This window comes from Phocoena sinus, chromosome 8 (genome assembly GCF_008692025.1).
Source record: "Phocoena sinus isolate mPhoSin1 chromosome 8, mPhoSin1.pri, whole genome shotgun sequence".
In the NCBI taxonomy this organism is placed as follows: Eukaryota; Metazoa; Chordata; class Mammalia; order Artiodactyla; family Phocoenidae; genus Phocoena; species Phocoena sinus.
Window position 1 is genome coordinate 21,102,038 of NC_045770.1, and position 144,179 is coordinate 21,246,216.

A 144,179-nucleotide genomic window follows, 5' to 3' on the forward strand; every position below is an offset into this window, starting at 1 on the left:
TAGGTTGTTTCTATATTTTGGCTATTGTGAATAATGCTGCAATAAACATGGGTATGCAGATATGTCTTTGAAATCCTGATTTCAATATATACCCAAGCTTGGGATTTCTGATCAAAATGATAGTTCAATTTTTAAGTTTTTGAGGAACTGCCATACTGTTTTCTATAATAGCTGTACCAATTTACATTCCTATCAACGCTGTACAAGGGTTCCCTTTTCTCCACATCCTTGCCAGCATTTGTTATCACTTGTCTTTTTGATAATAGCCATCCTGACAGATGTGAGGTGATATTTCACTGTGGCTTTGATCTTCATTTCCTTATTCATTAACGATGAGCACCTTTTCATGTACTTATTGGCCATTTGTATGTCTTCTTTGGAACAATGTATGTTTGGGTCCTTTGACATTTAAAAATTTTGAAACAAGAGTTCAAAAGAGGTATTAGTTGGGTTGGATGTTTTTAGAATTACTAAATATAGACCACTGAGATAAGTAAACCCAGTAAGGATGTTTTATTAGGTGCTCAGAAGGTAAGATATTATCTTCAGCCATTTGGAAACATAAATGGGCATGATTAAGTTAGAAAGAAGCTTTTTTTTGATTAAAGGGAAGTTCGTCTATATTAGCATTCTAATACTTTTAACATAGTGGTCTTCTATGAACTCAAGCCGTGGTTGGTAGAGTCAAACAATGTTGAAATTTCCCAGATTCCATGGGAAAAAAGAAGCTAATGGGTGGACTAATACATTTTTCTCCCATGTATATCTTTACGTCTAATGCTACTTGTTTAATATCATGTAAGCACATATCTATTTAATTTTTTAAAACCCCTTATTATGCGTAGGCTTATTTTTTGCTATTTGATGGTGTTCCACAAAGAGTATCATGACTTTCAGCCCCTTTATTACTTGAATAGATTTTAGAATATAATTTGAGTGTCCTATTCAAGGTCTTTCTTTTGATCTATAGGCCTAACTCCCCATCTACCTAACTGACATGGTCAGTTAAATATCTCTGAGGCCCCTCAAACATGATTCTAAAGTGGAAAGCTTTCTTTCAACCTGCTTGTCATCTTGTTTCCTCACCATCCATCCAGTTTCCCAAGCTTGAGACTGAGAGACATCCTTGATTCCTTTTTCCCCTAATATGTAAAGGGTTGCCAAGTTCTGTCTAATATACCTCTTCAATGTCTCTGTAATTCACCTCTTTACATTGCTGATTTTATTACTTTGATTCCAGTTTCTTGCTTGAGAATGAGATACTAAAGCAATTCCCCAATCTTTTCCTACACTCTTGCCCCGTACATCTTTTCTCTGTGCCACACCCCAGAGGGATCTTTCAAAAACACAAATGTGATCATTGTACCATCCTGCTGGAAAATAATTTGTTGGCCTCAGGAAAAAAGCCTGAACTCCTAGCATGGTCTGCAATACCATCTGTGAATAGTGAACACTCTCTGCACCCTTTGAAGTTAATGGCACATATGAATTATCTCATTTAATCCTTACTATGAAATAGGTACCATTATAACTACCATTCTATAGAAAACGAAGCTAAAACCAAGAGTAGTCAAATAACTTGCCTAAGACGACACAAACAGTAAGTGACTGAGCTATGACTTTATTCCAGGTCTATTAATCCCCCCTTTTCTATACTATGTATTGAAAATTAAGAAGATAGGTGTTTAAGAATGCCTCTGCTTGCAATTGCATATAGTTCCTTAAGAAACTGCTTCATACTTACAAAATCTCAAAATAAAATCATGAAAATTAAAAAGAATATTGAATTATATTATAAAGTGAAAGGGATTATTCCAGATAAACATGATAGCATAAAAACATGTATTTTTTGTTTACATCTTTATGGAGTATAATTGCTTTACAATAGTGTGTCAGTTTCTGTTTTATAGCAAAGTGAATCAGTTATACATATACATATGTTCCCATATCTCTTCCCTCTTGCGTCTCCCTCCCTCCCACCCTCCCTATCCCACCCCTCTAGGTGGTCACAAAGCACCGAGCTATCTCCTTATGCTATGCGGCTGCTTCCCACTAGCTATCTATTTTACGTTTGGTAGTGTATATATGTCCATGTCACTCTCTCGCTTTGTCACGGCGTACCCTTCCCCCTCCCCATATCCTCAAGTCCATTCTTTAGTAGGTCTGTGTCTTTATTCCCGTCTTACCCCTAGGTTCTTCATGACATTTTATTTTTCTTAGATTCCATATATATGTGTTAGCGTACGGTATTTGTCTTTCTCTTTCTGACTTACTTCACTCTGTATGACAGGCTCTAGGTCCATCCACCTCACTACAAATAACTCAATTTCATTTCTTTTTATGGCTGAGTAATATTCCATTGTATATATGTGTCACATCTTCTTTATCCATTCATCTGATGATGGACACTTAGGTTGCTTCCATCTCCTGGCTATAAATAGACCTGCAATGAACATTTTGGTACATAACTCTGTTTGAATTATGGTTTTCTCAGGGTATATGCCCAGTAGTGGGATTGCTGGGTCATATGGTAGTTCTATTTGTAGTTTTTTAAGGAACCTCCATACTGTTCTCCATAGTGACTGTACCAATTCACATTCCCACCAGCAGTGCAAGAGTGTTCCCTTTTCTCCACACCCTCTCCAGCATTTATTGTTTCTAGATTTTTTGATGATGGCCATTCTGACCGGTGTGAGATGATACCTCATTGTAGTTTTGATTTGCATTTCTCTAATGATTAATGATGTTGAGCATTCTTTCATGTGTTTGTTGGCAATCTGTATATCCTCTTTGGAGAAATGTCTATTTAGGTCTTCGGCCCATTTTTGGATTGAGTTGTTTGTTTTTTTGTTATTGGGCTGCATGAGCTGCTTGTAAATTTTGGACATTAATCCTTTGTCAGTTTCTTCATTTGCAAATATTTTCACCCATTCTGAGGGTTGTCTTTTGGTCTTGTTTATGGTTTCCTTTGCTGTGCAAAAGCTTTTAAGTTTCATTAGGTCCCATCTGTTTATTTTTGTTTTTATTTCCATTTCTCTAGGAGGTGGGTCAAAAAGGATCTTGCTGTGATTTATGTCATAGAGTGTTCTGCCTATGTTTTCCTCTAAGAGTTTGATAGTTTCTGGCCTTACATTTAGGTCTTTAATCCATTTTGAGCTTATTTTTGTGTATGGTGTTAAGGAATGTTCTAATCTCATACTTTTACATGTATCTGTAAACACATGTATTTACCTCTACTTTTTCCCTGTCTCACTAGAATGATATTAAAAGGGAGTTTTAAAAAGACATATACTGGGCTTCCCTGGTGGCACAGTGGTTAAGAATCCACCTGCTAATGCAGGGAACATGGGTTCGAGACCTGGTCTGGGAAGATCCCACATGCCGCAGAGCAACTAAGCCCATGAGCCACAACTACTGAAGCCCACGCGCCTAGAGCCTGTGCTCCATAACAACAGAAGCCACCGCAATGAGAAGCCCACATGTCGCAACAAAGAGTAGTCCCCACTCCATGCAACTAACGAAAGCCCGCGTTCAGCAACAAAGACCCAACGGAGCCAAAAATAAATAAATTTATTTTTTAAAAAGTTAAAAAAAAAGGCATATACTTACAAGGCCATAAAAACATGAATTTACATCGGATAATTCATTTCAAAATATTTGGAAGCAGGAATTTGGAGGAACCAGAAATAACTGACTTAAAAAATCTGAAATAGAAGCCTGTGGTATAGAAGTCCAGTAAAAAGCAAACTGATTCATCCTACAAAACTTGAGAGGCTCAGGAATTTGGGATCATGGTTACCTGGAAAATAGGAGGTGCAGGGCAGGGATAAAAACTGTTGGATTTGTGGAGTCTTTATTTACATTAACAGTTAGGACCCCATATTTTCCTCCTCAGAGCAACTGCCCCTCCCTACTCTGGCCAATGGATTGAGGTTTACTGTTTAGAGAGGACGAATCACAGGAGCTCCAAATTGGAGAGGCTACACATGGTTGAGGGTATAAAAGGGGAATTTTACTGAAAACAGGATGTTAGGTGGAGATCTGGATTCTAGAAGTAAGACCTCCAACATCCAGCCCCATTCAGCCTCTCAAATACTCATAATGAAGCTTGTAATCATCTCCCTAATCCTAAACCATGGGACTGGAAGATTTCTTTTTTAACAGCTTTATTGCAGTATAATTGCTTTACAATAGTGTGTTAGTTTCTGCTGTATAACAAAGTGAATCAGCTATCCGTATACTTATATGCCCATAACCCCTCCCTCTTGAGTCTCCCTCCCACCCTCCCTATCCCACCCCTCTAGGTGGTCACAAAGCATCGATCTGATCTCCCTGTGCTATGCGGCTGCTTCCCACTAGCTATCTATTTTAAGTTTGGTAGTATATATGTGTCCATGTTACTCTCTCACTTCGTCCCATCTTACCCTTCCCCCTCCCTGTGTCTTCAAGTCCATTCTCTATGTCTGCATGTTTATTCCTGACCTGCCCTTATGTTCTTCAGAACCTTTTTTTTTTCTTTTAGATCCATATATATGTGTTAGCATACGAAGATTTTTATTTGACAAATATAACTTGCCCAAGAGTGAAGTGCTGCAGAGACTATTTTTGCAAATCTTTAAAAATACAATTGTGTCCCTGGATCATCTTGCACTGAAGCCCAACAAGTCCCACACTGAGGCATTTAATTTCTAATAAGATACCTACAAATCAACAAGTGTTTGAGGAAAGACTCTTAACAATGAACTGAACAAGCAGAAAAAAAGTGAACCTTTTAATATTCTCAGAAATATGAGAGAAGAAAATGTATCTGTGAAAAAGAATAGACTGCTTTAAAAAGAAAGACCTTGGAGATATATATATATATATATATATATATATATATATATATTTTTTTTTTTTTTTTTTTTTTTTTTGTGGTAAGCAGGCCTCTCATTGTTGTGGCCTCTCCCACTGCGGAGCACAGGCTCCAGACGCGCAGGCTCAGCGGCCATGGCTCACGGGCCCAGCTGCTCCACGGCATGTGGGATCTTCCCGGACCGGGGCATGAACCCGTGTTCCCTGCATCGGCAGGCGGACTCTCAACAACTGCGCCACCAGGGAAGCCCAGACCTTGGATATTAAAACGTGATAGCAGGTAAAAATTCAGTGGAAGACTTGGGAAATAAATTGAGAAAATATTTCAAAATATATCTCCCTAAAGTGGTGAGAAAAGACAAGAAAATTAAAGGAAAAGTTGAGGAGTTCCAAAAGACATGAGTAATAGAAATTCCAAAAAGAGACACCAGACAAAATATAGAAAAAACTTATTAAAGACCTATTCTAAAAATATTTCCCAGACTATAGGAATTAAGTTTCAAAGAAAAGTTTGAATGATTGGCCAGCAAAATGGGTGACAAAGAATAAAAACTAAAACCAAAACAAGGCATATCATCAAAAAAATTTTGGAGCACTAGAGAAAAAAAGAGAATTCTAAAAGCCTCCAGAGAAGGGGAGAAATAGGTTACATACAAATGGTTGGGAATCAGAAGAAGGTTAGGTTCCTGATAACAATATGCTAGGAAACTATTGCTGGAGGCAATGAAGTTACAAAACAGAATTCTATATCCAGCTGAACTAACAACCAAGCATCAAGGTGGAAGGAAGATATTTTTGGACCTCCAAAGTTCTTAAAATTTATTTTTGGCCTCAGGCACCCTTTTCAGGCAGCTCCTGAAAGACGTGCTTCCCTAAAGATAGAACATCATCCAAGAGAGAAGCAAGGTGTCCTAGAAACAAGGTTTATAACAGAGGAACGGGGTGAAGGCAATTCTGAGGATGACCCAGAAGTCTTAGGACAACTGATGTGTGGCAGACCTCTGAAGTCCAGTTCAGAGCAGGTCAGAGAGATCCAGCAGTGGTGTTTGCAAGGAACAACAACAACAAAAAAAGCAAATCTGATGGATTTCCTGCTGTGCTGGAATCCAGCTCTGTCAGAGTTGAGGAATGAATTTGTGACAGTTATATAGCAAATGAAACAATTGGACTAAATGAGGAAATTATTAATTCCAGGGAGGACAATATTATAGAAGATAGGAAATGAAACTGTAATACACTATATGGATCTACTCTGCATTATTTTTACATAAAATGTAAACAATAAATGTTGTTTAAACTGAAAAGGGTGATATAGATAATTTAGAAGAATAGGAAAAGATGAAGATTATATATTTGTGTGTGAGAGGACGAGGGAAGTGGCTATGAGAGTTAAAATCTCATCTTGCATAGTAGGAATCAATAGATATCATTTAAATTAAAAAGAAATCATAAAAGAGCAGTGTAAAGAAGCTATTTAAAAATATGGAAGTAAACACCAGAATAAACAGTCAAAAATATTGAAAGTGGTTGTTTCTGGGGAATTGGAATTAGGAAAGAAGATGGATGGGCCAGGTATCTGCTATTTTGTGCATTATTTTCATTAATAAGAATTAAAAATTAAATTAAAAAGGAAAAAGCACTGTCCTAAAAATCTAACATTTTGACAAACATCTTGTTATATAATTCTTATGGAATCATAAACCTCCTGACTTTTTAGCCAAACATCTAAATGGTGAGGTAACTGAAAAAAATTCCAAAGTAGTAAAGTAGAAAAGCTACAAAGTTTCTTATTCCTATATTACAAATTATTTGAAAAAACATGTAGTCTGTTTGAAAGTATTTCAATAGTATCTAAATATATTTAGAAAGACATTCAAAAATATTTTTGAGCAAAAAATTGAGCATGAGAAGTAAATGTTCCAACTTTTAAAAATAATGAAGCCATATTTTTTTCAACTATAAAAAATATAGATTATGTTCTGTCTGTATTTAAGTTCAGTGCTACTTAACACAGGGTCTAATCATATGTATGGGAGATGCTTGCTAAGTGTTTGGATGGAACTGAAATTTTTGAGTCCCTTGGAGACCTGATGGAGCCAAGAATTAAGGGAGGAGGTGCTCTTGGTTGACTTGATACAATTTGATTTCTCACTTTTATTTTGGAATGAAAATGAAATTTACAAATTCCTAGAGGCTTTTACTAGGAGTGAAATTCCAAGCTTTTATGATCCTTGTCTGTAAAGGAACTTACTGGACTCCATGCCTTAGATTACTGACCTACATCTGGATTCTAGATGGATTCACGGTTTTCCTCATAGTCTATAAATCATACATCCAAAATGAAACTTCTTTTAATCTATTCCAGCCACAGCCACTTGTCAGTATTTTGTTAGCAAGTGAAGAATGGATTGAATAAAAGGTCTTTGAATTTAGGGAACATTTTTTTCTCTTTCCTTCTTATTTTATATTTGAATTAATTTTGTTCTCCTGCAGTTAAAATCTTCCTTTTCATCTATTAATTAGCAATTCTGATGATAACACTTTCTCCTTTTAAGTAGTCTTTTCACAGTTACTTTTAGGGTAAATATTTAATCAATACATATGCCTTGCTTATTGGAAAATGTGGTAGAAAACACCTCGCAAATATTATAACAGCTTGTAGAATGTTCACCACGTGGGAGGTATTGTTCTAAACATTTTACTCATAAAAACTCACTTCATCCTCTTGTATTATTTTTCTGTTGTTGCTATAACAAATTACCACAAATTTGGTGAATTAAAACAACACAAATTTATTTTACAGTTCTGGAGTTCAAAATTCCAACATAACACAACTGGGCTAAAGTCAGCAGGGCTGCATTTTTCTCCCCTGGAGGCTCTAGGAAAGAATGCTTCCTTCTCTTTTCCAGCTTCTGGAAGCTGCCCACATTCCTTGGCTCAAAGTCCCTTCCTCCATCGTCAAAGCCAGCAACACAGCATCCCTCTGACACTGCTTATGTTGTCACTTCTCTTTCTCTGACTCTCTTCTTCTACCTCCCTCTTCCACTTGTAAGGACCCTTGTGATTATCTTGGGTTCAGACAGATAGCCCTCCATGATCTCCCTATTTTAGGGTCAACGGATTAGCAACTTTGGTTTCATCTGCAACTTAATTCCCCTTTGCTACATAAGGTAACACACAGTTTCTAGAGTTTAGAACATGGATATTATGGGCATATTATCCTGCTACCATACCTCTCAACAACACTATAGTACTTATGGAACTACTATTATTATTACCCCCACTTTACAGATAAGGCACAGAGAAGCTATGTGAATTCTCTAAGGTCACAAAACTGATATTTGAACCCAGGCAGTCTGGGTTTGGAGCTCTTGCTCATAAAAACTACATTTATACCAAGATAACTCACCATCAACATATTGTTGTACTTTTTATTTTAATGTCTTTTTTTGGTGCTTTTTTAACATAATTGTTAGATTATAGGCATAATTTTGTAGCCTTTTTTCCTTATACTATTTCTATTTAACATTACTACATGAACTTCCCCCACATCTTTAAAATGTCTGTATGGCATCCAATTTCAGCCTCAGGGCCTTTGCACCTGCTATGTCTCCTGAATGCAGTGCCTGTCCTTATATCCATGTGGCTTACTCCCTCTTCACTACGCAAAGGTCATCTCATCAAGGAAGCCTTCTTTGACCACTGTTTCTAAATGAGCATGTTATCACTCTCAATCTGCCCAATTCTCTTTATTTGCTTCATATCATTTGTCACTAACTGATTTCATGTAATATATTTATCATTTGTCTCCCTTACTAGAATGTAAACTCCATGAAGACAGGGACTCTATTTTGCTCATTGATGTAGACATTCAATAATTATTTCTTGAATGAATGAATGAACAGTGGAAATTTTAAAATTAAGGAAAGCCATTCACAACACCAGTATGTTAACAAGGAACAGCTGTCCTCATGTTGTATTCATTGCCTGTCTGCAAATATAATTTTATGCAATTATAGCATAGAGGCAATTATATACATGTGTGTGTTTAACTAAATTTCAAATCTTACACATTTTCCTTTTTGCTCCATGGTTTTCATAACTATTAGTCTTAATGGCTGTATGGAAAACATTAAATTGATGTACATAATTAATTAAGCAATATTCCATTCACTGTCACTTAGGTTATACTTTGCTCTTATTAACCATGTGTTTAATCTTTCACAGGTAACATAATCTCTTTGAGCTCATTTCCTCATTAGGAAAAGAATATCTAGATTATTACTGTTAAATATAACTTAGATAAAGTACCCAGATAATGCCTGGCAAATAATTGTTACTCAGTAAATTATAGTTTCCTTTATTTTGGTTTCATTTCTAATATATTCCTATTACAAAATAGTGCTTCATTGAACATTTGCTGCTGTTGAAAATTTTGTATTCTTTACTTTAGAATAGGTATCCAGGAGTGGTATTACTATGTTGGAGTGGTTAAAAATATTTGCTAAATTAATAAAACTGAATCAATTTAGAGTAAATATCCATATCTTGGTTTTAAGTATGAATTTCCCTAAAGGCAGATAAGTGATATTATTCTTAATATTATATTTTACTTAGAGTATAAAGTTTTTATTATTTCAGAAATATTTTTTTCTATTCCCAGTAATACGTTAATTCTTTCAAGGTATAACTCTCCTTTATGCCTTAAAACATTCAGAATTTTGTTTAAAGCTGCAAAATGATGATCTCACCTCTTTCTGGGCTGAGTGGATTGCTCATTTACTCTAGTTCTGAATCTCCTTTGAATTTCTTAGGATTGGTGTCTAAATCATTTCCTCCTATGTTTTTTTCTTTTAATTTGACAAATCTTTCTAATTTAACAGTTGCTCTTAAAAAATAGATTCATCATCAGTTTGTTGCTATAGTTGTCTGCATCTTTCCTGGTCTCAATTTAGTCACAGCATCTGTGCAAAATGGTATAAAGTTATTTATTACTCTATGATCCAAAGGGAATGCTTGATTTCTGACATTTATATTCCCTTGAACATAAAAGCCAGATAAAAAGAAAATCAGACTTCATGCTCTGGGGACTGAACAGATTGCTCACCATGGTTAGGAGGGACTGTCCTCCCCCGCCTCCTTTTCCTGAATTATAAATACATTTTCAAGGCTTGTGTCCCCAAGTGACCAGATATTTTCCTTCTAAATCACATTTGAACTGGGGCGAAAAACCTATTGGGCTGGTTGCTAAATGGTTAAGAAAATAGTCTTCAGAGGCCTATGGACCTGAGTGGTTCCTCAGCACCTCTGTGACCGGAGCCAGTGCTCTGCCACTGCTCATCAGATTCCTGAGCTGTCAGTGTGATGATAGTCACTAGCTCACAGTTTGTGTAAGGAGTGAATGAATGCAAAGTGTATGCAAGACAATGGAGTAATTTTATATGTTTGATGTAGTAAATTTTATATCCAGACAAACCATTATTTAAGTAGTAGGATGTAATAAAGATATCCTCAGGCATATATGACCTCAGAAGGTTTACTACACAAAGATCTTATAAATCCAGAAGAAAATGGTAAGCTATGTGGGATAAAAAATAAGCATTATAGATTGAATGTGTCATCCCAAAATTCACCTGTTAAAATCTTACTCCCTCCCCAAAGTGATGGTATTAGGAAGTGGGGCTTGAGGGAGGTAATTTGGATTAGATGAGGTTATGGGGGTGAAGCTCTTATGAATGCAGTTAGTATCCTTATAACAGTCACAAGAGAGATTGCTTCCTTTCTCTTTCCTTTATGTGAGAATACAAGGAGAAGGAAGTAGTCCGCATCCCAGAAGAGGCTTCTCAGCAGAACTTGTCCATGCTGACACCATGATTTCTGAATTCTAGCCTCTGGGATTGTGAGAAATAAATGTTTGTTGTTTAAATCACTCATGTTTGGGAATTCCCTGGTGGTCCAGTAGTTAAGACTCCATGCTCCCAATGCAGGGGACCCAGATTCAATCCCTGGTGGGGGAACTAGATCCCGTATGCCACAACTAAGTGTTTGCATGCCACAGTGAAGATCCCATGTGCTGCAACTAAGACCTGGCACAGCCAAATAAATAAATAAATATTAAAAATAAATAAATTGCTCATGTTTGGTAAATTGCTATAGCAGTCCAAACTGACTGAGGCAGTTAGTAACTTAGTAAAGTTCACTGTTGTTTCAAAAGAAAGGACCAAAAAAAGTATATTCATAAGGATCTGGAACAAAATTATGGTTGTTTAAAAACATAGTTGGGAGAAAGAAAGGTGTAGAGACCAGAGGTGAAGAGATGCAAAGTACTTGTTATGAAGTGTATATTGACATTACTAATTTAATAAATTAAATGATAAATATAAATAAAACTTTTGGTTTTAATAAATTTGGCATAACCATCATATAATAAGCATAGAGTATGTAAACTTCAAATGAGAAGATGAGAACCCAATTTATCTTTTGAAGGGCAGCAAAAGAGAAAAAGAAGCAGAATAAAAACGCAGTAAATTGAAAAGATGAAAAGGGTGGTGGAAAGGCATTCTCATATAAAAATAATACTAAATGCAAATGGACTTAGCTTACTGGACAAAAGACAGAATTTCAGAGATATATTTTAAAAGTATGTCCCGCAGGGCTTCCCTGGTGGCACAGTGGTTGGGAGTCCGTCTGCCGATGCAGGGGACACTGGTTCGTGCCCCGGTCTGGGAGGATCCCACATGCCGAGGAGCGGCTGTGCCCGTGAGCCATGGCCGCTGAGCCTGTGCGTCCGGAGCCTGTGCTCCGCAACGGGAGAGACCACAACAGTGAGAGGCCTGCGTACCACAAAAAAAAAAAAAAAAAAGTATGTCCCACAAATAGAGATTTTAGAAGAGGCACATTTAAAACTGAAAGATAAAGAAAATTTGAAATTACATGTATGGCAAAATATAAGCTGGACAAAATTGTGATAGCAATTTTGATATTAAAAGAAGAATTCAAGGTGAAAACATAAGGGTAATAGTGTAGCATAAAAGAACAATAGATTAAGAAACTAATGAGAAACATATATGTACCTTACAAGATAGGCTAAAAGAAAAGCCACAGGGGCTTCCCTCGTGGTGCAGTGGTTGAGAGTCTGCCTGCCGATGCAGGGGACACGGGTTCGTGCCCCGGTCCAGGAAGATCCCGCATGCAGCGGAGCGGCTAGGCCTGTGAGCCATGGCCGCTGAGCCTGCGCGTCTGGAACCTGTGCTCCACAACGGGAGAGGCCACAACAGTGAGGGGCCCGCGTACCACAAAAAAAAAAAAAAAGCCACAAACAGAATTATGGGGGAAAATGAACTAACACATTTAAACATACTCCTTTCAGAAACTGCTAGATCAAGCAACATGTAAATGCATTACTAAAAACTTTGGTGAAAGAGAAAAATTATAAGAAAAATTGCAAAATACTTAAAATTGAACAAATGAAAACACTACAAGCTAAAGTTGTGGACCCAGCTACAGTAGTAGAGAGTGAAATTTATAGCTCTAAAAATGTTTATCACTAAACCACACAGATGAAAACAAATGAGCTAAAGATCGACAGTTGTAGAAATTGGAAAAATGTAACAGAGCAAATTAAAACAACCAAAGAGAAAAGATGTGTTAGATATAAGGGAAAAAAATCAATGAATTAGAGAATAACAATAACTAATGACTGCCCACTAAGAGGTGAAACAAAATTGAAAAATCAGAAAAGGAGAAACTAAATAAAAAGACTGGGAGTAGACATCAACTCTACTTACATATGGAACTGAGAGTAAGTAATTGTGAGAATCACAAGTACAGAAGAGAATGCAAATACTGTAAACCACCACTTGTTGGAACAATAATAAAATAATTGTGTTAGGCTGAATAATGCCGCCTAAAAGTTAGCTATGTCCTAATCCCCAGAACCTGTGAATTTTACCTTAAATGGAAAATAGTACTTCATAGATGTGACTAAGTTAAGGTGGGGAGATCATTGTGCATTATCTGGATCAGCCCTTAATACAGTCACATGTGTTCTTTTAATCAGAGATAGAGGGAGATATGACAGAAGAGGAGAAGACCATGTGACCACAGAGGCAGAGATTGGAATGACACAGCCATAAGCCAAGGAATGCTGGAGGCCACCCAAAGTGGGAAGAAACAAGGCAAGGATTCTCTCCTAAAGCCTTCAGAGAGAGCATGGCCCTGCCGACACCTTGATTCTAGCCCAGTGAAATTGATTTTGGACCTCTAGCTTCCAGAACAGTAAGAAGGTCAATTTCTGTTGTTTCAGGCACCAAGTCTGTGGTGACTTGTTATAGCATCACAGGAAAATAATATAATAACCAAGGAAAATTTGAGGTGGGGAGAGGGAAAGAGGGAAAGGAAGTGCAATATAGTAATTTCCTCATCTCTAGCAGAGAGTTAATAAATATTGTCTAAAGCTAAATAAAAAGAACTTTAGTGACCCTACCCCTTAATGTTTTCATATTTTTAAAGAAATTTTTTTGGTATTATCTCTGACAGTTATGCAGATTTACTTCAGTTTCTTTTTAATCCTGTTAAAATCAAGCAGAAATTTATTATATCTATTTTTTCAAGACCATATACAAAGCATGATTTTTTTGGTAAAATATGTTCATCTATATTGCTCTGTACTTATTCTTCCCTTTCTGTGGGACATAGAAAAATATCTGGAATAAGGTGATCAAATATTAATGATGGTTGTTTTAGGTAGTGAAATTTTGGATGAATTTTAAACATTTTTCTTTGTACTTTTCTGTATTTAGTTGACTTTTAAAAAAATAACAAGCACACTATCTATCTACATCTACCTATCTATAATTTTTACAAATACAGAGTCACTATTCTTTTTTGGGGGGTATCTAAGTGAATGTTTATTTACTTATTTAAAAATTTTTAAAAAAATTTTATTGGAGTATAGTTGATTTACAATGTTGTGTTAGTTTCAGGTGTAGAGCAAAGTGAATCAGTTATACATATACATATATCCACTCTTTTTAAAGATTCTTTTCCCAAATAGGCCATTACAGAGTATTGAGTAGAGTTCCCTGTGATATACAGTAGGTTCTTATTAGTTATCTATTTTATATATAGTAATGTGTATATGTCAATCCCAATCTCCCAATTTATCCCTCTCCCCCTTTTCCCCTGGTAACCATAGGTTTGTTTTGTACACCTGTGACTCTACTTCTGTTTTGTAACAAATAAACTTGGTTACAAAACAGAAGACTATGATTTAAAATTATAAATTATTTTTTAAATTATTAAAAATTTTAAAATTATTTTAAAATTATTAAAATTATTTTAAGAAATCTGAAGTCTCTTTTTTGTGTGTTATTTGCAGACTAATCATTTAGAATTTCCTCAGTCATTTCTCTTATAACCCACTTTTCAGACCCCTCAGTTCACATGCTGGATTTTCCATGCCCTTCTTAAAATGAAATGAATACAAAACAATACACTGTGAATGGTTTGACCCTGTCCAAGATCAACAAGACTTTTTCTGTATATTATCCTGAAATGCTTGAGATACTGCTCGCTGAAACTCCCTAAAAACTGTGACAGAAGATACTAGATATGTGGAGAAGAAATCAGGGGATAAGCCTGTCTGAAATGTCCCAAATTTAATATTACTGTGGATTTTGTCTCTGGGGAGATGCTATGATTCAAATGTTTGTGTCCTCTCAAAATTACTATGTTGAAGTCTTAATGCCCAATATGCCTTTGAGAAGCAGTTGGGTCATAAAGATGGAACCCTCATGAATGCAATTAGTGCTTTGTAAAACGGACCCCAGAGAACATATTTGCTTCCCTTTCACCGTGTGAGGATACAGTGAGAAGGTACTGTCCATGACCTAGAAAGTAGGCCAAACAACGAATCTGCTGGCACTGTGATCTTGGCCTTCCCAGCCTCCAGAGCTGTGAGAAATACATTTCTGTTGTTTCTAAGCTACTCAATCTGTGATATTTTATTATAGCAGCAGGAATAGACTAAGACGGGAAATTTATTGAGGATAGAAATCGTATAGTTAAAGCGCCCATTAACATCCCTTCAATAGTTTGCATCCTGGTCAGTGAAGATAGGGGTGAGCAGTAATATTCTTCCTGGCGTACTGGCTGTCCTGCAGCTGAGTAAGCATAGTGACTCTGTGAAGTTTCCAAAATAAAGCAACTGACACTTTGTGCTCCCTAACAATGACCATATTCATTCAGGTTTTTAGCTGGTATACATCTTGCTTGCAGAAAGCACCTTTGAGTGGCACTTTGCTTCTGTTGGTGCCCAAGAGGGTTTGGCATTGACTGTGCACTTATCATGGTAGGCCGTGTACCTGTCAATCTCTGGGTGATGGGGCTGCCTCTCTAGGCTCCTCTGATTGCCTGAGGAACAGAGAGTGTTGTTGTATATAGCTACCCTTTTGATACCTTTCTTTTCTTTCGTTGCTCTGGCAACTGGGACCCCTGCATAATAAGACTGCCAAGCCAGGTAAGGAAATGGCTGGTGACGTGAAATGACCCTGGAGTGGGAATCAGGAGATTTGGGATTTATTTCTGTTCTGCCACTAATTTTTTATGTGCCTCCCGAAAAATAATTTATTTCCTTGTACCTTTTTTCTCAGCTGTATATGAGGTGGTTGGACTGCAGCAAAGTTCTTTACAGTTTTATCATTCTGTCACCCTCACACTTAATATTTAATCAGCAACAATGATAGGGATGTTTCTATCCATGTATGTGTTTTTAATTTAGTGTCATTATCATAAATAATAGTGGTCAGGAATGATCCTTCTGGAACATTGGAGCTGAAGCTCCTCTGAGTGCTTTTGTGAAAACATTATCTCAAAGTAAATGACATTTATCTCTCAGTTAGGTAGTAAAGGACAGGAATGGAATTTACATTCTACTGATTTATGCCCTTATTTTATTGACTTCATTAAACTTTGCATTTAAACACTGTATGTGTGTGTAATTTATTAGAAAATTAAATGGCAGTGACATTTGATACAGGCAGATGAGATGGAAAGGTTACATTTGCATGAATCCATGCTTTAGTTTTTAGTTTTAAGTTCTGAATTATAGCAGAGTCTTTTCTCTAGTTATTAACCCATTTTGCAATATATTGATTAAACTATCATCTGCTTGGAACTAGGAACTGTTTTTCATGGCTTTCAGTAAGCATTCCATAAATCGTTGAAAGAAGGAGTGCCAGAGGCAATCATGCAACCATGTGGATGGACACTGGTTCCATCCATGATCTAATCTGAGTGAAGCCAGCCCTCTGTTGGTGGTAAATTCTTTAGGTGCTTTTGGTCACTTTTCCCATTTCCCTTAGATAATTTTCCAAACTTTCATCATTAACCATAAGCCACTTATACAACTCTTGCTGCCTTCACTTTCAGCAAATGACTCCCACACTTCCTTCCCTAAGAAAACTGAGGTTATCTCAGGTCAATGATGCTGCAACTCACTGACTTTGATGCTCTACAGACAGTAACACCTTGTTTAATGTTATTAAGTGGTCGGGAGTTCTGGGGTCTGGGAACACAGCACTCATCACATTATATCTGATTGTGTTATTGCCGGGTGTGTTACAGTTGAGTATGCCAATCAAGTATTGCACTCTTTCTCACAGACCCGAACTCCTCCAATTCTTATCATTCTTTCCTTACAAACCAGAAATATGTCTATACACCTACCCATTCTTTCCTCCCTTCCTTTCTTTTCAAAGTCCACCTTCCACCAATGCATTTGATCTCTTCATCCCCTGCCTTCTCCAAGACCATGCTTTTTCTCTTGTGTCTTCGATTTCTCTTTCTCTGCTGCTTATTTTTGTCAATCTAATTCACTTTTGCATTCATTCATTCAGATAAGATTGAATTATTGATCCTAATTCTTCCCTCCCCTTTAATAGGATTATACATCCACCCCTTTGCCATATAACTTGGCAGTGTTCTCTCGCTCTCATTTCTCTGGGTCTGTTTGCTCATGTGGAAAAGGAAGTAGTTGAATGAGATCAAATTTTTTATATAGTTTAATATCCTGTGACACACTCAATATTTAATCAGCAGCAATGATATGTGTTTTGAGTTGAGTATCATAATTCTGAATAATAGTGGACAGAATATACTTTCCCACTTCTTTGGTGTTGGACTTGGTCCTGTGATTTGCTGTGACCAGTGGAAGGTTCACAGAAGTAACAGTGTGGCAATCACAGCCCAGGCTTCAAGAAGCATGACATGATTTTACCTGCCTTCTTGTTTTCCAGTGATCTGCTGAGAGAAGAACATGCCCCAGGCAGCCTCTAGTCCAAAAAGAATGAAGAAACACATGGTGTGGAGCTGAACACAACCCACAGCCTGGAGCCAGGCTCAGCAGAGCTCATCTGAGATCAGCTGAACTCAAGCTGACCCATAGATTCATGGGCACAAAAGGAATGCTTGTTATTTTCAGACATTGAATTTTAGGAGGATTTGTTATTTAGCATTACTGCAGCAAAACTAACTCATACACTACCCAATCTACTTTTCCACTCGACAATTATTTATTGGTAACTAATAAATGCCAGACACTTATTGTAGGCTTCAGGGATACTATGGTGAATAAAACAAAGCAGGCAAAAATATATGAACAAAGTGATTTCACATTCTGACAAATGCTATGAATAAAACAGATTGGGGTGTAAAACAGGGATGGGGGCCATGGAAGAGTGTACTTTTGGTTTGGGTGGTCAGGGAAAGCCTCTGCAAACCCATTTGAATAAGACATAAATGACAAGAAGGAGGCAACCAGAGGATGATCCAGCCATAACACATTCCTGCAAAAGAAGAGCAAAGTCCTGCAGTGGAAAGTCCTTGGCCTTGGAACAGACTTGTGTCTCTCAAATAAGCAAAAGCTGTAAAATTAACATTAAGCATAATTCCAACCAGTAGAAACTGGGCTGATATCTAGAAATAAAACCAAGCCTCAGGCAGCAGCTAAGCCAGAATAGAAAACCAGGGTGGCTGCAAAGAGGGGCCGATTCCGGACTTGCCTTTTTGGCTGCTCGTCACGGACATCTAGGGTGGGTCAGACTTAGTGTGCAGCTGACAGATAGCTGTTGTTGCACTGAATTGGATACAGTTTCTCTTCATTGTCTGCATCTTGTTTAGTATTTCTTGGGCCAAAGCTTTTTCATCTCAGCTTGAGATGCATTACATAGTTTTCAAATGCAAATGATTTCACAATTTTCTATGGGAAAACTCTATTGTTTTTCTTTTGTTGTTTTCTTTTCCCCCATTCTTTTAATCAAAGTTACATGTATACATGGTTTGAAGAGTCAAAGAAGTCTATAAAGTTTCTTATAAGAAACAACCATCCTCCATGAGCAGCTTCCTCACACTCACATCTACCTATCCCAGAAGCACTTGAACCTCTTTTACTTGATTATTTGGCCTTTTGCCTTCATGTCTTTAAATAACAGACATTGCTACTTCTTGATTTGCCATTTTTGGATATTTTATATTGATTCCTCACAACTGACTATGAGAATTTAATTTTCTTTCTTCCCTCCTCTCCCATGAATACATATATCTATTCTATCACCTTTTCCTCTCAGTATAATGCTATGGTAATTCTACTTACATCAGCATTCAGTATTTACATTATCATTTATAGAAATGCTTTTAACAGGTGAATCATACAATAAAAAGTAATTACTTTTCTTTTCTGCCTCTAACATGGTCCCCAATGATCCCTGCCTACTAGTATTCAAGGCTGTACATATTCCCCTCCCTTGAGTGAGAGCTGGGCTTATATTTGTTGCTTCTAACAAATAGAAGATGGCAGAAGCAATGAGATGTCACTTATGAGATGAGGTGACATAAAGACAGCTTCCATTTGGGGCACTCTGTTTTGTTCACACACTCTAAGTGTTATACAGATCTAAAGATGTCCCCCCCAAATTCCCATTCCCTAGTTATTCAATCAAACACTAATCTCAGTACTGCTGTGAAGGGATTTTACAGATGGAATTAAGGTTCCTAATTAGCTAACCCTAAAATAGGAAGTATTATGAACTAAGTGTTTGTGTTCCCCCAGATTCATATGTTGAAATCCTAATACCCAACGTGATTGTATTAAGAGATAGGTGTTTGGGAAGTGATTAGGTCTTGAGGGTGAAACGCTCATGAATGGGATTAGTAGTGTTATGAAAGGGACCCCAGACAGCTTTCTCAGCTCTTCTGTCATGTGAGCACCCAGTGAGAAGACTGCTGTCTATGAAGAAGGTAGCAGGTCCTCCTCATATACAGAATCTCTCCATGTCTTGATCTTGAACTTCCTAGCCTCCAGAAATGTGAGAAATAAATGTCTGTCGTTCAAGCCACCCAGTTTATGGGAGTTTTGTTATAGCAGCCCAAACAGATTGCAACAGGGAAATTATTCTGGGTCATCCAAATAGGCCACTGTAATCACATGAACCCTTGAAGGCAGAAGAGCAAGGTGGAGATGAGCAAAAGAAACAGGAGATATGTGACAGAAGGGGAAACCAAAGAGATTCAAAATGTTAGAAGGACTCAGTTCCCCATCACTGGCTCTGAAGATGAAGGGGGTCATGAGCCAGGGAATGTGGGCTTTAGAAGCTGAGTGTGACTCCTGGTCAACAGCCAAAAGGAAATGACAGCCCAGTCCTACTACCACATGGGACTGAATTCTGCCAACCACATGAAGAGTCTGGAAGTGGATTCTCCCCCAGAGCTCCAGACAAGACCCCAGTCTGGCTGACAGATTTTATTTAGCTTTTGAGACTCAGATCAGAGGCTCTGAGCCTACCTGGACTTCTGACCCACAGAGCTTGAGATAATAAGTGGGTGTATTTTTTTGTTTTTTTTTGCTGTACACGGGCCTCTCACTGTTGTGGCCTCTCCCATTGCGGAGCAACAGGCTCCAGACACGCAGGCTTAGCGGCCATGGCTCACGGGCCCAGCCACTCCACGGCATGTGGGATCTTCCCGGACCGGGGCACGAACCCATGTCCCCTGCATCGGCAGGCGGACCCTCGACCACTGCACCACCAGGGAAGCCCTAAGTGGGTGTTTTTTAAGCTGCTAAATTTGCAGTAATTGTTACAGCATCAATAGAAAACAAAAACACGGCAGAAACCACTGGTCAAGTTGTGAGCATACAAAGGGAATTGGGGAAGTGGTAGTGTCAAGGATCCATCATGATAAGGCTACTTTATTAAATAAAATTTTCTCAAAAGATTACTCAAGAGAGGTCATGCATTTACTCAACGAATGCTTATTGAGTGCATGCTGGCAACACTACCATGAATAAGACAATGGTTCTGCTTTTGTGACATTCACAATTCTAATCAGAAAGGAGGGTGTGTGGCTATTGATTACTTTTGTGTTCTGTTCTTCCAATTCTACTCATAACCAGGGGAGAATTCATCATACTTATTTTGATACTTTTTAGGAAAATCTAAAATTATTTGACAAACATTTAATAAACACTGACTAAACCCTCAGATTGTTCCAGGTCCCATGTGGTAAAAAATGATTCCTGGCCTCACAACTCTTATGTAAGGAGAAGGCAGATGTGGAAGTGTATTGCTACTGCACAGTGGGATGCTTTCAAGAGGAGAAGGGGAGGGGGCCCAAGGAGGAGCAAGGTTAGGTTTCTAGAGCACTGATCGAGATGCACACTAGTTAGATATTTTTAATTTAGCAAGAACTGACTTTTTCACTTTGTCTTTCAGAATAACAAGGAAGACAGTATTTCCTTCTCATCCTCTTATTTCTGATTCTAGTACAGATCCCAGAGAAAGGTAAGAATGCATTGCCCTTGAGCATTGCCTACATTTTACTTCTGCTCATAAAAAGTAGGGGTCTATTAGATATTTGGCCTTGAGCTAGACAGATATGTTTGTGCAATAGCAGATTAGGATTTCCTGAAAGGCTTGGTTGCCTGTTTCATGCTCATGAGCACTACGATGTTTTGACATGTGCTTTTCCCAGAGTAATCTCATTACCATTACTCATTTACTAATTTAGTGAGAGACTGTTTGCTTGGGGGAGCCCTGCGTGTATTTAAAAGATAGTTACACTTTCAGGTTTCCTTGATCTTGTAAAGAGAACAAAAAGAAGCTGTTGGTTTTCCACACAGAAATAACTGATTTGAAATCAATCTGTTTTCTTCTATATACAAACATGGGCACAGATGTGTGTAACCTGCACTGAAAGAGTTTTATATAAGTTTGCATATATAGGTCTCTGTGTTCTTTTTATTGAATATTGCTCTGTTTGGCTTTCTCATTAAGAACCAAAGAGATCAGAGGCACGGCTTTACATTTGTAACTCTCCTCTATTGTTTACTAATTCCACCAATAATTACCTGATATGTGCCTAGCACTGTGATAGGTCTTAGATATAAACATGAGCAGGAAAGAGTCCCAGGCTTTAAGTAACTCAGTTTGATTGAGGAGCTGATGTCTAAATTAATTTCTGGAGAAGAAGAATAATTAAGAAATGCTCTCCCCTTGAGAGAAGATGGACCAGTGACAAGATGATACAACAACCTTGGTGACAAAGATAATTCAAGGTAGGAGAAAAGCTTTCTGCCTAGGAGAGTCCCTCCCTAGGAGATAGAATTGTGGGAAATAGAATTCCATTAGAATGAATCAGGTAGGAATTAGAAGTGAAAATTTGATGGGGAGCCTTATTTAAAAAAAACTGTATTAGTTAAGACAATGTTAACTATTACTAAAAAAAATAAAAGCAAAATGTGTAATTGTTTAAATGGGATAAAAACATATTTTCCAATCATGTAAAGTCCAAAATAAACATGCCTAATTGGTGGAAACTTTCCTCCATGTAGTGACTCAGGGATCAAGGCTCCCTCCATCTTGTGGCTTTACTACATTGAGCACTGGTTTCCAAGGTCACTGCAATCTGCACCAAGTCCAAAGATAGTGAAAGAGTACAGATGCATGGGGAGGTTGTTTATGGTCCAGGCTTTAAAGTGGCACACAGAGTTCCATGCTATTGGCTAGAATTTAGTCATGTGAACTCACCCAACTAGAAGAAAAGTTGAGAAATAATAGTTTAGCTATGTAGATAGAGGGAAGAAAGAGACAAGCAGTTAATTTCTGTCACAAAATCCTTAAGCTGAATCATAATACTTTAGGGTTGGAAAGTACTAGAGGGTTTTGCATCTATTTATTCTCTTCTTCCCTGGCTGGAGAACCCTTCAACTATTTCTTAAATGATGTATGTTCTAGGCTACGTTACATTTTTTGTCACCTGAATCTGAACTCTCTGTAATTTGTCAACATCCAACTTTAAATAGTGGTGTCCAGAAAGATCATATTATTCCAGATATGGTTAGCCAGAAAGAAGCTTAGTGAGGCAACATTTTTCCTCATCAACTTGAAGACTGATGAAGAAAAATGTTGCCTAAGACAACCAAATAGCCCAAGATTAGATAACCAGATAGTTATTCTTACTTTTTATCATATAATTTATTCACTTAATTTGTAGATGTCATGGATTAGAAACGTATGAACCACATTTTGGTGAAGTCACAATAAATGGCTTGAGTAAATGTTACTTTTTCTTGTTCACTATTGTGTTCCCATGTCTAGCATAATACCTGGTACATAGTAAGTATTTAACAAATATTTAATGAATGAAAAGAGTTTACCAGCATGAATTTAATAGACAAATTTCGTATTTTCAATTTCTTATCTTTCTGGGCTGCATTCCAGGTGATTTCTGCATATCAGTTTTCTAATTTAGTCCTTATTCTCTTTAACTGTGTGCTGTTGGGTGGGTCATCAGTTGAACCTTTTTTTTTTTTTTTAATTTCAGTGTCTGTACTTTTAATTTCTAGAATTAATTTTGCTTAGTTTGCTTTTTGGATTTTGCCCCTTTCTTTATTTCTCTGACTATTTAAACATCTTTATCTTAAAGTCTCTTTCAGTATGCTCCAAGTTTGTAAGGTTCTGGCATTTGGAAGTTCTTATCTTGATCATCCTCACTGCGCATGAGCACCATCTCTGGCTGACACTGCTGACCACAGGCACCTCAGGTACACTAAGCTGGGGACGACAGTGGTGTGTTTTTGGATGTGCCTCGGTTGAGGCTCTGTCCATAAAGTGACTTTTGGATCAATTTTTATGTTAATATCTCATTTTAGGGTTCTTTCATCTTGATGATAGTACAGATCTCGGCCACACGCTCCAGACAGGAGTTTGCAGTTCTTGTTTCTGGTGGATGACTGGGAATGGAGCCCAAAGCCTTCATTTCCTCCTCGCTGGGCTTAAAACCATATTCTCCTAGGGCATATATCTGGTTCTTATGCTTTGCCTGTCAGTTCCTTCTTCACTTTTGGCACTGTTTCTTGCTGTTTTATGCTTGACCATGTATTAAAAACATTAAAAGAATACATTCTCTCCAGCATTTCTATGGGCTTGGAGCAGGCACTGGGGTTTCCCACTGTGGTGGACACTGTGATACATGGCCCAGAAACCCCCTCCCTGAAGGATTTGTTGACCCAGCTGCTGGCAGTGCTGTCCGTGGAGAGTCTTCAGCTGTCAACCCCTTCAGGGATTGCCTCAGCTGTGGAGAGTCGCCTCGTCCAAGGTCACGTCCTTTTCCCTGGGCGGCCCACATCCAGTGATGGATTCATGTGGGAGTATAAGGCTGGACTATCTTGGCCCAACTTGGCACTTTTCAAAGAGCCATTCTAGTTTTAAAGCTCCCGATGAGTTTTGTCAAGGCAGTTACTGGACCTGCCTCAGGTCAGCTGTTCCCTTTGCCAGCTCCTGCTCCCTTCCTTGCCCCTCCACAGGTGTTGATCGCAAGGTCACTGCTGGTACACAACCTGTCCTCTAAATGCCACTTCACTGTCTGCTTCCTGGGAGCCAACCTCTGACACCACATCCGGCCACTCTATATGGACCAGAAGTCTCACATCTGAAGGCATTTCGAGAATGTTGTTGTGATGGTGTTGATAATAAACAGCTGCCATGCAAGTGGCCTCTTCTCCCATACTAGGTAATAGGATCTCACCCATTTTTCTAAGATTTAAAATTCTCTTTAAAGATTTATACCTTATGTTTCAAGCCATCAAGATTGTTTAAAATTTTGATTTCTTTTTTTGCTATTTGATTTCTTCTCTTTTGCAGCTTTATAACATATTGTAGTGTGATATGTATACCCCTTATATCTTCATCTGAATAACTGATAAAAATATTTAATAAGAAGGATTAAGAACCTTTCCTGATAATTCCTCCTAGGAGCACAGATCACTATTCAGACTCTAATTTCAAATAGCTGCAAATCTACACTACAATCTGTCTTTCATCATCTTTCCTAGAAGAACATCTAGAGAGGCTCGACTAAATAAATGAATTCATGAAATCCAGGTTTACTCTGTCTACTGAGTACCCCTCATTTAATAACTTTATAAAACATATAATCTGACATGTCTTATTCTCAGTGAATATATATTGGCTGTTGCTGATGCCTTGTTTTTTCCTAAATGTTCACAAGTGCTGAAAATGTTAGCTGCGATTACTATGATTATGGAATTTAAAAAAATCGATCATGTCTCCTATTCTAAAAACTGAACATATATACAACTGTAGTGATTAAGAGTTTTATTGGTCCATTTATTAGTTCTATATGTGCCTTAAAAATCTGTAAGAGCTGACAATATTTTATATCTTTATTTCTGGCAAAACATAAGCATGTAGACTTAACTCATAATATAAAGTTTAAATTATGCATAAATAAGAGTGTTTAAACACTGGAAAGAGCTGCTACTTGGGGTGTTGAAATGTCTTTCTCTGGAGGCCTTTAAATATCTTTAACTGAAGGTCTTTAAAAAAAAGTTTAGATATCCGTTCTTGACCTAATTTTTATAAAACTAGGAGTAACATTTTAATTCCTTAACACACAAAGGACATCTTTCTAAAGACAATAGCCAGCATCATTCTCAAGATTGCATAAGCTACTTTGGTAACAGAAAAGATTCCAGTTAAAATAAAGAAGAAGACCTACCCGATGTATATCACCATTGATGACGTTTTTCTATTTTTTTTTTTTTTTTTTTACAATGCAGTAGAACACAAAGCAGAAACAAAAGCAATAAAATGGGGAAACATACATATGATTATTTGCAGATAGTTTAACTACAAACCTATGAAATGGGAAGATAACTGACTACAGTTTTCTTAAAATTAATAAAAAATTTAGTAGAGTGGTTGATTACAATTTAAAAACACAAATTCCTACATTTAATTTAAAACTCAATAACCAGTTTTAAGACACAAAAGAAAAAATATTGCATTCATAGTAGCAATAATAGAAACATCAATTAAACAAATCATAAAATTTATTGAATTGAAACCAACAATAATTGTGTAGAATATAACGAGGATGACTATTATTAAACTTTATTTGTATCTAAAAATAGTTGGATAAAAGGAGAGGCACCATATTCTAGATGGTAACATGTATATTGGAGAAAAGTAAATTCTCTCCAAATTGAAGGTCCAGGACTATTCCAATAAAAATCCTAATTAGGAATTTTATAAGAAATTTAAAGTTAGTCTAGAAAAAGAAACAGATTAGAACAGCTAAGAGCTTTTTTTTAAAAAAAGAAAAAGAGGAGAGAAATAACTGGGGTCCTTCTTCTGCCAGATATTTGACTGAGTTCAACTTGATATGGTATGGGTAGAAAATAACCTTGTTCTTCCTCACTGTTGACCCTTGACCCCTGGCTTTGTGGACTATTTCTTTCTCATCAAATGAAAACATGGGAGACTTTTGTTAAGTTTCCAGTTACTTGAATGATAAGAACAGTCTCATTTCAGTGATTATAATGTCCAGTCTAGGTTAAAACTCTAAATTTCATTTAAAATTATATCTTCTCGGCCATAGGATTCATGACTGTTAAGGATACTGCTCATCTGCTCTTTGACTTACTGCAGGCTCTGGCTCTTCCAGTGGTGAAGAGAGAGATGGAGGAGAGATGAGGGACCGAAAATGTCTTGCTGGCTGGCACAGGGACGATTACCCATCATGACGCCATCTAGATGTGCTGATTCTTTGTCTCTACTGCTGATTGTTCCTTTCAGGGGGCTCTCAGATGGTAAGTTCTTAACATGCACTGTGGTTTTCCTCTATGAACCACTTCTAATTCTTCCATCAGCTCCCAGGCATCTGGCCACCACCCCCACCACCTTCCACTGGCTGCACCACCTCTCCAAGTGCGCATCTTTGGCAGGAGTCAGGACATCTTCCAGTGGTCCCATCTGATTGGTGAGATTCACTGTCCCTCCCAATAGGGGGTAGTGTGGTCAAGCTGAGGGTGTTCCCCTCTGTTCTGTCTCCTCAGGCAGCTTGTAGGCTCAGCTTCTCATAACCTGTGCCCCAAATTTCAGGGGACAGAGTTAAACTCTCTGAGTGGTGTTCATGGAACCCTCACTCTCACTTGGCTAAAAGTGAGAAAACTTTTTCTGTCCCCATCCCTCCACAGGAGTGTTGGGTTGGGGAGAACAAAGTGTCTTGACAACTCTCTAAAAAGAAATCCTCCTTCTGGGCTTTTTAAATTTCAGTACTTTTATGCCCTTGAGTCAGGTGAGACTAAAGTCTCAAAGTCATTTTGAGCTGGTTGTGACAGACAGACTTGAAGGTGGACCCAGGACCCCTGGTGTCCATGCCTTTGTGTAGTCCTCTCCTGCATAGGAAAAAAAATCAGCGAAAGCCATTAATTCACAAAAGAATAAATGTAAATGACCACTAAATGTAAATATATATATATAAGAACAAAATAAGATTAATTTCCAACAACAAATTATACTTAAAAAAATAAAATGTCAACAAAAATGACAATACACTATATTAATTAAGATGCAGTGTGACAGATATTGCCATAATCTACTATGGAAATGTAAATTATTACCAATGTTTGTGAAAACACTTTGATAATAACTATTAAGAAATTTAATGGAATTCATACCTTTTGGTTAAATAACTCTGCTTTTAGGAATCTATCTTAAAGAAATCTGAAAAATGAGCAAAGCGTTATGTAAAAGCATTTCCCAACAGCATTGTTTAAACTAGCTAAAAATTAGGAAAGAATTAAATCCTTAATAATGGTAGACTAGATAAAAATAGACAAATGATTTAATAATACATATATATGATGAAATAGTAATCAAGCATTAAAACATTTTTAACAACGTGAAAATACTCATATGAAATATTCATTGAAAAACTGGATATAAAATGGAATATGCTCATCCACTCATTAAAATTCTTTATTAAGTGTAAATGTCTACTATTTTTTAGGCATTGCGTTAAATCCTGAGTATGCAGTGATCCCAATTTTGTTATATATCTCTATAGAAATAAATATCATCATAGTTACCATTGTTTTGAGTCATGGAATTATATTTTTTATTAATTGCCTAATATTTCTCTTTATTTTCCAAAATTTCTCCATGTAGATGGAAAGCAATAAATGAAAAGCTTTAAAATGTCATTTCTTGTAGTACTTTCACCGAGGCTCTGCCTGAAGATTAGGTGGCCTCAAGCCCTCAGTGAGGCAGGAAATTTGGTGACACAAATCTTCTCCTGGTTTATCACTGGTTAATGGGGTGTGGTTTATCACTGGTTAATGTAAGAGAAGCTTACATTTCTGGATGCAGTAGAAGATCGCAAGGGTTGCATAAGGAGAGCTTTTTAAAGAGGACAGTGGCTTCCTGCTGAGATTCTGCAAAGCTTCATGAGTGTTTGAGCTCCCTGAGAGCCTGGCTGCCTAGCAACCACCACATAAAGTCATCTTTCTCTACTTTACAAAAAATTCCAGGCTATGCATGACTTATATGAAGATGTTCTAATTCACTGGAGCTTGGAGAGCAATTATTTGTAGCTGTCTTTGGCATTTGTGCCAGACACATCAGAAAATAAAATGAAGATGCTGTGCACGCCCTGTGTCTTCATCTCCAGCATGCAGAAAGGGGTGAAATGAAAGGGCCAGCTGTTCTCCCGAGGCCTTATTTCTTCTCTCCTGCAGACTGAAACTCTCAGAAAGTGCAGAGCTGCAGTTTTAGACCCAGTGGGCCTGGCAAACTTTGCGTTCTAAAGGCAAAGAGTGGGGGGAGGGTGGGGGCAGAGTGGGGGGCACTTGAGTTTACTAAGAGACGCTTCAGGCTCACTTTTCTGCCTTCTTCAAGGACACTACCCTAGAGACACTTTCTAAGAGCGAGATTAAATAAGACATTCTTTTCCCTGAAGTCACTCCGTCCCTCTTATCCATGTCCTATAGAAACTTAACATGGCCCTAGAGCCTTCTCCATTCAAATTTTGCCCTGCTGTCCGCACACCCACACATGTTATTCTTTAAAACTCTTCACTGGACATTCCTGGATGATCCTGATCAACACCTTCTCCAAAGTGACTGATGTACTTCTTCCCGTGTCACTCAGTTCTCCAAGGCCCCTTCATTTGCTGACTCCACTCTTGCTTCTGGGTTGTCTTCATATAGCACCTCAGTTATGAAGCCATCTTTTCTGTTACCAAAGTAGCTTATGCAATAGGGTGTTTAAAAACAGCAACAGTGATGGCAAGGAGGGACAGATGAGGGAGAGGAATGGCCTCTGTGACAAATTGGCTCTCCTCTTTTCTTTGTGAAGGTAACAAGTATTAATGACTTCATATGCCTGCACTGCCTCTCTATGTAAAATTAAAATTAATTTTAATTAGTGACTGTCTATTATTTGTAAGGGGTATTTAAAAAGAATTACGATATCCTGCTCTCCAAATTGCTTACAGGCTAATGCGAAAGACATACTAGTAAACAAATAATACAAAGGACAAAGAAAGAAGGGATGGAGGGGACAGTGTTTAATGCAAGCTGTGGCCTGGGGAGAACCACCTCTGTGTCTCAGGCAGGGAGGTTGATATCATGGCACAGAAGGGTTCTGGTGGAACAGCTAAATGAAATGTTCCCCCTGGAGCTGGGGGCTGAGGAACAGGCCACACGGAGGGCTGAGAAGCTGAAGACCAGAAGAAAGATTCTTCAGGGATCAGAAGTGGATGGTACTAAACATAATGGTAGGACATCTAACATGTGAATCCTGAGAACCTACAGGAGTGCAAGGATCCTGCAGAGTGGAGGAAACTTGAGGGATCAAAGAAGCAGAAGCCTTCCTTAGCTAGAAGAACCCAAAGGACCAGCCTGCGGAGCAGGGAGGAGAGAAAGAGACCACACTGAGAGGCCACCTAGGATGTGGGCCCTAGAAATAACAGACCTTGCTGCTGCTTGCAGGAGGGCGACCTATGTGAGGAAACCAACATTTACTCAGCAACCTCTGTATACCAGCCACTGTGCTGTTGCCAAGAATTGTGAAAGGTCTGAGATTTTACCCTAACAAGTTAGTCTGCCAGTTTCAGGGATGCTGGTAGAAGACATGGAACTCCTGGGTTAGAGAAGACACAGCCTGTGGCCTGAGCATCTGCATATTTGCATCAGTTCCCTGCTCAAGTTCCATGAGAATGATGCAGATGGGACCAAACGGCCACCTGTGCATGCAGTAGGTTTCATTACAGGGGAGGAACCTGGAGCTAAGGGGCCATATCTGTTTTTTTTTTCTTTTCAATAATATAAGTGCTTTAAAGATACAGCATGTGAATTACAAAAAATTGCAAAATGCAGGCTCAGAAAAAAGTCCCCTCTCCTTGTGTTATGACTCTTTCATGCCCTCACTCCACTGGGGTCACGTGGAGCTTTAACGGTTCTTCCGAAGAGTTTTTCTCAACTAACCTCCTAGAGGAATTTTTTTTGAGGTATAATTGACATAAACATCATGTTAGTTTCAGGTGTACAACATAATTATTAGGTATTTGTATATATTGCAAAATGATCATCAAATAAATCTAGTTAATATTTTTCACCATACATAGGTACAAAAATGTATATTTTTAAATGAACAGTATCTTTTTTAATGAGCAGTAAGCATGTTTGCTCTTTCCTCTGGAGGGAGACATTTTTCCAAGGTTGTTTGCTGTACACATACCCTTTAAAATATAGTCTGAAAGAAAGGATAGTCAATACTTCTGCCTGCAAGGTGTTTAGACATGCCACAGACTCTGGAGAATTGTCTCCTAATAACTGTGTGCTTAATAACTAGCATTTAAAATGGTATGAAAAAGGTTACTGAGCATACTTTCAAGATGGAAGTTGAGAATTTTAAAAAAGGAAATTTATAAAATTTCTAGAATGTTTATAATTTTCCTCATGTTTCTTAATTTTGCACATGGTGTCTTTTTTTTTTTCCCCTAGGAGATGGACAGTGATAGTTAGATAAAAGGATTCAGCAAGGAAAGAGAGAAATAGAAAGACAGTTGAGATCTTCTAGCATCCTACATGAAACAGACTGGGGTAATCAGCCTTCCAGCAGGGCATCCGTTTGCCTATTTCTCCAGTGCCTTCATGATGGGCTCACCTCTTTGGGCTCTGTACCACTGGGCAGCCTCTGTTTCATTTCAGGTCCTGCCTCCCACCAGTATTGAGAAAGAGGGCAAATAATTGTACCCAGAAATCCAGCCTCAGGCTACAGCTGCATGTGGATACTGTCTGGACAGGCAGTTTCCTGGATATTATACAACAATGCATTTAAGAAAGAATTAATCTAGGCAGCAATGACAGTGCTAATTTTAGGCTTTTTAACATTGATAGTAACTCTCACACTCAAGGATTTCTAGAAAGATTAATTTGATCTATAAGATTCAGTCTTAACCCTTTCAGAAGAGCTGAGGCTTCTGTGGATTTCCAAAGCGTTGCACTCCAATATTCAATTCCTGTTGTTTTGCGCCAGTCAATTATCACATTGTTCTGCTTTGCTAAGATTCCAGTTCCTTTTCTTCCATCTCTTTTTTTAAATGGCCTGCTTAAGACATTTTATTATCCATCAGCTTCTAGACCAGAATTAATTTCATTAAGGAAAGTGACAGGATAGGAAGTTGTAGACTTCTTGATTGCTAGTAGTTGGCTCTTAGCAAAGAAAAATTGGTTGGAGAAAACAGAAAACACCTGACGTCACCTATGATTTCTCACTTCTCTATGCAAAATTAACTAATTCTCTGTCTAAATTCTAGAATTTATCACATCCAGAGAAATAATTAATCAATGATGAAAGCAATGCTATACGATAGCAGTTAAGTTTAATCAACGTTGTCTACTTATAATGCTGAGGGGGAAAAAGCATTACAGAAAGTTTTCTTAAGGCTTTCCTTAGATGACACCTGGAAATTCATCTGGAACTTCTTATTTGGTATGGGATCAAGCAAGAATGTAATATTGAAACTCACCGCATTAAAATTTATGATGCCCTTCAGAGAGACAACATTGATTCATTGTTTTTCTGCAGAACCTTCGTTCAGATTTCTTGAATATTTTTCAGAATTAATCAATAATGGCTTTAGACTAGCATATATCCTTGGCAATGGGGTTTGGTAATTCTTTTAGAAGATATAGTTCTTAGGGTTAGACAAACTGGTGACCCATACTGAAGAACCTTTAGAATCTGAGTTAACGTATAACTCAGGTTTATGGGGTAGGATTACATTCATCCTAATAAATGAACATGGACCATGAATCAGAATGGAGCTCAGACTAAGAAGTATAAATGGCTTGGCCATAGGCCATACTTGCTATTAAATAATTATACTGAAAGTATTGGTCTTTGGAGGGTGGGTCTATACAGCATATATTTCATATGCACAGGACATTGTGTCCTGTGAACTTATATTTTTTCCTGTTACTGGGGTGGGTTTAGCACAATGAACAGGAGCTTAAGCTTTGGAGTCAGAGAGACAGAGACAGAGACAGAGAGAGAAGCAGAGAGAGAGAGAGAGAGAGAGAGAGAGAGAGAAACTCAATGGTTTATTTGGTTTATTCACTTGCTAGCCAGTAATTTAACACGTTGTCTCTTAAGATTAAGAAGGAGAATATAAGAGCACCTATCTTCTAGAACTTATGAAGAATAAAGTAAAATAATACATGTAAAGTGGTTAGTATAGTGTCTGGCACACAGTGTCTGGTACTAGCATTCATTAAATGCTAGCTCTTATAGTTACCACCATGGGATTTACACCCAGCAGTCCTAAAACAAATTAGTAGTGTCAACCACTAAACACACTCAGCAGCAGTTTAAGACTGGGAAACCCAGAGTGAAGAGATTGGTCTTGCTCATGAATCTACCAGGGAAATGCTAAACGCTATAGTTCAGAATAGTTGACCTACTAAATTAGAAAATTATTTTCTGATACACATGAAATTAGAGGGAGATTATAAAAACAAAATCAACTTAACAAAATTCAACAATCCATTAATTTTTTCATTTAATAGATAGTTTTTGAAGACCTAGTGCCTACATGAAAGATATATATGCTTCATCCTTGCCCTCCACTCCAGGTATTGTTAAGGGCAAAAGGACAGAAGTAATATTTGTTTATTTAAAATCAATGACAATTTATCTATGTAAACTTCAAGCTACTTTTACATTTTTTCCCTATAAGTACAGTAAATAGAGTTCTTGGCAAACAGAAATAGTTTTCAAAATTTCAAATGTTAGATTTCACTTCCCTCAGTTCTTTTTCTAGCAAGTCTATTTAACCTCCAAGAGTGTGACCTATTTAGTTTTCTATTTGCTTCTAGGCTAAATATTCTGACAGCTTGGTCTCAAGGATAACCTCCACCAAAGACAATGCCAGTCTTTCAGTCTTTCTTGTCAGAAAGATATGAATTTATCAGAAATTTTAACTTTTCCTAATCTAGGACAGAAAATAAAATGCCAAGTTCTTTTTCCCAATAAAGTTCACCTTATGTTTAGTTGCCCAGAAAACCTTCTCCCAGGCAACACCCACCAAAATCTGCACTCACACTTTCAGGCAATGACTCCAGAACACCGTATAGCATTTCCTAAGGTAAAGTTTCATGGCTATAAGTAGGCCTCAGGGCACTCATGACTGTCACAAGGTGACCTCAAGTTGCCAGGGCTCTGTTGGTCACAACAAACTGCAGGTAGCTCATGGAATATTCTGTCTATACCACAAGCCAGCACTAGGCAATCTGGGTGGAACAGTCAGAGATGGGGCAGGGATGACAAAGCAGGGCTTCTCTACCTTCTGCCTATCTTGGCACACCTAGAATTTAGGGAAATGGGTGAGGTTGTTAAGTACCCTGAGGTGACTGGCTTTCCCTAGTGTTCACAAGATCTAAACAGTCCATATTTTCTCATATCTGTGACCCTTCAGAAGTTCTGACTATGAAGAAGGTCCACTAAAGGGCTCACCTGCCACATCCTGAGCTAAGGCTCCTTCTGCTCCATATTGAACCTCTTCTACTGTAGTCCTAGAGATGTCATCCTGCCTTCAAGTGTCCCAGAAATCTCCCTTCCCTTGGAAGCCCCCACCCCAGTTTATTTTTGGTCAGTATGCAAGTATGTGTGCATGTGTGTCTGTCTACCTCTCTGTGTGTGAGTGTGTATGTGTGTGTGTCGGAGGATGAAGAGCTGGATTTGGATCTATGTCTCCCTGACTTAGGACCTGTTCTGAAAAATGAGTCATGGAGCAATCAGTGTAAAAGCAAGAGTAAGAGCCAAGAAAAGTTGGGCCAAACATAACTCTAGAGAAGTGAGGTGTTGGCATGGATTGGAGCAATCAGAAGAGGTCCATGAAGGATCTGGGACTTGCTCTAGTCCTGAAACAATGACTAGAACTTGGATAAGTGGAAGATCACTGGGTTAGATGTCAGTGTGTGCTTTAGTTCTGTGTCTTCTACTTGACTAGCCATGTGACTTTGGATAAATTTCTTCACTTCGTTTAATTTTCTTCCTTTACAAATGAAGATGCTTGCTCCAGGATCTAAGGTCACTTTTAGTTCCTAACATATATATTTGATAATCATAAAAGTATTTGACAAGCAGTTAAATGCTATATCAATGTAATGGCAAGCAAAAAGATGTATTTTTGTGTTGTCTCACATCAGAGTTTGCTATGGAGAAAATGCTTGTTAAAATGTGAATTTATTTGATGATAACCTATTCAATTATTTGTTCAATTCAATAAGCACTTATTGAGTACTTGCTGTGTGCTAGGATCTGTGCTAGGTGCTGGAATCATGATGCTAGGTGCTACAGAGATGAACCAGACATAGTCTATAAAAGAGGTCAGTGTTTAGGAAAGTGAAATATCACTATAAGTTCAATAACATAATTATTTTCAGAATATAGAGGAGGACATGATCTAAGTATTGGATAGAGAAGGCCAGAGAAGCCTGCTCAGAGGTTGTGCTTCTGATCTGAGGTTTGAAGAATTACAGGGAACTCCCAAAATAAATAAGAGAGCATAAGAACATTCTAGGCAAAGGAGAAGGTATAGAAACAGACATAAGGTAATGAATCTTCTTGTGAGTGCGGAGAGTGAAACGTGAAGTGGGAAAGTAGGGAGGGCTGCTGGGGTGGGAAGTAGGGAAGGACTGTGAAAGATGAAGCCCAGGGAGGTGATTAGGTATAAAACGTTGATGGTTTTTGCATAAGGATGTATAGTAAAAATGCTAATCTAGGAGGCATTATGAGTCTAAGATCAGTAAACTATTACAGTGAATGATTAAGTTTCCTAAGGCTGCCATAATGAAATATCACAGACTGGGTGACTTAAAGAAGAAAAATGTATTTCCCTACAGGTCTGGAGACTAGAAGACCAATATCAAGGTTTTACAGGGTTAATTTCTTCTGATGCCTCTTTCCTTGGTTGTAGATGAACTTCTTTGTTACGAGTCCAAGCTTGTACTGCTCGCCACACGAAAGGCCAATACAGTTGTTGGGGCAAGGAATAGTGACTTTATTTGGAAGACCAGCAGACCCCAAAGATGGTGAACTAGTGTCCCAAATAACCAGCTTACCTGAGTTAATATTCAGCCTTCTTTTATACCGCAAGAGGGTACGGCTAGTTGTTGCAAACTTCTTGATGCTGGAATCCTTTGTTCTTACAGCTATCCACATAGGTCAGGTCACAATGTTCCTGTAAACCTCCAACAAGACAAATGTTATTCTCTGTTCTGCAACTTTTTATCTCTTTGTGAATGGAAAAGTGTTACATCTTTAAAGGTCAGAGCCTTGAGAATGGGCTATCCTGTATATTTCAGGCTATAGGCAACATTCTTTTACAAAAGGTTTAGAACCAGTATGACTAAGCACAGGAAACAGAGCACAAATGTTAGAGCTAAAAGAATAGATCCAATATGGAGTCAAGTTTGTTCTTCTCTGTTACATCTTCTCTACTATGTCTTCACGTGGTCTGTATCCTAATCTCCTCTTCTTATAAGGACACCAGTCAGACTGGATTGGGGCCTACCGATATGACCTCATTTTACCTTAATTACATCTTGAAAGACTCTGTCTCTGAATACAGTCACATTCTAAGGTACTGAGGGTTAGGGCTTCAACATATGAATTTGAGCGGGACACAGTTCTACATGTAACAGGAAAAGTCATTCACTCAGATTGACTGGAACCTGAATTTTTGTGACCAGCGCCCACAGTCAGGAGGCTTGTAAAGTATCTTGTCTGGTAAGAGGAGTGTGCCTTTTACCTTCTTTCAAAGATTCCTTCACATATCCTCTGTTGAAAAACCTTCCCTGATTAAGTGAAAGCAAAGTGGCTATTTCCCCAAAATTCTAATTTCTGGACCCAAAGCACAAACATTATAGCCAGCATGGGATTTAAAGAATGTCCAAATCTCCCTGTCTTTTGAGGCTCAACTCAAATACTGCTTCTTTTGTAAGCCTACCCAGATCTCACCTAGGTGGAGGACAATTTTCCTGTCTCTGAACTCCTATGACACTTCATCTGTGCCTCTCACGGAGTTTATCTCATTTAGGTTTCTGTGCCTCGCAGCTCTGAAATAAGCTCAAAAACACCCCCACCTTATTTCTTTCACTCCCTTGAGGCCAGAGTTTTTAATTTTTGCCTCCCATTACCTGACACGTGGTGTGCATCAGTATGTGGTAAAATAATGAATGTGGTTTATTGCTAAGTTCTTTACAGAACTTTGGGATCTTGTTGACCTAAGATTCTCTTTCAAGCCTCATTACTATGTTTCTTCTTGTGTTAAGTCCAGATAACTCTGGTCCTTCCTGAAATCCCAAGGGAGAAACTACAGTACTAGATACTAAGTATGGAGCCACAGACCTTACAACAAGATTACCCAATGATAAAATAAATGATAAAAGAGACATTCAAAGTTTCCTACCCTTTGAGGAGATATTTCAAACAGGAGGAAGGCAGACAGAGAGCACAATGTGACAGGATTTTCACCAAATCCCAATAGTTTTCTACAGATATCACAGTGAATTCTGTTCTTTGACAAAACAAAAAACAAACCTAAAAGAAACACAAAACACTGCACCCTTGCTGTTTCTTCTGAGTCACGGTGATTTTCAATCTGTGAGTGGAGGACTCCTGTTGGGGATGGAGTGTGGGAAAGAAAATTCTTGCAAAGGCCTCCATGATCAAAATGCTTTCAAAGAAATTGTTGGCAACACCTCAGACTGAACAGAAGAGAGATGCTTTATATGTATATATATTGTCATTTTCAATGGTCAGATAAATATACTGTTATAATTAATAGAATTAAAATTCCTCTAAAAACTCTTACTGAATTACTATTATTCTCAACTGCCTGGTATTGGTAGTGAGTGTTCTGGAGAGTTCTTGAAAGTATTGGAAGCTAAAAAGGGGATCCTCTTAAACGAAAAGTTTGAGAGTCAAATACTCTTGATATAAATGTTTGTCTTTCCAAAATGCAAAAATCAAAATTTCTGCTCCAAGAAGTGAAGTTAGCAGCTACTGAGATATTTAAGGTTTTGTTTCCGTCTTTTTGGTTCAGTTTGATGACACTTTGTTTTCAGTGTAATTCCCTAGGACAGCTCGGGGGTAGGGCTGGGAGCCAGTGGTTTGTTTATCTTTCAGCCAGCAGGGAGAAACTCCGGGATTCCTCTACAGGACACATGAGGACTAGTGCAGAGTGCAGACAAAACAGGATATTACTTTCTGATTTAGTTACATGCGAGAATTTCCCAAAGGGCTCTCGTGTTGCTTCTCCTAAATAATCTGCATGGCAAAGTGGCCCCAGACCTGCCCTGTGACCCCTTTGCGTATTAGTGTGAATGAGTGTTGCCAAAGAAAAAGTGATTCACAAAGAAGGATTTAACAGAAAATAGAGAAAATGCTAGAAGGAGCAGTGATGAAAGCATATATTTATGAAAGGTATTTTAAGCATGGCTTTGAGTGGAGAGATGTATGTTCATAGACATTTACAAAGACTCAAACATCTGTTCTGATGGGGGAGGAGTATGATCAACTCGAGAGAGGGAGATGAATCACACTGGGTTTCAAATGCACTGTCAGTATGTTTGGCACCAGCTTCACTTTCCTTATCATTTTGGGCTTGGACTAATATACATGGAACTTTGAATTCCCTGAACATATTCTATAGGAGAGTTGGGTGAGGGGTGGTAGGGACAAGACTAGGCTAATTTACACCAGCATTCTTTCCCAAAGGTCCAGACAGAGTAGTGGCTCCATCCCTCTGCCCCTTCTCCTTTTCAGGATCCTTGATCCATTACCTCTATCTAAGCCTGCCCTCAGGAAGGGCCATAGAGGAGCTGGTTAAAATTTGGATGCCTTCTCACTGGTTGTAAGATAGAGTTCAGGTTCCCTCTAGTCCCAGACTAAGTTTGTAGCCCCTTCTCTTATCCTATGCTGTTTTCCTTTGTTCACTGAACCTGCTAGGCTTGTTCACAATCCTTTGAATATTCAGTTTTGTCTGAAATACCTTTCTCTAGCTGACAATTTTCTTATTTTGGAAGGGAAACCTTCCTGCAAAGCCATTCCTGATTCCTCAGTCAGGCAAAATGCTTGGCATATAGTAAGCACTCAGTAGATGATAGCTGATATTATTGTTAGGTAATTAGTCTTTCCCACCTCTGGATTCCCGTAGTTCTTTGTCTATGTCTGTTAGAGCTCCTGGGTTCCATTGTCATTGTTTGTGTATCTCACTAGTCTGTTTTGTACATCTGGTGTCCAGCACAGTACCTGGCACAAGATTTGTTAAATGAATCAGGTTCCAACTCAGGTCCCTGGAAGAGTCATTGAGTGTCACATTAAGAAGATGAGTTATAACTACAGGGAAGAGTGGAGGCTAGGGAGAGAGCTTCTAGCCTAGAGGGCCTGCATCTACTCCACCCTGGGCAATTGCTGCTATGCAGAAATATTCAGATTAAAAAAAAGAAAAGAGACTGTAAACCCGAATTTTGATGTGTATTCTATGAATTTTTAAATCTTGGCAACTAATATGATTTTTCAAAACCACTGTGTGGGCCAAGTGAAACGTGTTTGAGGGCTGCAGGTTTCCATGGTTTAAAGACTGGAGGAGGCAAATGAGTGTTGACTGGTCTCCAGATGATGCTCCATTTCCCCCACAGCAGGATGGCCCCTGCAGGTCTTTGTGCCAACATCAGAAGTAGGAGTGCTTCCCTTTCCACTCCCCAGAGCACACCACAATCTTCCATTTCCAGGGTCTTTCTGGGTTTTCACACTACTGACAAGCTGCCTGCCACAGAACTTCCTGCCTATGTTAATGATTGGGCATCAATGCAGTTCAAAATCTGGCTTGGAATCCTTGAATGGGCATGTCTGTCTGAGTCTGGACAGCACCACCTCTGAGTAGGAAGTGAAGACAGAGGGACCCTGATTAGAAAGGAAGGGTCGACCCCATCTTCAGATGGGGAAAGAGGACATGCTTAGTAATCAGGGGACTTAGATTTCAGCTCTGATAGTTCTTAGAATTGTCTGAGTGTTTGTAAGCCCTTTATTTGTGTTTTTCATAGTTATTCTTCAAACAACCTTGCAAGGCAGGTATTTTTATCTTTATTCCATTGATAAGGATACAGAGCTCAGAGAGAAAATTCACCCAATATCTCACAAGTAGAAAGTACAAGGCTGAGAACTGAACCTTGTCTATATGCCTTCAAACTCTTTGATCTTGTTTACTTTTTTATGATGTCCCCAACAGCACAAGTGGGGCTTAGCCTGGGAGGAGAGATGGAGAAATGTGTCTCCCTCACTTTTTTCTTCTATCTGCAAGGGTCAGGTAACTCTGCAGGGAGGGGCAGTTCCTCTGCCCCTGATTACCTGATTTCATAGTCCCAACAGCTCTAACAGGAGAGAAAGAGAGGGACAGGTTTCTGATAATAAATAGGCTCAAGTTTTATGAAAACCACAGTTAATGATATAGAAAGGTTGCCATGAAGAGAATGTTCAAGAAAGCACCTCGCTTATGAGAAAGCTTGTCAACTCCAGGAGTGTCTATGGACAGAAGGCCAGGAAGGGAGAGGCTAGGAAACATTTCTCTCTGTAGGAATTTTAAACAGAATAGTTTCCCCTTGGCAAGGCTCAGGTGTGGTTGTTTCTAGAGTCGGAGGATAGATTTGATTATCTCAAAATCCTTAGAGATCACCTAATTTAGCCATAATTTAAAAAAACACATTTGAAAAATGAGGACCAGAGAAGTAAAGGGACCACACAAATTTGCAAGCAGGTTGATTGCAGAGCTGAGCCCTGCAGCCTCATCTTAGAAACTTGTTTTCTGCCATAATGCCCTCTCCCTATAAATCTTCTGAACAGATACAAATGACCAGTGATTGCAACAGACTTCTTGCTGCAGCCAAGCAAACATGAGATGTGTGATGACCACAAATGGTCGGCCCGGCTGGGGAGCATGCCTAATAAGAAGACTCACCCAAAATAAACAAAATACTACAGGATTTGGGATTCCTGAATGTCACCGCAAGGCAAATTCCAACTTCTTGTAACTTTATGAGATGTCATAATTAAAAATAAATATGCAAGCCTGGGAACCCACCCCTAGGTAAAGATTTCACAGTCTCTCGTGCTGTGACAGGCCATTAGTTAGGGTAATTAGGCTATGTGTGCATCTCTCCTTGCATTGCCTTCTCACTGCGGGCAGGGTGGTGGTTGGAAGTGGCACTGGGGACTCTAAACCCTGAGACGTGCTCATGCTGGGAGGGGAGGGTGGGGCGCCCCCTGGCACTAATGAGAGAGGGTCCCTGGACCATCTCCAAGTGCTTCAGGCTGCAGTCAGCAAGGCTCATTAGTTAGCCCTGACAGGTGATGAGTCATCCTTCCAACTTGAATGAGGCTCATTATTCACAACGAGGTGCCACAGTGCCAGTTGGCATGGCTGAAAATAAATATATCCGAGTGTTGTCAGCAATGTCATCTCAACTCCTACTCTGAAAAATTTCAGATGCATCCCACCTCCCTGTTGTTGGTGCGCACTGTGTAGCATAAAGTAGAAGGCTTGGCTCAGCTGTTTGAGAAAAGAAGTAGAGGTGGTGTTGTCCGCATTCTGTGGACCGAGAGGTCTGGAAACATTGTATAAAGGAAAGCACTCATCAGAGTGCCCGCCTAGCCCAGCCATGCAGAGGAGAGCCACAGTTTACTCTGAAACAATAACCTTAGGTCTCTGAAGCTTAGATGGGCTTGGGTTTGAACCGGGGTTCTGTCACCGTATAGATTTGGACAACTTACTCGAACTTCACTTTCCTCATCTGCAAATGAGCAGAGTAGTAATATCTTACTATCCATCTTGAAGGACTGTTGAGAACATCAAAGACCATGAGGTGCCCAGTACAGTGTCTGTACATCACAGAGCATCAAATACTGATGATTGCTCATCTAAATACTACTCAGATATAATCAGAATTCCCTTTCATAACCTAGATAACACTGTTTGCCTGATCCTTCCTTCTGCCCCACCTTGAATGTTTCCTCAAGTTAAGTCTATGTACCTCTGCTTGTATGAAAAAGAAGAATACATATAGATAATACATGCTGAGTACTTAGTACGTACCACATTCTATTCTAACACTTTATAATGCAAACTTGTCTGATCTTGACAACCACCCTATGGGGTTTTACAGATGACACAGCTGAGGCACAGAGGAGGGTAATGATCCCCCCGATCATGTCACGTGTCCAGTGAGTAGCTGGGCTAGTATTTATACCCAGGCAGCTCTCCCCAGGAGCTATACCCCACTATGCCTCTACCTCTTACAAGACCCAGATACCTTTCCTTTTCTCTCCCTCAATTCACTGCAGGGGATTTCATGGACAGGTATCTTGTAACCATAAATGTAACCTTTTGAATAGACCTTATGAAATAGTTGACGGACTTCTGTGCTTTTAGATTTGTATGCTGGCTCCATTTTGTGGATGGGACAACTGAAGACCAGAGAGAAAGGCTCCTGGACCTTGGTTTAGCCCCAGTTGCTCAATCTTAGTGCTGTTTCTGTGATGCTGAGCACTTGAAACTCCCTTTCCCAAGCAGTTTAGTCCATTTTTTCCAGCTTATGTGTCTTGGGCTTGAATCAGCTCCCTAAATATCTGTGTGATCAAACTACTCCTTAATTTATTTTTACTTGGAGGTGTTTTAAAAATGATTCTGCTTCCAGGCAGCTAAAACTGAAAAGCAAAGTGTCTCACATATAGTCATATAATTAATTCCCTTCCTCTAATTGGAATTAAATTAGATATAAAAAATAGGCTTTTTACTAATAAAACACAAGTAGTGCAATCATGATAAAGTAGTTAGAACTGCTGTCGTTTCAGCTAACGATCCCTGCTTGTTGCTCTCCTGAACTGGGGTGTGACAACCAATAAAGGATCTGTTACCAAATACAAGTTCATGTGCCCAACCCACAGTGAGGCCAAACAGTGCCAAAACATTGGAGTTTGGAGTAGAGAAAGGTTTATTGCAGGGTCATTCAAGGAGAATGGGTGGCTCACACTCAGAAAAACCCCTGAACTCCTTGAAGGTTTTCAGTGAAGCATTTTCAACGGTCAGGTGAGGGAGGGGCATCCCAGGATATGTGATCAGCTCATGGACAATTGTCTGGTTGATGGTGATCGATCTTTAGGTGCCAGAAGATCTGGGAGCTATGTGCTCATGATCATCAGGTAGTTAATTTCTTCCATTTGGTGGTGGTTTTTAGCATCTGAAAAACTCAGGAAATATGCATAAAATACTATTATCTATGTACTTCAGAGAGGAGCTACAGCAGAGGATATGGAGGAGGGGTCTGTCCCGGGAAGGCCCCGTAGGGTCCTGCTTGTTACAGGTCCAGGCTGAATAGGCTAGTAGTGACAGTCCTGAAGTCTGTCTTATACATTGTGTTGATGGGTCCTCTGAGAAAATTCATTTACTAGAGACACGTCTGGGAGCCAAGTAGTCTCATCCCACACTGTTGATACCATCCTGAACTCACCCTTTTGAGAGGTCATTTATTTCTTCCAAATTGCTGTAGCTGGCAGGGACACTACCATAAGCAGTCACAAGATTTGGGGGCCACAAAATTCAAGGAAATATTTTAATTTGCTTTGAAAATTAACATGTGATAAATCACAAACTTACTTAAAACCTCTGTCCAATCCAACTCGGAGTACTGTCCATCTGGAGCCTTTTAGTTAGTGTTTCTTCCTTATTAGACCAATATTTTCTGAGACTTATCTCCAACCTTGGAGCTAGAACACCAAACATGACAAACATGTTCCTAGAAAACCATATATCTAAGATATTCTGTAATATACAGTTCCAAATATATATGTAATTAATGTAATTACTTAGTGGGACTTCTTAATTTGAACGATGGTGGTTTCTAGCAGGATTATTCAGCCTCATTTTTTTTTTTTTTTGCAGTACGCAGGCCTCTCCCTGTTGTGGCCTCTCCCATTGAGGAACACAGGCTCCGGACACGCAGGCTCAGAGGCCATGGCTCATGGGCCTAGCCACGGATGTGGGATCTTCCCGGACCAGGACACGAACCCATGTCCGCTGCATCGGCAGGTAGACTCTCAACCACTGTGCCACCAGGGAAGCCCCAGCCTCCTTTTTTTTGAAATGTTGCCTTTTGAAAATCTACTTCATCTCAACTTGCTGGTAAGAAGAAGGTAAAACTGTGGGCCTCACATGCAGACAGTCTAGGGTATGGTGTCCTAGAGAGAAGGCAGGAGTTCAAGTTCCTCTATGCTGTAAACCAGCTGCATAACCTTAAACAAGAATTCGGTTTTCTGAGTTTCCGTATACTACTCTGTAAAAAAAAATTGGGATAATAACACAGACTCAGAGTGGTCACCATGAGTATGAAATGAAACAAAAGAAGAAAGCAGTTTGTAAATTCACAATGCTAATCAATTGTTCAAAATTTGAGGAAAATTTGACTGGATCTTCTCTTGCCTCCAAATGATCTCCCTTCCCTGCTGCCACAGCTTCCTGGCATCCGCAACACTGATGCCTTGGGGTTAAAGTGGGAATACTGTGCAGATGTATAATGTATGTTTCTAGAATTGGAGACTCATCAAGGCACAGATACCCTTCTAGATGTATTTGTCCCATTGCTTAATAACAATGTTGGTCATGTCACAGATTGTTAAAATGCCCTCTTTCTGGCTTCAAAGGCCCAGAACAATAGGCCAACTACCCCAGATCCCAAAACAGTGTTTAGACCACCTATGCAAGACTTTCAAAGAGAGTGGCACAAAACTCATTCGGGTACCCTTAGCCCATCATCATTTAGAGAAATCAAGTTAGAGGATAAGGCAATAGAAGAAGTCTGCGTAGAGAGATGACAGAGAGCTGTGTATTTCACTCCCCGTCCCTACCCCACCTCTGGGAGTGGAGAAGGGGAGTGATTCTGCTCTGTTTCTTCTTAAGCTATAAAGAGGTTGCCCCAAGGAAAGAACTCAAGTATATTGAAATAGCCCTGTTAGAACTGGGGAGCATAAGGACTGGAGTGAATCTGTGCCTGGATCAGACTGGCAGTTGCAACCCAAGGATCCCATTTGGATTGTCTCTGAGGAAGCCTCAAATTGCCCTAAGAGAGGAGTAGCTAGCAAGACATCTGCCATGCCCAGAGTACCATCTCCAGGTTAGGTCTGTGCAGGTGAGAGGTTTCCTGCTCCTTAGCTCTCCTCCTCCTGTATCCCTTCCATCCAACCCCCAACTCTACAGGCTCAGAGGCAACCTGAGAGGGAGGCAGAGATAGTGGAGAGCAAGACACAGAAGGAGAAAAAAATCAGCTATCCCCTGCTCCTCTAGTAATTTCCTGGGTGAAGCAAGCTGTAGCCAGAGAAGGGGAAAAGTTTTAAACTGGGTAAGAATATGGAGTTATATGATTATGACTTAGGAATAGATATTTAAATTGTTAAAATCACTCTTCTTGTGGATGACAGTGACTTGAAGACTAATTTCCTGACAAAGGTGAGAAAAGCTGTGTGATTTTCTTTTCTCTTTATGGAATGTTTTACTTAAAAACATTTTTAATGCTTCTTGTTTAATTGCAATATCAGGGAAAATGTTCTAAATGATATTGATTCTTCGGTAAACGTTGATACTTACTTTGTGAGGCTTCATTTATGAGTCTGTGTTCCCTTCAAATGACCTACATGAGCAGCCTTGGATGTTTGAATTTGACCTACCCTGGTCCTATTCAAAAGTAGATATTGTGTAATCACAGAATCAGTATTCTAAAGTCTAATATGCTTTGAGCAGAAAAAAACAATTACCAATATGTAGCCTTTTTTTTGTAATTGATTCACGTCTTTTTGGAAAATAAAAACATATTCTTTATTTAAAGTACAGGGTCCTCTCTATATATATCCATTAGGTTAAATATGTTAATTATATTGTTCAAATTTATTCGTTCTTACAATTTTCTTGTCTGCTTGCTCTTTCTAAAATAGTGTGTTATAGATTTATTAATTTCTTTTTGTAATTAGGTTAATTTTTGCTTTATGTATTTTAAGGTTAAGTTGATAGGTACATACACATATATTTGTTACATCATGTTTATTATTGTATAGTGTCCCTCTTAGATTAAATTATATTTTGTGGATTAAAGTTGTTAATTTTGTTAATTCTATTAAATTCTACTTTAATACTCTACTTTACTTTTTAAATTCTATTTTTCCTGATCACCACACCAAATATTTTTGGTTAGTTTTGTTTGTTTGTTTTTACCAACATGTTGTTTTCAACCTTTCTGTGTAAAATTTTCTTCAGTAGATTCTTTTGTAAACAGTAAAGAACTTTATTTTGGTTTTGTATCTAATATAGAAACCTCTGTCTTACAGCAGACTTCAGAACAAGGACAATCATCAAGGGGTTAAGAAGGGCATTACATAATGACAAAAGGGTAAATTTCCAAGGAGACATAATAATCCTTAATGCGTATGCACGAATAAAACATCAACGTGCCTGAGGTAAAAACTAAGAGAACTGCAAAGATAAATAGACAAATGTATAGTTGGAAATATCAATATCCTTCTGTCAGTAAATGACAGATACAGAAGTCATAAAATCAATAAGGATATAGTTGAAATAAATAGCATCATCAATCAACTGGATCTAGTTGACATTTATAGATTAGTAAATTCAACAACAGCAGAATACACCTCCTTCTTAAATTCACATGGAACATTCACCAAGACAGACCAAAATCTGAGCCATAAGAATATGCCTTAACAAACTTAAAAGAATAGAAATCACAAAGTATGCTCTCAGACCACAGTGAAATTAAATTAGAAATCAATAACAGAAAGATAGTTGGCAAAATCCAAAATACTAGAGATTAAACAACACACATCTAAATAATACATGGGTCAAAGAAAGAAGTCTCAGAGAAGTTAAAAAAATATTTTGAATTAAATGAAAATACAACTTTTCAAAATTTGCAGGATGCAGCAAAAACAGTACTTAGAGGGAAATTTATAGCATTGAATATATATGTTAGAAAAGAAGAAAGACCTAAAAGCAATAACCTAAGCTTCCATTTTAGGAAACTAGAAAAAGAAGAAATTAAATGCAAAGTATGCAGAAGAAAAGAAATAATAAAAACCAGAACAGAAACCAATAAAATGGAAAACAAGAACATAATAAAGTCAATAAACCCAAAGCTATTTCTTTGAAAAAGATCAATAAAATTGATAAACTTCTAGCCAGACTAAGAAAAAAGACACAAATCACTAATATCAGAAATGAAATAAGGGCCATTATTATTGATCCCATGGACATTAAAATTATAGTAAAAGGGAAGTTATGAACAACTCTTTGTCCACAAATTTGATAACTTAGATGAAATGCACCAATTACATGAAAGAATTTCTGTGTTTTAATGGTTATGTTTTTATTTCTTCTCATTCTGTTCTCTGTTTATCAAAATTTTTCTTTTTCTTTTTTATCTTCTACTGAACTGATCTAATGTTTTTCTTTTAAAACCACCCTCCCCAAATTTGAAGGCTACACATTTCATTTCCAGTGTTCAAATGGTTTACCCTTAAGGAGACTGCCAGAGACTGCTAGTTATTCCTTATTATTAATTTCCCCCTTCTCTTTTAGTAATAAAATGGCTGATTTTAGTTGAGATGTGGCTGCCTGGAATAAAGACCACACTTTACAGCTTTCCTTGCAGCTATGTGTGTCTACAAGTGACCATGCTATTTAGTATCCTGGAGGTCATGATGACCATAACAATAGCAGTTTGGGTGGAGTGATGGAGGTGAAAGCCCAATTTGCATGAGGTTCAGAGAAATTGAGAGATGAACAAGTAGAGTAGAAACAACTCTTTTCAAGAAGGTTTTTTTTTAAGTAATTTATTGAGGTGAAATTTATATAAAATTAACCATTTTAGAGAGAAAATTCAATGGCATTTCATACATTCACAATATTGTGCAAACACCGCCTCTAGCTACTTCCAAAAATACTTCTATCACCTCAGAATAAAACCCCATACCCATTAAGTGGATTTTCCCTATTCTCCACTCTCCCTGATCCCTGGAGCAAACACCAATCTACTTATATCTCTATGGATTTATCTCTTCTGGATATTTCATATAAATGAAATTGGAAAGTTTGTTTGCTTGTTTGTAAAGAGAACACAGAAATGAGGCAATAGCAGAGAAGGATATGGAACCACATAACTAAAAGTCAAGGCCCTTGCTCTTTGCATTCTCTGAAGTTGAAATCTCTGCCCTTCTTATAGTGGTTTGACTCTATCTCCTGTGGCCACTTTAAGTGCCATCTCTGCAGCTTTCTATTTAAACAGTTCCAGCCCTCTCCCAGTGACTACTTCCAAGGGGGATGGGGTGGGAGTGGTAAAGGGAAGGGGTCTCTGTTCTTTCTGGTTCCCAGCAGTCCTCATTTAGGCTGTAGTTGAGATTATACTTGCAATGTCTTCAAAGGCATTTTAACTGCCCTTATTGTCCAGAAATGGATGAGGACAGACCAGTGGAGAGGTGAAAACTTCAAAGCTTTAACTCACTTCTCCTGTCTCAATGACAAAGTGGGAGAGCAATCAGGATGGGCTCAAGGGGGATATTGTGCATCCTCAGCTGGAGTGACTGAGATCTTCCAAGGCCATGCATGGATTTGGCTCTTCACTGAAAAGCAGTGCTTATGTTAATTACAGCCACTATGTATTGGCACATTTTCCAGCCAGTGTTATGCTGAGTGCTCTTCATGCTTATTCTAATATATCCTCACCAACCATTTTGTGAGGTATTATTGCTAGTTTTCCCGTTTTATAGGTGAGCAGCCATTTCACAGCAGGAAAGTAACTAGCTCAAGATAATACAGCTGGAATAGATGGGGATTTAAGGCCTGGTTTAGCCACTACCCGATGTTGCCAGAATTCTAGCTGAACTTAAAAAGCATCTAAGAGATGATGGCAGAGCAGTGGTGCCAGGGGAGCTTGCAAGAGAACTCTGCAGTCTTTCTGAGGATGTCACTCATGTTTTGTATTCTCCTATTCAAATCAACTTGACTGACTCAATGCTTCCTTATATTTTATGAATTTTACCTTGCAGTTAGAAATTGGTTGGATGTTACCTTTGGCACAGAGCCAGTATTTTTCTCACGTTTGCATTCAGCCATTTGAGTGTTGCATTCTGTCCCTGTTTGCTCCCAAGATCTACTTTGGCTGCCATAACCCATCCATTGCTATTGACTTATTCTTTCCTCACTTGAAATTTCATCAGCCTCATTTCTCACTTCCCACCCTTGGGATGAATGTTCAAGTGCAGCTTTTCACACTTGCTCTCTTGCCTCCTACTTCTGAAGGCTGGTGAGCACAGCTCAGATGTCAGTTATGAGCTCAGGAGACCCTCTCCTGCTTGGGCCCCTCAGCCTGAGGCTGTGCTCTGCAGCCTGTGGTGCATCTGGCCACAGGGCTGTACCTTCCTGAGGGACATTTTGAAGGAGGCTGGGCATACAATGGCAATACTTACCTTTTATGGGCATTGGAGACAAACTCAGGAATTTAAGCAGTATTTGTTTAGTCTGTGGTATTGATGGTGAAGGAGGTTTTGTCAAACTTGGAGGCAGGGAAAAAACAGATGGAAGACTCTCAAACACAAAGAAATGTGTCACAAAGAACAGGAGAAGAACACTAGGAGATGATTTAAAAACTTGTTCCTATAACATATATGGTTATATGAGATATTATCATTGGAAGAAGCTGGGAGAAGAGTATATGGTACTATTCCTGAAACTTTTTGTGAGTCAAACTATTTCAGTATAGAAGGTAATAATAATTTAAAACATTTAAAAAGCCTGTGTTTACTTTTGTAGCTGTATCCATATCCCTATCTATACCAATTTTACTACAGATCTTACTATTGATCTACAGTTGGAGACTGGGAGGAGCCAACCTGGTTATGCCACTAAGTACTCTGTGGCTTTGAATTGCTCACATGTCACATTCTCTATGATTAAAATTATATTTTTTAAACAACTCTTTGAGATATAATTTGCATGCCATGCAATTCATTCATTTTAAGTGTACTATTCGATGATATAACCATATTCGCAAGAGTTGTATGAATATCACCCCCAAGAGAAATCCTGACCCATTAGCATTCACTCCCTTTTCTTCCACACACACCTTCCCAAAGTCCTAAACAATTACCAATCTTTCTGTCCCTATGGATTTGCCTATCCTAGATATCTCATATAAATGGAATCATATAATAAGTGATCTTTTGTGAGTGACTTCTTTCACTTAGCATACTGTTTTCAAGGTTCAACAATGTTGTATTATGTGTCAGTATTTCATTCCTTTTTATTGCTGAATAATATTCCATTGTATGGTTTTATTTCATTTTTTTTTTTTTTAAACATCTTTATTGGGGTATAATTGCTTTACAATGGTGTGTTAGTTTCTGCTTTATAACAAAGTGAATCAGCTATACATATACATATGTTCCCATATGTCTTCCCTCTTGCGTCTCCCTCCTTCCCACTCTCCCCATCCCACCCTTCCAGGCTGTCACAAAGCACCGAGCTAATATCCCTGTGCCTTGCGGCTGCTTCCCCCCAGCTATCTACCTTACTATGTTTGTTAGTGTGTATATGTCCATGACTCTCTCTCGCCCTGTCAAATCTCACCCCTCCCCCTCCCCATACCCTCAAGTCCGTTCTCCAGTAGGTCTGCGTCTTTATTCCTATCTTACCCCTAGGTTCTTCATGACATTTTTTTCCCTTAAATTCCATATATATGTGTTAGCATACGGTATTTGTCTTTTTCTTTCTGACTTACTTCACTCTGTATGACAGACTCTAGGTCTATCCATCTCATTACAAATAGCTCAATTTCATTTCTTTTTAAGGCTGAGTAATATTCCATTGTGTATATGTGCCACATCTTCTTTATCCATTCATCCGATGATGGGCGCTTAGGTTGTTTCCATGTCCTGGCTATTGTAAATAGAGCTGCAATGAACATTTTGGTACATGACTCTTTTTGAATTTTGGTTTTCTCAGGGTATATGCCAAGTAGTGGGATTGCTGGGTCATATGGTAATTCTATTTGTAGTTTTTTAAGGAACCTCCATACTGTTCTCCACAGTGGCTGAACCAATTCACATTCCCACCAGCAGTGCAAGAGTGTCCCCTTTTCTCCACACCCTCTCCAGCATTTATTGTTTCTAGATTTTTTGATGATGGCCATTCTGACTGGTGTGAGATGATATCTCATTGTAGTTTTGATTTGCATTTCTCTAATGATTAATGATGTTGAGCATTCTTTCATGTGTTTGTTGGCATTCTGTATATCTTCTTTGGAGAAATGTCTATTTAGGTCTTCTGCCCATTTTTGGATGGGGTTGTTTGTTTTTTTGTTATTGAGCTGCACGAGCTGCTTGTAAATTTTGGAGATTAATCCTTTGTCAGTTGCTTCATTTGCAAATGTTTTCTCCCATTCTGAGGGTTGTCTTTTGGTCTTGGTTATGGTTTCCTTTGCTGTGCAAAAGCTTTGAAGTTTCATTAGGTCCCATTTGTTTATTTTTGTTTTTATTTCCATTACTCTAGGAGGTGGGTCAGAAAGGATCTTGCTGTGATTTATGTCATAGAGTGTTCTTCCTATGTTTTCTTCTAAGAGTTTGATAGTTTCTGGCCTTACATTTAGGTCTTTAATCCATTTTGAGCTTATTTTTGTGTATGGTGTTAGGGAGTGATCTAATCTCATACTTTTACATGTACCTGTCCAGTTTTCCCAGCACCATTTATTGAAGAGGCTGTCCTTTCTCCACTGTACATTCCTGCCTCCTTTATCAAAGATAAGGTGTCCATATGTGCGTGGGTTTATCTCTGGGCTTTCTATCCTGTTCCACTGATCTATCTTTCTGTTTTTGTGCCAGTACCATACTGTCTTGATTACTGTTGCTTTGTAATATAGTCTGAAGTCAGGGAGCCTTATTCCTCCAGCTCCTTTTTTCGTTCTAAAGATTGCTTTGGCTATTCGGGGTCTTTTGTGTTTCCATACAAATTGCGAAATTTTTTGTTCTAGTTCTGTGAAAAATGCCAGTGGTAGTTTGATAGGGATTGCATTGAATCTGTAGATTGCTTTGGGTAGTAGAGTCATTTTCACAATGTTGATTCTTCCCATCCAAGAACATGGTATATCTCTCCATCTATTTGTATCATCTTTAATTTCTTTCATCAGTGTCTTATAATTTTCTGCATACAGGTCTTTCGTATCCTTAGGTAGGTTTATTCCTAGATATTTTATTCTTTTTGTTGCAATGGTAAATGGGAGTGTTTTCTTGATTTCACTTTCAGATTTTTCATCATTAGTATATAGGAATGCCAGAGATTTCTGTGCATTAATTTTGTATCCTGCTACTTTACCAAATTCATTGATTAGCTCTAGTAGTTTTCTGGTAGCATCTTTAGGATTCTCTATGTATTGTATCATGTCATCTGCAAACAGTGACAGCTTTACTTCTTCTTTTCCGATTTGGATTCCTTTTATTTCCTTTTCTTCTCTGATTGCTGTGGCTAAAACTTCCAAAACTATGTTGAATAAGAGTGGTGAGAGTGGGCAACCTTGTCTTGTTCCTGATCTTAGTGGAAATGCTTTCAGTTTTTCACCATTGAGGATGATGTTTGCTGTGGGCTTGTCATATATGGCTTTTATTATGTTTAGGAAAGTTCCCTCTATGCCTACTTTCTGGAGGGTTTTTATCATAAATGGGTGTTGAATTTTGTCGAAAGCTTTCTCTGCATCTATTGAGATGATCATATGGTTTTTCTCCTTCAATTTGTTAATATGGTTTATCACATTGATAGATTTGCGTATATTGAAGAATCCTTGCATTCCTGGAATAAACCCCGCTTGATCATGGTGTATGATCCTTTTAATGTGCTGTTGGATTCTGTTTGCTAGTATTTTGTTGAGGATTTTTGCATCTATGTTCATCAGTGATATTGGCCTGTAGTTTTCTTTCTTTGTGACATCCTTGTCTGGTTTTGGTATCAAGGTGATGGTGGCTTCGTAGAAGGAATTTGGGAGTGTTCCTCCCTCTGCTATATTTTGGAAGAGTTTGAGAAGGATAGGTGTTAGCTCTTCTCTAAACGTTTGATAGAATTCACCTGTGAAGCCATCTGGTCCTGGGCTTTTGTTTGTTGGAAGGTTTTTAATCACAGTTTCAATTTCAGTGCTTGTGATTGGTCTGTTCATATTTTCTATTTCTTCCTGATTCAGTCTTGGCAGGTTGTGCATTTCTAAGAATTTGTCCATTTCTTCCAGATTGTCCCTTTTATTGGCATAGAGTTGCTTGTAGTAATCTCTCATGATTTTTTTTATTTCTGCAGTGTCAGTTGTTATTTCTCCTTTCTCATTTCTAATTCTATTGATTTGAATCTTCTCCCTTTTTTTCTTGATGAGTCTGGCTAGTGGTTTATCTATTTTGTTTATCTTCTCAAAGAACCAGCTTTTAGTTTTATTGATCTTTGCTATTGTTTCCTTCATTTCTTTTTCATTTATTTCTGATCTGATTTTTATGATTTCTTTCCTTCTGCTAGCTTTGGGGTTTTTTTGTTCTTCTTTCTCTAATTGCTTGAGGTGCAAGGTTAGGTTGTTTATTCGAGATGTTTCCTGCTTCTTAAGGTGGGCTTGTATTGCTATAAACTTCCCCCTTAGAACTGCTTTTGCTGCATCCCATAGGTTTTGGGTCGTTGTGTCTCCATTGTCATTTGTTTCTAGGTATTTTTTTATTTCCTCTTTGATTTCTTCAGTGATCACTTCATTATTAAGTAGTGTATTGTTTAGCCTCCATGTGTTTGTATTTTTTAAAGATCTTTTCCTGTAATTGATATCTAGTCTCATGGCGTTGTGGTCGGAAAAGATACTTGATACAATTTCAGTTTTCTTAAATTTACCAAGGCTTGATTTGTGACCCAAGATATGATCTATCCTGGAGAATGTTCCATGAGCACTTGAGAAAAATGTGTATTCTGTTGTTTTTGGATGGAGTGTCCTATAAATATCAATTAAGTCCATCTTGTTTAATGTATCATTTAAAGCTTGTGTTTCCTTATTTATTTTCACTTTGCATGATCTGTCCATGGGTGAAAGTGGGGTGTTAAAGTCCCCTACTATGAATGTGTTACTGTTGATCTCCCCTTTTATGGTTGTTAGTATTTGCCTTATGTATTGAGGTGCTCCTATGTTGGGTGCATAAATATTTACAATTGTTATATCTTCTTCTTGGATCGATCCCTTGATCATTATGTAGTGTCCTTCTTTGTCCCTTTTAATAGTCCTTATTTTAAAGTCTATTTTGTCTGATATGAGAATTGCTACTCCAGCTTTCTTTTGGTTTCCATTTGCATGGAATATCTTTTTCCATCCCCTTACTTTCAGTCTGTATGTGTCTCTAGTTCTGAAGTGGGTCTCTTGTAGACAGCATATATAAGGGTCTTGTTTTTGTATCCATTCAGCCAATCTGTGTCTTTTGGTGGGAGCATTTAGTCCATTTACATTTAAGGTAATTATCGATATGTATGTTCCTATTTCCATTTTATATATTGTTTTGGGTTCGCTACTATAGGTCATTTCCTTCTCTTGTGTTTCGTGTCTAGAGAAGTTCCTTTAGCATTTGTTGTAAAGCTGGTTTGGTGGTGCTGAACTCTCTCAGCTTTTGCTTGTCTGTAAAGGTTTTAATTTCTCCATCAAGTGTGAATGAGATCCTTGCTGGGTAGAGTAGTCTTGGTTGCAGGCTATTCTCCTTCATCACTTTCAGTATGTCCTGCCACTCCCTTCTGGCTTGTAGGGTTTCTGCTGAGAGATCAGCTGTTAACCTTATGGGGATTCCCTTGTGTGTTATTTGTTGTGTTTCCCTTGCTGCTTTTAATATGCTTTCTTTGTATTTAATTTTTGACAGTTTGATTAATATGTGTCTTGGCGTGTTTCTCCTTGTATTTATCCTGTATGGGACCCTCTGTGCTTCCTGGACTTGATTAACTATTTCCTTTCCCATATTAGGGAAGTTTTCAACTATAATCTCTTCAAATATTTTCTCAGTCCCTTTCCTTTTCTCTTCTTCTTCTGGAACCCCTATAATTCGAATGTTGGTGCGTTTCATGTTGTCCCAGAGGTCTCTGAGACTGTCCTCAGTTCTTTTCATTCTTTTTTCTTTATTCTGCTCTGCAGTAGTTATTTCCACTACTTTATCTTCCAGGTCACTTATCCGTTCTTCTGCCTCAGTTATTCTGCTATTGATCCTATCTAGAGTGATTTTAATTTCATTTATTGCATTGTTCATCGTTGCTTGTTTCATCTTTAGTTCTTGTAGGTCCTTGTTAACTGTTTCTTGCATTTTGTCCATTCTACTTCCAAGATTTCGGATCATCCTTACTATCATTATTCTGAATTCTTTTTCAGGTAGATTGCCCATTTCCTCTTCATTTGTTAGGTCTGGTGGGTTTTTATCTTGCTCCTTCATCTGCTGTGTGTTTTTCTGTCTTCTCATTTTGCTTATCTTACTGTGTTTGGGGTCTCCTTTTTGCAGGCTGCACGTTCGTAGTTCCCGTTGTTTTTGATGTCTGTCTCCAGTGGCTAAGGTTGTTTCAGTGGGTTGTGTAGGCTTCCTGGTGGAGGGGACTAGTGTCTGTGTTGTGCTGGATGAGGCTGGATCTTGTCTCTCTAGTGGGCAGGTTCACGTCTGGTGGTGTGTTTTGGGGTGTCTGTGGCCTTATTATGATTTTAGGCAGCCTCTCTGCTAATGGGTGGGGTTGTGTTCCTGTTTTGCTAGTTGTTTGGCATAGGTTGTCCAGCACTGTGGCTTGCTGGTCGTTGAGTGAAGCTGGGTGCTGGTGTTAAGATGGAGGTCTCTGGGATATTTCCACCGTTTAATATTATGTGGAGCTGGGAGGTCTCTTGTTGACCAGTGTCCTGAAGTTGGCTCTCCTACCTCAGAGGCAGAGCCCTGACTCCTGGCTGGAGCACCAAGAGCCTTTCATCCACACAGCTCAGAATAAAAGGGAGAAAAAGTAGGGAGAATTAGTAGAAGTATGAGTAAAGAAAGAAGGAAAGGAGGAAAGGAAGGAAGGAAGAAGCAAAGAAGGAAAGAAAGGAGGGAGGGAGGGAGGGAGGGAGGAAGGAAGGAAGGAGGGAAAGAAGGAAAAAAGACAGAAAGAAAGATGATACAGTAAAAATAAAATAAAGTATAATATAGTTATTGAATTAAAAATTATTTAGAAAAAAAAAAAAAAAAAAAAGGGACGGATAGAACCTTAGGACAAATGTTGGAAGCAAAGCTATACAGAGAAAATCTTACACAGAAGCATATACATACACCTTCACAAAAAGAGGTAAAGGGGGAAAAATCATAAATCCTGCTCCCTGAGACCACCTCCTCAATTTGGGTGATTCGTTGTCTAAAGGAGGGAAGGAAGGAAGGAAAGAAAGAAAGAACGAAGGTAAAGTATAATAAAGTTATTACAATTAAACTTAATTATTAAGAAAAAGAATTTTTAAAAAAAAGTCATGGACGGATAGAGCCCTAGGACAAATGGTGGAAGCAAGAGTATACAGACAGGATCTCACACAGAAGCATACACGTACACATTCACAAAAAGAGGAAAAGGGAAAAAAATCATAGATCTCGCTCCTAAATTCCACCTCTTCAATTTGGGATCATTCCTTGTCTATTCAGGTATTCCACAGATGCAGGGTATATCAAGTTGATTGTGGAGCTTTAATCCGCTGCTTCTGTGGCTGCTGGGAGAGATTTCCCTTTCTCTTCTTTGTTCTCACAGCTCACAGGAGCTCAGCTTTGGATTTGGCCCTGCCTCTGCGTGTAGGTCGCTGGAGGGCGTCTGTTTTTTCGCTCAGACAGGACGGGGTTAAAGGAGCAGCTGATTCGGGGCCTCCGGCTCACTCAGGCCCTTATTTCATTTTTTTAAACATCTTTATTAGAGTATAGTTGCTTTACAATGGTGTGTGAGTTTCTGCTTTATAACAAAGTGAATCAGCTATACATATACATATATCCCCATATCTCTCCCCTCTTGCGTCTCCTTCCCACCCCCCCTCCCTATCCCACCCCTCTAGGTGGTCACAAAGCACTGAGCTGATCTCCCTGTGTTAATGAGGCTGCTTCCCACTAGCTATCTAGTTTACATTTGGTAGTGTATATATGTCCATGCCACTCACTCACTTTGTCCCAGTTTACCATTCCCTCTCCCCATGTCCTAAAGTCCATTCTCCACTAGGTCTGCCTATTTATTCCCATCTTGCCCCTAGGTTCTTCATGACCATTTTTTTATATATATACCAGAGATATGTGTTAGCATATGGTATTTGTTTTTCTCTTTCTGACTTACTTCACTCTGTATGACAGACTCTAGGTCCATCCACCTCACTACAAATAACTCAGTTTCATTTCTTTTTATGGCTGAGTAATATTTCATTGTATGTATGTGCCACATCTTCTTTATCCATCATCTGTTGATGAACACTTAGGTTGCTTCCATGTCCTGGCTATTGTATATAGAGCTGCAATGAACACTGTGGTACATGATTCTTTTTGCATTATGGATTTCTCAGGGTATATGTCCAGTAATAGGATTGCTGGGTCGTATGGTAGTTCTATTTTTAGTTTTTTAAAGAAGCACCACACTGTTATTCATAGTGTCTGTATCAATTTACATTCCCACCAACAGTGCAAGAGGGTTCCCTTTTCTCCAAACCCTCTCCAGCATTTATTGTTTGTAGGTATTTTGATGATGGGCATTCTGACCAGTGAGAGATGATATCTCATTGAAGTTTTAATTTGCATTTCTCTAATGATTAATGATGTTGAGATTCTTTCATGTGTTTATTGGCAATCTGTATATCTTCTCTGGAGAAATGTCTATTTAGATCTTCTGCCCATTTTTGGATTGTGTTGTTTGGTTTTTTTATATTGAGCTTCAAGAGCTGCTTGTAAACTTTGGAGATTAATCCTTTGTCAGTTGCTTCATTGGCAAATATTTTCTCCCATTCTGAGGGTTGTATTTTCATCTTGTTTATGGTTTCCTTTGCTGTGCTAAAGCTTTTAAGTTTCATTAGGTCCCATTTGTTTATTTTTGTTATTATTTCCATTTCTCTAGGAGGTGGGTCAAAAAGGATCTTGCTGTGATTTATGTCATAAAGTGTTCTGCCTATGTTTTCCTCTAAGAGTTTTATACTGTCTGGCCTTACATTTAGGTCTTTAATCCATTTGGAGTTTATTTTTGTGTATGGTGTTAGGGACTGTTCTAATTTCATTCTTTTTCATGTAGCTCTCCAGTTTTCCCAGCACCACTTATTGAAGAGGCTATCTTTCCTCCACTGTATATTCTTGCCTCCTTTACCAAAGATAAGGTGACCATATGTGCATGGGTTTATCTCTGGGCTTTCTATCCTGTTCCATTGATCTATATTTCTGTTTATGTGCCACTACCATACTGTCTTCCTTTCTGTAGCTTTGTAGTATAGTTTGAAGTCAGGGAGCCTGATTCCTCCAACTCTATTTTTCTTTCTCAATGTTGCTTTGGCTATTCAGGGTCTTTTGTGTTTCTATACAAATTGTGAAATTGTTTGTTCTAGTTTTGTAAAAAATGCCATTGGTAGTTTGATAGGGATTGCATTGCATCTGTAGATTGCTTTGGGTAGTAGAGTCATTTTCACAATGTTGATACTTCAAATCCAAGAATATGGTATAGCTCTCCATCTGTTTGTATCATCTTTAATTTCTTTCATCAGTGTCTTACAATTTTCTGCACAGAGGTCTTTTGTCTCCTTAGGTAGGTTTATTCCTAGATATTTTATTCTTTTTGTTGCAATGGTAAATGGGAGTGTTTTATTAATTTCATTTTCAGATTTTCCATCATTAGTGTATAGGAATGCAAGAGATTTCTGTGCATTAATTTTGTATCCTGCTACTTTACCAAATTCATTGATTAGCTCTAGTAGTTTTCTGGTAGCATCTTTAGGATTCTCTATGTATAGCATCGTGTCATCTGTAAACAGTGACAGCTTTACTTCTCTTTTCCAATTTAGATTCCTTTTACTTCTTTTTCTTCTCTGATTGCTGTGGCTAGAACTTCCAAAACTATGTAGAATAAAAGTAGTGAGAGTGGGCAACCTTGTCTTGTTCCTGTTCTTAGTGGAAATGGTTTCAGTTTTTCACCACTGAGGACGATGCCGGCTGTAGGTTTGTCATATATGGCCTTTATTATGTTGAGGTAATTTCCCTCTATGCCTACTTTCTGGAGAGTTTTTATTATAAATTGGTGTTGAATTTTGTTGAAAGCTTTCTCTGCATCTATTGAGATGATCAAATGGTTTTTCTCCTTCAATTTGTTAATATGGTTTATCACATCAATTGATTTGTATATGTTGAAGAATCCTTGCATTCCTGGGATACACCCCACTTGATCATGGTATATGATCCTTTTAATGTGCTGTTGGATTCTGTTTGCTAGCATTTTTTTGTGGATTTTTGCATCTATGTTCATCAGTGATATTGTCCTGTAGTTTTCTTTCTTTGTGACATCTTTGTCTGAATTTGTTATCAGGGTGATGTTGGCCTTGTAGAATTAGTTTGGGAGTGTTCCTCCCTCTGCTATATTTTGGAAGAGTTTGAGAAGGATAGGTGTTAGCTCTTCTCTAAACGTTTGATAGAATTTACCTGTGAAGCCATCTGGTCCTGGGTTTTTGTTTGTTGGAAGATTTTTAATCACAGTTCAATTTCAGTGCTTGTGATTTGTCTGTTCATATTTTCTATTTCTTCCTGGTTCAGTCTCGGAATTTTTTGCATTTCTAAGAATTTGTCCATTTCTTCCAGGTTGTCCATTTTATTGGATATAGTTGCTTGTTGTAATCTCTCATGGTCCTTTGTATTTCTGCAGTGTCAGTTGTTACTTCTCCTTTTTCATTTCTAATTCTATTGATTTGAGTCTTCTTTTTTTTCTTGATGAGATGGCTAATGGTTTTTCTGTTTTGTCTATCTTCTCAAAGAACCAGATTTTAGTTTTATTGATTTTTGCTATCATTTCCTTCATTTCTTTTTCATTTATTTCTGATCTGATCTGTATGATTTCCTTCCTTCTGCTAACTTTGGGAGCTTTTGTTCTTCTTTCTGTAATTTGGATGTATTTCATTTTATTTATCCATTCCTTAGCTGATAGGCATTTGGATTGTTTCCACTTTTTGGCTCTTATGATAAATGCTCCTATGAATATTCTTGCACATGTTTTTGTGTGGCATATGTTCTCATTTCTCTTGGGTAAATAGTTAAGAGTAGAATTATTGGATCATATGGTAACTCTATGTTTAGCATTTTGAGGAGCTGCCAAACTGTTTTCTAAAGTGGCTGCACCATTTGATATTTCCACCAGCAGTATATGAGAGTACCAATTCTTCCACATCCTCACTGATATTTGTTATTATTTGCCTTTTGATTATAGCCATCTTAGTGGGTTTGAAACGGTATTTCACTCTGGCTATTATTTGAATTTCCCATGGTCACTAATGACACTGAGCATATTTTCATGTGCTTATTGGCCATTTGGCTCTCTTCATTGGAATAAGTCTGGTCAGACCTTTTGTTCATTTTTAAATTGGGTTAGTTATCTTTTTATCATTGAGTTGCAAGACTCCTTGGTATGTTCTAGATAGAAGTCCTTTATCAGATATATCATTTACAAGTATTTTCTCTCATTCTGTGGGTTGTCTTTTCACTCTCTTGGTGGTATCATTTGCAGACACATCTCCTGAAGTCTCAGTATCTTCATGGGTATATATCAAAAAACGTGAATTAAGAGATTTTTTAAAGGTATTATGGGTAGAAGCTGAAACATTTCAGTCGAGACTTGCCAGAAGTTGTCTGTCTTGCTGAAGATTAGACCCAATTCTTCCTAGAGAAGCCTATTCTTTTGGTCTGACAAGATCAATTAAATAGGCCCTTGAGCTGCACAGGTATAAACCAAATCCTGACTCACTGCACTGACTTGACAGTTTTCTTAATGCTGAGGCTTTAAATAGAGAAGCTGGGTTCTTTTAGTTAATGTAAGCTCCTGTGTTTTAGTCAAAGCAATGTCTTTGCAGATTTGCTATTGTTTATTTGGTAGTGGGGTGGGTGGGGAAAAATGTTTCCTGGCACTGTTTGCACTGTGCCTGTACTGTGACTCTTTCTGACAGAGATGGATGGTGTTTGTGTATTTGTCTTAGAGTTAAGCATGAGAGATGCACACAGAGAAAAGAAGTCATAGAGGCTGTTTTCACAGGAGGCCTTCTGCTCTTCTGGGCTCACCCAGTGTGGCTTTGGGATCCAGGTGCCAGTGCAGCACTGAATTGGACAGAAAAAGATTCTCTCCTCTCTGTAGCCTGGGAAATGGTGACATTGAAGGCACTGAGGTAGCATCCTTGGAACATACATTGGTGTTCCCACAAAGGCACATTCAGTATTAGCCACAGTAACATTTCTTCACCAGTTTTGAGATCAGCAGCCCAAGAGGAGATAGAGAGGTGAGAAAGGGAGAGAGCAGAGCAGACAGCACATGTTGACTGAAGATACAAAGTTGTGATGCATCCCAGGAACAACTGGGCTTTCCTTGGAGGGGGAGGAGTTTGAAGCTTAACAGTCAGCTGAGCCATTGTAACTTGTGTCTTATGTACTCATGTGACTGCAGTCATACCCTCAGGTCACCTTTAAAACAAGAGAGTTGGGTCAGGAGTCACTGACTGACAGCTGGGGCCAAATGCGGTCACTCTGTGGACGTGGTTTGATCAACACAACTTTTAATTAGATTTGAATTTAAATGCTATAAGGCACATTCATTCTCTCTTTATTTTGCCACAGACCCTACCACTCCCTATTGTTTCATACCACCTGATTCACATATTCATGTTACCTATCTAACCCCTGGGGATATTTGAGTTACTGAGCCCTTCATTATAGTCTCTCAAGTGACTTTCTATTTCTGACATTCTGTGATTCAGAATGATCTTGGTAAGAGAGCTTTGAGTATCCCTTCCCAGCTTGTGAACATACAAACTCAACCAGCAGTCCCCTGTGTTAGGGTGGGGATACTTATGGTGGCTGATGGTAAACTGTGATCATGGGAGGTAATTGCTGCTTTACCACTTTTTCCTTTTGTTAATGATGAACTAATGGACCAAGAAGTGAGATACGGCCCAGAGAAAGCCAGTATACATAAATCCTTTAGAAGACTGGTATACCAAGCAGGGATCAGTCCACTCCCTAACAACCAAACCTACCTCTAGGACAGGTTCCAGAAGCAGTTTTTAATTTACACCATAGTTTTGAATCCATGTCAGTTTCTCTGTTTCAGAAGTTTCTCTTTGCCAGCCTCTCATCTCTAACAAATGTGTCCTTGGTGATTGATTGCATTTTCAAATATCAGTGAGTAGGTGGCAAAGGCATCTTTGCGTCAGAGATGCTTTCCAAGTCTCTTGGAATTTCACCACACAGGAACTGTTTATTCTGTTTATCCAAAGGCCAACACTGAGAATTAAGAGGACATCACTTAATGAGAAAATAACTTCTTCTTGCAATGTTATGTCTACCCCTCTAATGACAATATTATCAAATTATGGGTGGAATTCTATACATTTTGAACTCATTTTCATGCAATCATCTCTTATGATTCGAACTCCTAAGAGATCATACAGCAAACAGTATCATTCTGATTTTACAGAAGGAAACTGAAGCACAGAAAAATTAAGAGCCTGCTCAAATAATTGAGTGGTTGAAATATAAAACATCATGAGTTCTCACACATAATACACTCAAATAAAATTTTTTTGGAAAACTGAATTGACCTTAAACTCTTATTCATAAACAATATTCATATAAGACTCTTAATTCCTAGTTTTGTGCCTTTCTCCCTTCTATTTGTCCACTTGATTTGGATGTCTTCAGACTGGGGCAGCAATTATGATAAGAAGAAAGCTAAACTAAGATACCCAAGCACAGTTCCTGTGCCATCTTATGATAAATTACTGAAGGGATGTCCTCAGAGGAGAGGTTAAGTGTGGTGGTGTTGAGAACTGCTGGCACATAAAAAGTGTAATAAAATCAGTGTAGCACAGAAGGAGAAGACAGTCTACTGTGAACTTGATCTAATAGAATCAAATCAAATAATATCCAAAGTTACACAAGCAGGATATAAGAACTGCAATCTCTGATCAAGATATTCCTGTGCAGATAAAACCTAGCCAAAGGTGCTGGTCATGGTTTGCATTAGCAATGCTACACTCCTAGGACAGAATGGATTTAAAGAGTGCATCAGCTGAAAGCGTGTGAAGTTAAAAGCCAAGAGTAAGAAAACAATTAGAAACAGATATCTTCTGCTTTACACAGCTTGACCAAAGAAAAGTGAAGATGGTTTACATAAGGAATAGGGCTCCCCGAAAGAAAGAAATGTAGCTTTTGAGAAAATCTTCAAGGGAAATTATTTTTCCTAGGACAGAGAGAATGCAGTATTTGTATGAGCATGGTAGGTAAGCACCTTGGAAGAATCCCAGAACCCCTAAGGAGCTGCACACCACGGAGGGGTTTGTCTCTCCTGAGAGAATGGGCATGAGGAAGTTGGTTTGTATCTTGAGCTTGTGGTGCTGTTGTGAAGCTCAGTTGTTAACTTTAAATAAGCCTCTAACCAACATTGAGAACTTTGATTCTGTGGCAATATTGACAGTTTACAATCATGAGACAGTGAATTCTAAGAAACTGTGCAATAATAGTCACTACGAACTATAATTAAGGGATAAAGCTCTTAATCAAAAGAAACAAATGGCTGGAAGAACAAACAGGATTCTCACTAGTGACTTTTCTAATTTATTTTCTTCTGCAATAGCTCATCAGTTGAGAATCACTGTGTTAGGCAAAATGCATCTGAAAGGTATTATCAAGGCATGTCCTTTTATGGACTCATGTTCTGATTCTTGGTCATTTATTCATATCTAGGTTTTCTCCTGCACTTTTTTTTTTTTTTTTTTTTTTTTTGCGGTACCCAGGCCTCTCACTCTTGTGGCCTCTCCCATTGTGGAGCACAGGCTCCGGACGCGCAGGCTCAGCGGCCATGGCTCACGGGCCCAGCTGCTCCGCGGCATGTGAGACCTTCCCGGACCGGGGCACGAACCCGTGTCCTCTGCATCGGCAGGCGGACTCTCAACCACTGCGCCACCAGGGAAGCCCTTTTCTGCACTTTTTAGTGGACTCTTTGTATTTCATTTAGACATGATGCAAGGACTGGCAGGACAGGCCTGCTAAAGGTCTGTTTATGTGAGAAGCAGAACTCGCTCTAAGGAAAAAGAGAACTGAGCAGCAAGTGTTTAGCTAAAGGTGGTACTGGGCAAGTACAGAAATGGAAGAGAAGTTCTTAATTCAAATGTTTACCACTCAATTGTCCAATGACCCAACAACTATGGATTCACATCTGAGTCCTAGGTTTAGGGAGCTTCAATAAAAAATCAATAACAACCAAAAAAATTGGTTTGCTAGAATCTCCATGGGCTATTGAGAGCCCAAGGTGTCAGCAAAACAGTGCCAGCAGAAACAGAGGACAGCACCCTTGTTGCTGACGTAAGTGTCCCTGAAGTAGTGGGAGTGTGTTGTGGGGAGGAGACAGTAAGCAGACACAGTGGGGATGTTGATGAGAATCAGCTCTCTCCTGGCATCAGCAACAGTCAGAGATGGAACACCAGGGCCTTGGGCACAGAGACCAGCCCTGCCCAGTTTGTGGCTGAAGCAGAGACCTTGACAGTGATGGCATAAGCCATCAGCATAGCTGCTCCTTTATCATTGACAGCAATGCAAATCATCATTACTATGGTCCAGGGCAGAGGGAAAAGTGGGGAAGGGCAGAGACAGGCATGAGCTAGCCAAAGCTTGTGCTTTCCCAGAGCTGTATGGGAAGAATTTCAAGGGACTTGGCCTTCTTGAAGGTTGACAGTGAGCATATCCTAAGAAACTCTGTTTTTTCACTGTAATCTCACTGTAGTCACAGGTAGCTGAGGACTGAGGGAACTCAGATGATACAATAGAGAAAGAGAGAATGAAGAATGGGTGCTTCCCCTTGGCTGAATCTTGCCCCTAAAATGGTTTGATTTTGTTTGGAAGTATTTGTTTTTCAAATCATTTGGCAAGGAGAAGGGATCTCTCTTGGATTCAGGTGGTGAGCAATTCCTTCCTTCTGCTCACTGCAGGGAAGAGACTTTGAAGCGAGAGGAAAAAATATCTGGAAGACATGGAGTATGCTGTAATTCCAAACTTTGGTAGTACAGAAGGAAAGAGTCAGCTTTGAGAGTGGAAAAAGAAAAGCAGGCCACTTAGCACATTAGCTTTAGGTTCATAGAAATAGTAGAAAAGAGAAGAAGAGAGTGAATTATGATAGGGGAGAGTATTTGGATCCAGGAGAAAGCAGCCATGACTAGAGGGAAATCTGGTGGAGAGCCACAGAAAAGTTTGGGGAGTAAAGAGAAGACACAGTCAACACATTAGGCAAAGTATATACAATCTTTTTAAATTTCAATCAAGAGGAAAGAGCTTCTTAGCCTGGTGAGAGAAGCTAGTTACAATTTCTCCCCCTCCCCAAATAATTGAGGCTTAATATGACAGAATATAGGAGGGATTAGAAGAAGAAGTGGTTATTGGCTTTAATGAGACCTAGGAGTAGGAAGAAAAGGGGGAGTCCTTGTGGGAGCTTTCTGAGAACAGAGGTCCCATCTTAGTCATCTTTCTGGTCTTGGGGCCTGGCACAATCCCAGCGTGTAGTTGGCACTTAACAAAATAGTCATTTCTAAGGTTATATGCTTGGAAATAGAATCAGCAAATGGTGTTTGCATATTTCTTGCTCTTCCTCCTTTTTTCTGAGTCAGTTTTTTAAAAATTTGTTTTTAGTTCCAAGGTATATTTTTCTCATTGCAACTTGAACAGATAAGCATTTTTTTTCTTTTCTATATCCTCTCCCTTTCTTCTTTGGTAACCATAAGTTCATTTCCTATGTCTGTGGATTTATTTCTGTTTTGTACATAAGTTCATTTGTATCATATTTTAGATTCCACATTTAAGTGGTAACATATATTTGTTTTTCTCTGTCTGACTTACTTCACTTAGTATGATAATCTCTAGGTCCATCCATGTTGCTGCAAATAGCATTATTTCATTCTTTTTTATGGCTGAGTAATATTTCACTATATATATGTATATATATATATATATATATATATATATATATATATATCTCACATCTTTATCCATTCATATGTTTATAGACACTTACCTTGCTTCCATGTCTTGGTTATTACAAATAGTGTAGTTATGAACATTAATAATAAATGCTGGAGAGGGTGTGGAGAAAAGAGAACCCTCCTACACTGTTGGTGGGAATGTAAATTGGTGTAGCCACCATGGAAAACAATATGGAGATTCCTCAAAACACTAAAAATAGAGCTACCATATGATCCAGGAATCCTACTCCTGGGCATGCATCCAGAAAAATGAAAACTCCAAGTCAAAAAGACACAGGCACACCAATATTCACAGCAGCACCATTTACAACAGTCCTTCTTTCTTTTTTCTTTTCAGCATATTTAGTGTCATAGTGTGGAAAATAATTGCAGCTTCTTACATTCTCCATAGAATATTGATATTTACTTTAATTTGTATGAGATTTTCAGGCACTATTGACTTTTGATTATACTCAGAACAAATTTAGGTCTGTTCTTTGTGAATGCAATAAATGCAAATGCAATAAATTTTAGTCTTTGATAAGATAAAACTAGCCTTGTTCTATTTTTAGGCACATCATAGGTTTTGTCAGCAAAGGGAAGGAACAACTCTTGCTAAAGGATAAAATGCCTGGAAACATTCTGTTAAGATTCAATGAAAACCACCTCGGAGGAATAACTTTCTCCTGGGGGGACCATTCTGAAAATGATATACAGTCACTATTATTTATTCATGTGAAATTAGTATTGAGTTTGGTTATTGGTATTTCCATCTTTAAAAGTGAGTGGCCTGCTGGAGAGGGTGTGGAGAAAAGGGAACCCTCTTGCACTGTTGGTGGGAATGTAAATTGATACAGCCACTATGGAGAACAGTATGGAGGTTTCTTAAAAAACTAAAAATAGAACTACCATATGACTCAGCAATCCCATTACTGAGCATATACCCTGAGAAAACCATAATTCAAAAAGAGTCATGTACCACAATGTTCATTGCAGCTCTATTTACAATAGCCAGGACATGGAAGCAACTTAAGTGTCCATCAACAGATGAATGGATAAAGAAGATGTGGCACATATATACAATAGAATATTACTCAGCCATAAGGAGAAATGAAACTGAGTTATTTTTAGTGAGGTGGATGGACCTAGAGTCTGTCATACAGAATGAAGTAAGTCAGAAAGAGAAAAACAAATACCGTATGCTAACACATATATATGGAATCTAAAAACAAACAAAACAAAACAAAAAAACGGTCATGAAGAACCTAGGGGCAAAATGGGAATAAAGACACAAACCTACTAGAGAATGGACTTGAGGATACAGGGAGGGTGAAGGGTAAGCTGTGACAAAGTGAGAGAGTGGCATGGACATATATACACTACCAAATGTAAACTAGATACCTAGTGGGAAGCAGCCGCATAGCACAGGGAGATCAGCTCAGTGCTTTGTGACCACCTAGAGGGGTGGGATAGGGAGGGTGGGAGGGAGGGAGACGCAAGAGGGAAGAGATATGGGGACATATGTATATGTATAACTGATTCACTTTGTTATAAAGCAGAAACTAACACACCATTATAAAGCAATTATAGTCCAATAAAGATGTCAAAAACAAAAAATTCAAAAAAAAACACAGAAAACAAAAAAAACAAAAAAAGTGAGTGGCCTGTTGTTCTGTTTTTCATGTGTTTAGTGGGTTTGAATATTGGTTGTTACAATTGTTCCAGACGAGGGTGGCATGCATTTCTCACAGCCTATATGGGCTTCCTCTATCACGTGGCAATCTGTGCTGTCCACACTGCAGAGAAGGGCTGACATCATTTTATAACCAGTGACAGGAAGAGAATGTGGGCCGGAAGAATGGCCACAAAGAATGCCTTCAGGATTCCCCTGCTTTCTGCTTTTGCAGAAGTGAGATTCCACTCCATAGAACCCTAAAACAAAGGCCTGTTGTCTGTTCTGCCGTTTGCTGACATCTTTCGGGACTATGAGGTCATTATGGCTGAAAACATTCCTGAAAACCCTCTGAAATACCTCTATCCTGACATTCCCAAAGACGAAGACTTCAGTAAACACTACAGCTCTCAGTCTTGCAGAGGTTGGGTGTTTTCTGTTTGCTTTCTTCTTCAAGATTTTGGAAAATAACTTCCCATTGCAGTAAGGTAAATGAAGTTCCTCTTTTTATATTTACTTTGATCCTTATAAGATCTAAGGGGTACGTAAAGGTCAAAGCCTTAGAAATGAAGTGATGTGTCAGCAGTTTCTGAAAATGTTTGGTGTTGAGGGGTGGGTATCCAGCTCTACTACTACTAGCAGAGTAGTTAGTAATCAGTACCTGTAACCAGATTTCACCATGGCCATGGGAACCTCTCAGCCACGGTAGTTTCGGTTTTCTCCTTCTTAAAGCAGGAGTGGTACTGACTTCACTTCTATACCCTGTTATCTCTTTAAGCTGAAGTGATTAATCTGAGCCACCTTCCTCATCAGACCTTCTTCCAGGTCTCCAGGTGTATATGCAGTGCTGAGAGTTCCACAGCAATTGAAAATGCAGTATGTTTCCTTTCTTTCCATTGCTGTCAAGGGCATTTCTGGTGAAGCAAAGATGGTGTGTGAATCAAAGGGGGTGAAGATCTGCCTTAGGCTTGACAGTCATCCCCTTAGATATCTCACAGGATGTTTCAGATAGAAAGAAACTTAGACACCATCCAAACAAGGTGGAGATGGGGGAGAGGTTAGAGGAGTATGATAACATTTTGATTCCCAATGCTTCTCTGGTTTTTAAAAAGTATAAGCTGAAGTAGTTCAGCTTCCTAGTTAAATAGGTATTCCAGACCATTAGGACCTCAATGCATAATTTGGGCCATTGAATGAAGCAAATAGTTCTTTTTTAAAAATTGAAGTATACATACAATATTATATTAGTTTCAGGTGAACAACATAGTGGTTCAATATCTATATATATTACAAATCAATCACCATGATGCGTCTAGTAACCATCTGCCCCTATAGAAAGTTACTGCAGTATTACTGACTATATTCCCCTATGCTATGCATTATAACCGCATGACTTATTTATAAAATTGAAAATTTGTACCTTTTGATCAATCCCCTTTACCTATTTTGCCCACTTCTCCGCCCCCTCCCTTTTGATGACCACCAGTTTGTTCTTTGTATCTATGACTCTGTTTCTGTTTTGTTTGTGTATTTTGTTTTTTAGATTCCACATATAAGTGAAATCATACAGTAATTGTCTTTCTCTGTCTGACTTATTTCACTTAGCATAATACCCTCTAGGTCCATCCATGTTGTCACAAATTGCAAGATTTTATTATTTTAATGGCTGAGTAATGTTCCATTGTGTGTGTGTGTATATATATATATATATATATATATGTGTGTGTGTGTGTGTGTGTGTGTATATATATATATATATATATATATATATATATATATATATATACCTCATCTATTGATGAGCACTTAGGTTGCTCTCATATCTTATCTATTAAAAATAATTCTGTAGTGAACATAAGGTAAGGGTGCATACATATTTTCAAATTAGTCTTTTCATTTTCTTTGGATAAATATCCAGAAGAAGAATTGCTGAATTGTTGGTAGTTCTATTTTTAATGTTTTGAGGAATCTCCCTACTGTTTTCCATAGTGGCTGTAGCAATTTACATTCCCACCAACACTACCAACAGTGCACAAGAGTTCCCTTTTCTCCACATCCTCATCAATGCTTGTTATTTGTTGTCTTTTTGATAATAGCCATTCTGACAGTTGTAATATCTCGTTGTGGTTTTAATTTGCATTTCCCTGATGATTAGTGGTATTGAGCATCTTTTCATGTATCTGTTGGCCATCTGTATGACTCCTAGGAAAATGTTCTATTCAGGACTTCTGCCTATTTTTTAAATTGAATTGTTTGTTTTTTTGATATTGAGTTGTGAGTTCTTTATATATTTGGGTTGTTAACCCCTTCTCAGATATATCATCAGCAAATATCTTCTCCCTTTCACTACGTCGTCTTTTCATTTTGTTGATAGTTTCCTTCACTGTGTAAAAGCTATTTAGTTTGATGTAGTCACATTTGTTTATTATTGCTTTTGGTGCCCATGAGGAGGCAGATCCAAAAAAATATTACTAAGACTAATGTCAAAGAGCATACTGCCTGTATTTTCTTCTAATAATTTTATGGTTTCAGATTTTAAATTAGGTCTTTAATCCAGTTTGAGTTTATTTTTGTATATGGTGTGAGAAATGTTCTAGTTTAATTCTTTTACATGTAGCTGTCCAATTTTCCCAAAACCATTTATTGAAGAAACTGTCTTTTCTACACTGTGTATTTTTGGCTGCTTTATCATAAATTAATTGACCATATAACTGTGGGTTTATTTCTTGGTTCTCTATTCTGTTCCACTGAACTATGTGTATGTTTTTGTGACAGTACCATACTGTTTTGATTACTATGGCTTTGTAGGATAGTTTGAAACCAGGAAACATGAGATATACAGCTTTGTTTTCCTTTCTTCAGATTGCTTTGGCTATTTGGGTTCTTTTGTGGTTCAATACAAATTTTAGGATTTTTCGTTCCAATTCTGTAAAAAATGTCATTGATAGGGATTGCCTTGAACCTGTGGATTGTTCTGGGTAGTATGGAGATTTTAGCAATATCAATTCTTCCAACTGGTGAACAGGGTATATCTTTCTATTTTTTTGTGTTTTCTTCACGTTCTTTGACTGATATCTTAAAGTCTTCCGAGTACAGGTCTTTCACTTGTACTCTATAATGGGATTATTTTCTTAATTTCTCTTTCTGAAAGTTTGTTATTATTGTATAGAAACATAACAAATTTCTGTATATTGGTTTTATATCCTGCAACTTTACTGAATTCACTTGTTCTAACAGTTTTTTGGTGAAGTCTTTAGACTTTTCTATATGTAAGTATCATGCGGTCTGAAAATGCTGATTTACTTCTTCCTTTCCAATTTGGATGCATTTTATTTCTCTTTTCTTGTTTAATTGTTGTGGGTAGAACCTCTAATATGATACTGAATAAAAGTGGTGAGAGTGGACATCTTTGTTGTGTTCCTGATCTTAGAGGGAAAGCTTACAGCTTCTTAACATTGAGTATTATGCTAGCTCCAGGCTTGTCATATATGCCCTCTATTATATTGAGGTATGTTCCCTCTGTTCCCACTTTGTTGAGCATTTAGTCATAAATGGATGTTGAATTTTGTCAAAAATTTTTCTACATCTACTGAGATGGTCATATGATTTTTATCGTTCACTGTGTTGATGTGGTGTACCACATTGATTGTTCTGTGGATATTGACCCATCCCTGGAATAAATTCCACTTGCTCATGGTGTATGAACATTTTAATGATCCTTTGAATTCGATATGCTAATTTTTTTGGATTTTTAAATCTATGTTCATCAGGGATATTGTCTTGTAATTTCTTTCTTTCTTTCTTTCTTTTTTGTTTTGTTATGTCTTTACTTGGTTGCCCAGCCGCTCTGCGGCATGTGGGATCCTCCCAGACCGGGGCACGAACCTGCGTTCCCTGCATTGGCAGGCGGACCCTCAACCACTGTGCCACCAGGGAAGCCCTTTGGGGAATTTTTTGATTACTTATTCAATTCCACCATTAGGTATTGGTCTGTTCAAATTTTCTATTTCTTCCTGATTTAGTCTTGGAAGATTGTTTCTAGGAATTTATTCACTTCTAAGTTGTCCAATTTGTTGGTGTACAATTGTTTGTGGTGATTTCTTATGATCCTTTCTATTTCTGTGGCGTCTCTTGTAACTTCTCTTTCATTTCTGATTTTACTTCTTTGGGCTCTCTCTCTTTTTTCTTGATGAGTCTGCTTAAGATTTATCAATTTTGTTTATCATTTCAAAGAACCAGCTCTTAGTTTCATTAATCCATTCTTTATTTTTCTCTATTTTGTTTATTTCTGCTCTGATATTTATTTTTTATTTGTTGCTATTAACTTTGGGTTGTATTCTTTTTGCCTTAGTTCCTTAAGCTGTAAGGTTGGATTGTTTATTTGAGATTTTTCTTGTTTCCTGAGGTAGGCTTGTATTGCTATAAATGTTTTTCTTAGAACTGCTTTTGCTGCATCTCATAGATTTTGAATCATTCTGCTTCCATTTTCATTTGTCTCCAGGTATTTTTTATTTCCTCTTATTTCTTCAGTGACCCATTTGTTGTTTATAGCATAATTTTTAGCCTCCACATGTTTGTGTTTTTCTTGTAGATTTTTTGTTTGTTTGTTTTTTAGTTGATTTCTAGTTTCATACTGTTGTGGTCAGAAAAGATGCTTGATATGACCCCAATATTTTTCAGTTTGTGAGACTTATTTTATGACATAGCATGTGATCTATCTTAGAGAATATTCCATATGCACTTGAAAAGAATGTGTATTCTGCAGTTTGGGGTGTAATGCTTTGTATATATCCATTAAGTTCATCTGATATAATGTGTCCTTTAAGGCCACTGTTTCTTTATTATCTGTCCAGATGATTACCCATTGATGTAAATGAGGTGTTATGGTCCCCTACTAGTATTGTATTACTGTAAATTTCTCGCTTTTTGTCTGTTACTATTTGTTTTATGTATTTAGATGCTCCTCTGTTGTGAACATAGATATTTACAAATGTTATATCCTCTTGTTGGATTGATCCCTGTATCATTGTGCAATGTCCTTCTTCATCTGTTACATTCTTTGTTTTAAAGTCTATTTTGTCTGCTATATGTATTACTACCTTTACTTTCTTTTTTCCCATTTGCATAGAATTTTTTTCCCATCCTTTCACTTTCAGTGTGTGTGTCTTTAGATCTGAAGTGAGTCTCTTGTAGGCAGCATATATATGGGTTTTTCTTTTAAAAAATCCATTCAGCCATCCTATATCTTTTGTTCAGGGCATGTAGTCCATGTACATTTAAAGTAATTGATAGGTATGTATTTGTTTCTTCTCTCTTCCTTTCTTCATCTCCTGTTCTCTTCAAGTGTGATTTGATGACTTTCTTTAGTGTTGTTTTTGTATTCTTTTCTCTTTATTTTTTTTATTCTTTATATTTTGTATATTTTTTGTGTTATTTTTTGATTTTTGGTTACTATAAGGTTCATATATAACAACATATACATATATATATATATATATATAGTGGTCTATTTTAAGTTGGTTGCTTAAGTTTGAGTGTATTATTATTTTATATCTTTTTATTTTGTGTATCACTTAACTAATTATTTTAGAGAAAAAATTTTACTACTCATGTATTTTAACTCTCAAACTAGCTTTGTAGGTGGTTAATCCAATACCTTTACTATATGTTTGCCTTTACCAGTGAGGTTTTTTCTTTCAAAATTTTCTTGTTTCTAGTAATGGTCTCTTCTGTTGAAAAAGCTCCCTTTAACATTTCTTGTAAGGCCAGTTTAGTAGTGGGGATCTATTCCTTTAGCTTTTGCTTGTCTGGGAAATTGTATCTCTCCCTCAATTCTGAATGATAACCTTGCTGGGTAGTGTATTTTTTATTATAACTGTTTTCTTTTCAGTACTTTGATTATATCATTCCAGTCCCTTTTGGTCTGTAAAGTTTCTCTTGAAAAGTCAGCTGATAGTCTTATGGGGGGTACCCTAGTATGTAACTGCAGGCATACCTGATCTGATAGCAAAGATGGCTACTAAGAGACTAATGAGTACATAGCATACAGGTACACCTTGAAGATATTGTGTGTTTGGTTCCAGACCACCACAGTAAAGTGAATATTTCAATAAAGCAACTCACAGGAATTTTTTGGTTTCTCAGTACATATGAAAGTTAGATTAGAGTTATACTTAATAGACTACTATAGTCTATTAAGTGTGCAATAGCATTATGTCTAAAACAAACAATGTACATACCTTGATTAAAAATACTTTATTGCTAAAAATGCTAACTATCATCTGAGCCTCCAGCGAGTTGTTATCTTTTTGCTGCTGAAGGGTCTTGTCTTGATGTTCACGGCAGCTGACTGATCAGGGTGATGATAGCTGAAGGCTGGGGTGGTTGTGGAAATTTCTGAAAAAAATACAACCATGAAGTTTGCTGTATTAATTGACTCTTCCTTTCATCAACAATTTCTTGGTAGCATGCAATGCTGTGTGATAGAATTTTACCCACAGTAGAACTTCTTTCAAAATTGGAGTCAATCCTCTCAAACCCTGAAGCTGCTTTATTAACTAAGTTTATGTAACATTCTCAATCCTTTGTTGTCATGTCAACAATCTTCATAACTTCTTCACCAGGAGTAGATTTCGTCTCAAGAAACCACCTTCTTTGCTCATCAGTGGAAAACAACTCTTTATCCATGAAAGTTTTATCATGATATTGCAGCTAATTCAGTCACATCTTCAGGTTCCACTTCTAATTCTAGTTCTCTTGCTATTTGTACCACATCTGCAATTACTTCCTCCACTAAAGTTTTGAACCCCTCAAAGTTATCCATGAGGGTTGGAATCAACTTCTTCCAAACTCCTGTTGATTTTGATATTTTGACCTCTTCCCGTGAATCATGAATGTTTTTAATGACATCTAGAATCGTGACTTCTTTACAGAAGTTTTTCAATTGACTTTGCCCAGATCCATTGGAAGAATCACTATCTATGGCAGCTATAGCCTTACAAAATATATTTCTTGAATTTCTTAAGATAAGACTTGAAAGTTGCAGAATGGATGTTGTGTTATCAGCCATAAAAACATTAATCTCATTGTACATCTCTATCAGAGCTCTTGGATGATCAGGTATATTGTCAATGAGCAGTGATGTTTTGAAAAGAATACTTTTTTTCTGAGCAGTATGTCTCAACAATGAGCTTAAAAGATTTATTTATTAAACCATCTTGTAAACAGATGTGCTGTCTTCCAGGCTTTGTCATCCATTTATAGAGAGCAAAGGCAGAGTAGATTTACCATAATTCTTAAGTGCCCTAGGATTCTTGGAATGGTAAATGAGCATTGGCTTCAACTTAATGTCACCCGCTGCATTAACCCTTGACAAGAAAGTCAGCCTTTCCTTTGAAGATTGGAAGCCAGGTATTGACTTCTCCTCTCTAGCTGTGAAAATCCTAGATGGCATCCTCTTCCAATGTAAGGCTATTTCATCTATATTGAAAATCTGTTGTTTAGTGTAGCCACCTTCATTGAGTATCTTAGTTAGATTTTCTAGAAACTTGCTGCAGCTTTTGCATCAGCACTTGCTGCTTCAACTTGCAGTTTTATATTATGGAAAGAGCTTCTTTCCTTAAACCTTATGAATCAAACTCTGCTAGCTTCAAACTTTTCTTCTGAAGCTTTTTCACCTATTATAGCCTTCACAGAATTTAAGAGAATTAGGGCCTAGCTCTGGATTAGGCTTTGGCTTAAGGGAATGTTGAGGCTGATTTGATCTTCCAACCAGACCACAAAAACTTACTTCATGTCAGCAATAAGTTTGTTTCGCTTTCTTATCATTTATCTGTTCACTTGGAGTACCACTTTTAATTTTCTTCAATAACTTTTCCTTTGCATTCACAGCTTGGCTAATTGGCACAAGAGGCTTAGTCTTTGGCCTATTTCAGTTTTTGACATGCCTTCCTCATCAAGCTTAATCATTTCTAATTTTTTATTTAAGGTGAGAAACATGCAAATTTTCTTTTCACTCTAATACTTAGAGGTCATTGTAGGGTTATTAACTGACTTAATTTCAATACTGTTGTGCCTCAGGGAATAGTGAGACTCAAGGAGAGGAAGAGAGACAGGGAAACAGCTGGTATGTGGCACAGTCAGAACAATCATATTTATCAATTAAGTTCACTGTTTTTTTTTTTTTTTTTCTAAGTTCACTGTTTTTTATGAATGTGGTTCTTGGCACCCCAAAACAAAATAGAAACATCAAAGATCACTGATTACAGATCACCATAAAAAATACCAGTGAAAAAGTTTGAAACATTGTGAGAATTTCCAAAATGTAAAAGGGAGATGTGAAGTGAGCAAATGCTGTTGGGAAAATGGTGCTGATAGACTTGCTCAATGCAGGGTTGCCATACACCTTCAGTTTGTAAAAAATGCAATATCTGTGGAGTGCAATAAAGTGATGCATAGTAAAATGAGGTTGTCTTCCTCTTTATCTTTTGACATTTAATTATAATGTGTCCTGGTGTGTGTCTCTTAGGGGTCATCATCTTTGGGATTCTCTGTGCGTCCTAGACTTGGATGTCTGTTTCCCTCCCCAGGTTAGGGAAGTTGTCAGCCATTATCTCTTCAAATAAGTTTTCTGTCCCTTTCTCTGTCTCTTCTCTTTCTGGAATCCCTATAATGCAAATGTTAGTATGCTTGATGTTGTCTCTGAGGTCTCTTAAACTATCCTTATTTTGTAAAATTATTATTTTAATATTATTATTATTATTTTACTGTTTCAGTTGGGAGATTTACACTATGCTGCCTTCCAGACTGCAGATCCATTCTTCTGTACCATCCAATCTGCTCTTCATTCCCTCTAGTGTGTTTTCCATTATAGTTATTGTATTCTTCAGTTCTGATTTGTTCTTTTTTATATTTTTCTATTTCTTTGTTGAAGTTGTCACCAAGTTCCACGAACATCTTTATAACTATTACTTCAAACTCTTTATCGGATAAATTGCTTACTTCTGTATCATTTAGTTCTTTTTTTCTGGGTTTTTGTCCTGTTTTTTCATTTGTAAGGTATTCCTTTGTCTCCTCATTTTGCATAACTCTTTGTTTTTTTCTCTGTGTTAGGTATATCAGATATGTTTCCCAGTCTTGAAAGAATATATCAGGCTACATTTATCTTATATAAAAGATATCCTGTGAGGTCCAGTGACACAATCTTCCCAGTCACTACAGCCAGGTTCTCCAGAGGTATCACCAGTGTGGGCTGAATGTGTCCTCCTGTTGTGGTTTAGCCACAATTGCTGCAAGTGCACTTGTAGGTGGGGTTGGCCCCCAAACTGGCTGGCTGTGAGGCCTGGCACCAAGTGCTGTAGATGCCCTGGTGGGTGGGGCTGACCCCTGGCCCAGCTGGCTGAGAGGTCCAGCTGCTGATGTGTGGTGCTAACCCCCCAGAGGTGGGGTTGCTTTGAAGGGGTACCAGTGCTGGTCAAGGTCACCTGCTCAAACTTTTATTTTAGATTTGTCATTTAGAGTTGGGAGTTTGTGATGCCCACTGAAATGGGCAGGAGAAACAAACTTCATTAATCAACTAAGTTCCTCATCACTGGTCCTTCTAATTGTTACCTGATGTCAAACTTAAGTAGCCTAATAACTGTAAACAGATGTGCTGAACTGGGTCGAGCATAATGAAAAACTTTTGTAGCCAGGATCAAAGAAAACACCATTTTTCTGTGTCCTCTATCTCCTGATGTACATGGATCCTGAGTGGGCAAATGACTAAGAGGAAGGGTAAGCAAACTGTCCAGGCCCATAAGAACATACTGGATGTTAGGTCATCATGAAAGAAGTAGTGATATCATGCGAAAACCCCTGGAGTGGAAGTTGAATTCCAGCTATGCCAGGTGACCTTGAGAATATCGTCTAACTTCCCTAAGTATCGGTTTCTTCATCTTCAGTGAACTTTGAGTAGTTGAATCCTGTGATCCTGATTAGCACTAAGTAACTACTATGCTTATAGGTGCTCTCCAAAGTTAGAAGAATTAGTGCACTTTTGGTTGTTGATTATTTACTGTAGTATTTAACCTTATTTTGAAATGTGGGTAGCCTCTAACATGTGCTCTCAGCCAGAGATTAGGATGCATCAGGAAAGGCATAAAGATGGAGAGAAAGGCTTTTTATTAATAAGAGCCCTCTCTGTGGTCAGTTTAATGAGGAGGGGAAAAAAGAGAAAATGCTTTCATATGTATTTCTTATCTATATGCAAAAGTTACTTGAGACAGTTTAATGAAGAACATGTACATATATGTTTATATGTGTTTACACATATATAAATACATATATATATATATCCACAGATAGATCTATTTCTAGATGGATTATATTTTGATGAAAGAAAGACTTATTCATTCATTCAACAAATATTTACTGAGTATTAGCAGCATACCAGATGCTGTACTAGGTCTTGGGTTATAAAATAAAGTTCATAGAGCTTCTAAGATATAAGGGAGAAAGAAAGTCTTCTTTTAGTAACATTTATAGAGTACCAGTACAATTGTTACTAATCATTGTTAACCCTTATAAGTGCAAGGACAGGAAAAATAAAGACTTTGATTTGGTTAATGGGTCAGCAAGTAAGTCTTTTGGTGACTATAAAGAGGAGAGAATAATGTAGATGTTTGAGGAGAGTAGTGAAAGATGGAAACAATCGTTTATAGGAGAGAAAAGTGACTATGGTATGAACAATGATTGTGAGGTGGTGTTGAGAAGAGTACTGGAGACCATGCATTAAAAGCAAGATATTCATTAACTATGCTGGAAGCAGAGAAGTTAAATGGTAAGAATGGTCCAGGAGAATTATCAATAATTAGGAAATAATTAATCTGATTGCAAGTGCAAAACAACCCAACCCAACCTGGTTTAAACAGTGGCTGCATCAGCTAAAGAACTGAAAATACAAATGTAAGGCTGTCTGCAATAAAATTTGGTACTGGGGATCAAATGATGTCACTAGGGTCTGATGTTTCTCAGATCTGCTTCCTCTGGGTTGGCTCCATTCTGAAATAGACTATTCTAACTCTAGCAGAATCTCCTCCCTATTCCTGACCCCTCAAACAAAAGCCCTGGCATTCACTCTGATTGGGCCTGATGGGTTGAGTCATGTATCTATTCCTGAATTTGTCATTGGGGCCAGAATGAATAAAGTACATGGATTGGCTTGAGTACTAGTTAAATGTTCTACCTGCAGCATCATGGACCAAGTGGTGGCAGGGGTAGCTCACCAGAGGAAAATTGGGAAATTTTCATTTAGAGAAAGATAAATTGATACTAGGCAGCAAAAACAAGTGTCTTTTTCTGAGATTTTTCAAAGTAAGCATGGTTGAAGGAAAGACGCAGAGGTGAGGGTTTCAAAGGAAAACATGGGTAAATGATTAAAGATTGATGGGTTATGGGTCTGTGTCAGATAGGAAACAAAGTGGAAGAAAGTAGAGCCATATCAAGATGGGAGATCCTGGTGAGGCTGAAGAATATCTGCATTGGAATTAAGGGAGTAAGAACTGTGTGGTCACTGGAGACAAATCTATAAAGGAGAGGCAATTCCAGTCCAGAATATAGCTGTGGGAGAGTATTAGCTGGGCTTGTCATGGAAATCAGTTCCTGAAGCAAGAGCTTGTGTTTAGATGGTTTATTTTTGGATTATTTTATTCAGTCCTAGGGAACAGGAGTGAGAGACTGGGGAGAGCACATAGGGAAGGTGGGAAATGAATGCAAGAGTATGTTAGTGAATAAATTAGTTCTTACTCTGGTGCTTCATCCTGCTTTTTATTTTTTTCTTTAAGGATTATATACAGTATGTCCAAAAAACAGTCTATCTAGAGGAAAAATGGGAGAAGAATTTATCCAATAACTACCACCGACGATTTGTTGAGGGTTGCCTCTTGAACCCTTGTTAACTCCTGTTAACTCCTCTCTATTTATTGGTTGTGCATGAAAGGAGCCAATAGTGTTTCCTTGGGCATCCCTCAATAAAGCCCATGGTACACATCTGAGGAGGGGCATTGTCAGTGAAAAGTGGGTCAAAGCCTGCCTGGAACTGATTGTCATACCTCTGTCTAGAGTCAAAGGTAAGGCCAAAAACAGTTTAGCAAACAAAAAGCAAAGGATAAAAGTCCATGCTTTACACCATTCACCATTCAGATCTGGGGCAACTCAGATCTTTATCCCCAAGATGTCTAAGTCCTTAAGTCACCTTGCCATTTTTGAGTTTTGGATGCTACAGTTCTCTATCTACTATCATCATTGGGTATGGACCACTGGTCATAGATTCACCACAAAGAATCTCTTGAGTTCCCTGTCCCCATTGTGCTTATCAAGGTAATCAGGGTTGATTATACTCACTAATATTGTTTTCTTTGCCCATTGGTCCACCAGTATGAGGAACCCAATGAGAGCAGTTGGAAGCCATAACTTGAGATCCTTTAACATCCCTTAGTGGGAGTGTTCCTTCCCACTCCCATCTCAACAACTAGGACATGTAATCTGGGAGAATCCAAGTGTGTGGGGATGGGAAGCAGTAACCATATGTGGGTCTCTGGGAGTAATGATTAGAGGGGCTGATCTTAAATTCACTCCTTGATTTCAGGTGATGTGCATTGTACATTCCAGCAGTTGGGTACCCAACACCATATATCAACTGGTGGTTCAGTGCATATACTACATCTTGGGGGATAGCACCCAAACACTGTGGAGAGTTGTCCTGGAGTCAGTGCCTTAGCTAAGCCTTTAATAGGCCATTTCATGATTCTAGGTCAGCTGAATTCACATGATAAAGGTTTGTGGTAAAAACCAGAGAATCCTGCAATCGTGCACCCACTGTTACAACTTCTTTGTTAAAAATTTGTTCTGAAGTAAGGTCCAACATCCCATACTGGTAAATTAGACATCCTATTAATTCCTTGGGTGTGGTACTAGCAGAGGTATTGAGGGGAACAGTGTAAACCTATACCCAGCGTAGTATGATCAGTTCCATAAGGATGTTTGATTGTCCTCTTCAGGGTAAAAGTGCTGTGATATAATCAACCTGCCTCCAGTGACTGGTTTCATCTTGGGATGATACCATGTAGAAGGTTTAGTGTCGTCTCTGCTGCTGGCAGTTTGGGCACTCTGTTGTGACAGTAGCTAGATCACCCTTGGTAAGGGGGAGTCTGTTGTTGGACATAGCCTCCATCCACACATGCCCATTTTGCAAGCCCCAGGGTGGCTGATATTCACAGGACAAGCATCCTGTTCAGCTAGTTGTTAAGTACCTCCTCTCTGGTGGGCATTAATGTGAGGCAGCAACAAAGATCTACATGCTTTGTGCTCACTCCCATTGGTCCATTCACAAGTCTCTTTCCAAGAATTCCTTATCTCTCATCTTTCAATCTCACTCCTTCCAGACTCTAATCAACCAAAGAAGTCATTTACCATGTACATCCCAACCTCAGGCCACTTTTCCCTCCACACAAAGTAAATGAACAACTTTACTACTTGAAACTCTACCCAGTGATAGGATTTCCATTTTCTATTGATCATGTAAGTCATCCCTGACTGCAACTAAATGCAGGGGCAGTCCCCTTTTGGCTAGCACCAATGTAATAGTCTCATTCATGTACACATCAGCCCAAATAGTTTTCCTCCTTTGTCAGTTGGTCATAGGGACCCCATGTGAGGACATAGGTAGGTGACATGGAAATATGAGTCTACTTGCTCAAGATTCTTACCTGGGCTCCTTGGACCTGCCGAGGTCCAATCCTGACTTTACCATTCCCATTGTGTGATATGTTACTGCTCTGTTCACTCAACATTATGACATAGTGGATCTGTTAATACTAGATCATGATGAATAGCTGCAAATATACTAGGGCCCTGTGGCTTGGCAGAATCTGCTAGCTCTCTGACCCAGAAGGATGGCCCTTGTCCAGAACTCTAGGGCTTTTTGGTTCTCCACTGGGGTGTGACAGAGATTCCAACAGCATCTCTGTGTACCACAGAATCCTTAGCATTGTGGGATCTGTTGGCCCATAGGCCCAAATCATAAGTATGCAACTTAACAAATTCGTACAAGCAAATACTCCTGTGAAACCAGCACCAAGATCAAGGAATAAAACATCAGCTGACACTAAATTTTAAGAGAATTTGTCAGGTGACATTTTACACTGAGGAATATAAGAGCCATCATATGCTGAAGAAATCACAGAAACTCTCTTTATATGGTTGTTCTTTATATTCACTCTGAATAAACACTAAGAGTGTAGTGTTGCATTCTGAGGCTTTTTTATGGTGAGTAAATGAATAAAGCAGAGTGCCTGCCTTTATGGAGCTTGTAGTCTAATAGGGGAGATACGTATTAATCATTAATCATTATGCAAATGAATATTAGGTTGTTTCTTCTCCCTCAGGTTCTCAGCCTTCTGTCAGCTTGATGTCATCTTCTCAGCCCAGCCACTTAGGGTTATGACCACAGATTTGTCCCATACTTCTGGTTCCTTTGGTCTTGGCATCCAGCCTTTCTCTTCATGGTAAATGGACTTCTGCTTTCTTATACAAGCTCTGGCTAACTTCCCACCTCTTGCTCCCAGGTCTTCTAAAGTCTTGGGAAAAAACAACCTGCTCCAGCTTAGTTCCTGGTGGAGCCCAATACCCACTTCTAGCCACTGGGCTCTATAGGTGGATTGGAGGCAGCAGGAACAACAATGTCCCAGTGGCTGTCCTGACACAAGAGTGACCTCACTCTCAGAGGCTGTAGTTTAGTTGATCTACAGCATTTAGAGTTCAGCAGAGCAGTAGATGCAGTGTCCTTCCCAAGCTGGTCCTGCTGTATGGTTTGGGGAAGATCTCCTGGAAGATTGGTCTCAAAGCTGCTCCTTCAGCCTCTTCTTAAATTCTGGGAATTACCTAAAATCTAAAATTAATCCCTTGTCTGCTTAAAATGGAGCCTGCCATTTGCAACTAGGAACACAGAACCATATGCATGGTGGGACCATTGGTGAGTCAGAGTCATGGAATGCCAGAATCAGAAGGAACACTTAGACATTAGATAGACTAACTGCTCCACACCCAGCTTGATTTCCTGATCCATTCTAGCTCCTACAGTTCATTTTCCACAGAGCAGACAGGAGGATTTCTAAAGCAGTTAAATCAGATCATATAACTTACTTGTTTAAATTCTGTTTAAAATCCTAGAATAAAATCCAAACTCCTTAACACAACTACGAAACCTCATATGCCCTAGGCCCTGCTTACCTCTTTGACTTTATTTCCTACCACACTTACCACTCTTCCCATAGTGGTCATCCTTCCTGGCACCTGAACATGCCAAACACAGTCCTGTCTCATACCTTTATCCTTGCTCTTCCTTATAACTGCAATATTCATCCCCAAATCCTTGCATGACTGACTTCTCATCATTCAAGTATCAGTTCTTCAGAGTGAGCTTTCCTACCCTCCTAAGAAGTCCCCCTATTGCTTGCTAGCTCATCACTCTTATTTTCTTTATTGCCCTTTCCCTTTCTATAATATGTTTACAAATATTTGTGTGTAGTCTCTCCCTATGAGAACAGCAACCTTACCCATCATGTTTACGGCTGTATTCCTAGTGCCTAGTAATAATTGTGGAATGTATGAATAAGCTATTAGGGAAATAGTTGTGAAGGAATTGTGATGTGAATCAGAGAAATTGCATAGAAGGAATGAGAAATGGGACCACTCAAGGGAGAGGCAACACACAGTACTACTGCACACTGTCATGCATCCACAAAGACACAAGATCTAAAGAGGCACATCTACATGGTAGAGGGCATAATTTGTATATTATTATGACACTTTTCTGGAAGTTAAGAGTTAAATGTTCTAAAACAAGAGTTTTTGTTCTAACAAAATTAGTATATTCTGAACAATCATCCATCAGGTGGAAGGACATCTTCAGGTGGGAATACTTGTTTCTAATGCTTACAAACCCACCATATGGGCTAGCAGTGACCTTAACATGAAAGGAAGGTACGGAAGGCTGAGAGGAGTTTGGCACACTTGTGCCACAAGGGAGGGGCTAGGCTGGTGCAGCTGAATGATGCAAGAATTGAAAGTCAGGTAAAGGAGTCTTGACTTTGTGTGTTAGTAATTAGGCACCATTGTAGAGCTTGCTCCAGGTGGGTTCAAGGGTTCTACTGCCCTCAACAGGTGCCTGGGAAGAAGTCCAGGAGGTTCTAAATGAGCAAAAGGCCATTGGGAGGCATTGCTCACAGCCACAGACTTCTGCTTTCTTCCATGGTGCTGCTGAGCAGGAAGGGATGAGAAATAATGCACAGTGCCTGCCACATGGAAGACAATCAATCAATAATTGCAAAATGATGTATGAGGCAAAACCTACATAAGCCATAGCATGGAAAGTATCTCCTGGGATCTAGTTGGCTATAGATGACAGTGTCAGCATAGTCATGGGGACAGATTGGCAGAAGAACTTACAGAGAAGATATGCTTGTCCTTAGGAAAATTATGACTTCCACCATCTCCTCAGTAAACACAGCCCCAGAAGACAGTACAACTGGCAATCAGACTCCACAAGGCCTAGTGGGTGTATTTTTTTTTTTTTTTTTTTTTTTTGGATCTCTGTTTTGTCCAGATGAAATCTCCTGAGGTGGGCATAGCTCACAGAGAGAAAGTAAGCCAAGAATCACTGGTGAAAATGCCTCTGGGTAGAAGCAACTCCCCGTCTTCATTTTTCTCTGTTCCTTGGCCGTTTTTGTGAACACAAACCATGTATTTTTATAACTGTTCTTCATTAAAATCATTAAGGACTGAAAACAGGAGAGCAGGCTGGCGCCGACATTACTATTTCTTTGCCTCGCCAGAAAGTCCAGGAACAGGGACTGATGAACTGACCCACCTGGATGTGGTACAGGATGCAGGTTTCCCTCCTGACACCCTCTCCTTCTCTGCCTCCTTCCTTTTTCCTTTCCTTCCCTACCTCTCTCCTTCCTTCCTCTTCCTTCCTTTCATCTTTCCCCTTTTCTTTCCTTCATCCACTTCAGGTCCTTCTTAAATACCAGCTTTGTTGCAGATAACACACCTATGTTGAGGACAATTTGAGAAATTAGTGAGAAAACTCTTTCTTGAGGAGTACACACTTGAAACTTTCCTTGCATTTTTTCAGGAATTTGGCTCAAACTCAGGATTAGGGGTAAAATGTCTTGCTTTGACTGTCAAGGCGGCCGAAGCTCAAATTCATATGTCTTTGTTGATAAAGAGAAAAGAAAATTAGTTAAATTCAGAAGTTGAGGACCGCAGATCAAGGTTCTGTTAACAGTTTAGTTACTAATAAGTTGAGTGACTTTGAAGAATTAGTTAACTAATTTATCTAAGTCTCATCCTTCTTACTATCAAATGGGTTTCGTAACATTACCTACCCCACAGTATTATAAGTGTTCATTGTAAAAGGAACATAAAAGTCCTTTGCACAATGAAAATTACTGCTTAACTAGATCTAGGCATGATAAACCCTGTGTCTCAGAGTCATGATACATGAGGATGCTGTAACACTTAGCTCAGGTGCCAGTGACTCTCCTGAGATTAGCCTGAGATTCTTCCCCCTGTCTTTGCACTTGCTGCCTCAATATTGAACTTCCTTCCTCTTTCACACATTTCACTCAAACTTGGCCCTTTAAATGAGAGTTCCTGATATTTCTCTCCATAGCAATCTGATCTGTACTAAACGAGGAAGCAGGGGTCTGATGACTTTTAGCATCATCCTCTCCATGCCCCCCTGCATCTAAGAAGGCTAATTCAAATGCCCTCTGGCCACACTGAGCCCATCTACCCATGGTTATCACGTGAGCCATCCAGGTCTTCCTCATGGGGACCCTCTCATCTCCAATCATCTTCCTGCCAGAAGGGTTGTCCCCACCTTCACAAGTGACCATCTTATTCTCAGTGGCTTTCTAGGCAAATTCCTCTGAAGTGTCTGTCTGCTGGTTAGGATTTGACAAAGTCTTTATAGCTGATTCATAAAACCCATGAGAAAGCTTATTTGTGACATATTTTAAATAGTCATTTGGCTTTGGACCAAAGTCTACCTTTCTCAGTTTAATCACTCATCTTTGTCTAGAGTTTTAGTTCTGAATGACTGTTATGTTTCTAAAAATTAAACTCCCCACCCCCAATGTGAATTTGCCATCATTTTAAAGATGTAAAAATTATGCCATAGATATTAAAGGCAATTCCCAAAGAGGAGTCATTTTAATGTTTTGGAATATTAATCACTGAATTATGCCTTTAGCCTCTGGAGACTTCCCTTTTAAAGGGGCAGCCCTTATTTGGATTCAGGAATTCTAGTATGTTTGCATTTTAAAAAAATAACTTATTTTACAATCAGGGCTATGGTCATCCTGCAGCTAGTTACTCATCTAAGGACGCTGTATTTGTAACCTATCTGTTTCCAAAAGAATGTAAAATGGCTTACAATAAACATGTCTATAATAGAGCTCTTAAAATAGAAACTTCAAAACCATGAGCAAATTGGGAGGGAATTAAATACTCATGAATCAGAGTTACTGTGTTTGAGCATTGCATTGAATTGCTTGTGAGCCAAAGAGGGAAAAACACGAAAGACTAGAACTCAGTCTTTCTATCATTAAAAAGGGAATATTTCAGTTCTTTAAGGCGAACAGGACAAGGCAGCTGATATTTACTCAGCACCCACTTAATAACTGCCAAGAGCTTTCAACTGCATCACCTTGGACTCCACTTGCTGGGAGATACTTACCTTCCACCTTGGGGCTGCAATCCCTTATCTCTGAGCTGGAGAGATGTTGATCCTGCACTCACTCACACGTTTGCTGTGAGAATTCAGTGAGATGCTTATTAGGCTCTAGCAGAGTGCTTTGCACATTGCAAACATCCAATAAACAGCACCTGAAATTCCTATAACACCCCCTCCAGGTAGTGTTACTATCTCCATTTAAGAAACAAAGGTACACTGTTTGTCAGAGTGTCAGTAGTGCATGGAAGAGCTGGGATTCCAATCAAGCTCTCCTTAATCAAAAAGTCTATGCCCTTTCTACTGTTCCTGTCAGCTCTAAAAGGAATTTGCCAAATGGAAGAGGTTTTTTTTGTTTTTTTTTTAATTTTAAAGAATTTGAATGACATGATGAACAGTGAGGGAAACAGCCTTCCTGGAGCTATTATACTTTTAATAAGAGCTTTGAGATTAACATTAGACCACGACTCAGGGAAACCATTTCTGTAAAGGGCCAGGCTACAGTCCAGCTCTCTAGGGAGCTAACTTAGTATACATAGAGAATGGGCCCCACCATCTGCTCCCACACCCTGAACCCTGGCTGATTACATGGGTATTTTAAAATATCAATGATAGCTTAATTGGCCTAATCACAGAAACAGCTCATCATAAGCGTCCTTGGATGGCTCACAGATCACGTTAAAAGAAGCCTTTTTATGGCTGAGTCACATCTTCTTTATCCATTCATCTATCGATGGGCACTTAGATTGCTTCCATATTCTGGCTAGTGTAAATAGTGCTGCAATGAACATTGTGGTACGTGAGTGAGGTGGATGGACCTAAAATCTGTCAAACAGAGTGAAGTAAGTCAGAAAGATAAAAACAAATACTGTACACTAACACATATATATGGAATCTAAAAAAAAAAATGGTCTGAAGAACCTAGGGGTAGGACAGGAATACAGACACATGTAGAGAATGGACTTAAGGACACAAGGAGGTGGAAGGGTAAGATGGGACGAAGTGAGAGAGTAGCATTGACATATATACACTACCAAATGTAAAATAGATAGCTAGTGGGAAGCAGCCGCATGGCACAGGGAGATCAGCTCGGTGCTCTGTGACCACCTAGAGGAGTGGGTTAGGGAGGGTGAGAGGGAGACGCAAGAGAGATACAGGGATATAAGTATACGTGTAGCTGATTCACTTTGTTATACAGCAGAAACTAACACAGCAATGTAAATCAATTATACTCCAATGAAGATGTTAAAAAAAAATGGAACATCTACAGAAAAAAAAAAAGCTTTTCTCCATACCCCAGCAGCCCATCCCCAGGCTGCCTCTTTGTTTTGCTTCTAGTTTTCACATCCTTGGCAACAGGCTCCTGCTAGGCATTGTGGGCCCTCAGCCTGCCAGGATCCTAGGATGTGTTTCTGGCAGCGCAGCAGAGAAACGGTATCCTCCTCATCCTGTCTCCTTGACCAGTTTACTCTGTCAACATTCCTGGCTGGAGCTGGCACATGGCCAGCTGTGAATCAGTGTCCCCCTGCCCTGGCTCCACCCCTGCTGGCTCCTCCTTGGGCCTTACCTCTGGGGCAACAGAAGGAGAATGCTAATGATCCTAGGTGCCACCTCACTTCTGCTGCTTCTCGCCTTCACCAGCTTCTGTTTTAGGCTCTTTCTGATCAGAATCTCTCTTGGAACATGGGAGCATATGTATATGTATAGCTGATTCACTTTGTTATAAAGCAGAAACTAACACACCATTGTAAAGCAATTATACCCCAATAAAGATGTTAAAAAAAATAAATAAATGAATAAAACGAAACAAAGCAAACTAAAAAAAAAAAAAAAAAAGAATCTCTCTTGGATAACTGGGTCTATTTGCTCTAATCAAGGTCTTTTGTTTCCTACTGAATTATGACTTTGATTAAAGTAAATGTAATTGATTGAAAACACAAGTTCAAGTTGCTATTGATTACCTAGGCTATTTTGTTTGATCCTGATAGTAAGACCTAGGAAGTGAGTAAATCAAACCTCAGGGTATCTCAAAGCTCAGGAAGAGGAATAATTTGCCAGGGGTCATAGCACTTGTGAATGGGAAGAGGTAGGGCTTAAACCCAGTCTGAATGACTCCAACCCAACTCTCCCTCTTAACCAACTACCTCTCTCTAATCAGGTTTGTAGCTTTCTGGGCAGAAACAGAGCTTAGAAAATCTTAGTGGTCATTATCTTTGTCTTGCTGGCCCTTAGATTTAGAAAAGACTATTTCCAAGGAAACTAGTGATAAAGAACCTCTCAGTCTCTGGATATCTTACTGCAGAGATTAGTTTTATCCACTGTCTACACATGAGCACAATTCTATTTCTTCTTTAATAATAATGAGTGATGAAAATGGGCCCAGATGCCTGACGGATGTGCAGTCTCCTGTTTTATTTGCCAGGACGTGCCAAGTCAGCGGGCCTTTTTCAGCATGGATGCACAGGACTTCCGACTCACTGTGTATTGGATTGTGATGATGGAATCACTTATTTTTAAGTCCAGGCAACTGTGGGGAGTTGAATTCTGAACTTTAGGGGATGAAAAGATGAAATGTAATTTCCAGCTTGAAATTATTTTTTAAACTCCTCAGCGGGATGGATTTTCACTCTTGGCTGGTTCTGTCTTTTCAGACATGTAGGGTTGGCAGCTCTCCTCAGAGCCTGTCCTGAGACAACACTGCAGAGAAGCTGCCTCTCCACCCTATTTCTTACTTCCTCATCCACACTGAGCTGTCTCTTCTCCTCTCGGGACCCTCAGCTCGCATGACTGGCAGCACAGTGTGGGGCAAAGAACAGTCCCTCCAGAGGGCAGGGCCTGGTTTGGATCGCAGCCCAGCCAGTTACTAGCTGAGTCCTTAGAGAGGTCTGGTATCCACTTAGGCCTTCATTTCCTCATTTATAAGGTGGTCCTGATAAGCACATAACTTACAGCAATGCTCAGAGACTCAGTGGAGATAATGCATGTGAAACACTTTACTAACCGTAAGAATCTCACAAGTATTGATTACATTTTTCAACTTTTGATTATCTCAAGCTACTCTCCCTCATCACCCCCGCCTTCTACTAAGGCTTACACTCGAGTTTTCTTTCCCCTCCTCCATCCCTAGTGAAGTTTACAACTCCTCAGGTCACTTAAACTGGAGAGAGAGACCAGAGGAAGAGCAAGACATTTAGCCACCCTCTTCCCTCCCCACAGGGCCAAAGGAGGGGGTCAGTACCATTGATGTCCCCTTCCAGGAAGGACATATGAGCTGAGCCACCTTGTGAAATGTTGCTCCTTCATCGCAGCTGTAGGGAGCCCCAGGAAGACTCTTTTTTTTTTTTTTTTTGCGGTACGCGGGCCTCTCACTGTTGTGGCCTCTCCTGCTGCGAAACACAGGCTCCGGACGCGCAGGCTCAGCGGCCATGGCTCACGGGCCCAGCCGCTCCGCGGCATGTGGGATCTTCCCGGATCGGGATACGAACCCGTGTCCCCTGCATTGGCAGGCGGACTCTCAACCATTGCGCCACCAGGGAAGCCCAGGAAGACTCTTATTCTAAAATTTCTTATGAAGGATACAGTGGAGATTCTCCTCCTGAAAAAATTTGCTAACCAAGGGTTATTATTATTTTTTTATGGAATATACTGTGCTTGGAAAGAAATTCTATGGAGAGGGATCATGAGTTGTTCAGTCAAATGAAGTGTGGGCCTCTTTCTCTCCTTCTTTCAGCTTCTGATGGGAAGCATTGGTAGTTGAGAGAGAATACCTTGTCCCAGCCCCACATTGGTGATCTAAGGAGCCCTTATTCTACTTTTGTGTTCTGAGCAGAGCTCAGCTATCATAACACTTATGGAATCACTTTTTAATTATTTGTTCACTTGTGTGCCTCCCCTACTAGCCTTAGAATTGCTTTCTGAGAGTGAATGTGTTTTACTCTTCTCACAGCCCCACTACCTGGCACAATTTGGCTCAGGGTGGAAGCACATTCAAACTGGTCTCTCTTTGGCAACCTCAAGTATTTAATCTTAATGCTATACATGAATTTATTTCCCTAATTATTTTGTAAAGGAAAAAATCAAAGTGCTAATTTTCATAACCTGGTAAAGTGGAAAATGCCTTCTTCACCCCTTCCCTCTGTGTGGCCTCCTCCAACCTTCTCCAGTCAGTGTTTTGCAAAATTCCTAATGCTGTCAAATGAGTCTATTGAGATGAACATTCATGGTGTCAGTGTCTCTCTGGGGAGCAAAACAGATGCAAGTGTGATGTACTAGCAGGAGTGTACGTAAAAACATTGTTTCCCTCCATAAAAATCAATTTCCTTTCCATTTCATTTTTTAGTAGTTAGTTAAATTAAAAATTGACACTTACATATAGTACTTTTTTTAAGTGCAAAGGTCTATCCATTGAAAAGAGGCTTCCCCCATCCCAGTTCCCAGCCCACTCACCACAGATGAGCACTAGCAACAGTTTCTTGTGTAATTCTCCAGAAACTTCTATGCATGTGCAAACATTTAAACGTAAAAATGAATATAATATATATCCTTTTTCATTTTACACAAATGAATTCATTTTATACATGCTGTTCTGCAACTCATTTTTTAAACCTAATTGTCAATTTAGGAGATATTTGCTTCTAAGCACCTTGTTCTTTTTAACGACTGTACAAAATTCTTTTGTTTCAGTTTATCAAAATTTAACCAATCTGCTTTTAGTGCACATTTAGGTTGTTTGCAAAATTTTGCTATTAAGAAGACTGCTGCAAGAGCATTTTTGTGCTTGTAATGTTCTAGTGTTAATGCTGCCAAATTGGCCTCTGACATTCCCACTTAGAATACTGTGGTGTGCTGTCCACTTATAACTTTGGTAACAGTATGTATTATCTGATATTTTAATCTTTCCCATTCTGATAAGTGAAAATGGTGTCTCATAATTAAAATTTCATTTCATTTTGTTGATGGTTTTATTTCCTTCTTCAACCTCTCTTCTGAACTTTTTCTGCTCACCATCAACTAATTCTCTTGTCCCACAATTTCTTATTCTCTTTTGCCTCTTTCTTCAGCTCTTTCTTCAAAAGCCTATGTTTATTTAGTTAGTGCCCATGGAAAAGTACTTGTTTGAATTTTTCTCATTTGGTGGGATATTAGGAAATTTGTCCTTCATGTATATTTTTATTTGATCAACTTCTCTCTCCCTCTCTCTCTGGTTGTTACCTAAGTATAGATCTCATGCTGGATTGTTTCTGATAATTATTCATCACTGAAGGGGGCCAATACATCAGGGAGAGCCAGTTACTAAAGAATAGTGTTAGAAGGCATGGAAGGCAGAGGGATGGGCTGGTTGGCAACTTCAGATCAGGTGTATTGTCTCACAATGCCTTCTTTCCCCATACGCTGCCTCCTCTGCCTAGGAATACATCTATTCAGCTTTTGGTGTTGTTCCTTTAAGGTAAGATAGGATAAGAATGATGTATAATGAAGCCCTCTATATAACAGGTATTCTCTGTGGTGGTTTGTCCAGATCACTACAAGAGCAAACCTGCCGTTGCTTGTTTTCTCTCCTTTTCCCACCGTCCTTCCAGTAGTGTCTTTAAGAGGTGGCACATCTGTAGTGCATCCTTCCCTGTCTCTTCTGCCATCCTGGAATGTGGAATGGATTCAGGGATGCTCCTGGGGCCCTCTCACACCCATAGGCATTGAAAATTTTTGTCAACAATCACTGGATGGACCTTTGTACCAACTACCACTTGAGAACTCTGTATTCTACACATCTGTAAAGACATGTTTCTGCTTGGAAGATTTTATTTTTCTTGAACATTTTTGTTTGGGGACTTACAGGTGATTTTTTCCCTAGTTTTTCTGAAGATAGCAATTTCTCTGTTTTTCATTCTTTTTGTAGTTTTTAATTGACTTCAGGGAGGGGAATGGAGTAAAGTGTCCTTTAACATTTTAAGGTAGAAGTCCTTTAAAATCTAGCTCTGATTTTTTTTTTTTTTTTTTTTTTGCGGTACGCGGGCCTCTCACTGCTGTGACCTCTCCCGTTGCGGAGCACAGGCTCCGGATGCACAGGCTCAGCGGCCATGGCTCACGGGCCCAGCCACTCCGCGGCATGTGGGATCTTCCCGGACTGGGGCACAAACCCATGTCCCCTGCATCGGCAGGTGGACTCTCAACCACTGCGCCACCAGCGAAGCCCCAGCTCTGCTTTTCAACGTATAAGAAAAAAATATCAACCTTTACGTTGTATATTGTCTTGCAGTTGGAAGAATTATTCACAGTTGATGTGACCGTTAAAACAGCAATCTTTTGAATAGGCACAATATTCCCACATCACACCACATCCCTTTTTACATGGCAGCTGAGTCTCAGAGTAGAGAATAATGATTTTTGATGCTTGCCCAGATTTCCTTTCTTCTTATGCTGACAGTAGTGTTCTGCTTTTCCTTGGGGAAAATGTTCCTTCCTCATGCCATGTGATTCTAATGTGCTGTCAGTCATAGGGACATCAAGGAACATGGTCACTTGATCCAAGGCAAGCAATCCTCTGGAGATTATAATTCAGATGACCATCATGACACAGAAAGGGGGGCCTATTGGCCAACCCTGGAGAGACTATAAGTCACTGCTACTGAGATCCCTAGAGGGCTCTTTCTTCCTGTCCTTCCCAAGGCCAGGTCATTTGACTACTTGGTTCTGTGAGCTATTTGTGCCCTTTCCATGAATTTTACATACACAAGAGTAGGTTTTTGTTACTTGTTCTCAAGTATCCTAATTAGTACATTCATGGAAATTCTGGAATCTGCCCAAGGCACGCTGCCAGGAAGTGGCAGAGCTGGGGGTTGAACCAAGATGTTTTGACCCTCAGTTTTGTGACCTTTCCTCTAAACTTGAGGTGAACTAAATATACAATAATTGTTTCACATCTTGGGACTGGAGTGGGTATAGCCTGAACATTATTTCAGGATAGCCAGACTAGGAAGGCTGAGGACCAAGAGTCTGGCTCGTTACTAGGCTGGAGCAGGTAGAGGGGGCAGTCCAAACTGCAGACACTGAGGGAAGATTCAGTAAAACTATAGTATCCAAGAAGTGAGGCAGAATTAGGATGTAGTTTAAACAAAAGTAACATTGAGGGTCAAAATACGGTATGTGTGTGTGTGTGTGTGTGTGTGTGTGTGTGTGTGTGTGTCTTTATGGGATGGGTAAAAAGTGAGGTGGTAAGGCCACTCCAGGTGGGCGGGTCTCTGTAGCCACAAATGTGAGTGAGGAACAGGCAGGAAGGCAGTTGTCATCAGAGCTCTGAAAAGGGCAGCAGAGGCCCCACCACTGACCTGTGTCTCAAAGGTAGGACTCCCTTCTCCATCTGTTTGTTGACCAGGAGCAGCAGGATAGCACAGGCCTGGGAGTAAGACACACACCTGGGTTTAAATTCCAGCTGCAGAAATTACTCATCATGTGACCTGGCAAGTTCCTTAACCTCTTTGTATCTCAATTTCCTCAACTGTAATTGGGAATAAATGTGTCTGCCTCATAGTGCTGGGGTCAGGGATGAAACACGAAAGCTGTGTGTTCCGCCTGACAGATTACAGATGCTCTATAAAAAGTAGTTGTTACTGCTGCTAGTGAAAAAAATAAATAATTATAATACAACTCCTAGTCTCCAGCCTCCCCCAACTCCAGTTCATTCTCTGCATTGGCCAGGTTTCCCTCTAAACAGAGACCTGACTGTGCCAGCTGCCAGCTCAGAATCTGTCCCCACATCCCAGGATGTCCGGCTTTCCTTCCCAGGCTCAGCAGCCACCACCCACTCACCCCCTTTTTTTCTCAGTCATGTGAAACGTCCTTTTATTTCCAGAGTCTGTAAATTACTTTCGAGTTGCCTGTCTGTTCTGAGTGATGCTCCCTCTGTCTAAATGCTTTCTGCTTCTTTCCACTTGCCCCACCTCTGCTGCCCCATCAGTACCCACTCACTTGTCACCTCCTGCCTGAGGCCCTTCCATCTCCTCAGAGTTAGGTGTATGCTCTTGTGTCTGTAGCACTTTGCACATGTGCTTACTTCAGCAGTTTGAAAGCTTGAGAAGTAGCAATTAATTTCTTTGTTATTTGTTCAGCCAGAAGAACTATCCCTCATCAGGAGCCCCCTCCGTGACCAAAGCTCTGCTTAGGTTCTTCCACATACTCTAATTTATCGCCACAATAAATTCTATCAGCTGGGTGGCATTCTCTCTACTTTTCAGCTCAAGACATAAAGGTTCAGAGGGATTAAGTACCTTGTTCAAGATCACCCAGCCAGTTAGTGGTGAATACAGATTCTCCCTCATTCTGAAGCCCAGGCTTCAGCCAGCACCTGAGAAGGATAAAGTGAACAGTGCTACCCAATGAAGATGCTCAAATTCCAGGCAGAAGAAAAAAATCAACACTTTAGTTAGCCCACCCTGATTCAGGCACATAGATGATGTTCATCATACTTTTGGAAAATCAATCCCAGCCAAATACCATCATGCCATTGGTTTGGCACTATTGAAGGAGAACGGAGAATGAATTTACTCAGCGTGTGTGTGTCCACACACATTTCTTTTTGAGGAAGTGCTAAAACCAAATGTGTCTAATATCCCCACCATCCTGACAGTGTCCTGCATGGTCCCACTGCTACCCCGGTTGTGCAAAATAGAGTCCACACTCCCGCCTCTGTCTTTTTCTCCATGCTCTGCTACTGGAGCCTGTGTATCATCCAAATACCCCAGTGAAGCTGAACTTACCCTGTCCTTGTCTCTCCCTTAATCCTATCAGATGTATGGAGTACCTACTGTGTGCTGAGCTTTGCTGGCTGCCTACAGCCTCTGACAAACAGGTATGGAGACTTAGCTCAGCACTCCTTGAACCTCTAGACTGTAAAGCATGCAAGCAAACACTCAAGTAAATGTTGCCCTTCTCTGAGGCTGACTTGTCTGGATGTCTTATGCTATTACCTCCTTCACCTAAGGGCCCTGCTGACATTGCTACTTTTATGACATTTACATTTGCCAAATTATCTTTATGTCCCAGAGCTTCTTCTGGTGGAGTCACCTTATTTGTATTCAGGACAATGTATGATGAACTCATACAAAGAAAAGAAGGGTTTCTTGGGTTTACAAAAAACAGAGATGAATGGACCCACCAACCACCCTGCAATGTAACCCAAGACTGAATTTCTTCCACACCATAACAGAGGTAAACTCTTGCTACATTTTTCTTTTCACCTTTGACCCCCTCCACTCATTTCTCCCAGCTTCTACCTTCTATTGTTGTTAACATATATAGTTGCAGTCAGAGCAGGAGGGCTCTTATGACATGAAAGACTCTTTCATTCAGATGTGCATGTTAACAGGCTTAGATCTGAAAGATGGGTCTGGGGTTTGTGAGTAGGATCTGGAGAGACATAAACTCAGATTAAAAAAAATATGAGTTCCTAAGGGAAAAATGAGTTGGAGCAGAAAGAGGATGAGAGAAGGAATAGGGGTGACAGTAGCATGAAGAGGGGTGAAGTTATTGAAAGGGGTGGTACATCCCCGCAAAAAAATTTCTCCAGAGCTGAGTGGCCAAATATTCCTAAGAATAGGAATGTTTAATATTCCATTTGAAATTGTTTGCTGTGCTGTGATGCAAACCACCCCATCTATCTACCCCCAAACTTAAGTAAACTTTGGTATAGACAAAAGTTTTCTGGGCAAAAATAGAGAAAAGAACAAAGTTCCAGTTCTGAGTCATTGTGATGTGCTTTAGGGTCCACATGTGCATGAAAATGAGACAGTCCAGAAACTGAACCAGTTCAGGGGGGTGCCATTTTAAAATTGGGTTTGATATTCCATATGACCTAATAGTAAGGTGATAATTGGACAGACACCTAGAGAAAGTAGGTGAGTCATAGGGATATCTGCAAAGAAAGAGTTCAAGCAAAGAGTACAAAGCAAGTTCAAAGTCCCTGAGGTAGACAGAGTCCAGAGGGCAAAAGAACTAAAAGGAAGTACAAACTACACTGGAGGAAAAGAAGGAGTCTTTGCTTCCAGAGCAGCAGTCTGGAGGGGGGGAGGGTGAGGGTGGCAAGGGTGCAGCCTGGTGACCAGCTCACCTCTCAGGTGCCAGGCAGCTTCAGGTTGGATGATGCTCCTGACTGTCAAAGAATGCACCTTCTCTGAGTGTCAGTAGTAAATTCCAAAGGTCTGAAAATCAATGTATTCTTCCTGAAAAACTTTGCTGAAGTTTCTCAGGTGCCCTGTTCTCACTTAAGTGTATGCTGCATTATAACTCTGGAAGCCATTAACTGTGGGCATTACCTTTTTAGCAGAGCCACTGAACAGCTGTTGATAAAAGGTTTACTCAGCAACTCACACCTGGGGAGTTAGCCTTATCCATGGGATTGTGTGGCACAGAGAAAGGGTTTATTTTGATACCTACACTACAGTTGCCCTCCCCCAAACCAAAAACCCACTTTGCTTAAGTCACTTGTCTGAAGATCAGATTGCAAAGAGTATAGAATTGGACATAACTGCCCTCTTGTGAAGCGAGATAGCCACATATGACCACATGTCTGGGGTGCAGGTTCAAAGAATCCCATCCAGGTCCACCCCTGTGGCCCTTGGTGCACATGACTTATATCAAGGCAGAGCTGAGCATGCAGCCTGCCTGGAAGCTGGCTACTGCTGGCTTGATTGTGGTGATCTCTGGCTCATCACTAAAAATACTTTGCTTCTGACAATATGCAGAGCCAAAGCATACCTAGATGGTTCTAACCTAGCCCTTCGAGACCTATACTTGAAATTGCCGTAAGGAGAGCCTGCTAGAAGGAGATGATTCTATGTCCCTGTGATTAATGACAATTCCACCTATGTCACAAACTAAATGGCGAACATTTCACTCTAGGTCTAGGCCTAAAGTGTCTCACATGTCTTTTTCCAGTAGTGTAAGTGATTATATAGCATTTTCCCCTCACTTCCCAAATCACTCTGGGCACTGTTCCCTACTCCCCAGCCCCACTCTCATCCTTGAACCTCCTACCCGCTTCATTCCTACCTGGATATATCCAAAGAGATCCTTCTCTTTCCCAAATAACCAAATGTGATGCTCCATCTGGTCCTCCAACTGTAAGAAAGAAAGATATAAACAAGAAGAACAACTCGGTCCTTGTCTTCCTGTTCTCTGGCCACTGTTTTCAGCTTGTCTATTGTTGGCTCCTTCTCTTCCATGTGCACCCTAAGTGCTGGTGCCCTAAGGCCCAGCCTTGGTCCTCTTCTGCCCTTTTTTCTTCTTTTTTTTTAAATGAAAGCTTCTGTTTTTCCTCCTTCCTTTCTTCCTTCCTTTTTTTCTTTCTTTTGGCTGTGTTGGGTCTTCGTTTCTGTGCGAGGGCTTTCTCTAGTTGTGGCGAGCAGGGGCCACTCTTCATTGCAGTGCGCGGGCCTCTCACTATCGTGGCCTCTCTTGCTGCAGAGCACAGGCTCCAGATGCTCAGGCTTGGTAGTTGTGGCTCACGGGCCTAGTTGCTCCACGGCATGTGGGATCTTCCCAGACCAGGGCTCGAACCCCTGTCGCCTGCACTGGCAGGCAGATTCTCAACCACTGCGCCACCAGGGAAGCCCCTCTTCTCCCTTTTAACCCTACAGTTCCTCACTGGTGGTCTCATCCAAACCCATGATTTTAGAGAACATAGCTCTCAAACACATCTTTCACCCAGACCTACCTCCTGAGCGTTAGACATGCTACATCTTACTGCCTGTCAGAACATCCACTTCAGGAATGAAGTGAATGGCATCACAAACCAGACATGACCAGTCCAGAATCCATGATTTCCCCATCCAAGCCGGCCCTCCACCCTGGTCTCAGGGGGTCTTCCCAGTTGGTCAGGCACCTCTCCCTCTCCCGGAATCAGTCAGCCAGCTGTTGCGTCCTGACTACTAGGTCTGCATTCTCCGTGTTGGAGTACCCCCTACCTCAAGTTTCACTCTCCTTCGGGATTACAACAGCGTCTTCTCATTGGTCTCCCTGCTTCCTGCCTGGCCCTCTTGAATATCTTCAACACTGCCATAAGAGTGAGCTTTCTAAACATCTGTATCTGTTAGTTCTCTAACTTAAAACTGTCAGTGGTTTTCTCTGAGTATATGCCCAGGAGTGGGATTGCTGGGTCATGTGGTAGTTCTATTTTTAGGTTTTTAAGGAACCTCCATACTGTTCTCCATAGTGGCTGAACCACTGTACACCTGAAACTAATACAACATTGTAAATCGACTATACACCAATAAAAAGTTTTTTTAAAAAAACACAAAACTTTCAATCGTTCTGCTTTCCCTTAGAACACAATCACAACTCCTTAGTCACATACAGCCCTTCACCGTCTGGCCCCGCTCACTCTCCAGACTCACATTCTGTGGCTTCTCCTCACTTACACCAATCTTGGCTCCTGCCACACTCACAGGCCCCTGTCCACACCAGCCTGGTCACACTTCTGAGCCTTTGTTTTTTCCCGCTGTCCAGAAAGCCTGCCCTGCTCATTCTTGAAAACTCCCGTTCATCTTTCAAGACCTGAGTCTTCCTCCTCTGGGAATCTTCTTTGACTTGCCCCCACCTCTCCTTAACCAAGGCCAGCTACTTACTCCTTTGACCCATTCCCACACCAGCTTCTCTTCTCTCCTCTCTGGATCTTCCTGGTCCCATAAGGTTATGCAATACCAGAGGGCCTTTGTTGAATCATCATCAATCATCCAACTAGTTCATTTTGTAAACACTGAGAGTAAAACCAGACATGAGGTAACTTGTATAAAGTCACACTGCTAGAACCAGGGCTCCTGACTGCTGCTGCAGTGTGTGTTTGTGACTGAGGTCTGCAAGGTCAGCATATCTCTAGAGACCAGCAATAGACCAATGTGCATTCACACCACACTGATAGTTTCCCAGAGACACAACATGGTAGAGATCAGGTAGGCAGAAATCAGGCCAAACTCAGTGTCAGTGTGCTCCTTCCCATGGATCTGAAATCTAGTGAAGGGGCCTGGAGGGCAGGGGTACAGGTGTTCATAGAGGGTATGCTCAGAAGATCCTGAGGAAACCCACAGCAAGGGCTTCTGAGAATAAAGACAACCCAAGGGCAATAATCCCTGGGAGTCACTTAGGACTAGGCTGTCTCTGACCTGTCTGTCAAGGCATTTCCTTCTATGGATTTCTTTCCAAAAGCCTGAATTAACTGAGCAGGTCAGGGTCCAGGAACCAGGGAACGTCTCTGAAGACAACATGGAAGAGAGAGGCTCCCCCTAGGCTAAGGGTGCAAGGGGTAGCGAGGAAAGGGAAGGCTGTGTCCTCACAGCCCCGAGAGGTTGTGTTAGGACCTCAGCATGTGGCACCAGGAAAGCCATATTCCAGGCCTGAGAACTCCAGTCTCACCAAATGCTCCTCTGCCCCATGTCTGGGGGCGGAAGAGTACCAGGGGAGAGGACTCATCACAGGCACCGCAGACAGACGACCAGAGGAGAGAGGACACCCCAGAAGCACGGTGCTGCCTGAAACCCCACAGCCAGAGCACAGTCCCAGAAAGAGCGGGAAACTTTGAGAAGGTTGATTTCAAGTTTCTCACCAGCTCATTAAATCAAGGACTTAAAATTGAACTTGGTTTATAAAATGAAAGAAATGGAATTTTCCTTGCTTTCTCTCTCTTAATTTCCTTTCTCTCTCTTAATCCTTTTAGGGGCCAACATGGACTTTCTTGGGTTTGAACTCCCCCTCTGCTATTCACTTGCCTTTTGATTTGGGAAAATCACTTAACCTCTCCAAGCCTTAGCTTCCTGATACATAAAATTGGGGTGATAAGAGGACTCACCTCATAAAATGGTGGACAAGGGGAAGTGAGGTCATGCACGTGTAACACAGAGCGATGTCTGGCTCTGGAGTGATGTTGCTGGTATAAAATAATATTAGAGTCGACACCTTCCAGAACTCTGCACTGTCCATCTGGTTTAGATGTGGCTCATTTATTCCTTTCACATGCGGATGACCAGCGTTCCCACTGAGCACCCTGGGACTAGTGCTAAATCCCCACAAACTCTCTGCCTAGAGGCACACCTGTCTCTCCCTGCTCCCTACAGGTTCTCCGGGCCCATGTGCTCTTTCATTGCCTCAGATGTGCTCTGTTTTATTGTTTACTCGGGGCCTTTAAGGCATGCTGGTTTCTCTGCTGAGAATTTTCTTCCCTCCCTTTGCCCTGAATTCTCTTCCCTCCTCTATGTGTGGCCAAATTTACTCAGCCTCAGGTCTTAGCTTAAATATTACTCAACCAGAGAAGCCTTTTATGTGCACCTAGACTGGGTTCAATCCTTTTATGTGCTCCTGTCACACGTGAAGTTTTGAACTTTTCTTCTCTGACAATACTCATACTTACATAATTACTTATCTAACTTCTGTTTTCTCCAGTGGATGAAAAACTACATGAGGTAGGGGGTGCACATCACTCTCATTCTTCGCTGGATAATGGTACAGTGCCCAGGACATGGTTCATATTTATGAATAGTTGATGAATAAATGGAGGGACACTCTTCTCAAATATCTCTAATCATTCTCCCCCTGCTCCACATCTATTAACTTGTGTATATCTCCCTTTTTAGATCTTATTTGCATATGGTCATTAGGGGGCAAGAGAAAAGGTAAAAGTGATGTTGATTCTAAACTAACTGATGGGACAACTTTGCTTTATGTATTTAAAGTTTATTATCTAAATAATGCATACTTGTAGAAAAATTGTAAAACGTGAATAAATAAAAAGAAAATGAAAATCACTTGTCATCCCACAACTATTAATATTTGGTTGTATATTCTTTTAAACTTTTTCCCCTGTAAATTTACAAAAATGTAAATCATTCTTTACATACTGTTTTATAACCTGGTTTTTATTTTTATTTATTTATTTTTAAATTTTTCTAAACATCTTTATTGGAGTATAATTGCTTTACAATGGTGTGTTAGTTTCTGCTTTATAACAAAGTGAATCAGTTATACATGTACATATATCCCCATATCTCCTCCCTCTAGCGTCTCCCTCCCACCTTCCCTTTCCCACCCCTCTAGGTGCTCACAAAGCACCGAGCTGATTTCCCTGTGCTATGTGGCTGCTTCCCACTAGCTATCTATTTTGGTAGTATATATAAGTCCATGCCACTCTCTCACTTCATCCCAGCTTACCCTTCCTCCTCCGAGTGTCCTCAAGTCCATTCTCTACAACTGCGTCTTTATTCCTGTCCTGCCCCTACGTTCTTTTTCTATTCAGCTTTAAAAAGGAATCAAATTCTGATACATGCTACAACATGGATCCATCGTGAAAACATTATGCTAAGGGAAATAAGCCAGACACAAAAGCACAAATATTATATGTTTCACCTTATACGAGGTACCTAGGATAGTCAAATTCATAGAGACAGAAAGTAGAATAGTAATTATCAGGGGTGAGGGGGAGAAGGCAATGAAGAATCATTGATTTTTCTTTTCTTTAAAATAAAAAGCAATGATTTTTATTATTGAGGTATAATTGACATATTATATTAGTTTCAGGTGTACAACATAATGATTTAATACTTGTATATATTGCAAAATGATCATCACAATAAGACTAGTTAACATTTGTCACCACAGTTAGATACATAATTTCTTTTTCTGACGGGAAATTTTCAGATCTACTCTCTTAGCAACTTTCAAATATATAATACAGTATTACCAGCTGTCGTCACCATACCATGCATTATATTCCCAGGACTTATTAATCTCTTTTTTAAAAATTTATTTTTTTATACAGCAGGTTCTTATTAGTCATCAATATTATGAACATCAGTGTATACATGTCAATCTTAATCACCCAATTCATCACACAACCACCCATACCACCCTGCCGCTTTCCCTGCTTGGTATCCATACGTTTGTTCTCTATATCTGTGTCTCAGTTTCTGCCCTGCAAACCAGTTCATCTGTAGCATTTTTCTAGGTTCCACATATATGCATGAATATACGATATTTGTTTTTCTCTTTCTGACTTACTTCACTCTGTATGACAGTCTCTGGATCCATCAACATCTCAAAAATTACCCAATTTCATTCCTTTTTATGGCTGAGTAATATTCCATTGTATATATGTACCACATCTTCTTTATCCATTTGTCTGTTGATGGGCATTTAGGTTGCTTCCATGACCTGGCTAATGTAAATAGTGCTGCAATGAACATTGGGGTGCATGTGTCTTTTTGAATTATGGTTTTCTCTGGGTATATGCCCAGTAGTGGGATTGCTGGATCATATGGTAATTCTATTTTTAGTTTTTTAAGGAACCTCCATACTGTTCTCCATAGTGGCTGTATCAATTTACATTCCCACTAACAGCGCAAGAGGGTTACATTTTCTCCACATCCACTCCAGTGTTTGTTGTTTGTAGATTTTCTGATGGTGCCCATTCTAACTGGTGTGAGGTGATACCTCATTTTAGTTTTGATTTGCATTTCCCTAATAATTAGTGATGTTGAGCAGCTTTTCATGTGCTTCTTGGCGATCTGTATGTCTTCTTTGGAGAAATGTCTATTTAGGTCTTCTACCCATTTTTGGATTGGGTTGTTTGCTTTTTTAATATTGAGATGCATGAGCTGTTTATATATTTTGGAGATGAATCCTTTGTCTGTTGATTCGTTGGCAAATATTTTCTCCCATTCTTAGGGTTGTCTTTTCATCTTATTTATGGTTTCCTTTGCTGTGCAAAAGGTTTTAAGTTTCATTAGGTCCCATTTGTTTATTTTTGTTTTTATTTCCATTACTCTAGGAGGTGGATCAAAAAAGATGTTGCTGTGATTTATGTCAAAGAGTGTTCTTCCTATGTTTTCCTCTGAGAGTTTTATACTGTCCAGTCTTACATTTAGGTCTCTAATCCATTTTGAGTTCCCTTGTATGTTATTTGTCGTTTTTCCCTTGCTGTTTCAATAATTTTTATTTGTCTTTAATTTTTGCCAATTTGATTACTATGTGTCTCGGCATGTTTCTCCTTGGCTTTATCCTGTATGGGACTGTCTGTGCTCCCTAGACTTGGGTAGCTATTTCCTTTCCTATGTTAAGGAAGTTTTCAACTATAATCTCTTCAAGTATTTTCTCAGGTCCTTTCTCTCTCTCTTCTCCTTCTGGGACCCCTATGGTAAGAATGTTGCTGTGTTTAATGTTGTCCCAGAGGTCTCTTAGGCTGTCTTCATTTCTTTTCATTCTTTTTTCTTTATTCTCTTCCACAGCAGTGAATTCCACCATTCCCTCTTTCAGATCACTTATCCATTCTGTTGCCTCAGTTATTCTGTTATTGGTTCCTTCCAGTGCAGTTTTCATTTCAGTTATTGTATTGTACATCTCTGTTTGTTTGTTCTTTAATTCATCTAGGTCTTTGTTAAACATTTCTTGTATCTTCTTGATCTTTGCCTCCATTCTTTTTCCGAGGTGCTGGATCATCTTCACTATCATTATTCTGAATTCCTTTTCTGGAAGGTTGCCTATCTCCACTTCATTTAGTTGTTTTTCTGGGGTCTTATCTTGTTCCTTCATCTGGTACATAGCCCTTTGCCTTTTCATCTTGTCTATCTTTCTGTGAATGTGGTTCTTGTTCCACAGGCTGCAGGATTGTATTTCTTCCTGCTTCTGCTGTCTGCCCTCTCCCCTAGGTTCTTCATAACCATTTTTTCCCCTTTAGATTACATATATATGTGTCAGCATATGGTATTTGTTTTTCTCTTTCTGACTTACTTTACTCTGTATGAAAGACTCTAGGTCCATCCATCTCAATACAAATAACCCAATTTCCTTTCTTTTTATGGTTGAATAATATTCCATTGTGTATATGTCCCACCTCTTCTTTATCCATTCATCTGTTGATGGGCACTTAGGTTGCTTCCATGTCCTGGCTATTGTAAATAGAGCTGCAATGAACATTGTGGTACATGACTCTTTTTTAATTATGGTTTTCTCAGGGTATATTCCCTGTAGTGTGATTGCTGGGTCGCATGGAAGTTCTATTTTTTGTTTTTTAAGGAACCTCCATACTGTTCTCCATAATGGCTGTATCAATTTACATTCCCATCAACAGTGCAAGAGGGTTCCCTTTTCTCCACACCCTCTCCAGCATTTACTGTTTTTAGATTTTTTGTTGATGGCCATTCTGACTGGTGTGAGGTGATACCTCATTGTAGTTTTGATTTGCATTTCTCTAATGATTAATGATGTTGAGCATTCTTTCATGTGTTTGGTGGCAATCTGTATATCTTCTTTGGAGAAATGTCTATTTAGGTCTTCTGCCCATTTTTGGATTGGGTTATTTGTTTATTTGATATTGAGCTGCATGAGCTTGTAAACTTTGGAGATTAATCCTTTGTCAGTTACTTCATTTGCAAATATTTTCTCCCATTCTGAAGACTGTCTTTTCATCTTGTTTATGGTTTCCTTTGTTGTGCAAAAGCTTTTAAGTTTCATTAGGTTCCATTTGTTTATTTTTTATAACCTGGTTTTTAACTTAACAACAGGTTGTGAACATATTTCAACATCAAGAAATATAATCTCCAGCATATGTTTTTAATGGCTGCATTGAATGCCATTATACAGAATAATTTACTTAACCAATTCCTTCCTGGGAGACACTTAGACTTTTTTTAATACACAATGGACTTGTGTTGTAGGAAACTGCCTTGTAACTAAATCTCTGTGTACATCCATTTCTATTCCTTAGGATACATTCCTAGAAATTGAGTGACTATATCAAAAGACATGTTTGTTTCAAACTTTTTTTAACTAAATTTATTTATTTATATATTTTTGGCTGCGTTTGGTCTTTGTTGTGGTGTGCAGTCTTCTCATTGTGGTGGCTTCTCTTGTTGTGGAGCACAGGCTCTAGGTGTGCAGGCTTCAGTATTTGTGGCTCTCGGGCTCAGTAATTGTGGCTTTCTGGCTCTAGAGTGCAGTCTCAGTAGTTGTGGCTCACGGGCATAGTTGCTCTGTGGCATGTGAAATCTTCCCAGACCAGGGCTTGAACCTGTGTCTGCTGCATTGCCAGGCAGATTCTTAACCACTGTGCCACCAGGGAAGTCCCTGTTTCAAACTTTTAAACTACACATTGCCAAATTGCCCTCTAAGTTTTCAGAAATGTATATTTCCTCCAAAAGGGTATAATGGGATTCTTGTAGAGAAACACTGAATCCCCTAGAATGCTTTCCCTGGCTCATCTACTTGCCTGTGGATTGGCTTGGCCAGCCCATCCTTTTAATGAGTCCAACCAAACAGCTGCAGCTCAGTTCTTGGTCACCTCTATTTGCCTTTCTATTTCTTTCTTTCTTTTTTTCTCTTCTTTGTTCCTTTCTCTCCTTCCTTCCTTTCTTCCTTCCTTCCTTTCTTCTTTTCTCTCTCTCTCCCAAGATTTCACTTATACTCAAATGGTTTCACACATATTCTGCATATTCTGGGATGTATTTCATGAACAAACTCAATGTGCTGATATCTCTTTTACCTAGATCTTGACTCTTGCCCTCTCTGAAAAGAAGTCCCACAATCTCATTAAAAACAATATAAATTCTCATCTTTCAGTATACCAGTGAAGAGAAACATTTAATATCCAAGTTAGGAAAATGAAATTCCTCCTCTTTATAGGAACTGGAAGAAACCTTTCCATTAGGGCCAGGGGTGGTTACCTTATATGATCAATACCTTTCCTTTTTGGTTCAGCATTGAAGGAGGCTTTGCAGGCTTTGCAGGAAATATTTATATTTCCTCTCAGAATGTAGAAAAATTCCTTTGTTCATCATATAACTTAGCACTTACGCTGCTAAATCCTTTGCCTATGAATGTTGATTAATCCTCATAACAATACCTCAAAAGTATGTATTATTTTTTTAACAATGGTTAAATTTTATTTAATACATGTTATATGTATTAGATCCCATTTTATATTTTTATGTAAATTTTCACATTTAATCTTCAGAACAACTCTACGAAATAGATAGCATTATTTAACCTATTTTTTAGATGTGGAAATTAATACCTAGAGGGGTTCAGTAAGTTGCCAATTATCAGAGGTTATTTATTTTAATTATTTTAACATCTTTATTGGAGTATAATTGCTTTACAATGGTGTGTTAATTTCTTTTGTATCATAAAGTAATCAGCTATATGTATACATATATCCCCATATCTCCTCCCTCAAAAGTACATATTATTTTTTATCATTATTATTGTATTTCTTTGCGGTACGCAGGCCTCTCACTGTTGTGGCCTCTCCCGTTGTGGAGCACAGACTCTGGACGCGCAGGCTCAGCGGCCATGGCTCACGGGCCCAGCCACTCCACGGCATGTGGGATCTTCCTGGATCAGGGCACGAACCCGTGTCCCCTGCGTAGGCAGGCGGACTCTCAACCACTGCGCCACCAGGGAAGCCCAAAAGTATGTATTATTGTCTCATTTTACATATGAAGAAAATGAGGCTTAGAATGTTTCATTCATCCACTCTGTAAATATCTGCTGAGGGTCTACCATTGACTTCAACAACATGGGAGTTGCCAGTGGTCTTAATAAGAGCCCTTTCGTTGGAGCAAAAATTTGATTGGTGTGAATTCAAAAAAGAACAGAAAAAATTATTTGGAAATAGTGACTATTGCACAGGCCAGTATTTTAAGGAGTTTTGTGTAAAGGTAAAAACAGAAATGGGGCTATACCTATAGAGGAAACTGGGAGGTCAAAAGAGGGTTTTTTTTAGTAAGATGGGATAACAGCATCCTGGAATTTCCTTAGCTGAGAGTGGAGAGGTTTTATCCATAGTAGCAGAAATCAGATATAGGAAGATGGGTGGGTGTGGAGGTGGGAATTTGTGGTGCATTTCTTCTGATTCCTTCATTTTCTCAGGAAAGTAGGAAGGAAGGCCAGTAACTGAGAGAAAAGATCAGTGAGGATGTTTGAAGAGTGTAGAAAAAGCATGAGATAGTCGGGAAAGTAGACCATGAATGGACCAGGGAAGTATGGTCCAGTTGAAAGTGGTAGTCATAAATTTAATGAGGTTAGTCAGTAAGAAGATGTGTTTTTCTCCAATAATATCTAACTGTATAGATGCAGGTGAGGAGAAGGCAAAGAAGTGAATATAACTACATTTGTGGTTTAGCCAAACAAGTATGTTAAAGCAAGAGAGGGACAGGAAATGAGGGATATTTGCAAGGGAATAATGACTGAATGACCATGGAATTTTAAGAAGGATAATGAGTGAGAAGAGGCCATGAAAATGATGAGGGATGGTGAAACACTTGTAGATCAACAGACGGGAGGCCCTGATGAGGGGTCAAAGTGCTAATGGAGTTGAAATATTGATGGAGGCAGCATATTGGAAGGGTAGAAGATGGTGGTCAGAGTGGGAGAGTCGAAACTGGAAAATGGAAGTAAATTATGTTCCCAAGATCACACAATAGTATGCTGCAAATTCAGGATTTGAACCAAGTCTCTCTTCTCCCAGAGCCCACCCAGCAGTACCCTGAGGGCAGAGTGAGAGTTGCATTAGCTCAGAGAGTCACATTGGCTTTTGTGGTATCTTTCATGCAAATGAGAAGCCAGAGCTTTCTAAGGGCAACTATTTATAGCACCTCACAGGCCTGCCATGCAACTTTCTCCTCGCTTTCTCCTCCCCTCCACTTCTTACAGAAATACCAACTGGTTGAAACGGGCTCTTGGCTGGTTCCATGGTGAACATATGTTTGCTGATGACAGGAAACAGACAAGGCCAGCTAATGTGAAAATATGGGGGTCCCTTATGAATTGGGAGTTTAAATACCAGTTTCTGGTGTTTGTGCCTGTGTCATTTTCTCCATGAAACTGATCCTTATCTTTCCAGCTCCATATCTCCCCTGGGGGTGCTTGGTAAGGGCACCCACCCTCTTCAGATATTAACCATCTTCTAACAGCAAAACCGTGACGGGTTTCACGTGGTGTCAGATGTTGGGCAGAGTTAAACACGAAACAGATACCAAGGCACATTGAGATCCTGAGGCAGACTGACGGCAGCCCAGGAATGCAGAGATTGAGGCCTGGTTTCCTATGTGAATGCCGACATATGAAGGTTAACTCTAAACTTCCTGACTGTTGTCTGATCACAGCAGGGTGTCATGTATTCTCCCTCTAACACTCTCTCTCTCTCTCATTCTCTCTCACACACAAATGCATGCATACACCAGAAAACCTGGAGGAGTGTGCTCAGGCTTTTTGAAAGCTGTGTGTCTGGAGGCCACATACCGTGAATTTCAAAAGTAGTGAAAAAGGTATAATCTCTAAATATACATATACCCACTCTTTCAGATTCTTTTCCCATATAGGTTATTACAGAATATTGATAAGAGTTCCCTGTGCTACACAGTAGGTCCTTATTAGTTATCTATTTTATATATAGTAGTACGTATGAGTCAATCCCAATCTCCCAGTTTATCCCTCTCCTCCCCTTTCCCCCTGTTAACCATAAGTTTGTTTTCTACATCTGTGACTCAATTTCTGTTTTCACTTTGCTGTACAGCAGAAACTACCACAACATTTTAAATCAACTATACCCCAATAAAAATTTAAAAATAAAAATATGAACACTGTAAAAAATATGTATATATAATCTCTAGTCCTCAGAGATGACAATAATCATTTAGATGAGAATGATCAAAGAAACAACAGGATTTACTGCTATTGTGAATTTGGGATATTTCGGAGTTGTGGCCTTTCAAATGATCCCATAATCTGGCAAAGGCTCCCTCTCTCCCCTGGGGGTCTCAGAGAAGAAGGCCTGTGTCTGCCACAGCCTCCCCGGTGTGGGTGTGCCCTCAGTGAGAGATGCAGCTTCCCCCTCGAGGACGTAGAGAAGCTTGGCTTCTGTCTAAAAGGAATTGTATACCTCATTTATTTCATAGAAAAACATGACTCAAGCAGAGATGCTGGATTTATCTCTAGAAACGGAGGAGCAGAAAGAATAGTGCTGGTGTGTGTGTGCGCATGCGCACGTTGTGGGGTGGGGAGAGCAGGGAGCCAGGGTCCCGCGGGGGAGATTCCTGAGAATTAGATGTGACTGACAGTGATAATGAAATAGAATATAAGGGTGGGGTTGGCAGGGAGTTCTAGAAACATCTAATCCAGTCTTTTCATTTATAAGGGGGAAAAACCGAGTTTGTAGAACGGAAGTGATTTGCCCACGTTTAAGGCTTTTGGCCCGATAGTGACATTTTATCTTTAGGAGCAATCCAGCCAAGATAAGTCAAGGAGAGGGCTGGCCCCAGGGGAAATTATAGTTCATAATAAGAATCTGACAATAATAATAATTTATCGAGCAACCTATACCCTTGGTACTATACTTAGGTGCTTTATATACATATTCATATCATTTAACCCTCTCAATAACCATATGAAGAAGGAAATGTTTTTTCATTTTATAAGTGAGAAAACTGAGGCTCTGAAGTGTAAGTCACGTGCTTCAGCACATCCTGCTAAGAGATGGCAAGATGGGATTTGAACCAGGTCTGTCTAGTCCCAGAACCAAACTCCTGTTTCCCACCTCCCTCGTTCCTGTTCTTTTGCTGTTTTTCATTATTCTGGGTCATAATCTTTTTTCCTCTCCATGCTAGCTTGAATCTCCTCCCACAATATCACAGCCAGACCCAGCCTTTGGATGGCAAGTCATACACCAGAAGCTTTCAATCTCTTCTCTACCTTCCCCCAAAACTCTGTGTCTGTGTTCTCTCTCTCTCTCTCTCTCTCTCTCTCTACCCACCCCCCTTTCTCAGACATATGTACATACACACACACACACACACACACACACACTTCTTTGAATTAGAATAAAACTTCAAATACCCCTACCCAATACTTTAGTTATGATAAGATTTCTCTCTACACCATCTTTTTTAAAAAAAATTATTTATTTATTTTTGGCTGCGTTGGGTCTTCGTTGCTGCGTGCGGGCTTTCTCTAGTTGTGGCGAGCGGGGCCTACTCACATAATGTGGTGCGCGGGCTTCTCATTGTGGTGGATTCTCTTGTTGTGGAGCACGGGCTCTAGGTGCATAGGCTTCAGTAGTTGTGGCACACAGGCTCAGTAGTTGTGGCACACGGGCTTAGTTGATCCACGGCATGTGGGATCTTCCCGGACCAGAGCTCGAACCCACGTCCGCTGCAATGGCAGGCAGATTCTTAACCACTGCGCCACCAGGGAAGTCTGTCTCTATACCATCTTGAGGAATCCTACCTCTGTCTGAAACCCTCAGCGACAGAAAGACTATGAAGTGCCCACACCATATTTGAGTAACTCTGATGTCTAGAAAGTGATTCTTTGCAGAGAGTCTTCATATAATGTCTGTTTTTTAGTTTTGATCCCTTTTTCTAGAGTTGAGTTTCATCCCTCTTCTACATTACATTCCTTCTAATACTACATACCACCATACCTCTAATGACCAGCCTATAGCCTGGCATTTGATAGCTTCTTACAAAAGGCTTTTGGATAAACTTCTCAGTGGTGCCACCAAGGGGGTAGTTGGGGGTCTTAAACTCTCCCATAAGCTCTATCAACTCTCCTCTCCAAGTCACTCCAAATAAGTTTTTTAAAATGTGAGCTTGTTATGTATTGATAAATACAGCTTCAAAGCAAATTCCCTTAATTAATACCACCTCACCTAGACTGTCATACCAAAGACCCCCATATATAGAATCCTAGAACTGGCACCATCCCTTTTATGGGTGTTCCTTCCTTCTTGCTAAAAAGTGTTGGTGGGTTTGAGATAATACATACCAATGCACTGAAGTGCTTAATCTGGCTCTTAATAGCTCTATGACATCTTGAGCCTATTTCTTAACCTCACTAGAGCCTCCTTCTTCTCATCTGTAAAAGGGAATAAGAATATCTACATCCTATTGTAGTTTTGATGATTTGCTATAATGTATGTATGTAGCACTCAATAAATAAGCAGTCATAAGAAGTATCCATACTATACAATACAGGTTCAGTGGTAATTTGGCATTATCTCTCAAGGAACATATTGTCATTTTAACAGGGACCTATGGTGTTCACAATGATTTCCTTAGATAATGACTCTAACTAAGGCCATTATAGTCATAATGATAGTCAGTGGAAATGATGGCTTTGGTTATGGTTCTTAGGGACAGCTCTCCTTTTACACTACATTGGGACTGACCACCACCCCTGGAATTTTCTATGAACCTCAGAGTCACAACCAGTGTGGTCTACATAATGGCGAGCTGCTCCTCCACAGAGGCTACCAGCTTTGTATCTTCCTGGGCAATGAGTGATACTCCCATCAGGAAGCCTGTCCCAGTATATCCACAGCAGCTTTATCAAAAGGAGACCCCTCCACACTGGGCTAAGCAGAAAGAAGAGCTTACACAGGAAGCATCCTTTTCTTATATGTGCACAGCATCCTTATTCTAGAGGTTCTTGTTCAGTGACGTACAAAACCAGCATGCCCTGAATCAGGTGGCAGGGTGGAGGGAGATATGTAAGTTGAGAAATTTGTTGTGGAGATTCTGATATCACAGCCGCCTACACATAACCCCTCCCCCTACACACAGTGGCACTCTCATCTTCCACACCCACTTGAGAATCACTGTCTCAGTTGCTTTGCATAGTACCTTTCTAAATGTACATACTCTTGTTGAGTAATTATCCAAAATAATCATCAACCATTTTATCAATGTGGATTGACTTTTTAGGGTTCTTGCTGAGTAATTGAATCTGAATGTAATGATTATGTATTTAAATAATTTTCTGTACTTTCTAGTTTAAATCCACTAAGATCACATTAGGAAGGATTCCCCAAAGAGAAAATCAATTTAGCAAAAACCTTCAAAGCAGAGGGCCAATACTCAGCATTATGGCTACTCAGGGCTTGAAGTGGAATTAGGCCTAACCTCATTTGTCACCCCATCAAGACTGCTTCTAACTCAGGAAGACATACTGGACTTTAAAAATGCCTTCTTAGACACCTAATATTCAAGGAATTGGCTCTTTCCCATCCAATCTTACCTGTTTATATATCTCATTATCTCCAGAAGATCCCTTTATTAGTCCCCATCCCAGTTCCAATTGATAAGCTGAGACAAAGAGACAGGGAAAGAGGGAAGGAGAGTAGAAAGGGAGGAGGGAAGGAAGGGAGCAAGAAAGGAATGAAAAGGTGGAGAGAATATGCAGTTGTTGAGCACTTAGTATCTGCTAAGCAGCAGAAATGAGTCATAGGACTCAGCAAACATCTTCTATGAGAAACCAGATACTGCTCAAGCGTTGATGATGTTGTCCTTACCCTTCAGGAGATTATGTCAGTTTCTGTTGGGAAACTGAGTGCCACCAGCTGTCATACCAGCAGGATTAGATCAATTAGTGATTGAAACTCCATGTAAATAATTACATAATTTATAATTTTGTGCTGTTCTAGTTCAAAGTTACTGTAAACACATCGCAGAGCTTGAGGTGGATTCTCACCAAAGGAAACATCAATATGACTAAAGCTGTCACATGCACTAGGCTCATGTTTGAGTCACATCCAATTCTCATATGACTCACCATTGTTAGCAATAAACCACGAATGTGACCTACTCACATCTGGATTCTGACCATTGGCTAACTATGGAAAGTGCTTACATGTCCTGCTCTGGAATAAATGAGAATAAGGGGACCAAAGCCCAGGTAGACTTCAAAAGACACTCTATACTCACAACTCTCTTGCTTTGGGAGGTTTGATTGAGCCAACTTTTTTACCTGGCAGGGAGCAAAAGCTAATTTGGGGAACTTTTGGAGTTGGTTCAAAGGATGAGCAGTTCTCAAGAGGAAGAGAAATTCTGTGTTGCTGGTTAGCAAATATCAAGTGCCCCATCTGTTCTGTGAGACAAAATTGTCACTGTACCCATCATTTTGTGTTAGCCTCCGAAGCATGATATGGCTGCTGCTGCTGCTGCCGCCCTGCACATATCCTCTTGGGCCTTTCATTTTGGTGCCTATGGCACTAGTTTTCAATTTTTGGCATCTGCTTCTCTTTGCCTGAGGGTTTTCTCTGACCTCCAGGCATGATCTGCCCATAGGAATGGCAAATTGGGAAATGCTGAGGATTCACTGCTTCTGGAACCAACCATCAATCAATAACTGATGGGAATGACTGGTCTCTTGCCTCTTGGGTGGGGTAACTCCAACACTCATACTTCACACTGTCTTCCAGACACAAGAATGATTAAACTCCTTCCCACAGCAGTTACCTAATTGATAAGGCATTCTTTATTGGTTACCTTATCTTCAAATCACTTCCCCACTATACTGCCACTGTTTCTTGGGATCACCTCCCAAATAAATTGCTCACACTTAAGTCCTTATCTCCAGGTCTACTTCTGAAGGATCCCAGACTAAGTCACAGGTCATCTTTTCTCACCACAGTTTTTTTTTATCACCTTGGTAGAACCAGAAGCTTAAATAATCGAAGTTCTCTTTATCCTTGATTATAAATTAGTGTTGAAAATCCAAACACCCACAGAGATGAGGCAAGTTACATAAACAGGAGAAGAGAGCTGGGTAGAAATTATGCTAACCAGATGGTACATACTCCATCTCAAACGGCCAGCTGCTCTTCAGCCCCAGCCAATTGTTGCCATGTGGAAAAGTAGGCCCAATGTGGCCACATCAAGTTTTTCATGAGATTCCAGAAATCCATATTTTTGTGTAGAATCTCTTTATATGTAAATGTTGGCCACAAATTCAGATGCTTTCATAACATTGGACTAGCCAAATAAAACACATCTGTGAGCTATATTTGACCCAGGGACCACCAGTTTTCAATCACTATTGTAGAAATACAGCCTTTAGCTGGAAATTCATAGTTAACATTTAAAGTAACAAGAGCTGCTGCTCTTAAAATGGATTTTCACAACCATTGTCACATTTCTTCTAATAGGTCTTATTCTCACCCCATCCCTTCATGGCTGCATCCAGCATTGCATATCTGCTCAAAAAACAAAAGAGACCCAAGTGGAAGGAGAAAGCTAATTATGGACTTGGCATCTGATTGTGGTCTGGCTTAATATGACATTCTCAGAGCCAACTGGAAAGGAAACCACCACCCAAATCCATCACGACATGTGCTATCACAGTAAGTTTAAATTGGGTGGAAACGTTGTGAGTTTAATAAAGTAGAACTGCTGAGATGTACATATATATCTGGGTTTAGTTGATAGCTCTTTCAAGGGCATTGTGATGTCAAATATGTTTGGCAGGTTCAATTCTCTTAACACCACATTTGCACTGTTCTTAAGACAGGGGATGATTGAAAGCATATGTGCTAACAGTAACTATGCATGATGTGTGAAATTAATGAAAATGTAGAGGTTTCACTCTGACTTTCATGGTCTTAAGCTAAGCTAACCCTTTCTAGCTGTGTGGGGAAGAGGAGCAGAGGGTTTCATCATTTTTCCTTCCTTTTCTTCTTCTTTTTTTAATTTCAGGAAACAACTTGAGGCTTTTAGCTTTCCTTTTATTTTGACATTTAGGAACCAAAGTGCATAAATAATAAGAGCTGGGACCCTGGAATCCCATCTCCTCCAGTAAGAAAAATCAGTATCCAGTGGTGCTTTTAGTTCTATGTATCAACTAGTCACCAAATGAGAAAATGGAAAACAATGACATGCTACTGATTTAAGAGAAAATAACTTTATTTTGAGAAAAAAAGACTGTTATTAAAATAATTGAGGGCTTCCCTGGTGGCGCAGTGGTTGAGAGTCTGCCTGCAGATGCAGGGGACACGGGTTTGTGCCCCGGTCCGGGAAGATCCCACATGCCGCGGAGCGGCTGGGCCTGTGAGCCATGGCTGCTGAGCCTGCGCATCTGGAGCCAGTGCTCCACAACGGGAGGGGCCACAACAGTGAGAGGCCCGCATACCACAAAAAAAAAATAAATAAATAATTGAGCAGTACTCTCCAAAAGTGTCAGTCAACAAAGAGTAGGAAAGACTGAGGGACTGTCACTGATTGGAGAATACTAAGGAGACAAGACAACTAATGTAATGTGAGATCCTGGATGAGATCATGGAATTAGAAATTGATCTTAATGAAGAAAGCTGGTGAAATTTTATTAAAGTCTAGTTTAGTTATTAGTATTGTACTGAGACTAATAACTTAATTTCGATAATTGTACTATGGTTATATAAGACTTTAATGTAAGAAGAAGCTGAGTGAAGGATATATTGGAACTCTGTGTATTATTTTGGTACTTCTCCTATTAATCTAAAACTGTCTTAAGGAGATCAACCATGAAGGCAGAGTAAAAGGACATGGCACTCACCTTCCCCTTACAAAGACATAAAAAATACATCTACGAGTGGAGTAATTCTCACTGAAAACAAACTGGAAACTGGAAGAGGGGCTCCTGTACAACAAAGGCTGTAAGAAAGATACACATATAATCGGGTAGGAAGGAGAAAGAATGATCAGGTCAGGACCTGTGTCCCTGGGAGGGGATTCAGAGGAAAAGGGAGCTTACCTGGGCAGACACCCATGCTGGGGAGTAAGTGGTGAGAGCCACAGATTGGGTTCCCCAGCCCTGGGGTGTTATGTGGTGGAAGATGAGCCTGCCTGGCTGGTTGGAGGGCTTCTGGGAGTAACAGGAGGGCTGTGGGAAGACTGGATACCACTTGTGAGGAGCATGCATGTGCTGGCCCACCCCCCAAGGCAGGGCAGTGAGAGGTCTGCTCTAGCAGATGGCAGATTTCCTGTGACCACCTCAGTGTGCACCCCAGCCCTAGCCAAGCGAATGCTCCAGCCCCGCTTACTTCATGTCACAGTGTAGCACTGGACCTGGGGTGGCCATGACTAGGGGGAAAACTAGACTCTGGTTGCAGAGATTACGAGTCCTCAGGAAGAGCCTGGGTGGGGCAGTGGTCCTTGTTGGCACTTACTCAAACAGCACATCAGAAACAGCCCAGATCTCTGATGGAGCCTGCTCCACCACAGCTCAACCCCCAGTACACATTGAGAGTCCAAGCAGCCCTGACTGCCCTGCAGTGTGACTCCATAATAGGGCAGGGGAGGTGGGGGAGTGATTGGCTGTGAGGGACAAAGGAGACTTGCACAGGAGTCTGCATCTGAGCAGAGCAAGGGAAACAATTGCTGGCACCTGCACAGGCAGTGCATTGGAAACAGCTAAGACCTCTGTGGCTGACACAAGCTGAGAGCCTGCACAGGGCACACTTGCTTCAACACTCCCCCCACTGCTGAAGCAAGGGTCCTGGTTCAGGGAGAGGGGAAAGCACACACTTAAAGGGAACAGAGCCATCTGGGGCCCAACCCTCAGAGCTGCTACTCCAGCAACTTGGAAATCAGACCCCCACCCCTGATAAGGCAATTATGGCCGCTGATCAGAGGGAAGTCCCATCCCATACCCAGCTCCAGCAGTAACCCCTCCATCTCAGGCCCAGTCTCTACCCAAGTGATAGCTGTCAGCACACTCTGAGGAAAAACATGAGTTGCATCCATGTCAAATCCAGCTCTCCCACCAAAGGCATTGGGCACATGCAGCCTGTGTAGGAATGCTCCCACAAAAGAACAACACTTTAAGAGCATAATAGGTAAATTTTCCCCTAAATTCACAGAGGCAGAGAAGGTTAAGCAAAATGAAAAGGCAGAGGAACTAGTCTCAATTGAAAAAGCAAGAGAAGAACCCTGAAAAAATAAATACGAAATAGAAAAAAACAACTTACCAGATAAAGAATTCAAAACATTGTTAATAAAATGTTAACTGAATTAGAGAAAAGAATAGATGTACACAGTGAGTATTTTAATGAGGAACTAGAAAATATAAAAACGACCCAATCAGATATGAAGAATTCAATATCTAAGATAAAAACACATTAGAAGGAATGAATAGCAGACTGGCATGTTACAGAAGAATGTATAAGTGATCTGGAAGATAGAATAATGGAAATCACCCAATCAGAAAAACAAAAGCAAATTTTAAAAAAGAAAACAATTTAAAAGATATTTGGGATAACATGAAGTGTATCAACGTTCACATTATAGGAGTCCCAGGAGGAGAAGAGAGAGGGAAGGGGACCAAAAATGTACTTGAGGGTGGGCTTCCCTTGTGGCGCAGTGGTTGAGAGTCCACCTGCCGATGCAGGGGACAAGGGTTCATGCCCCGGTCTGGGAGGATCCCACATGCCACGGTGGCTGGGCCCATGAGCCATGGACCCTGAGCCTGCACATCCAGAGCCTGTGCTATGCAACAGGAGAGGCCATAACAGTGAGAGGCCCGCGTATCACCAAATAAAATAAAATAAAATAAAAGTACTTGAGGAAATTGTGGCTGAAAACTAGACAAACCTGAAAAAGGAAACAGATATCTAGGTAAAAGAAGCACAGAGGGTCCCAAACAAGATGAGTCCAAACAAACACACACCAAGACATATCACAACTAAAATGGCAAAAGTTAAAGATACACAGAGAATTCTAAAGCCAGCAAGATGAAAATGAAGAGTCATATACAAGGGAATCCCCATAGGCTATCAACTGACTTCTCTGTAGAAACTTTGTAGGCCAGAGGGAGTGGTATGATATAACTAAAGTGTGGAAAGGGAAAAACCTGCATCCTAGGATACTCTACCCAGCAAGACTATCATTTAGAATAGCAGGAGAGATAAAGGATTCTCAGACAAGCAAAAACTAAAAGACTTCATCAATACTAAACCTACCCTGAAATAAATGTTAAAAAGTCTTCTCTAAGTGGAAAAGAAGTCAGAATCTATAGGAAAGGGAAAGTCCCACTGGAAAAAGCAAATATATAGTATGGACTGAGGATCAACCACTTAAGTAAGCCAGTATGATAATTAAGAAACAAAAAAATTATAAAAACAACTATAACTATAGTAAAAAGTTAAGAGATAAACATGAAGATTAAAATATGACATCAAAAATACAAAATGTGTGAGAGGCAAGTAAAAAATGTAGATCTTTTAGAATCTGTTTAAACTGAAATGGCTACCAGTATAAAACAAGTAGATATAGTTGTAAGTCAAGATGTATGGGCGCCATGGTAACAGCAAATCAAAAATCTACATGAGATACACAAAACCTAAAAGGAAAGGAACACAAGCATACTACTAAAGAAAATCACCAAACCACAAGGGAAGGAATAAAAAGTAAAAGATATGAACAGAGAACTACAAGAAAAGAAAGAAAACAAGTGATAAAATGGCAATAAGTACATACTTATTAATAATTATTTTAAATGTCACTGGACTAAATGCTTCAGTCAAAAGACATAGGGTGGGATTGGATTAGAAAACCAAGATTCTGCTATATACTGTCTACAAGAGACACACTTCAGAGCTAAAGACACAAACAGAATGAAAGTGAGGGGATAGAAAAAGATATTTCATGAAAATGGAAATGACAAGAAAGTAGAGGGTACCAATACTCATACCAGGCAAAATAGGCTTTAAAACAAAGGCTATAACAAGAGGCAAAGAAGGATATTTTATAATGATAAAAGGATCAATATAATAAGAATATATTATATTTGCTAACATATATGCACCCAATACGGGAGCACCTAAATATATAAAGCAAATACAAACAGACATAAAGGGAGAAATTGACAGTAATACAATAATAGTAGGGGACTTTAACACCACACTGACATCAATGAACAGATCATACAAACAGAAAATCATTAAGGCAACAGTGGTTTCAAATGACAAAAGAGACCAGTTGAACTTAGTAGATATCTATAGGACATTCCATCCAAAGACAGCAGAATACACAATCTTTTCAAATGTACATAGAATGTTATGCAGGATACATCATGTGCTCAGCCACAAAATAATTCTCAACAAGTTTAAGAGGATAGAAATTATATCAAACATTTTTTTCTGACCTCAATGGTATGAAACTAGAAATCAATTACAGAAAGAAAAAATGGAGAAAGAACAAACGTGTGCTACTAAACATGCTACTAAAAAACATGCTACTAAAACACCAATGGGTCAATAAAGGAATCAAAGAGAAAATCAGAAAGTATCTCAAGACAAATGAAAATGGAAACACAATACTCTAAAATTTATGGGATGCAGCAAAAGCAGTTCTAAGATGGAAGTTTATAGCAATACAGCCTTCCTAAAAATCAAGAAAATCTCAAACAAACAGCCTAACGTACCACCTAAAAAAATTAGGAAAAAAAAGAGCAAAGCCATAAATCAGCAGAAGGGAGGAAATAATAAAGATTATAGAGGAAATAAATAAAACAGAGATTAAAAAAACAATAGAGGGTAGGAGGAGTGGCAGTGGCCAGGCAGCTCCGTTTTGCAAAGGCTCTCAGCGTGCAACAGCCCACAGGCACCTGGCACGTGCCTGCCCCACCACCTTCCTGCCCAAGAGGAAGGTCAGCTCCTCCAAGGGGGTGGTGAAGGAGGAGCCCAAGAGGGGATTGGTGAGGTTGTCAGATAAACCGGCTCCTGTAAAAGTGGAAACAAAGCCAAAAAGGCAGCAGAAAAAAATCTTCAGACAAAAAAGTGCAAACAAAAGGGAAAAGGGGAGCAAAGGGAAAACAGGCTGAAGTGACTAACCAAGAGACTGAAGAAGACTTACCTGCAGAAAATGGAGAAACTAAAAACGAAGAGAGCCCAGCTTCTGATGAAGCAGGAAAGAAAGAAGCCAAGTCTGATTAATATCACACACCCACTCCTATCAATGATCCCTGTCTCCCTTCTTGTACAATCCAGAGGAATATTTTTATCAACTATTTTGTAAATGCAAGTTTTTTAGTAGCTCTAGAAACATTTTGAAAAAGGAGAGAATCCCACCTCATCCCATTTTTTAAGTGTAAATCCTTTTTTTAAAGAGGTGAAATCATTTTCTGGTTGTTTATTTTTTGGTACAATCAGAAAATAGTGGAATATTGAATATGGGAGGCTTTGACTGTCTTGGGTGTCAGCTTAACATTCCACAGATGGAGGGTAGCTTTTATATCCTATAATACAAAGCATATTAAATGGCAGTTTGGAGTCAGTTATGCATTTAATGTCTTAAACACTTTAAATTACTTCTCTTCCCATGTTGTTTTTGGTAGGATTGTTTCCTAAAGCAAACCACTCACCCCTTGATCTTGGCTCTCCTGGGCAGAATTTTGTGCACTCTGTAACATCTTTGGTCATGGTAGTCCAGTTCTTCTAGTAACTGTTAATGTGCTGTGAACGATTGACAATTTGAGTATGTAGTGTACATGATATTAAATTGTGAATTAGTGGGACTTACAATGTAACAGCATACCAATATTTGAAGATATTGGTACTTGATATCCTGTGAAGGAAAATTTGCTTCCAAATTTTAAACTGGAAAGTCACTGGAATAACTGTTCAGAAAAAATCACGACTACATGATTTTTTAGATTTTTGGTATGTATGTTGAGAATTGTGTACAAATTGAAATGTCTGTGTACTGATCCTCAAAAGAACCAATAAAATCTCAATTATGAAAGAATTTCTTGAAGCACACACAAAAAAAACATTAGAAAAGATCAATGAAACCAAGGGCTGTATTTTGAAAAGATAAACAAAATTGATAAATTTTAGGCAGGCTCAACAAGAAGAAACGAGAGAGGACCCAAATAAACAAAATAAAAAATGAAAGAAGAGAAATAACAACCAATATCACATAAATACAAAAAATCATAATGGAATACTACAAATAGTTATATGACAACAAATTGGACAACCTAGAGGAAATGGACAAATTTCTAGAAATATACAACCTGCCAAGACTGAATCAGGAAGAAACAGATAATTTGAACAGACAAATCACTAGTAGTGAAATTGAATTTGTAATAAAACAAAACAAAACAAAACAAAACTCCCAGCAAAAAAAGTTCAGAACCAGAGAGCTTCACAGGGGAATTATACCAAACATATAGAGAAGAGCTAATTCTTACCCTTCTCAAACTATTCCAAAAAATTGACAGGATGGAACACTCCCAGATTTATTCTAAAAGGCCACAATTATCCTGATACCAAATACAAACAAAGACACTACAAAAAAGAGAGAACATTACAGGCCAATGTCTTTGATAAATATACGCAAAAATTCTCCACAAAATATTCATAAAGCGAATTCAACAAAATGTAAAAAGGATTATACACCACGGTCAAGTTGGATTTATTCCAGGGACACAGGAATGTTCGATATTTGTATATCAATCAATGTGATACACCACATTAACAAAAGAAAGGATAAAAATCACATGGTCATCTCAATAGACACAGAAAAAGCATTTGACAAAATTCAACATCAATTCATGATAAAAAGTGCGTATTGGGGGAACATCTCAACATAATAAAGGCCATTTATGACAAACCCACAGCTAACATCATCATCAATGGTGAAAAGTTGAAAGTCTTTCCTTTAAATTTACAAACAAGACAAGGATACCCACTCTCTCCACTTCTATTTAACATAGTATTAGAAGTCTTGGCCACAGCAATCAGACAAGAAAAAGAAAAGGTATCCAAATTGGAAGGGAAGAAGTAAAACTGCCACTATTTGCAGATGATGAGATACTCTATGTAGAAAACCCTGAAGTCTCCACCAAAAAACTATTAGAACTAGTAAATGAATTTAGCAAAATTGTGGAATACAATATTAATATACAGGCATCTGTTGCTTTTCTATACACTATTAATAAACTATCAGAAAGAAAGTAAAAAAGATTCCATTTAAAAATCACATGAAAAACATAAAGTACCTAGGAAAAAAAGTTAAACAAGGAGGTGAAAGACCTATATTCTGAAAACTATAAGACATTGATTAAGGAAATTGAAGATTATAAAGAAATGGAAAGATATCCTGTGCTCTTGGATTGAAAGAATTAATAATATTAAAATGGCCATGTTATTCAAAGCAATACACATATTTAATGCAATCTCTATCAAAATACCCATGACATTTTCCACAGAACCAGAACAAATAATCTTAAAATACATATGGAACCATAAAAAACAAGCAAACCCCCCCCCCAAAAAAAAACTAACTAAAAAAACAGAAAAAAACCAAACTGCTGAAGCAACCTTGAGGAAAAAGAACAAAGCTGGAGGTATCACTCTTCTAGACTTCATACTATACTACAAAGCTACAGTAATAAAATAGCATGCTACTGGCACAAAAACAGACACTTAGGTCAAGGGAACAGAATAGAGAGCCCCAAAGTAAACCCATGCACCTATGATCAATTAATCTATGACAAAGGAGAAAAGAATATACAATGGAGAAAAGACAGTCTCCTCAATAAGTGGTGTTGGGAAAACTGGACAGCTACATGTAAAACAATGAGACTAGAACATTCCCTCACACCATATACAAAAATAAACTCAAAATGGATCAAAGACCTAAATGTAAGACCTAAACCCATAAAATTCCTAGAAGAGAACATAAGAAGAGTACTCTTTCACATAAATTATAGCAATATTTTTTGGATATATCTCAAAAGCAAAAATGAACAAATGGGACCTAATTAAACTTAAAAACTTTTGCACAGCAAAGGAAACCAGTGTCAAAACAAAAAGATCATCTATAGAATGGGAGAAAATATTTGCAAATGATATTACAGACAGGGATTAATATCCAAAATATACAAATAGCTCATGTAACTCAACATGAAACAAACAACCCAATCAAAAAGTGATCAGAAGACCTGAATAGACATTTTTCCAAAGAAGACATACAGATGGCTATTAGGCACATGCAAACATGCTTAACAACACTAGTTATTAGTGAAATGCAAATCAAAACTACAGTGTGATATCACCTCACACCTGTCATAATGGTTATCATCAAAAAGACCAAAAATAACAAATGTTGGTGAGGATGTGGAGAAAAGGGAACCCTTGTGCACCGTTGGTGGGAATGTAAATTGGTGCACCACTATGGAAAACAGTATGGAGGTTCCTCAAAAATCTAAAAATAGAACTACCATATGATTCAACAATTCCACTTCTGAGTATATATCTGGAAAAGATGCAGGCAGACTCTCAACCACTGTGCCACCAAGGAAGCCCCTGGAAAAGATGAAAACACTAATTCAAAAAGATACATGCACCCCAATGTCATAGCAGTACTATTTACAATAGCCAAGATATGGAAGTAAACCAAGTGTCCATCAATAGATAAAGATGTGATATATATGAATATTAATCATTAAAAAGAATGAAATTCTGCCACTGCCAGCAATGTGGATGGACCTAGAGAATATTATGCTTAGTGAAATAAGTCAGAGAAAAACGAAATCCGTATAATATCACTTATATGTGGAATCCGAAAAGTAATACAAACATTCATATATTGCAAAACAGAAACAGACTGACAGATATAGAAAACAAACTAGTGATTAACAGTGGGGAAGGGGAGGGAGAGGGGCAGGATCCCATCCCCTAATGGGATTAAGAGATGTAATCTAATACGTATAAAATAGATAATCAACAAGAATATATTTTATATAGCACAGGGAATTATAGTCATTATCTTATAACTTTTAATGTAGTATAATCTGTAAAAATACAACCATTATGCTGTACACCTGAAACTAATATAATATTTTAAATCAACTACAATAAAAAAAACTATTTCAAAATAAAAAAGCTTTTTTTTTTTTAGCAGTACGCGGGCCTATCACTGTTGCGGCCTCTCCCGTTGCGGAGCACAGGCTTCGGATGCGCAGGCTTAGCGGCCATGGCTCACGGGCCCAGCCACTCCGCGGCATGTGGGATCCTCCTGGACCGGGGCATGAACCCGTGTCCCCTGCATCTGCAGGCGGACTCTCAACCACTATGCCACCAGGGAAGCCCCAAAACAGCTTTTTTAAAAGAATACTTATAAACAAGATTCTGGTGCACAAAAGGGCTAATCCAAGTAAACAGAATTTCTTACCACATCCTTTATTAATAGGTTTTTGAATGAGGAGCATCTGGCATGCTATATTTAATAAAGAGAAACGTATTTTAGTTATATTTTACAGACAGAGAAACTGAAGTTCAGAGAACATTACTTGTCAAAGTTTACCCAACTGTTGATTTCATGAATAGTAAAAGTAGATGATCAGGAATTCCCACTGGAACATTTTCTGGTCCTTAAATGATTTATTATGGTGATTCTCAGGCACAGAAAAAAAGAGGTAAAATGTACAGATATAAAAATCCAGATATAGTCTGTACAAGTAAATGTAAGAATATTTTAAGTGATTAAGATGTTATTTCAAATCAGTGAGTAAAGGATACATTATTTAATAGTGTTCAGACAGTTGATTCTACATTTGGAAAAAAATCAGTATGGGGCACCATATCTCCTAATCCAATCTATAGAAAAACTGATTTAAAAGTAGAAAACAGGGGGGGAGGAGCTTCAAGATGGCAGAAGAGTAAGACGTGGAGATCACCTTACTCCCAACATATACATCAGAAATACATCCACATGTGGAACAACTCCTACAGAACACCTACTGAACGATGGCAGAAGACCTCAGACCTCCCAAAAGGGAAGAAACTCCCCACATACCTGGGTAGGGCAAAAGAAGAAGCAGAGACAAAAGAATAGGGATGGGACCTGCACCAGTGGGAGGGAGCTATAAAGGAGGAAAGGTTGCCACACTAGGAAGGTCCTTCGTGGGCGGAGACTGTGGGTGGTGTAGGCGGAAAGCTTCGGAGCCACAGAGGACAGCGCAGCAACAGGGGTGCGGAGGGCAAAGCAGAGAGATTCCTGCACAGAGGATCGGTGCCGACCAGCACTCACCAGCCCGAGAGGCTTGTCTGCTCACCCACTGGGGTGGGTGGGGGCTGAGAGCTGAGGCTCGGGCTTCGGTCGGATCCCAAGGAGAGGACTGGGGTTGGCTGTGTGAACACAGCATGAAGGGGGCTAGTGCACCACAGCTAGCCGGGAGGGAGTCTGGGAAAAAGTCTGGAGCTGCCGAAGAGGCAAGAGACTTTTGCTTGCCTCTTTTTTTCCTGGTGCACAAGGAGAGGGAATTAAGAGCACCACTTAAAGGAGCTCCAGAGACGGGTGCAAGCCACGGCTATCAGCGCAGACCCCAGAGACGGGCATGAGACACTAAGGTTGATGCTGCCGCCACCAAGAAGCCTGTGTGCAAGCACAGGTCACTATTCACACCTCCCCTCCCTGGAGCCTGTGCAGCCCGCCACTGCCAGGGTCCCGTGATCCAGGGACAACTTCCCCGGAAGAACACACGGCACGCCTCAGGCTGGTGCAATGTCACGCCAGAGCAGGCTGGCCCCACATTCCCTTCCCTCCCTCCCCACGGCCAGAGACAGCCAGAGCCCCCGAATCAGCTGCTCCTTTAACCCCGTCCTGTCTGAGTGAAAAATAGACATCCTCAGGTGACTTACACACAGAGGCAGGGCCCAATACAAAGCTGAACCCCAGGAGCTGTGCGAACAAAGAAGAAAATGGAAATTTCTTCCAGCAGCCTCAGGAGCAGTGGATTAAGTCTCCACAATCAACTTGATGTACACTGCATCCGTGGAATACCTAAATAGACAATGAATCATCCCAAGTCAAGGAGGTGGACTTTGGGAGCAACAATATATATATTTTTTCCCTTTTTCTCTTCTTGTGAGTGTGTATCTGTATGCTTCTGTGTGTGATTTTGTCGGTATATCTTTGCTTTTACCGTTTGTCCTAGGGTTTCTGTTTGTCCATTTTAATTTTTTTTCTTTTAGTATAGTTTTTAGCACTTGTTATCATTGGTGGATCTGTTTTTTGGTTTTGTTGCTCTCCTCTTTCGTTCTTTTTTTATGACTTAAAATTTTTTTAATAATTATTTTTTATTTTAATAACTTTTAATTTGATTTAATTTAATTTTATATTCTTCTTTCTTTCTTTTTCTCTCTTTTATTCTGAGCCGTGTGGATGACAGGCTCTTGGTGCTGCAGCCAAGCATCAGGGCTATGCCTCTGAGGTGGGATAACCAAGTTCAGGACACTAGTCCACAAGAGACATCCCAGCTCCATGTAATATCAAATGGTGAAAATCTCCCAGAGATCTCCATCTCAACGCCAAGGCCTAGCTCCACTCAATGACCAGCAAGCTACAGTGCAAGACACCCTATGCCAAACAACTAACAAGACAGGAATACAGCCCCATCCATTAGCATAGAGGCTACCTAAAATCATAATAAGGCCACAGACACCCCAAAACAATCCACCAGACGTGGACCTGCCCACCAGAAAGACAAGATCCAGCCTCATCCACCAGAACACAGGCACTAGTCCCCTCCAACGGGAAGCCAACACAACCCACAGAACCAAAGTTAGCCACTGGGGGAAGACACCAAAAACAATGGGAACTATGAACCTGAAGCCTGGGAAGAGGAGACTCCAACACAATAAGTTTGCAAAATGAGAAGACACAGAAACACACAGCAAATGAAGGAGCAAGGTAGAAACACACCAGACCTAACAAATGAAGAGGAAATAGGCAGTCTACTGAAAATGAATTCAGAATAATCATAGGAAAGAGGATCCAAAATCTTGGAAATAGAATAGAGAAAATAAACGTTTAACAAGGATCTAGAAGAACTAAAGAGCAAACAAACAGTGATGAACAACACAATAAATGAAATTAAAAATTCTGTAGAAGGAATCAATAGCAGAATAACTGAGGTAGAAGAATGGAGAAGTGATCTGGAAGATAAAATAGTGTAAATAACTACTGCAGAACAGAATAAGGAAAAAAGAATGAAAGGAATTGAGGAGAGTCTCAGAGACCTCTGGGACAACATTAAAAACACCAACATTCAAACTATAGGGGTCCCAGAAGAAGAAGAGAAAAAGAAAGGGACTGAGAAAATATTTGAAGAGATTGTAGTTGAAAACTTCCCTAATATGAGAAAGGAAATAGTTAAGTCCCAGAAGCACAGAGAGCCCCATACAGGATAAATCCAAGGAGAAACATGCTAAGACACATATTAATCAAGCTATCAAATATTAAATACAAAGAAAATATTAAAAGCAAGAAGGGAAAAACAACAAATAACACACAAGGGAATCCCCATAAGGTTAACAGCTGATCTTTCAGCAGAAACTCTGCAAGCCAGAAAGGAGTGGCAGGACATATTTAAAGTGATGAAAGGGGAAAAAACTACTACCAAGATTACTCTACCTAGCAAGGATCTCATTCAGATTTGATGGAGCAATTAAAACCTTTACAGACAAGCAAAAGTTAAGAGAATTGAGCACCACCAAACCAGCTTTACAACAAATGCTAAAGGAACTTCTCTTGGCAGGAAACACAAGAGAAGGAAAAGACCTACAATAACAAACACAAAACAGTTAAGAAAATGGTAATAGGAACATACATATTGAAAATTACCTTAAATGTAAATGGATCAAATGCTCCAACCAAAATATATAGAATTGCTGAATGGATACAGAAACAAGACCCATATATATGCTGTCTACAAGAGACCCACTTCAGACCTAGGGACACACACAGGCTGAAAGCGACAGGATGGAAATAATATTCCATGCAAATGAAAATAAAAAGAAAACTGCAGTAGCAATTCTCATATCAGACAAAATAGACTTTAAAACAAAGATTATTACAAGAATAAAAGGAGGGCACTATATAATGATCAAGGGATCAATCCAAGAAGAGGATATAACAATTGTATATATTTATGTATCCAACACAGGAGAACCTCAATGCATAAGACAAATACTAACAGCCATAAAAGGGGAAATTGACAATAGTTGGGGACTTTAACACCCCACTTTCACCAATGGACAGATCATCCAAAATGAAAATAAATAAGGAAACACAAGCTTTAAATGATACATTAAACAAGGTGGACTTAATTGATATTTATAGGACATTCAATCCAAAAAAAAAGAATACACTTTCTTCTCAAGTCCCCATAGAACATTCCCCAGATAGATCAAATCTTGGGTCACAAATCATGCCTTGGTAAATTTAAGAAAATTGAAATCATACCAAGTATCTTTTCCGACCACAATGCTATGATACTAGACATCAATTACAGGAAGAAATCTGTAAGAAATACAAACACATGTAGGCTAAACCATACAGTACTTAATAACCAAGAGATCACTGAAGAAATCCAAGAGGAAAATTTAAAATACCTGAAAACAAATGACAATGAAAACACGATGACCCAAAACCTATGGGATGCAACAAAAGCAGTTCTAAGAGGGAAGTTTATAGCAATACAAGCCTACCTTAAGGAACAAGAAATTTCTCAAGTAAACAACCGAACCTTACACCTAAAGCAATTTAAGAAAGAAGAACAAAAAACCCCAAAGTTAGCAGAAGGAAAGAAATCATAAAGATCAGACCACAAATAAATGAAAACTAAATGAAGAAAATGATAGCAAAGGTCAATAAAACTAAAAGGTGGTTCTTTGAGAAGATAAACAAAAGTGAAAAACCATTAGCCAGACTCATCAAGAAAAAAAGGGAGAAGACTCAAATCAACAGAATTAGAAATAAAAAAGGAGAAGTAACAATTGACACTGCAGAAATACAAAGGATCATGGGAAATTATTACAAGCAACTTTATGCTAAAAAAATGGACAACCTGAAAGAAATGAACACATTCTTAGAAATGCACAACCTTCTGAGACTGAACCAGGAAGAAATAGAAAATATGAACAGACCAATCACAAGCACTGAAATTGAAACTGTGATTAAACATCTTACAACAAACAAAAGCCCAGGACCAGATGGCTTCACAGCGAATGCTATCAAATATTTAGAGAAGAGATAAGACCTACCCTTCTCAAACTCTTTCAAAATGTAGCAGAGGGAGGAACACTCCCAAACTCATTCTACGAGGCCACAATCACCCTGACACCAAAAGCAGACAAATATGTCTCAAAGAAAGAAAACTACAGGCCAAAATCACTGATGAACATAGATGAAAAAATCGTCAACAAAATACTAGCAAACAAAATCCAACAGCACATTAAAAGGATCATACAACATGATCAACTGGGATTTATCCCAAGAATGCAAGGATTCTTCAATATACGCAAATCAATCAATGTGATAAACCATGTTAACAAAGTGAAGGAGAAAAACCATATGATCATCTCAATAGATGCAGAGAAAGCTTTCAACAAAATTCAACAGCCATTTATGATAAAAACCCTGCAGAAAGTAGGCATAGAGGGAACTTGCCTCAACATAATGAAGTCCATATATGACAAACCTACAGACAACATTGTCCTCAATAGTGAAAAACTGAAACCATTTCCACTAAGGTCAGAACAAGACAAGTTTGCCCACTCTCACCACTTTTATTCAACATAGTTTTGGAAGTTTTAGCCACAGCAATCAGAGAAGGAAAATAAATAAAACAATCCAAATGTGAAAAGAAGAAGCAAAGATGTCACTGTTTGCAAATGACATGATATTATACATAGAGAATCCTAAAGATGCTACCAGAAAACTACTAGAGCTAATCAATGAATTTGGTAATGTAGCAGGATACAAAATTAATGCACAGAAATCTCTTGCATTCCTATACACTAATGATGAAAATCTGAAAGTGAAATTAAGATAACATTTATCTTAATTTCACTTTATTAAGATAACAAAGATAAAATTAAGATAACACTCCCATTTACCATTGCAACAAAAAGAATAAAATACCTAGGAATAAACTACCTAGGGAGACAAGAGACCTGTAAGCAGAAAATTATAAGACACTGATGAAAGAAATTAAAGATGTTACAAACAGATCGAGAGATATACCATGTTCTTGGATTGTAAGAATCAACATTGTGAAAATGACTATACTACTCAAAGCAATCTACAGATTCAATGCAATCCTTATCAAACTACCACTGGCATTTTCCACAGAACTGGAGCCAAAACTTTCACAGTTTGCATGGAAACACAAAAGACCCCGAATAACCAAAGCTATCTTGAGAAAGAAAAATGGAGCTGGAGGAATCAGGCTTCCTGACTTCAGACTATACTACAAAGCTACAGTAATCAAGACAGTATGGTACTGGCACAAAAACAGAAATATAGATCAATGGAACAGGATAGAAAGCCCAGAGATAAACCCACACACGTATGGTCACCTTATCTTTGATAAAGGAGGCAGGAATATACAGTGTAGAAAAGACAGTCCCTTCAATAACTGGTGCTGGGACAACTGGACATCTACATGTAAAAGAATGAAATTAGAACACTCCCTAACACCATGCACAAAAATAAACTCAAAATGGACTAAACACCTAAATGTAAGGCTAGACACTATCAAATTCTTCGAGGAAAACATAGACAGAACACTCTATGACATAAATCACAGGAAGATCCTTTATTGACCCAACTCCTTGAGAAATGCAAATAAAAACAAAAATAAATAAATGGGACCTAAGAAACCTAAAAGCTTTTGCACACAAAAGGAAATCATAAACAAGACAAAAAGACAACCCTCAGAATGGGAGAAAATGTTGGCTAATGAAGCAACTGACAAAGGAGTAATCTCCAAAATTTACAAGCAGCTCAATATCAGAAAAACAAACATCCCACTCCAAAAATAGGCAGAACAACTAAATAGACATTTATCCAGAGAAGATATATGATTGCCAGCAAACACTTGAAAGAATGCTCAACATCATTAATCAGTAGAGAAATGCAAATCAAAACTACAATGAGATATCATCTCACACCCGTCAGAATGGCCATAATCAAAAAATCTGAAAACAATAAATGCTGGAGAGGGTGTGGAGAAAAGGGAACCCTCTTGCACTGTTGGTGGGAATGTAACTTGATACAGCCACTGTGGAGAACAGTATGGAGGTTCCTTAAAAAACTACAAATAGGACTACCATATGACCCAGCAATCCCACTATGGGGCATATATCCTGAGAAAACCATAATTCAAAAAGAGTCATGTACCACAATGTTCATTGCAGCTCTATTTACAATAGCCATGACATGGATGCAACTTAAGTGTCCATCAACAGATAAATGGATAAAGATGTGGTACATATATACAATGGAATATTACTCTGCCATAAAAAGAAATGAAATTGAGTTATATGTAGTGAGGTGGTGGACCTATAGTTTGTCATACAGAGTGAAGTTAGTCAGATAGAGAAAAACAAATACCGTATGGTAACACATATATATGGAATCTAAATAACAAACAAAACAATATGGTCATGAAGAACCTATGCGCAAGACATGAATAAAGACGCAGACCTACTAGAGAATGGACTTGAGGATACGATGAGGGGGAAGGGTAAGCTGGGGACAAAGTGAGAGAATGGCATGGGCATATATACACTACCAAATTTAAAATTTATAGCTAGTGGGAAGCAGCAACATAGCACAGGGAGATCAGCTCAGTGCTTTGTGATCAGCTAGAGGGGTGGGTTAAGGAGGGTGGGAGGGAGGGAGATGCAAGAGGGAAGAGATATGGGGATATATGTATATGTATAACTGATTCACTTTGTTGTAAAGCAGAAACTAAGACACTATTGTGAAGCAATTATACTCCAATAAAGATGTTACAAAAGAAAACCAAACAAACCCCCCAAAACAAAAACAAACAAACAAAAAAAGTGGAAAACAAAACCATAAAAGTGTAAGAAGAAAATAAAGTGACTTTTTCTTTATGATCTTGCTGTGTGCAATATTTTTCTAAGAAAGAATCCAAAGGCCTAAACTATAAAAGACAAGACATGGATTTACCTAAAGTAAAAGCTAATACATTTTTACATCCAGAAAACCTGAACAGTATACAAAACCCCTCAAGTTTCCCCTTTGTAGTCACATCCACTTCCTTTCTGCCCCTATCCCCTACTTAACCCCTGGAAAACACTAGTATTTTATGCCTTATTATAATTTTGTCATTTCAAGATTTTTATATACATGGAACTGTACAGGTTGTAACCCTTTTGAATTGGCTGTTTTTGCTCAACATCATTTTCTGGAGATTCATAAAGGCTATTGCACATATCAATAATTCATTTTTATTGCTGAGTAGTATTCCATAGTATGGATATACCATACTTTGTTCAATTATTCACCCATTAAAGACATCTGTATTGTTTTCATTTTCTGGCTATTACAAATAAAGCTACTACAAAGTTTTATGGACAGGTTTTTCTGTAGGCATATGTCTAAATTTCTCTGGAATAAATTGCCAGGAGTGCAATCTCTGGGTTGTATGGTAGTTTCATATTTAGGTTTTAAAGAAAATGCCAAGCTGTTTTCCAGGGTGTCTGTATCATTTTGCTTTCCCAGCAATAATCCATGAGTGATCTAGTTTCTTTGCAATCTCTCCCGATTTTGTATTATCACTTTTTTTTTATGTCAGTCATTCTGATAGGTGTGCAGTTATATCTCATTTTGATTTAACTTTGTTTTCACTCAACGGCTAATGACGTTAACATCTTTTCATGTGCTTATTTATCATTTGTGTATATTCTTCAGTGAATGTCTTTTACCCATTAGGTCATTGGATTGTTTCTGGTTTTTCCACTGTTTAGTTTTGAGAATCCTTTATATATTCTAGGTACTAGTCCTTTGTTAGTTATGTGCTTTGCAAGTGTTTTCTCTCATTCTAGCTTGCCTTTCATTGTCACAGAGTAAATGTTTTAATTTTGATGAAATTCAGTTTATCATTTTTTCTTTATGGGTCATCCTTTTGGTATCAAGTCAAAGAAATCATTGCCTAGCCCTAGACCCTGAAGATGTTTTCCAAATTTTCTCCTCCACTTTGATTTTGGCATATTTATCTTTGTTTTTTTCTGTGACTTTCTGAACTTATTTATTAGTTCTAGATGATTTCTGTAGATTCCTTGGGATTTTCATATATACAATCTTGTCATTTGCAAATAGGGACAGTTTTGTTTTCTTTTAACTTTTAATTTTATATTATAGTTGATTAACAATGTTGTGTTAGTTTCAGGTGTACCACAAACTGATTCAGTTATACATATACAGGTACCTATTCTTTTTCAAATTATTTTCCCATTTAGGTTGTTACATAATGTCAAGCAGAGTTCCCTGTGCTATACAGTAGGTCCTTGTTGGTTATCCAATTTAAATAGAGCAGTGTGGTTACCAGGCCAGAAGCGTGGGGGAAAGGAATAGTTAGGGAGTTTGGGATTGATATGTACACACTGCTTTCTTCTTTTCTGAACTATATGCCTTTTAGTTCCTTTCTTGTCTTGTTGTTCTTTTCTTTTCAATATTGTTAAACTGTGTTTTCTAATATTTTATTAAGGATATTTTAATCTATACTTCTGAGGTAGATTGGTCTATCGTTTTCTTTTTATATCTACTGTTTATGTTTGGTTTTCTTATTAGGATAAGACTAGTTTCGTAAGATGAAATGGGAAGTGTTTCCTCTTCTATTTTCTGTAAGAAATTGTGTAGAACTGATGTTAATTCTTTAATTATTTGGTAGAATTCTCCAGTAACATCATCTGTGCTTGAAGATTTTATTTTTGAGAATTTTAAAATTATAAATTCAATTTCCTTAATAGTAACAGAGCTATTCAAATGACCTATTTCATGCTGGGTGAATAATGATAGTTTGTATTTTTTAAGGCATTAGTCCATTTCATCTAAGTTGTCAAATTTATGGGTGTAAAGCTATTCATAATATTACTTTATTATCTTTTCAATGACTACAGAGTCTGTAGTGATATTCTTTGTTTTATTCCTGACAGCAGTAATTTGTGTATTTTTTTCTCTTTCATTCTTTCTTTGTTAGTCTTTTTAAAAATAATTTTTACTGGAGTAGAGTTGATTTAGAATGTTGTGTTAGTTTCAGGTGTATAGCAAAGTGAATCAGTTCTACATATACATATGTCCACTCTTTTTTAGTCTTGCTAAAGGTTTGTCAACTTCATTGGTATTTTCAAAGAACTAGCACTTTCTTCTCATTGACTTTCTTTACTGTTTCTGTTTTCAATTCCATTGATTTCTGCTCTTCATTATTTCTTTCTGTCTGCATACATTGGATTTATTTTGTTCTTCTTTTTTCTAGGTTCTTGAGGTGGGGGTTTAGATTGTTAATTTGAGACTTTTTCTCTTTATATGCATTTTAGTGCTATAAATTTTCTCCTTAGCATAGATTTATCTGTTTCCTACAAATTTCAATATAATTTATTTTTATTTATTTCTCTTACTTCTCTTGACATTCCCTTTTGACCTATGAATTATTTAGAAATGTATTATTTAGTTTCTAAGTGTTTAGATATTTTCTTGTTTCCTTCTGTTATTGATTTCTAGTTTGTTTCATTTGTGGACAGAGAATACTCTGATTTTAATTCTATTATATTTGTTGATATTTGTTTTATGGCTCAGGTTATGGTCTACTGTACTGCATATTTCATAGTTTTCAACTACAATTATAGACTTATCTATTTCTCCTTTCAGTTCTATCAGTTTTGCTTCACATATTTCACAGGTCTGTTGGCTAGTGCACACACATTTTGCTGTGTCTTCTTGGTAGATTGGTAGACCATTTGCATTTAAAGTAAATATCAATATATTAGGCTTAAATCTGCCATTGTAGTTTTTCTTTTGTGTTCTATCTTTTTAAAAATTTTTCTATTTTCTTTTTTCTTCCTTTCTGTGGATTTCTTGAATATTTTTATGAATTTTATTTTAATTTATATATAGTATTTTTATGATATCTTTGTGTATATCTTTTTAGTGGTTGCTATAGTTATTACATTAATATATCAGAGTATACTGTGTTGTCATTTTATCAGTTTGAATGTAGGACAGGAAACTTTCCTTCCTTTAGGTCCATTTCTCCTTCCTAATTTATAATATAATTGTCTTTTTCATTTAGAATTACATCAGATAGTGTTATAATTTTTGTTTCCATCATCAAACATAACTTATAAAACTCAAGAAGAGAGGGAAAGTCTATTATGTTTACTCATATTTTAGCTTACCATGTTTTTTCTTCCTTCCTGATATTCAAAAATTATTTCTTTCATTGTTTCCTTTCTGTTTAGAGAATTTCCCTTAGACATTCTTTAGGATATATCTGCTGGCAAAAAGTTCTCTTTGATTTCTTTCATCTGAGAATATCTAGACTTCCCCTTCATTCTTTTTTTTTTTTTTTCCCCTTCATTCCTGAAGGATATTTTTGGTGGAGATTGAATTATGGATTGACAGGCTTTCTGTTTAGCACTTGAAAAAAAATATTTGGTCACTTCCTTCTGGCCTCCATGATTTCTGATGAGAAATCCACTGACATTCAAATTGTCTTCTGGGCTTTTCTGAATGCTTTTGAGATTTTTTTTTTTTTTGTCTTTAATTTTTAGAAGTTTAATTATGTGTATTGGTATGGAGTTTTTTAGGTTTATCATGTTTGGTGTTTGCTCAGCTTCTTAAATTTGTACACTTATATTTATTTGCCAAATTTGTGGATATTTCAGCCATACCCTCTTTCTCCTTACTTTCTGAGGATTCAGTAACATGAACGTTAGATCTTTTGTTATAGTCTCATAAGTCCCTGAAGCTCTGTTCACTTTTTTCCAGTCTACTTTCTTTCTGTTTTTCAGATTGGATAATTTCTACTTTTCTATTATATCTTCTAGGTCACTGATTTCTTTTCTCTGTCTCTTCCATCCTAATGTTGAATGCATCTATTGAACATTTTACTACAGTTATTGTATTTTCCATTTGGTTCTTCTTTATATTTTCTATTACCTTGATGAGACTTTCAGCTTATTTGCTGAGGCCTCCTACTTTTAAAAAATTCTTTCCCAAGAGTGTTCAAAATTGCTCATAGAATCATTTTTATAATAGCTGCTTTAAATAGTTCTAAATTCTCTGTCATATCAGTGTTGACATTTATTGATTGTCTTTTCTCATTAGTTTGAGATATTCTTCGTTCTTGGTATAAGTGATTGAAACCTGGACATTTTCATATTGTGTCATGAGACTATGAATCTTATTTAAACTTTCTGTTTTTGCTGGTTTTCTCTGACACTGCTTTAACAAAAGAAGGTTGGAGGGACACCACCTCATTACTGATGGGTAGGGGTGGGAATTCCAATTCCCCATGTGTTCTCCACTAACACTGTGATGCAGGTGGCCTTGTTATTGCTGGGTAATAATGAAAGTGTTGGCTCCGACTTGACGTTTTCTGATATCACCCTGGAGGTGTTATTGGGACACCTCATTACAGCCTTACAAGGGTGGAGGTCTAGCCTTCCTACTCACTCTTGTCTGCTATGTGTGGAGATGATGTTTAGCTGGAGTAGTGCAGTTATTCTCAAAAAGTTTTTTCTTGCTCAGCTGTCTTTTTCCTCGTTCTTTGGTTACAGGGATCAAGCTTTTGTCAGGGCCATTTATCTTTGTTTGTTGCCATTTCCCAGTTTCCAGTTTCTTCAACTCCAAATCTGGAGTATATGAGGCAAAAAGAAAGCCCAGGGAACACACCACTGTGTCTTCCTTTGTATTGCAAGATTCCTAGCTCATCAGCCTTCTTCTCTTTACCTTTCAGAGTGTTATTATGCCTGATTTACACATAATGTCCAGGGATTTTAGTTGTATTTAGTGAAAGGAATATTAAATTGACACTGTATTCCCAGATGTGGAAGTCCCAATATTGTTTTCATTCATATCTATTTTAGGGGGTGACCTTGGAAGTCTTTCAGAAACTTGAGTTGCACATGCATTATCTCATTTATTCTTACAGCAGAACTATAATAGAGGTAATGTCTTTTAAGTGAGAGATGAAAGCTCAGAGAGATTAAGCAAATTGTCCAAGGTTATACAACTAATAACTGATAGACCAAAATTCTAACCCTGGTCTCTTTAAGAGAGGAACCAACAAAATGTCTGTAGTCTCTGTCTCTGGCACTTTGTTTATCTTTGCTAACTTTTACTAAATACTCAAATATATAATAGGAGGTTAGGTATGGGGTGTGTGTGTGTGTGTGTGTGTGTGTGTGTGTGTGTGTAAGTATGTAAAGCAAAGATTCCCATCAGTTGGTAATGTGAGGGACAGCATTAGTATGTAAGAGCCTAAGAGATAGAGGTTCCAGGAGAACCTGGTCTCCCAAGAATTTACACAGACCTTGAAATTGGAAGTGGTTGGGGTGGGTTCAAGACATTTTTATTCACCTAGAGCTTAAGTGCACTCCACTTTACTCAGGTGTACTCTGATTCTATAAAATACATGACAATGAGACTGTAAAGCTATATCTAGGACTAAGGGAGCTAAACAATTTGGTGATCATTTCACACTCTAAAGGACAGAACAACTTGTCCAGGTCACTCCCAGCAATGTTTAAAGTGAAGAAAAGAACTCACACCTGATTCACAGATGCTTCCACTATAAAGGATAGACTCAGTATTTCTTCTGCTGCTCAAGGGTAAAAGATATGGAAAATATGCAGCCTGCATAAATAGAAGAAAATGTACTGCTTCCTATTAGTCAGCAACATATCTCTTTTTAACTAAAAACAAAATGATTAGGTCTGATGACCTAGACTTCTCTAGAATAGATAAATTCTATATGCTCAGGAAGAAATGTGAGTCAGGATGAATTTATTTAGATTATTCACTCACCATTTCATTGTGTATGATTTCTTCTAGAATCCTTACAATGTTTCAAGTAAGCATGACTTTGGAATCTGTCTAATCCTAGCCCACTGGGAGCAAGTTACCTTTCTCCATTACTCAACCTACTTTTCCAGTGTGCAAATAAGTCCTATGGACATGAGTCCCATAAGCATTGATGGTAAGTTGCCAAAGATCAAAGGCTAAATTTTGCTCAGGAAAGCCACCTTCTGAGGGTCTTTGTCCTTTTTGAACAGAGAGTGACCTTTGGTTTCTTGCTGTTCTCAGACCTTTCACAATATCATATTTTATCACTGGCTCTAACACCCCAGTGTTACTTGATAAAGTACATATTGCAAATAACAAATTAATAAGGCAAAAGGAGATTTTATTCATTGAATTACTGAGTTTCACATTGTAATGTAGTTGTTCTTGATATTTTCATTGAAAAGAAGCATTGGAACTGACAGACTCAAACTTCTGGAATTTATTTAAAAGTTTTAATGATCTTGCTTTAGGATGAGATATGCATTCTGATTTTCAGCTCTTGTCCCTTTCAGAGTGACCGAATTTAAAGAGAAATATCAGATGGCACAGGCCCTGCAGAAGTACTCTGTAGGTAGCACCTGAAACTATCACTCCTGTCTCAATCCTGTAATAAAGGAACAGGACATGTCCTTTTAGGAAGAGACTCAAAGAAAAGGGGGTGGGGGAGAGTCTGTGCTATGCCCAGTGTAGTAGGAAGAAATTTCTCTTTAGTTTTGAATGTGCCTTTAAAATGTCTTTTCGGGGCTTCCCTGGTGGCGCGGTGGTTGGGAGTCCGCCTGCCGATGCAGGGGACACGGGTTCGTGCCTCGGTCCGGGAAGATCCCACATGCCGCGGAGCGGCTGGGCCCGTGAGCGATGGCTGCTCAGCCTGCGCGTCCAGAGCCTGTGCTCCGCAACGGGAGAGGCCACAACAGTGAGAGGCCCGCGTACAGCAAAAAAAATAAAAATAAAATGTCTTTTCACTTATGGCTGATTTCCTTAGCTTCTGGCCCTCAAATCTACTGAAAACCATCAACAGTATACTAGAGTAATTGTGTTCTTCATTTCCAGGCACTCACAGTGAAAAGAAAATGTCTGTTTGACTTAAGAATAACTTTAATGAAGTAGTAAAAATAATTACTTTGTAGATAATAAATTATTAAGAAATCAACTAATTATGTTATAATAAAATTGTGATTTATAAAGTAATAATGCATTGTAAAATACTTTTAATAAGTTAATAAATTATTAAAAATAATTTGACCCTGATTACCCATCTTTATATTACTCTGTGTTGTGAAATAGGAAGTGTATGTAAAGGAATTTTGATGCACACCAGAGTAAAACAGTTGACTCAAGATAAAGTACCTGTGTAATTACTTGCATAGTGAGCAAAACTTGCCTTTTTTTCATGAAATACCATTTCCACTTGGAAGAATGACTGATGGACAAACTGTCATTATTCAGACGGGTATTTTCTCAAAATGAGCCCACTGAACCTATTATTTCAAGGAAAACAATGGGGAGCAAGCACTGCCAATGATAAAATCTGTAACTTTCAAGCAAAAATTAGAAACTCATTTTTTCTACCACAAGCTTGACAGCTTCCCAATATTTAAAGACTTTTCTCATGAGGTTGGTGATGATATGACCAGATCGAAGTTTTATATATTATATAGTGAAATGTTTTTAACTTTTTGAAGGTCTGCATAACTCAGTGAACCAATATTTTAGAAATGATCGAAATATGATATTAAAACACCATGGGTGGTTAAAAAGTCCATTTAAAATGCAAGACTGGCCAGTAAATATTAACATAACAAGGTAAGGAAATTTCATTGACATGCTTCAGATTCCACACTGCAACCAAGAAGCTACCCCATGTCCAGTGGTTCTTTTTCCCACCACATATCTGTGTGAGGCCACTTTTATTCATATTAACATATCACAACCAATTGAATGCAATACCAAATATGGGGGTGGGGAGACCTTCAAAATGGCGGAGAAGTAAGACGTGAAGATCATCTTCTTCCCCCCATATATATCAGAAATACATCTACATGTGGAACAACTCCTACAGAACACTTACTGAACGCTGGCAGAAGACTTCAGACTTCCCAAAAGGCAAGAAACTCCCCATGTACCTGGGTAGGGCAAAAGAAAAAAGAAAAAACAGAGACAAAAGAATAGGGATGGGACCTGCACCTCTGGGAGGGAGCTGAGAAAGAGGAAAAGTTTCCACACACTAGGAAGCCCCTTCACTGGTGGAGACAGTGAGTAGTGCTGGGGAAGCTTCAGAGCCACAGAGGAAAAGGCAGGAACAGGGGTGCAGAGGGCAAAGTAGAGAGATTCCTGCACAGAGGATCGGTGCCGACCAGCACTCACCAGCCTGAGAGGCTTGTCTGCTCACCCGTCAGGGTGGGTGGGGGCTGGAAGATAAGGCTTCAGCTTCTGAGTTCAGATCCTAGGCAGAGGAGTGGGGTTGGCTGTGTGAACACAGCCTGAAGGGGGCTAGTGAGCCACAGCTAGCCGGGAGGGAGTCCAGGAAAAATTCTGGAACTGCATAAGAGGCAAGACATCATTGTTTCAGGGTGCATGAACAGAGGTGATTCAGAGCACCACCTAAATGATTTCCAGAGACAGGAGGGAGACGCGCCTATCAGCGTGGACACCAGAGATGGGCATGAAATGCTAAGGCTGCTGCTGCAGCCACCAAGAAGCCTGTGTGCAAGCACAGGTCACTATCCACACCTCCACTACTGGGAGACTGTGCAGCCTGCCACTGCCAGGATTCTGTGATCCAGGGACAACTTCCCCAGGAGAACACACGGTGCGCCTCAGGCTATTACAACATCATGCTAGCCTCTGCCGCTGCAGGCTCACCCCATATTCCGTACCCCTCCCTCCCCCGAGCCTGAGTGAGCCAGAGCCACCTAATCAGCTGCCACTTTAACCCCATCCTGTCTGGGCAAAGAGATGCCCTCAGGTGACCTACATGCAGAGGCAGGGCCAAATCCAAAGCTGAACCCCAGGAGCTGTGTGAAAATAAAAAGGAAATTTTCCCAACAGCCTCAGAAGCAGCAGATTAAACCTCCACAATCAACTTGATGTACCCTGCATCTCTAGAATATCTGAATAGACAGCGAATCATCCCAAAATTGAGGCGGTGGACTTTGGGAGCAACTGTAGACATGGGGTTTGCTTTCTGCATGTAAATTGTTTCTAGTTTTATGTTTATCTTAGTTTAGTATTTAGAGTTTATTATCATTGTTATATTTGTTTATTGATTTGGTTGCTCTCTTCATTTATATATATATTTTTTTTTTTTTCCTTTTTCCCTTTTTGTGAGGGTGTGTGTGCTTCTTTCTGTGAGTTTGTCTGTATAGCTTTACTTTTACCATTTGTCCTAGGTTCTGTCTGTCCACTTTTTTGGTATATTTTTTAGTATAGTTTTTAGCTCTTGTTATCATTGGTGAATTTGCTTTTTGGTTTGATTGCTCTCTTCTTTTTTTCTTTTTATTACTTTATAATATTTATTTTAATATATTTTTTATTTTCTATTTTAATAACTTTAAGTCATTTCATTTATTTATTTTTTTCTTTCTTTCTTTTTTCTCCATTTTATTCTCAGCCATGTGGCAGACAGGGTCTTTGTGCTCTGGCTGGGTGTCAGGACTGTGCCTCTGAGGTGGAAGAGCTGAGTTCAGGACATTGGTCAACCAGAGACCTCCTGACTCCATGTAATATAAAATGGTAAAACTCTCCCAGAGATCTCCAGCTCAACCCTAAGACCCAGCTCTACTCAGCAACCATCAAGCTACAGTGCTGGACACCCTATGGCAAATAACTAGAAAGACAGAAACACAACCCCACCTATTAGCAGAGAGGCTGCCTCAAATCATAATAAAGCCACAGACACCATAAAGCACACCACCCGATGTGGTCCTGCCCACCAGAAAGACAAAATCCAGTCTCATCCACCAGAACACAGACACCAGTCCCCTCAACCAGGATACCTATACACCCACTGAAACAACTTTAGCCACTGAGGGCAGACAACAAATACAATGGGAACTACAAACCTACAGACCATGAAAAGGAGATCCCAAACACAGTAAGTTAAACAAAATGAGAGGACACAGAAACACACAGCAGATGAAGGAACAAGGCAAACACCCACCAGATTGAACAAATGAAGAGAAAATAGGCAGTCAACCTGAAAAATAATTCAGAGTAATGATAGTAAAGATGATCCAAAATCTTGGAAATAAAATGGAGAAAATATAAGAAATGTTTAACAAGGACCTAGAAGAACTAAACAGCAAACAAACAGTGATGAACAACACAATAAATGAAATTAAAAATTCTCTAAAATGGAACAATAGCAGAATAACTGAGGCAGAAGAATGGATAAGTGACCTGGAAGATAAAATAGTGGAAATAACTACTGCAGAGCAGAATAAGGAAAAAAGAATGAAAAGAATTGAGGACAGTCTCAGAGACCTCTGGGACAACATTAAGTGCACCAACATTCAAATTATAGGGGTCCCAGAAGAAGAAGAGAAAAAGAAAGGGACTGAGAAAATATTTGAAGAGATTATAGTTGAAAACTTCCCCAATATGGGAAAGGAAATAGTTAATCAAGTCCAAGAAGCACAGAGAGTCCCATACAGCATAAAGCCAAGGAGAAACATGCCAAGAAACATATTAATCAAAATATCAAAAATTAAATACAAAGAAAACATATTAAAAGCAGCAAGGGAAAAACAACAAATAACACACAAGGGAATCCCCATAAGGTTAATAGCTGATTTGTCAGCAGAAATTCTGCAAGCCAGAAGGGAGTGGCAGGACACATATAAAGTGATGAAGTGGAAAAACTGACAACCAAGATTACTCTACCCAGCAAGGATCTCATTTCATATTTGATGGAGAAATTAAAAGCTTTACAGAAAAGCAAAAGCTAAGAGAATTGAGTACCACTAAACCAGCTTTACAACAAATGCTACAGGAACTTCTCTAGGCAGGAAACACAAGAGGAGGAAAAGACCTACAATAACAAACCCAAAACAATTAAGAAAATGGTAATAGGAACATACATATCTATAATTACCTAAAATGTAAATGGATTAAATGCTCCAACCAAAAGAAATGGACTGGCTGAATGGATACAAAAACAAGACCCATATATATGCTGTCTACAAGAGACCCACCCCAGACCTGGAGGTACATACAGACTGAAAGTGAGGATATGGGAAAAGATATTCCATGCAAATGGAAATTAAAATAAAGCTGGAGTAGCAATTCTCATATCAAACAAAATAGACTTTAAAACAGAGACTATTACCAGAGACAAAGAAGGACACGATATAATGACCAAGGGATCAATCCAAGAAGAAGATATAACAATTGTAAATATTTATGCACCCAACATAGGAGCACGTCAATACATAAGGCAAGTACTAACAGCCATAAAAGGGGAAATTGACAGTAACACAATCATAGTAGGGGACTTTAACACTCCACTTTCACCAATGGACAGATCATCCTAAATGAAAATTAATAAGGAAACAAAAGCTTTAAATGACACCATAGGCCACATTTATTTAACTGAAAGTTATAGGACATTCCATCCAAAAACAACAGAATACACTTTCTTCTAAACTGCATATGGAACATTCTCCAGGAGACATCATATCTTGGGTCACAAATCAAGACTTGGTACATTTAAGAAAATTGAAATCATGTCAAGTATCTTTTCTGACAACAACACTACGAGACTAGATATCAATTATAGGAAAAAATCTGTAAAAAATACAAACACATGTAGGCTAAACAATAAACTACTAAATAAGCAAGAGATCACTGAAGAAATCCAAGAGGAAATTAAAAAATACCTAGAAACAAATGACAATGAAAACATGACAACCCAAATCCTAAGGGATGCAGCAGAAGCAGTTCTAAGAGGGTAGTTTATAGCAATACAATCCTACCTCAAGAAACAACAAACATCTCAAATAATCTAATCTTACACCTAAAGCAATTAGAGAAAGAAGAACAAATAAAAAATCCCAAAGTTAGCAGAAGGAAAGAAATCATAAGGATCAGATCAGAAATAATTGAAAAAGCAATGAAGGAAATGATAACAAAGATCAATAAAACTAAAAGCTGGTTCTTTGAGAAGATAAACACAATTTATAAACCATTAGCCAGATTCATCAAGAAAAAAAGGGAGAAGACTCAAATTAATAGAATTAGGAATGAAAAAGGAGAAGTAACAACTGACACTGCAGTTATACAAAGGATCATGAGAGATTACTACAAGCAACTATATGCCAATAAAATGGACAACTTGGAAGAAATGGAAAAATTCTTAGAAAAGCACAAACTTCTGGGACTGAACCAAGAAGAAATGGAAAATACAAACAGACCAATCACAAGCAGTGAAATTCAGACTGTGATTAAAAATCTCCCAGCAAACAAAAACCCAGGAACAGATGGCTTCACAGGCAAATTCTATCAAATATTAAAAGAAGAGCTAACACCTATCCTTCCCAAACTCTTCCAAAATAGAGCAGAGGGAGCAATATTCCCAAACTCAGTCTACGAGGCCACCATAACCCTGGTACCTAAACCACACAACAATGTCACAAAGAAAGAAAACTACAGGCCAAAATGAACATAGGTGTAAAAATCCTCAACAAAATACTAGCAAACAGAATCCAACAGCACATTAAAAAGATCATATACCATGATCAAGTGGGGTTTATCCCAGGAATGAAAGGATTCTTCAACATACACAAATCAATGAATGTGATACACCATATTAACAAACTGAAGGATAAAATTCATATGATCATCTCAGTAGATGCAGAAAAACCTTTCAACAAAATTCAACACACATTTATGATAAAAACTCTCTAGAAATTAGGCATAGAAGGAAGTTACCTCAACATAATAAAGGCCATATATGACAAACCCACAGCCAACATCATTCTCAATGGTGAAAAA

General features: G+C 38.9%; 1 pseudogene; it reads left to right on the forward strand.

Annotated features, from left to right (window-relative positions):
• Window positions 1-25,950: 25,950 nt before the first annotated feature.
• Window positions 25,951-119,233, forward strand: LOC116757737 (annotated as a pseudogene).
• Window positions 119,234-144,179: the final 24,946 nt, after the last annotated feature.